At 40.2% G+C, this 127,459-nt stretch overlaps 1 protein-coding gene and 1 non-coding gene across 2 annotated transcripts; both read left to right on the top strand.

Moving 5' to 3' along the window:
• Positions 1–10,225: 10,225 nt before the first annotated feature.
• LOC138811671 (zinc finger protein ZFP2-like) lies at positions 10,226–91,260 on the top strand. Its single transcript, XM_069999374.1, has 9 exons — positions 10,226–10,387; positions 17,173–17,369; positions 44,176–44,318; positions 80,614–80,703; positions 82,689–82,747; positions 85,550–85,676; positions 87,648–87,748; positions 87,986–89,194; positions 91,102–91,260. Exons 1-9 carry the CDS (start codon positions 10,226–10,228, stop codon positions 91,258–91,260), a joined length of 2,247 nt encoding a protein of 748 aa, XP_069855475.1.
• LOC138811676 (U6 spliceosomal RNA) lies at positions 55,176–55,282 on the top strand. Its single transcript, XR_011367472.1, has one exon. It is a non-coding gene; the product is annotated as a U6 spliceosomal RNA (small nuclear RNA).
• Positions 91,261–127,459: the final 36,199 nt, after the last annotated feature.

The raw sequence follows: 127,459 nt of genomic DNA, 5'->3' as shown, positions 1-127,459 counted from the left end.
TTTCCACTCCTGACGAAAAATAGGTCACCTTCTTCGAAATGGACTTTTTCTGAAGGACATGAGGAAGAGCACACTTGTACAATCCACTCACCATCTTGCTGTCAAAGACGTCTAGGGAGCCTTTCTGATCAGTAGGTGACCCCATCTGTGATCATTGTTCTACATGGCTCCCAAGATGGTTCACAGATCAGAACATTCTGAACCAATTACCAATTGATATCTGTGCCAAGAATTCACTTTTCCTTGACTGATTGGCCCCGGTTAGTCTTTTGTCCTACTGAAGTGATGCTATGAAGGGAATGACAACTTTCTGCTGATTACTGATGTGAGTCAAACACGCCAGGGGTCAAGGTCAGCTGACTGATGTGAGTCAAACACGCCAGGGGTCAAGGTCAGCTGAGAAAAGTTATCTGCCTCTTCAGGTACTCCTCAACAATCAGGGGCCCAGTCAGTCTTACCCTCACCAGGTGCTTCAGGATAGATACCCAGTCACTCCCACAGTCCTTAACTCACTGAGAACCATCCAAGCTATTTTCCCTTCATCATCCACTATGCACTCTACTGACCTGATGACACTACGCCTTGTGACTACTTCCTCAGGATCCCCCTAGTCACAGGGACAAAGTTATCTTCTCTTTCTCTCTTTCAGGGACAGTTATCCTCTCTCTCTCCCTCCCTCTCTCTCTCTCTCTCTCTCTCTCTCTCTCTCTCTCTCTCTCTCTCTCTCTCTCTCCTCCCTCTCTCTCTCTCTCTCTCTCTCTCTCTCTCTCTCCCCCTCCCTCCCTCCCTCCCTCCCTCCCTCCCTCTCTCTCTCTCTCTCTCTCTCTCTCTCTCTCTCTCTCTCTCTCTCTCTGTGTGTGTGTCACACACACACACACACACACACACACACTACTCTGAAAACCCATCTAAAATTTCTGGATTTCCATGTCTAATGTTTTCTATTTGGACATCAACACAAATAAGATGATGCACAATTTGTTTCATGATATTCTATTACTATATTTATCTTTTTTTGTTTGTGCTCATAGAGAGCTTTAAACTCATGGCACATTAGTCTTTGGTTTTTATGCTCAAGCTTGGTGCCCTACTCCTTATGCCACATATCAAATTTTGATATTGTTCTATTTTGTATCACGAGTCCTTCTGATAAGGGCAGTGAAGTTGTGCCCCCTGTTACATTTTCTCTTCTAAGATGTTTACAAAAAGATGTTTACATTCAAAGAACTACAATATTTTAAATTAGAAAAGTATTTTTAAAAATGGTTTCATTGGGCTGGGAAGGTGGCTCAGTGGTAGAGCGCTTGCCTTGCATGCCTGAGGCCCTGGGTTCGATTCCTCAGCACCACATAAGCAAAAAGAAAAAAAAAGCCGGAAGTGGCGCTGTGGCTCAAGTGGTAGAGCGCTAGCCTTGAGCTGAAGAGCTGAGGGACAGCGCTCAGGCCCAGAGTTCAGGCCTCACGACCGGACCCAAAAAAAAAAAATGGTTTCATTGCAGAACCTTAAGTCAAAATGTAGTATTTTGTTGCATATTTAAAAATAAGTAAAGATATTGTTTGGGTTTTTTTTCTTCCTTTTTTTTTTGTCTTTCCTGGGCCTGGGCACTGTACCTCAGCTCTTCAGCTCAAGGCTAGCGCTCTACCATTTCAGCCACATCACCACTTCTGGCTTTTTCTGCTTATGTGGTGCTGAGGAATCAAACCCAGGGCCTAATGCATATAAGGCAAGCACTCTACCACTGAGCAACCTTCCCAGCCCCTATTAGAGAATTTTTAAAAAGATGAGGAATAGCTGGGCACTGGTAGCTCACACCTGTAATCCTAGCTTTTCAGAAGGCTGAGATCTGAGGATCATGGTTGAAAGCCAGCCCAGGAAGGAAAGTCCATGAGACTCTTATCTCCAATAAAAACCACTCAAAAACTGGAAGTGGCGCTGTGGCTCAAGCAGTAGAGAGCTCCCCTTGAGCTGAGAAGCACAGGGATAGAGCCCAAGCCCAGAGTTCAAGTCCCACGACTGACCAAAAAAAAAAAAAAAGATGAGGAATATAGATTAAGTAACATTGAGCAGTCTCTTGTAAAAGCAGCATTCAGAAACTCTAAACATACCTCCATAACAATAGTAAAGATTTCCCATTTCTCAGAATTTTAGAAGGAACCTGAGCATATCCCAACTGTTCACAAATGTGAACCTCTTGGCGCTGAATGACAGTTGGAGTTGAAGGCAAGACTTCATTCTTCATCTCATCATTGTGGTAAGAGGTCATAGAATGTTCACACTGAGCACCTGCCAACATACACATTGACATCGTATTGTTTCAAAAATAAATCCCACAACCACATGTTACTATAATGTCTGGATATGAAATCATTTTAAAATGGCAAAAGAGAGCTTCAATCAAAATGTACTTTCATTGATTGAAAATTTCAGTGTGAATTTTAAAAAAAAACAATAAAATTGGATTGGAGGAAACCCCATCACTGGAGCCCGTGAACTTCAAGATCCAGGGCCGAGTCTCAGCCTTGATGCCACTCCTGTCACCACCCAGAAGCCACTGAAACCCTGTCCGTCCTCCACCACCTACTCAGGACACAAAATCCAGTCATGGGTAATGAGCTGGTACAGAAGGCCAAACTGACCTAGCAGGCTGAGCAATATGGTGACATGAAGTCTGTCACTGAGCAAAGAGCTGAATTGTCTAATGATTAAAGGAATCTTCTCTCAGTTGCTTACAGAAATGTTATAGATGCCTATAGGTCATCTTAGAGGGTCATTTCAAGTATTGAGCAAAAAAATGGAAGGTGCTGAGAAAAACAGCAGATGATGAAGAACATAGAATCAAGAATGAGCTAGGAAGCCGGGCGCTGGTGGCTCACGCCTGTAATCCTAGCTACTCAGGAGGCTGAGATCTGAGGATCGCGGTTCAAAGCCAGCCCAGGCAGGAGAGACCGTGAGACTCCTATCTCCAATAAACCACCAGAAAACCGGAAGTGGCGCTGTAGCTCAAGTGGTAGAGCGCTCGCCTTGAGCTGAAGAGCTGAGGGACAGCGCCCAGGCCCAGAGTTCAAGCCCCACGACCGACAAAAAAAAGAAAAAGAATGAGCTAGGAGATAGCTACAATGATGCACTGTCACTTTTGGAAAAGTTCTCCATCCCTAGTGCTTCACAAGCAGAAAGCAGTCTTGTATTTGAAAATGAAGAGAGACTACTACCACTACTTGGCTGAGATTGCTGCTGCTGATGACAAGAAAGGGATTGTGAATCGTTCATAACCAGCATACCAAGAAGCTTTTGAGATCAGCCAAAAGGAAATGCAAGCTGGGTGCTGGTGGTTCACACCTGTAATCCTAGCTACTCAGGAGGCTGAGATCTGAGCATCACCATTCAAAGCCAGCCCAGCCTGGGCAGGAATGTCTGAGAGACTTTTGTTTTTCTTGTGAAAATAGTGTACAGAGGGGTTACAATTACATGAGCAAGGTAATGAGTACATTTCATATCAAGCATTGTTGCCTCCTCCTTTGTTTCCCCATCCCATCCCTTCCTATCCCCCCCTCACATCTCATCACACCCTCCACCCCCATGTGCCAAAATTGTAAAATTTGTTTTTCGGCATAACGTCTTGTACTTCATATTGTTGCAATGGGTCCACCTGTATCCCTATTTAAACAATTTGTTTTTTCCCTTCCCGTCCACAAATTATACAACATCAAATACAGTGAAAGCAGGGGTTATACCATCAGGGAGGGACATACAAAGCAATAAAGAAATCTTATAAATATGTTAGAAACAATAGCAAGAAAGAAACATTTGAGACTCTTATATCTGATAAGCCTCTCAGAAAAGTGGAAGTGGTACTGTGGCTCAAGTGGTAGAGCACTAGCTTTGAGCTGAAGAGCTGAGAGACAGCGCCCAGATCCAGAGTTCAAGCTTCACAACTGATAAACCTATCAGTTTGGGTCTGGCCCTTAACTTCTCGGTGTTTTATTATGAAATTCTATACTCCCTAGAGGAAGCTAGCTTTCTTCCAAAGACAGCTTTTGATGAAGTCATTGCTGAACTTGATACATTCAGTGAAGAGTGGTTCAAAGACTGCACGCTAATAACGTAGTTACTGAGTGAAAAGTTGACATTGTAGATATAAGATGAAGTGAAAGCAGGAGAAGGAGGGGAAAATTAAATGGCTTTCCAACTTTTGTCTGCCTCATTCTAAAATTTATACAGTAGACCATTTGTCATCCATACTGTCCCACAAATAGTTTGTTGTTTATGATTTATGACAGGTTTACGTTGCTTCTATTTGAATTTCTATATTTCCCAGGGGTTTTTTTGTTGCTTAATATTAGGGGAATAGATATTGCCCATTAACATTTAGTAAGCTATCTGTTTTCATCTTGAGATGACCAATATGAGGATGTAGAATTTTTATACAAGTTGTAAATGTTTGGCATGTACTTTGGTACATGGTGACTTCACAAAGGCCAGTGTTAAAACTGCTTCCAGGTCAAAGTGAAGAAATCTTCCTACATATTGGTTTGTACTGGTGGAGAATAAAAGGGAAAATTGGTTCCAGGCACAGGTGTAGTTATTCTGGATATTAGAAAGTTTGGGCGCACTTGCAGGGCTGTGGTACAAACATATTCCATGGCTGTTACATGCTGGAATCATGTATTTCTGTGGAAGAGTTATCTCAGTGTGCACACCTTAGAGTACAGCACTAGAAGTATTCTTTGACACAAAGTTGTGTCTCAATTAACTCTGGATAATGGCAGAAATGGTTCACATTCCATTATTTGTAATGTTTGCTCATTATTTTTGCTACACATTTTATTTGTATTTAAATGTTTTAGGCAACCTACGAACAAATGTAAAAGTAAAGATGCAGTGAAAATGAACTGTTTGGTAATCATTATTACTACTTTCTCTACAACTTTCATGTAAATTAGTCTTTTGGTTTTGAAACACCTCAAAAGAAATTGTACATTATTATAAACTTGTTCCTTACTCCCTTTTGGCAGCTAATGGGCTTTCACCAAGTTTAAAGTGCAAAGTTTATCACAATAGCAAAAATACTAATCTATCTAATGACCATCTCCTACAGAGCCAAGTTTTTCCTTTGGGAGGGGAAAATTGATTTGAAAAGTAATATGTTCCAGTTAAAATTTTGATATATAGCATTTTCTAACTTAGGAAGCCACTACGTTTTTGACCCATCATGACATTGGTTAGCATTAACTATAAATTCTGTTTTGGTTTTTGAGAATTTCTTGATTCTGTTTGCCTTCTGATTTTGGTCATTTTATTTGTCAGGTGCACAGGATTACCTTCCTTTTTTTTAGTCTTCTGTCTTGTCACCAACCATTCCTCCTTGGTGGCCATGTGCTTTGGAAAAGGTCACATGACTTTTCTGGCTCTACTTACTGTCTAAGATCCCTTGCTTTCTTTGCTTGCATCCCACAAACTATTAACCTCATCCTCTACTGCAGCACATCTCACCTTACTTGATGAGACTGTATATCTCCTATAAACTCTATCCCAAATGGTCTGCCATTGTTTGCCTTTAAATCTTCCCTAAGTAATGATGGGTCTGAGTTATACCAAATCTCACCCTACAGAGTATTTCCTCAGAATATTACAGAAGACACCAAATAAAAGTGCCATTTTAAAAGACAGGTGGGGCTGAGAAGGTGGCTCAGTGATAGAGTGCTTGCCTCACAAGCATAAGGCCCTAGTTTCTATTCCTCAGCACCACATACACAGAAATAGTCAGAAGTGGTGCTGTGGCTCAAGTGGTAGAGCACTCACCTCAAGCTGAAGAGCTGAGGGACAGCGCCCAGGCCCCACGACCAAGAAAAAAAAGATATATTTTTTTCTTTCAGAATGTAAGATCCTCCAGAGCAGGGACAATATTTTCTGTATGTTCTATTGTGTCAGTACACTGTAAATGCTCAATAAATATTGATTATTGGAGGCAAAAAAATCTGCTGTCATTGGAAATATCAACTATACCAATTACTATTCTTGAGTTTGATATAGTTCTAAAATAAAAACTGCCATTCTTTCAAAGACAAACATAGACACATATGTGTATATAAACACACATGCAATGCTTTGGAGTAATCAGATTACATTTCATTAATATGAAATATTAAATCAGTGTTTTGTATAAATCAGTACAAACTCATCCAGTCAATTGAATCCATCCAGACTCCTTTATAACACCTGTAAACTTATCAGATCTTTTGCACAAGCATTAGTCCTCCTGAGTTAGCTGGTCAGGAGAAGCCACAACAGGACACAAGGTGTATTATCAGGGCCTTAAAAATAGGCCCACAAAAGAGGTGTGATCAGTTTTGAAAGAAGGGATGGATATCAGTAAGATTATTAAATTATTTGGGATTGAAAATCAAAGAAATGAAGATCTCTACAAAGAAGAGGACTAAAAAGAAAGGAAACACCTCTGAGGTCCAATCAGTCCAGTGTTCATGTACAAGTCTTCCAGGGGTGATGGGCCACAGTGTGATGCCCAGGGGCCCACATGCTTAACTGCTCAAGGCAGGATGAGATGAAGTCTGGGAGCCTGTATACAGGAAGGCTGAAGGTCAAGGTGATAGGAGGCAGAACCTCTATAAGAGGGGCCCTTTGTGTGTAATCCTAGTTACTCAGGAGGCTGAGATCTGAGGATCAGGGTTCAAAGCCAGCCCAGGCAAAAAAAAAATCTATAAAACTTTTTTTTTTTTTTTTGCTAGTCCTATGGCTTGAACTCAGCATCTGGGAGCTATCCAGAGCTCTTTTGCTCAAAGGTAGCACTCTATGCCACAGCACCACTTCTAGATTTTTCTGTAAATAATTGGAGATAGGAAACTAACAGATTTTCTTGCCCAGGCTGGCTTTGAACTGACATCCTTAGATACCAGCCTCCTGAGAAGCTAGAATTAAAGGCCTGAGCAATTGACACCTAGCTCATACGAAACTCTTATCTCCAAGTAATCACCAAAAGGCCAGAAGTGGAGGTGTGGTTCAATTGGTAGAGTGCTAGCCTTGAGCATACATATTAAGGGACAGCACCCTGTCTTGAGATCAAGCCCCAGGATCAACAGAAGGAATAGAAAAGAAATAATCTGAAAATCACAAGCCAGGAAGATGCAGGATATGGAGCAGAAGGAGTCTACTGTGTTTATGTAGCAGATAGACAAGGTGAGACCCAATGAGGCCAGAGGTCTGTGGAGCAGGTAAGACACTTGCCTAAGTGTCTCCTAGGAAGGCAACATGCAGCATTTTGCATCTGTACCAGCAGGTGGCACTAAAACAACAAGGTTAGGCAGGCCTAGTTGGTTGGCTCTAAGTAATGAGCAGGTGATTTTGTATATTTGCTAGGTGTTGGGGGTGGAATGGGGTGAACTGAGGCCCTTCAGGATTCCTTCATTCTTCCATTATCTTGCTCATCATTCCATTTTACAGATGAGGAAAGCTCTGAGCGGATTTTTAAAATTAGTTATTTGCCTGATTTTTGCTAGCATTGGGGCTTTAACTCAGAGTCTGTCACTCTTACTTGGCTTTTCTTCTCAAGGCTGGCACTCTTCCCACTGGAGCCATATGTTCACTTTTGGGATTTTGCTGGTTCATGGGAGAAAAGAATCTCTCAAATATATCTGCTGGGGCTGGCTTTGAACTGAGATCTTCAGATCTCTGCCTCCCCGAATAGCTAGGATTACAGTCGTAAGCCATCAGTGAGTTGTTTTAGAGATGATTTTTTAAAGTAATATTTTTTTCTTTTTCTTTTTATTGTGAAAATACTGTACAGAGGGGTTACAATTACATGGGCAAGATAATGAGTACATTTCTTATAAGATAATATTTCTGTGTTCATCCATGGTGTGTGTGTGTGTACCCTCGTGCACACATACACACACACACACACACACACACAGAGAAGCAGGGACATTGTCCAAGCCCAGTCAAAGGACAGAGCAATGTTCACACCAACCATTTATTGTCCAGTGGTCTTAGATTTTGGGTGAGGGGAGGGGAGTGTTCTGTTACTCCCTGCCTTTTGGGCTATTCCTATTCCTTCCTGGTGACTACTTTGTTTCTCATCACAGACTCCCAAAACTCTCCTAGGGAGAACATCCTTTCTACCAGAATGGGAGTTCAGGGCTGCCACCCCCAAGATCTCATGTCTTTCTTTCCAGCTGTAGGCTTTCTCATTATGGGAAGAACATGGGCTCACGAGCCAGGGATCATAAATTAGCCACCTTTACTGCCTTAACCTGAAACCTGCCACATCCCTAGATGGAGGCTGGACACACAGACTTCATTCCTTCATTCTGCAAGCCATTCCTTTGCCACACTGCACATGGCAGCATGCGTGATCTGGGAAGGGTCTCAGATCAGCTTCTCTGGACAAAAGCAGATAAATAGTAACAAACAGATATGGAAAAATAACATAGGAAGGATTCTGGAGGCGGAGAACTAAGGATCTTGGTTCAAAGACAACTTGGGTAGGAAAAGTCCCTAGACTTACCTTCAAAGAACCAGCAAATATTCCAAAGTTGGGCTGTGTTTAAAGTGGCAGAGTTCCAGCCTTGATCAAAAAAGTTAAGGGATAGTGACTAGGTTCTGAATTGAAGCCTCATTACCAACAATAGATAGATAGATAGATAGATAGATAGATAGATAGATAGATAGATAGATAGATAGATAGATAGATAGATAGATAGATAGATAGATAGATAGATAGATTTTCTGTGTACTGGTATTAGCTACTCAGGAGACTGGGAGTGAGGCAAGAATCATGGTGTGCAGCCAGACAGGAAAGTCCATAAGACACTTATCTCCAATTAACTATCAAAAAGCTGAAAGCAGAGCTGTGGCTCAAGAGATACAGAGATAACCTTGAGTAGAAAAGCTGAGGGACAATGTGCAGGTCCTAAGTTCAATTCCCAGGATGAGCGTGCACACATGCATGCATGCATACACACACACACGCGTGCATGCGTGCATACACACACACACAGGAAGATACAGTAGTATAACCATGGGGTGTGGGGTATAGAGGGGGTGGCTGACTGGGAGCCGTGTTTTGGGTGTGGTGCTGGGGACAGAACTGGAGGAAGGGTCTCCTACAGGCCTAAGAATGGGGACTTCAGTAACAGGAAGAGCCAGCATCCAAATCTAAGGGAGAACAGCAAACGGGGAGGAGACAGAACTCTCTACACAGTTCTAGATTGTTCTGTAAGGTCCTAGTGTGGTAGGCAGGTGAATGAATGTTCTCTTCATGGCCTTCATCACTCTGGCTGTTAGTGGACCCCCTTGGTGTGTATGCAGGTCCTTGGTGTGTATGTATGCAGGTCCTGGGGCTTGAATTCAGAGCCTGGACATTGACCTTGAGCTGTTTATGCTCAAGGCTAGCATGCTACCTTTTGAGGAACATCTGTGCTTCCAGCTTTTTAGTAATTAAAGGGAAATGAGTGTCTCATAGCTCATGCCTGTAATCCTAGCTACTCAGGGAGCTAAGATATGAGGATCATGGTTCAAAGCTAGCCCAAACAGGAAATTCCATGAGACTTTTATCTATAATTAACCAAACGATAACTAGAAGTGTTGCTATAGCTCCAAGTGGTAGAATGCTAGCCTTGAGCAAAAGAGTTCAGGAACACCTAGGTCCTGAGTTCAAGCCTCGGTACTGACTCCCTCCTACCCCCTGTAGTAACTCAAAAAAAGAAGTCTCACAAACTTTCATGCTCAGGTTGGCTTTGAACCATGATCTTCAGATTTCAGCCTCTGGAGTAGCTAAGATTACAGGTGTGAACCACCAGCATCTACCTCACTTGACTTTTCACTCAAGACAGCCCTCTACCACTTGAGACACAGCTCCACTTCCAGGTTGTTGTTGTTGTTGTTTTTTTGAGTAACTGGACATAAGAGTCTGTTGGATTTTTCTTCCCAGGCTGACGTTAAACCATCATTCTCTGATCTCAGCCTCCTGAGTAGTGAGAATTACAGGTGTGAGTAACGAGCACCTGGCTACAGCTCTCTTCTTGTCCATTTTTCAGTCCCGCCAACCTCCCTAGCTTCCTGCCCTGGCTTTTCACTCCCTTGCTATCATTGGTGTTGATTGTCACTCCCTCCTATTTTGAATGAATCACTCAGTCTCTGGTCCTAGGAATCTACTGCAATGCTATTATGATGACTAGGGCAAACATAAGGAAATAAGCCAGGGATAGACAGTATGGAATCTGAGCCTGCTACCTCTTACATCTGCCACAGTATGAGTGATCTTGGGGCTTCTGATAATGCCACTGCCCTCTTGGAGACCTCCAAGGAGTTAGATGAATGCCCACTCACTGCAGGCATGCCAAGTCCTGGGGCGCAGGGCACTAAGGCTCCTCCTGTACTCCACTGCCACCACTGGGACTGTGAGAGGTCACCTCCGTCTTCTGAGCCTTCATTTCCTCCATAGTTCACAGACATTGTCCTTAAACCCTTGCATTCCAATCCCTTCTCCTTTCTCCTGGATCTTTGCCAGAAGTCTCATACTTATGATTTTTGGGCTTTGCTTTTGGCTAAGCCGATCTGTCTGGTGCCAGCCTGGAAATCACACCATTATCATCATCCTTTCTTCATAGAGAAGAGAATGAATGGGGATTAAAGGTTTGTGATGATGAGATGGGAAAATGGAGACCCAGTCTTTGAATCAGTTTGTTAAAGAATATTAAAAACATGGAAGTGGCGCTGTAGTTCAAGCAGTAGAGCACTCGCCTTGAGCTGAAGAGTGCAAGGACAGTACCAGACCCAGAGTTCAAGACCCACGACCGACAAAAAAAAAAAAAAAAAAAAAAAAGAATATTAAGAACAAGCCAGGCACTGGTTCCTGCCTGCCATTCAAGCAACTTAAAGAGGCTGAGATCTAAAGACCTTGGTTTGTAGTCAGCCTGGGCAAAAAAGCTTGTGAGATTCTTACCGACAATTAAGTTTTAAAAAGTCAGAAATGGGGGCTGAGAAGATGGCTTAGTGGTAAAGCGCTTGCCTTGCATGCCTGAGGCCCTGGGTTCGATTCCTCAGCACCACATAAGCAAAAAGAAAAAAGCCGGAAGTGGTGCTGTGGCTCAAGCAGTAGAGTGCTAGCCTTGAGCTGAAGAGCTGAGGGACAGCGCCCAGGCCCAGAGTTCAGGCCCCACGACCCGACCAAAAAAAAAAAAAAAGTCAGAAATGGAAGTGTGGCTTAAGTGGTAAATACCAGACTTGAGCAGAAAAGCTAAGCAAGAGAGCAAGCCCTAGTATCAGAGCACTCGCACATGCATGCGCACACACACACACACACACACACACACACACACACACACACATACACACACAATAAAATGTGTTTTAAATACTGACCCATAAACCAGCACTTCTAGGTGAATCTATTCTTTTTTCAAAACCCTTGGCTAAGGCTTTGGCTTCATCAGCTTGAGGTCCCAGAATAAATAGCATCAACACTGAAGATCCCTAAAAAAGCCAAAGTAAGGACACCTGGTAGGAAATTTTGTATCCCACCAGGAAGGTTGAAGACACAGACCACAGTTTGTTAAAATAAATACTTAAATAAAAAGGGACGTGGATGTTGGTGGCTCATGCTCGTAATCCTAGCTACTTGCGGGGCAGAGATCTGAGGATCACTATTCGAAGCAAATCTGGGCAGAAATGTCTATGAGTTTCTTTCTTGCTTGCTTGCTTTCCTTTTTATTTTTTGCCAGTCTTGGGCCTTAAACTCTAGGTGTGGGCACTGTCCCTAAACTTTTGCTTAAAAATTGCGCTCTATCACTTGAGCCATATAGCCACATCTGGCTCTTTCTGTGATTGACTGGAGATAAGAATCTCCCGAACTTTCCTGCCTTTACTGGCTTTTAAACCCAGATTCTCAGATCTCTGCCTCCTGAGTAGCTAGGATTACAGGTGGGAGCCACCAGAATAGGCTGTCTGAGACTCTTATCTCCAGTTAACCACCAAGAAAGCTGAATGGAGGGCTGTGGTTCATGAGGTTGAGTGCTAGCATTAAGCAATAAAACCTCAGGGACAGGACCCAGACCTTGAGTTCAAGGCACAGGACCACACAAAAATAATAAAGAGAGAAGTAGCAAGGGGACAGCGGGAGGAGAGACTTACCATTCATCAAATACAATAGTCTAGAAGCTGACAAGGTGCTGACCCAAGTCACAACCAATCATCTATTTGAGGAAGCACAGTGACAACCAAGTAAATAAACAAATATGTGAAGCAACCATAGCAAGATCAACAGTGCAGGGCTTTAAAGGGGTCATTGTGAGTCAAGTGCTGATGGCTCACACTGTTATCCTAATTACTCAGGAGGCTGAGGTTTGAGGATCCTGTTTCAAAGCCAGCCCAGGCACTAAAGTCCATGAGACTTTTATCTTCAATACACTACTCAAAAAAGCTGTGGCTCAGGTGGTAGAGCACTAGCCTTAAGCTCAAGGACAGGACCCAGGCCCTGAGTTCAAGCCCCAGTCCTCAGACTTCAGCTTCCTGAGTAGATAGGATTACATATGTGAGCCACCACAGCCAGGCAACCTTTTACTATATATTATCTCATTTAATGCCCATGGCTGCCCCAATAGGAGGGCTCAGTCTGAAAGTATCAGTTCTCATTTACTTTCAGTCAATGATCAGGTCTGTTTTCCCACTGAAAGTAGTCTTGTCTCTGGGAGGAGGATAAAATTCCCTTGTTTGGTGCATCCTATATTACAAAAGCGATGAAAGGGGCTGGGAAGGTGGCTCAGTGGTAGAGTGCTTGCGTTGCATGCATGAGGCCCTGGGTTCCATTCCTCAGCACCACATAAGCAAAAAGAAAAAAGCTGAAGTGGCGCTGTGCTTCAAGTGGTAGAGCGCTAGCCTTGAGCTGAAGAGCTGAGGGAGAGCGCCCAGGCCCAGAGTTCAGGCCCCATGACCAGAACCAAAAAAAAAAAAAAAGTGATGAAAGGGCATGAGATTAAATCTGGGTTCTTAAAGTATTGTGGGGAAGCCTGGCCTGGTTTGCAACTTTGATTAAAAAGTGACTCTGGGAAGATAAAAGGAAAACAAAACACACCTCAAATCCAATTTCCTTCAGAGTACTCTAGGAAGCTAGTTGAAGAGAGGTGAAGGGGAGAGAGACTAAATAATTTCCTTCCTTTTATGACTTCGACTGCTATACTTCGCTCAAGCAGTAATTACTGAATACAATAGCTACAATGTACCTAGCTGGGGAAGGTCCTCAGTTTACTTTCCCAAGGTGGAGAAGTATATGAGCTAAAATCTTCAGGTCTCAGCTTTACTTAGGCTGCTTGGCTCAGGGAAGAGGGGGACCTTTTCTGAAAATTCTTCTGCCCAGAAAGAGCTCTAGTTTATTCTCAATAAACAGTAGCAGGTGCTGCTAGAGATAAGGATGGTATAGGATAGATTGTGACCTAGGAGCTCACATCCTCAGGAGGGAGGCCCAAACTGAGACCTGCTCTGTGGAGAAATCAAAGAACTAGTGAGAAAATGAATATTTTAGGTCAGCAGGCAAGGGAAGGGGTTGCTGAGATAGAACTTCTGCTCCTGTTCCTGAGAAAATGGAGAGAACTACACAAAGGTTTATTTTTATGTGTGTGTGTGTGTGTGTGTGTGTGTGTGTGTGTGTGTGTGTGTGTGTGTGTGTGTGTGTATGCATGCCAGGGGGCTTGAACTCCAGGTCTCATGCCCTTGCTTAGCTTTTCGTGCAAGGCAGATCCTCTACCACTTGAGCCAAACCTCTACTTTGAGGTGTTTTGCTAGTTTATTGGAGATAGGAGTCTGTCAACTTTGTCTGCCCAGTCTGGCTTTTAACAAGTATCCTCAGATCTCAGCCTACTGAGTAGCTAGGGTTATAAGCAGAAGCCTTCAAGTATCCAGGTCCACACAAATGTTTAGAGAAGAAATTTCTAGAAGTTTGCAAAGGCCCTGCCTGATTTGTTAACTTCTTGGGTATTTATTTAGTTAGGAAAACAGCAAGATCAGCCTAACTAGGAGAAAAGCAAAAGGTGTAAATCGGTCATATCATATGGACCTTGCAGGCTGTAAGGATTCTTGTGGATTGTTAATGTGAAGGAAAAGTACTGGTGAGTCCCCACAGTTCACCTGGGGTTCTAGCCGCTCCTCTGGCTACTCTGTTACAGCAGTGTGCCCAATATAAAAGAACTATAATATTAGTCATTGCATCATTCACAGTAGTGGAAAGGTAGGAGCAACCCAAATGTCCATGGATGAATAAACAAAATGTGATCTATGCATCCAATGAAATACTATTCAATCTTAAAAAGGAATGGCATTCGGACCCATGCTACATGAATGAATCTATATATTGTAAGTGAAATAAACCAGATATAAAAAAGGACAATTTGTTTCCACATCCATACTTAAACAATAGTAAAAATAAATAAATAAAAGTCAAATTTGCTGGGTACCCATGGGTCACATTTATAATACTAGCTTCTCAGTGGGCTGAGAACTGAGGATGGAGGCTTGAAGCCAGGCTAGGCAGAAAAATCTCTGGGGCTCTTAACCCAATTATACCAAAAAGTCAGAAGTAGAAGTGGGACTCAACAGTAGAATATCAGCCTTGCGCAAAAAAAATTCAACTTCGAGTGGAGAATGAGTCGGTCAGTGCGGGTGAGAAAGAGCAAGCTTTCTGGGTGCAACAGCACTGTGGCAGAGCAGAGCACACAAAGCCAGCCCTAGGCTGATGAGGAAGGGCAGAAAAGACAGCAGAAGTTTGATTACTTTTATTGGCCAGCCCTGTGGGTTGACCCCAGGGCCTGGGTCCTGCTCCTGACCCTCATTGTGCTTAAGGCTAGTGCTCTACCACTTGAGCCACAGCCCTGCCCTGCTTTTGGCTTTTTCTGAGTCTTTATTGGAAATAACACTTTCATGGACTTCCTGCCAGACTGGCTTCAGAGATTGATCCTCAGATCGCGACCTCCCGAGTAGCTAGGCATACAGGCATGAGCTACTACTTCCCCCCCCATTTCATTAACTCTTGTGTGTCATCCTCAGGAATGTGCACTGGAACCAAGGTGACCCAAGCCTTCAGGGGAGCCCCAGACCCCGGGGGCTGAGCAAAGGTGCGACTCCAGCATTATCTCCAAAGCCCAAGGAACTCGATTCCAGTGACCATTAGCAGCAGCAGAGGAGGCAGGGATCAGACTGGAATGCACTCCAACTGCACCAAAATGCACCAGGAGCACCAATGCCCAGGGAGCACCAATTAGCTCCCAACAACCCAACTCCGCCTCTTTCTCACTGCCCAGTGGGTGAGGGAGCTACTGAGGAGCAGGATGCACGGTCGCAGCTTCAGAAGAGGGACTGAATAACGCAAAAAATCATATATATATGTATATATATATATATATATATATATATATATATATATAATGACAGCACCTAACAGCCATTTTTGCTTCTGTATGAATTGCTTTGTACTGGATGATTGTATGGTTTTTGTATGATTTTAACTGTGACTGGTTTTAGTTACTTAGTAGTGGAATGTCAGCCTGGGAGCCTAGAGTTGCTTAGTAAAAGACTTCAAAGGGTTTACAGCCCTGACCAAGGGGGCAAAGTCCTCAGAATTATCCCCACAGCTGCAACGCCCCTCCTGGAGGCTGAGGCAGTAAAGCCCTAGGGAAGAATTATAATGTTTTAAGAAACCTAAGCAACTCCATTTTTGTTTAACACTCCATCTCAGTTCTGCGACTTGACTCGTGATCCACTTTAGCCCCAATGCTAGGAATTTATGACAGAAAGCCATGCACAATTCTTGGAGCCATAGATGGCATTTGCTTAAGGCAGGTGTTAGCCCCCAAGTGGTGTTGCCCCCCACACACCTAGGACTAAGAGTTGTTAACCAACCCATTCTTCAGAGCCCGGGGCAAGGCATGCCATGCATTCTGTTGGTCCCGGTGTGACATAACCTTTTTCGGTCAAGCTATGGACAAAGGACATTTTTTCTGTAAAGGTCAACCAATCATTATTTGCCCAGTTTAGCTTGCTTTAAATGTAAATGTTAACCAATCATGTAATTTCTTATGTAAAAGTTCCTTAAAGTTGTTGGTTCAATACTATAAAAACGGCCCTGATTCTATGCTCAGGGCCTCTTAGCATCACTGGTTACCATGTGCGCGGAGGACCAAGCTCGAGCTTGCAATAAACTGGCTCTTTGTTGCTTGCATTGATCGTGGTCTCTGGTGGTCTTCTGGGGGTCCCCGAATTTCGGTATAACAGGACCTCTAATGTTGGACCCATAGTTGGCACCCAGATAGACTTGAATCTCCACGCGAAGGTGGAGGCGAGTGATACAAGCATTTGCTAGCAAGTGTAGAATAGGGAATCATGGGTCTGTGGTGGCTTCACAGTGCCCAACACTTGCATTGGCGGCACCAACTTACCCTGCAGCTGTGACTCAGTGGTATGGCCCAGCTTGCTAGTCAGGCAGCGGTGGAAATGCTATAGAGTCAGAGTGTGGACAGCGCCATTGCTGTCTTGGGTTTGGTTAGTTGTTGCCGCTGCCACCACGTGGACACACGGTCAGGTCTGACTGCCCATATTGGCCACATGGTGATTGTAGTGTCTGGAATCTAATCTTCATGCTGGGGGAGGAAAACCAGCCTCCCAGATGAGAGGCGTGCCCGGATCCCTGGAGGCAGGGGTGGGCACTTGGCTGATAGGTTATTGAACCTGTCAGTCCAATGCCTGGGACTGGGAATTTCCGGTGGATCTGCCCGTGCTCGGATCTTTTTAGGCCAGGTGGTGGGCGTGTCCGGATCCCTGGGGTGAGCACTTGGCTGATAGGTTATTGAACCTGTCAGTCTAATGCCTGGGACTGCGAATTTCCGGTGGATCTGCCCGTGCTCCGATCTTTTTAGGCCCGGACCAGCTTAAGTCTTGCCACGTGTGTCTCCCTAGTCGAGTGCTGGGTCCTGTCTCATCTCTGGTCATCATGCCATGGTAATTCAGATCTCCATGGAAGCTGAATTGCCTTGTTGGTATTGGTTTTATTTCTTTCCTCTTTAGCATGTTTGCTAGCTGGGTTATGTGTATTTGGGGGGCTGTGGGCCTTTGTAACAACGGGCGGCCTGCAGCCTGTTAACTGTGTAATAAAGACTCCAGTATTTCATATTCCAGAATGTGGCTTCAGGGATAGCTCACAACACAGCTAGTGCGGAGCAGGGCTGCCGGGCTCTGAAGGGGCTTTTTCAGGCGGTGGTACTGGTGGCCCTGGTCTTCCTGCCCAATGTGGGGCCATGGGCTTTGGACCGTGAGAGGCAGCTCGGTGGCACCCGTGGGGGTTCAGAAAAAGTGCTGGTTCTAGCTGCGGGCAGGTGAGTGCCTCGGTCCGGTATGGCATGGAATGCTGCGCCCCCCCTTCTCCAAATACTTTTCTACTGCCCCTTCTTGCTCCTTCTCCTCCGGTCGGAGTCCTCAGAGGCAGCAGGGGGAACATCTGCACTTTTTCCTGCTTTTTTTCCCCAGATGGGGCAAATTGAGTTTCCAAGGATGAAAATGTGTCTACTCAATTGAGTCAGAATTAGAACCCAGGGCCCTTGGTGCCGCAGTCTGGGACTCTTATTTCAAATTTCCATGCTTTACAGTCAGTCCTCCTTTCTGTTGCCCTCTCTCGTCCCCTGACCTCATCCAATGTTCTCTTTCTGGAGAGAACCCTGTATCCCAGGGTGTGATGCCTTCTGTAGGACTGGTTCCCTCCTCATCTCTGCTCTCCTCCCTCATCCCCGCCCCCACCTCACCTGATCCTGTTGTTTCTGCTCAGGTCAGTCCCTTTTTCATTTTACCATTTGCACAGGGGCCCCTGGGCCTCCCTGCTCCCCTCTCCCTATTTGGCTTTCCCCATTCCTATTTTTTTCTCAGATCCTGTGGATTCCTTGGGGAGTGAGTGCAGAGAACCTCTTGGAGCTTCAGGTGCCTTGGATAGGGTGAAAGGTGAGTTTCTGGTTCCTGAGGAACTTGCCACCTTTAACTCTCCAGGAGTATGGAAGTGTCCTGGTGGAGGGATCCCCCAAAATGTCCCAAAGCACAATTCCTTGAGGGTAGAATGCCACATGCCTTCCTCCTCTCCTCTGAATTGACGGGACTTGGTATTTTTTGCATTTCAAACTGTGATCATTTTTGTTATTGCCTTTTTGAAACTTAATCATGTACCTGTACCTGTGTACATGCATTAGGCTAAATTTGCATTTTTCTGTGTGTGTGTGTGTGTGTTCAGATCCTGGGACTTGAACTCAGGACCTGGGTGCTGTCCTTTAGTGTTTTTCACTCATGGCCCGTGCTCTGCCGCCTGATCCACAGCTCCACTTCTGGCTTTTTGGTGGTTCATTGGAGATAAGTCGTACAGATTTCACTGGCTTAGAACAAGGATTCTCATATTTCAGCCTTCTGAGTAGCTAGGATGGCATGTGTGAACCATTGGCACCTGGCTTTGACTGCTCCCTCACATCATTCCAACTCCCTTATCTCCTAGCAAGTCTATGGATACTTAAATTGCTTCCTATAGTGGGGCATTTCAGATTTGCTTATGGGATTTTTCCTGGTCCCATAAGAAGTGGGTAATTTGTGTATCAGGATCTGACTTGACTGACTGTTGGCTGGACTCAAAGGAAGAGGCTGAATTTTTTTTTGTTGGGGGGGGGTCCTGTCGTGGGGCCTGAACTCTGGGCCTGGGTGCTGTCCCTCAGCTCTTCAGCTCAAGGCTAGCACTCTACCACATGAGCCACAGCGCCATTTCCGGCCTTTTTCTTTTTGCTTATGTGGTGCTGAGGAATGGAACCCAGGGCCTCATGCATGCAAGACAAGCCCTCTACCACTGAATTTTTGAGGTTGATGCTTTTCCTTTCTCCTCAGTCTCTGGCTGGTCTCTGGCCATTCTGGTGTGTTGAGTACAGAGGGCTCTTTGCCACAGGGCTAATCAAATGGAGATTAGCAAATGCTCTAGTTAATACCTTGAGGTTAACTTGGCAGCTAGAAGTATGTCCTGTAGCAGTTAATTGCCCTTGTCAGTGTTTGAATTGTGTGAGTTGTGTGTCTTCTGTATTTTGCATATGCCGGACCCTCTGCCTTTCATACATGTGTCAGAGTCAGAAAGACAAAGACTTAAATGAAACTGTTGCTTCCTAACAACCACAATGGAACTGGGAATGGAGGGAGCCTCTGTAGCATGTGCAGTGGAGTGGGGAAAGGAGGTGAGCCACAGATAACCTAGCCCGGATCTCTCTTTGAGACCTCTCCTCTTTCCCAACTTCATATGGGAACTGGAGGAAAGCTGGTAACCAGGGCTGCTAACACTAGCCCAGAGCCAGCAGGCAGGGTTAAGCTCCAGAGCTACTAACTCTAGCCCAGGGCCTGCAGGCAGGGTTAAGCTCTCCTCAGCAGGGATGATTAGCAGATCTGGCCTTATCCTGGAGGAATGGAGCTGGCAGCAGGGGAGGTTCAGGAGCCTCTAGAGAAGCTCACCCCCACTTCAGGGTGATGGGTCCTAGGTATGAGCCTAGCTCCAGGGTCTCTCAGTGGGCTCTGGCCTTATGGATTACCAGAGTGCTAGTTAATAAAGGAATATAGTTAGTTAGCTGGGCACCAGTAGCTCATGCCTGTAATCCTAGCTACTCAGGAGGCTGAGAACTAAGCTCATGATTCAAAAACAGCCTTGGCAGAAAAGTCTGAAACTTTGCTCTCCTATTAACTACCAAAAAGCCACAAAGTGGATCTATGGCTCAAATGATAGGAGCACAGAAGCTCAGGGACAGGATCCAGGCCCTGAGTTTAAGCCCTAGGACCAGTCCCCAAAATAAAACAGAACTGAAACACAAAGTTACTCTGTGCTATGGCTGGCAATTCTAGGTGCTAGTAGGACTCTCATTCCAGAAACCTATAAGGAAACTAGGGTTCTGTGGGGCTTGAACTTGTTTAAGATCCCTACCATGAGCTAGATTACCATTGGCCTTCCTGGACTTGTGCCCAAGGCTATCTAATTATTGGGCATGTACAGCCTTTTAATTTAACTTTCATTTCCTTGCAAGTGAGCTGCGGCTAAAGTGGTAAGAGCATCAGCCTAGAGAGAAAAGGTTATGAGAGAGCACACAGACCCAGACTTCAAGCTCCAGCACTGGCACAAATAAACGCACTCTCTTTTCCACCTATATGAGCCATGGAGAGACTGGTGTTGGAGTGAATGCAGTTGTGCTCCTTTGCCTACTAACTAGTGGGTCTTTCTGTACTTTATAGTGCCAGCTGTGGCTTGAAATCATGGCCTGGGTACTATAAACTGAGCTTTTTTGCTCAGTTCTACCACTTGAGCTACAGCTCTAATTCTAGGTTTTTAGGTGGCTCATTGGAGGTAAGAGTCTCATGAACTTTCCTGCCCAGACTGGTTTGACCCATGATTTTCAGATCTCGGCCTCTCCTGAATAGCTAGGATAACAGATGTGGGCCACCAGCACCTGGCTTAGCTGGCTAAAATGCAAAAACCACCTGGAGGCAGCCCCAGAGACTTGGATTTAGTTGGTCAGGTTGGGGCTGGCACTATGCTGTGTGTCTGTGTCTGTGTGTCTGTACGTGCTTGTGTAGTTGCCTAAACACAGGACCTCATATTCTATTTTGTTGTTGTTGATGCTGGGGTTGAACTCAGGAACTAGGGAAATATCCATGAGAGTCTTTTTCTCAAGGCTACCACTGAGCCACAGCTCTATTTCCAGCTTTTTCTGAGTAATTTACTGAAGATAGCATTTCATGGAGTTTTGTGCCCAGGCTGGCTTTGAACTGTGATCCCCAGCATCCTGAGTAGCAGCAGCAAGGATTACAGGTATGAGCCAGCAGGTCCCAGCTCATATTTGTAAAGAAGGATGAGGTAGTGATTATCTTTTATCATAAAGCTTGCCTCTGGGCATAAATAGTTTGTGTACTACTTGTTGTTGTTATTGTTGTTATCACGTCAGAGGTGGGGATGGAACTCAGGACCTTGTACTTATCAGGACAGACTTCTCCAAGAGCTAAATCCCCAGCCCCACCTCATATTTTTTATTGTTTTTTTTCCCCTCACAATTGGTGCTCTACCAGATGAGCCCCATCTCTATTTCTGTTTTATGTTTTTGATTTTTTTTCTTGTTAATTGGAGGTAAGAGTGTCAGACTTGCCTGCCCAGGCTGGCTTTGAACTGCAATCCTCTCATCTCAACCTCAGGAAGTAGAATGGTGGGCTTCCAGAGGCTGGGAAAAGGCATGGATGGGTGCTGCTAATTAATAGGTACCCAATTTCAGTTTGGGATACTGAGAAAGTTCTAGAAGTTGGTATCAGTGAGGTTGCTTGAAATGTGACTGTACTTAAAGCCACTGAAGTGTATACTTCTACTTGGTTTGTATAGCATGTTTTATGCTATACTTATTTTCACACAATGAGAGAATAATTAACATTGCAGCCAGAGAGGGGCTGGACAAGAAGGGTTGGCAGGAGGTGTAAAGTTCACTCATCAGTTTCTCACCACCAAATATCTGTTGTTGGACCATTTATGCTGGGCCTGTGCCAAGTTGGAACAAAGGCAGTGGGTGGTTGCTTGGAACTGGTGGTCTATTACTTGAGCCACACTTATACTTCTGGCTTTTTGCAGGTTAATTGGAGATTAATCTCTCAGATTTAGCTGCCATGGCTGGCTTTGAACTTAACATACTATCTTAAACTCATGAGTGGAACCTGCTCTCTCTTTTTTTTTTTTTTTGTCAGTCATGGGGCTTGGGCGCTGTCCTTGTGATCTTCAGCTTAAGGCGAGCGCTCTACCCACTTGAGCCACAGCACCACTTCTGGTTTTCTAGTGGTTTATTGGAGATAAGAGTCTCATGAACTTTCCTGCCCGGGCTGGCTTTGAACCGTGATCCTCAGATCTCAGATCTCAGCCTCCTGAGTAGCTAGGATTACAGGCATGAGCCACCAGCTCCCGGCCTGCTCTTTTTTGTTGTTGTTGTTTTTGGTTATCAGGCTTAAACTCAGTGCCTGGGCACTGACCCTGAGCTCTTCTGCTTAAGGCTAGTTCTCTACCACTTCGATCCACTGCACTACTTTTGGTTTTCTGGTGATTAATTAGAGATGAGAGTCTCACAGACTTTGCTGCTCATTAGCCTTGAACCTCAATCCTCCGATCTCAGCCTCCTGAGTAGTTAGGATTACAGGCAGGAGCCCCTGCACCTTGCTGGAGACCTGCTCTTCTATGAGGGAAGGGGCTCGGATTATCTCCATTTTACAGATGTAGAAACAGAGGCAAAAAAATTAAAATGACTTGTCTATGATGTCATGAGTTAGTAAATGCCAGAGCTGGGACTTTTATCTTTTAGCAAAGCTCACCCTCAAATAATACTCCATTTGTGTGTGGCCTTTGTCATCCCATCATATTCCTGTAGCAAGGAATCAACACCCACAGGTGTGATTAAGAACATGGCCCTGTCTGGTGAGGAGAGTGCCTGGGTTCGAGTCTCATGTTCACTATTGAATTTGGATTGAGATGTTTGTATGGCCAAGATTCAAGTTTTATGATCTTGGCCCTGGCCAATCATTTGTTCTGTGTTCCAGTGGCCAGGTCTGTAAGACTAGGATAATTTATTACCAAGTTCACCCATTAAAGTCAGCTTTATAGTTCATTTGAGTGAAGATGGCAACCTTGGGCTGAGTATCTCATTCAGTGGTATTCTGTACATTTTTAGCATGGTGGGAAGGAGGAGGGAGGTGAGGATAGAGGAAGAAGAACCAAGAGGAAGAGGTAGAGGTGGAAGTTGGCCAGGTATCAGTGTCTGGAGCCAGAAATCCTAGTTACTCAGGGGGCTAACATCTGAAGATGATAGTTCAAACCAGCCAGTACAGGAAAGTCTAAGATTTTTTTGTTGTTGTTGTCAGTCATGGGGCTTGAACTCTGGACTTGGGCGCTGTCCCTGCACTCTTCAGCTCAAGGCTGAGCGCTTTACCACTTGAGCCACAGCGCCACTTCCGGTTTTCTAGTGGCTTATTGGAGATAAGAGTCTCAAGGACTTTCCTACCTGGGCTGGCTTTGAACCTTGATCCTCAGATCTCAGCCTCCTGAGTGGCTAGATTTACAGGCGTGAGCCACGAGTACCTGCCAAGATTTTTATCTCAAACTACTCAGAAAAGATTGGAAGTGGAACTGTGGCTCAAGTGGTAAAGTACTAGCCTTTTTTTGTGTGTGTGGGGTCTGGTCCTGGGGCCTGGGCGCTGTCCCTCAGCTCTTCAGCTCAAGGCTAGCACTCTACCACTTGGGCCCCAGCGCCACTTCTGGCTTTTTTCTTTTTTGCTTATGTGGTGCTGAGGAATCGAACCCAGGGCCTCATGCATGCAAGGCAAGTGCTGTACCACTGAACAACCTTCCCAGCCCCAAAGCACTAGCCTTCATTGAACACAAAGAGGCTCATGGACAGTGCTCAGGCTCTGAGTTCAAGCCCCAAGACTAGCGAAAAAGTAAGAGACAAAAGTAGAAAAGATAGGGTTTTGTGTTAGTAATATAGTTTGTTGTTGCTGCGACAAAATACTTGACAGAAATAACCTAAAGGAAAAAGGATTTCTTTTGCTTCATGTCAGAGGCAATCTTGGCAAAGCAGAACAACTCATGGTAGCCAGGGAGTTAGGGGAAGGGGTAAGAGTGGGAAAGAGAATGCCTGCACGCATTGCAGTATTCTCTCCCCCACCCTACTTTAATTTCATATGGCAAGCCTGCCTATGGAATGGTGCGACCTATATGCAGGAGAGATTCAGTTAATCTGATATCCAGCCCAACCCCCCCCCACACACAAAGGCATGCTTTACTCATCAGCTGGATGCATCTAAACCAATCGATCTCAATTAAGTTCATCCTCAAGATTTAACCATCACAGATGTCAGCTTCATTTGCCTCCAGATTTACCTTACTTGTTCTCTCACAACTCACCTATAATTTGTCATTGTTGGGTTTTGTTTTGTTATGTTTTGTTGGTTATGGGGCTTGGGCCTGGGCTCTGTCCCTAAGCTCTTCAGCTTAAGGCTAGCACTCTACCACCTGAGCCACAGTGCCACTTTGAGTTTTCTGAGTGGCTTATTGGAGATAGGAGTCTCACAGACTTTTCTGCCTGGGTTGGCTTTGAACTATGATCCTCAGATCTCAGCCTCCTGAGTAGCTAGGATTACAGGCATGAGCCACCAGCACCCAGCTTCATTGTTGGTTTTTTTTAAGCACTCTTAAACTACTATGTGTGTGTGTGTGTATGTATGCACCTGCAGGCATGTGTACACATGCTGATACTGTGGCTGGAACTCAGCCTCTGTGAGTGAGTTCTTCCTTTTGTATTCAAGATAAGGCTGATGCTACTACTTGAGCCATGCCTCCATTTTGGTTTTTTAGGCCAGGCTCAAGTGGCTCACACTGTAATCCTAGCTACTCAAAAGGCTTGATATCTGATGTTGAGGTTCAAAGCCAGCCAGAGCAGGGCTTTTATCTCCAATTAGCAACCTACTGTGATTTAAAGTGGTAGACCACTTGCCCTGAGGAATAGGAGTTCTGGTGGGTACAGCAACCAGGCCCTGAGTTCAAACTCCACAAACAACAACAAAAAAACCCCTGAAAACTCTCATGAACTTTCTTGCCTGACCTGAGCTGACTTTGAAACGTGATCCTTAGATCTGAGGCTCCTGAATAGCTAGGATTACAGGTGTATGTGAGCCACTGGCACCCAGCTTTTAAATTCTGAGATAATGGATGTTCCTAAAATTGCCAGAACTTTTTGCCTTGAATGGAGCCTGCAAGATGCAGAACAGGGTCAAAGCTGGGTGTAGAGTGGCTCTGCCCAATGGAAAGGGCAGAACTGATCATCTTTGCAAGCTGAGTGGCTTAGACAACAGTTGTTAACCCTCCCCTGGGGTCCACATCGGTCAGACCTTGGGGCCTTCCAGAGCAGCTCTGTAAGTCACAGGGGGGATGTTGTATATAGAGTTATTCAGTCAACTAATCCAGTAAACAGGATCAGCAGGACCTAGCTGGATTTATGGATTGCCAGAGGGCCTTTCACTGAAGGAGATGTGCCTGCTTGTGGCTCTTCTGCTCACCACTGGCCAAGCTTGAACTCAGTATCTGAACACTGTTCCTGGGCTCTTTGGCTCCAGACTGCTACTCTACCACTAGAGCCATAGCTCCATTTCTGGTTTTCTGGTGGTTAATTGAAGATAAGAGTCTTAATGGACTTTCCTGCCCAGGTTGTCTTTGAATTGTAATCTTCAGATCTCAGCTTGCTGGGTAGCTAGGATCACAGGTATGAGGTACCAGCTCCCAGCCATTTTTTTTTTGAGCCCAAGTTTTTCTGTTTGTAGAATAGTGATGTTCTGAGTACATTTGAAGTATTGTTATTTTGTGTTTCTGTGTGTCTGTGTCTAATGGTCCTGGGGCTTGAACTCCAGGCCTGAGTACTCTCCCTAAGCTGTTTTTTTGTTTGTTTGTTTTTGTTTTGTTTTGTTTTTTTGCCCAAGGTTAATGCTCTACCACTTGAGTCTAAGCTCCATTGCTGGCCTTTTGGTAATTAGTTGAGTAGCTAAGAAACAGGCCTAAGCCACCAATGAGAAAGGTACATTTTACCAAAACAAATATGCTTACATCCAAAACAAGAATACACATGTCATGTCAGGTACCCATGGTTCATGTCTGTAATCGTAGCTCCTGTGTGAGCCCTGTGACAGGCTCTACCTTTTAACAGCAGTCATTTTTCCTCACTTACTTACTGTCTCCAGAATTCTTTCATTAGCTGGGCACCAGTTGCTCATGCCTGTAATCCTCACTACTCAGGAGGCTGATATCTGAGGATCACAGTTCAAATCCAGCTTGGGCAGGAAAGTCCCTGTGAGACTCTTAGTTCCAATGAACCACTGTAAAACTGGAAGTGGAGCTTTTTGGCTCAAGTGGTAGAGTGCTAGCCTTGAGAACAAAAACTCATGGATAGCACCCAGATCAAGATTTTAAACCCCAGGACCAGAAAAAAAAATTCCTGCATTGTGCAGAAGTGACAGTACATACCACTAATCAATACTTAGAGGATTGAGTGTGATTAAGATTCCTTCCTAAGCCAGGGAACAGTGGTTCACGTCTATAATCCTAGCTACTCAGGCAGCTGAGATCTGATAATCAAGGTTTAAAGCCAGCCTGGGCAGGAAAGTCTGTGAGGCCCTTATCTCCAATTAACCACCTTTTGAAAAGCCAGAAATGGAGGTGTCACTCAAGTGGTAGATCACTAGACTTAAACAAAAGATCAAGGAGGGGGCCCAGACCTTGACTTCAAGCCCCAGAATTGGCACACATGCACAATTTTTTCCTATGGTCTCTGTTCTCTTGGCCTCTGCATGCAGGCCATGAAGCATGGCTGGTGTAGATTCAGAACCACTGCTGCCTTGGTGGGTGCCAATGATGCCCATTGAGCAATGCCCTCTGACCCTTTTACCATTTCCATGGCTCTGCTCCTCAGCCCTCAACACCTGTGGCTTTCTTTAGAGGAGAAAGCAAAATAGAGGGATGACCAAATGGATTAGGGCAGCAGGAGGAGATTGTTCACTGCAACTCAAGGCTCTCCAAGTTCAGGTTTGCACAGAACCCCATATCACCCCGTTATACTTTGCTTCTGCTGCTGATCCCCTGGAACATCATACACCTTACATATAATCATTTCATGGACTCCCTGGAAACCTTGAGGAAGCATCACTCCTTCATTGCTGTCTGTTCTTCTCTGTCCACATACTGACTTCACTGAGTATATCCCTCTTCCCCAGCATTCCTTCAGTCTCCATGGAAGTGCATTGAAGGGACATAGGCATGTAAATGAGAGTCACTGTCTGACAGATCTATCGTGTGTGTGTGTGTGTGTGTGTGTGTGTGTGTGTGTGTGTGTGTGTGTGTGTGTGATTCCTAGGGTTTGAACTCAAATCTGGGTGATGCCCCTGAGTTTTTTGGCTCAAAACTCGTGCTCTACCGGGTGCTGGTGGCTCACGCCTGTAATCCTAGCTACTCAGGAGGCTGAGATCTGAGGATCACTGTTCAAAGCCAGCCCGGGCAGAAAAGATTGTGAGACTCTTATCTCCAATAAACCACCAGAAAACCGGAAATGGTGCTGTAGCTCAAGTGGTAGAGTGCTCGCCTTGAACTGACGAGCTGAAGGACAGCGCCCAGGCCCAGAGTTCAAGCCCCACGACCGACAAAAAAAACAAAACAAAACAAAACAAAAAACAAAAAAAAACTCGTGCTCTACCACTTGAGCCACAGCTCCATATCCAGGTTTTGGGTAGTCGATTGTAGATAAGATTCCACTTGCTTTCCTTCCCAGGCTGTCTTTGAACCATGATCCTTAGATCTCAGCCTCCTGATTCAGCTAGGTTTACATGCATGAGCCACCAGTGCCTGTCCCTAAGCTTTTTTAATTTACCTTCAAGGTCACTGAAAGCCCAAGAGTTCTTCAGACAATCTGACAACTCTCCAGGAATCAGAACTGTCCTTGATTCTCTGCCCTCATGAGGGCGCTCTGAGTATTTGGATACAAGGAAATGTGCCATTTGACAATTATCATTGTTGTGTACATTTTCCCTCTATAAATTTAGGTGAAAAATACTGAGTTACAATATTCGTGTTCTCCATGGTGTTTAAATATGTAAATGAATGTTAGAATACAAATGCTCAGTGGAGTCCTAGGATATCTTTGCATTAGTAGAATAATAGATCATACATCTCTAAGTGTATTTGAGTAATGGCTAGTTTTAGTGAAGATGTGACTTTTTGATTATTCAATTATTTTTGTAGGAACATCAGTTTTTATTAATTCTGTATGTACATTAATGGAGAAATGAATTGCTTTTGTACTATCTGTTAGGGTATATTAGACTTTGCAAGAGAACCATGCAAACATCCAGGTACAAAGAACAAAGAAAGTATTATTGACAGCAGTGGAACTGGCAAGACCCCTTCTCACAAGTGAAGAATGAGAAGAAGTGCCGGCTATTGTTTGCGGTGACCTATAAAACTCGGGGCTAGGAGGTGGAAACCCCAGTGTGGACATGTGGACCAAGGGATCCATCATGGTGGACTAGGATTTATGGCTGCTTACCCAAATAGTAGATAAGGGGCTCTGCAGCTGCCCAGACCTTAAGGTCACTCTAGGGAGTTCTTGCTGCCCTATATCGTAGTAGCTACCCCAGAAGAGTGCCATCTCAAGATAAAGGGGGCTTGGAGGGAGGCTGATTATTTTTTTTTTTTTTGTCGGTCATGGGGCTTGAACTCTGGGCCTGGGCGCTGTCTCTCAGCTCTTCAGCTCAAGGCAAGCGCTCTACCACTTGAGCTACAGCGCCACTTCCAGTTTTCTGGTGGTTTATTGGAGATAGGAGTCTCACGGTTTCTCCTGCCCGGGCTGGCTTTGAACCACGATCCTCAGATCTCAGCCTCCTGAGTAGCTAGGATTACAGGCGTGAGCCACCAGCGCCCGGCACGGGAGGCTGATTATTAACTGCCTAGTGTTGACCAGGAAGGGAGCATGCCAAGCTGTGGAAAAGGGAAGGAGCATGCTTAGCTATGGGAAAGAAGCTTATTGGGCTAACAGTATCTAGCAACTAAGGACTGTGGATTTGTCTTTAGTGGAGAGTTTGATGCTTTACTTGAGACATAAAAGATTCTTCTCCCATAAGAAGGCCTTTCCTCCCATGTATAATGTTTCGAGCAGGAAAATTTCAGTAAAATTACACAGGTTCTTTCCTGACTACCTCATTTGCCTTCTCTCCCAGCCATGCTTCCTGCATCTTCTGTTCATTGTCAACAGCAAGAAAGAATGAAAGACTCTCTGGTGAGTTGCATTTTATTTCTCATTTTGTATTACATTCCATCTTATGAACTTAAAAGTGTCCAAGATTTAAAAACAGAAAAACAGATCCAGCTTCAGGAACATGTTCATAAATCACATAAAGATGGCTATTAGGTTTAGCATATTATAAAATCTGACATTCTGCTATGTTAAGTGCAGATTTGCTTCACCTTGTTTCTAGTTTTTCTTATGTAAGAAAAAGTATTCACACTGTTACGTGATTCAGTAACCTAGAGGAGGTGATATCTAATGGAAGATGAAGGTTCCCTAGCAACTTGTCAGAGATCCCATCCTCATAAGTAACATTGAACTATCTTAATGAAGTCTTTGGTCACACACACCTTTGAATGTTTTAGAGGACTGAGTAAGTAAGCAATATGTACTTAAATTACTCTTCATACCTTATTGGACTGCTTCATGGTCATTTTCTTACTTGAAACTTAGGCTATAGGCGATGATACGGTCTATGTTTTTTCTAGAAATCCCTCTATTTTTTCTAAGGTGTCCTCACAAGATTCCCCCCTCCCCCTACTATTTTGTTTCAATCTTTGTTTTCTGCTCTCTAGCTTTGCTTATTTGTATTTTTCTTTATGTATCTATTTTTCTTTCTGTATTTTTTTTCTCCCAGCCTGTCTTTCCTCCATCTGTCTCTCACTTTTTACTTTTCTTCGAATGCTGTGTCTGGGAACTAGTTTTTCTTACAAATTTTCCTTTGCTGCATTGGCTCTTAGAATTGACATTTTTCTTATGGTTTGATTTTTCCGTATTCCCTTTGAAGACAGGTCTTGCTATGCAGTCTAGCTTGCTCTTGAAATTTTATGTAGCCTAGGCTGGCTGGTAATCCCAAATTCAGAGAGTATAGGTATATTCCATCCTTTTTGGCTACATTAACCATTCATTACATATGGCCACATTGTTTTATGGTTATGCCTTCCATCCATCTACAGCATTTTTTACCTTCCATAAATGAAGCTGTAAAAATCATTAAATACACAGCTCCTACCAGTCTTTGGAACCATTATAGTTACTGGGTCTGTGAGTTTGTTGATCCATGGAAGAGCAGTAAGGGAAATCATAGCATGGCTGATACTTGATGCCTGGTGTATTTTATTTAGCTTATTGTATTCAAGATTTATCCCTGCTGTAAAATGTATTAAAGTTTTCTTCCTGTTAAACACATTTTTCTATTCTTTCCAGGCTTCTGTCTTTTGGTTATTGTGAGTAGTTGTTGTGTAGTGATTCTCCAAATATTTGTTCTAGTCCCTGCTTTCACTTCCATTGGTATAAATCTAGAAATAGAAGTGCTAGACCATATTCCTATGTAATTCTTTTTTTTTTTAATTGTATTTTATTTTATTTGAGAACATACTGTACAGAGGGGCTACAATTACATGGGCAGGATAATGCATACGTTTCTTACCAAGCATTGCAGCCTCCTCCTTTGTTTACCCTTCACTTCCCTTCCCCGCCTCCCCCCTCCCCCAATTTACCCCCCTCCCCTCACCCTATTATACCCCCCTCCCCCCCCCACACTGACATTGTAAGGCTGGTTTTGACATGACATTTTGTACTTCTCATTGTTGCAACAGGTCCACCTGAATCCTTAAACGACTTGTTTGTCCCCATCTCCTCCACATGTTATACTGACATCAAATATACTGAAAGCGGGGGTTACACTGTGGGGGAGGGACATACAAAGCAACAAAGAAATAATCTTGTAAATGCATTAGAAACACATGCATGAAAGAAACGAAAACATTAAAATACATATTTAAGGGTTCATTTTCCTAACATCACATTATCTGACCTTTTCCGCTTGACTCATACCTATACTAGATATTGCAAATAAGGGAAACCATGGGACCTATGCTTCTTTGGGCCTGGCTTACTTCACTTAATATAATTTTTTCCAAACCTTTCCATTTCCTAACAAATGGGGAAATGTCATTCTTTCTGATGGAGGCATAGAATTCCATTGTGTATATATACCACATTTTCTTGATCCATTCATCTACTGAGGGGCATCTGGGTTGGTTCCATATCTTAGCTATGGTAAATAATGCTGGAATAAACATAGTTGTGCTGGTAGCTTTAGTGTGGTCTTGTTTGTAAACATTTGGGTAAATGCCCAAAAGTGCGATTGCTGGATCATAGGGGAGATCTATGTGAAGTCTTTTGAGGAACCTCCATACTGCTTTCCAAAGTGGTTGAACAAGTTTACATTCCCACCAACAATGAAGTAAGGTTCCTTTCTGTCCACATCCCCTCCAGCATCTGTTGTTGTTAGAGTTCTTGATTTTTGCTGTTCTAACTGGAGTGAGGTGATATCTCAATGTTGTTTTGATTTGCATTTCTTTTATGGCTAGGGATGTTGAACATTTCTTCATGTGTCTATTGGCCATCCTTCTTTCTTCTTCAGAGAAGCTTCTCTTTAAGTCTTTCGCCCACTTATTTATTGGGCAGTTGTTTCTTTGAGGATTTGTTGTTGGGTGGTTTAATTTTTTGAGTTCCAAGTATATTTTAGATATGAGACCCTTGTCCGTTGTATGGCTAGTAAAGATCTTCTCCCAATCGGTGGGCTTTCTATTGATCTTGCCAGCTATGTCATTTGCCCTGCAGAAGCTCTGCAATCTTATGCAATCCCATTTGTCCAACCTTTCTTTGATTTGTTGTGCTTCCGGGTCTCTATTCAGAAAATTTCGACCTGAGCCAAGGAGACCTAGGGTTTCTCCTATTCCATCCTGTAATGTTTTCAGAGTGTCTGCTTTGAGTTCAAGGTCTTTGATCCATTTGGAGTTGATTCTGGTGCAGGGTGATATATAAGGATCTAGCTTTAGTTTTCTACATGTAGTTAACCAATTTTGCCAGCACCATTTACTGAAGAGGCTGTCTTTCTTCCATTCTATTGTTTTAGCTTCCTTATCGAAGATTAGATGGCTATAGGTCTGTAGGTTCATTTCTGGGTTTTCAATTCTATTCCATTGGTCCTGAGGTCTGTTCTTATGCCAATACCAAGCTGTTTTGATTACTATGGCTTTATAGTAGAGTTTGAAATTTGGTATTGATATTCCTCCAGCAGTGTTCTTTCCGTTGAGGAGCGTTTTTGCTATTCGGGGTCTTTTATTGTTCCATATGAATTTTTGGATTGCCTCCTCTATTTCCTTGAAGAATGAGGGTGGAATTTTGATAGGTATCGCGTTGAATTTGTAGATAGCCTTGGGAAGTATTGCCATTTTCACGATGTTAATCTTGCCAATCCAGGAGCATGGGAGGTTTTGCCATTTTTTAAGTTCTGTGTTGATTTCCTTTTTCAAGATTTTAAAGTTTTCATCATAGAGGTCCTTCACTTCTTTGGTTAAGTTAATTCCTAGGTATTTTATTTTTTGTGGGGCTATTACAAATGGAGTTGCTTTCCTAATTTCAGCCACACTTTTCTCATTGTTGGCATATAGAAAAGCCATTGATTTTTGGGGGTTAATTTTATAACCTGCTACTTTGCCAAAGTTTTGAATCAGCTTGAGTAATTTGGGAGTGGAGTCTATGGCATTCTTTAAATACAAGATCATGTCATCTGCAAAGAGGGAGAGTTTTATTTCTTCTTTCCCTATTTGGATCCCCTTTATGTCTGCATCTTGTCTTATTGCTGTAGCTAGGCATTCTAATACTAGATTGAAGAGAAGTGGAGAGAGTGGGCATCCTTGTCTTGTTCCTGAGTTAAGAGGAAATGGCTTTAGTTTTTCACCATTGAGAATAATGCTGGCTGTAGGTTTGTCATATACAGCCTTTATTGTATTGAGGAATGTTCCATGGATTCCTAATTTTTCCAGAACCTTCATCATAAAGGGGTGTTGGATCTTGTCAAATGCTTTTTCTGCATCTATTGAGATAACCATGTGGTTGTTATTCTTGCTCCTGTTGATGTGATGAATAATATTAATGGATTTGCGTATATTGAACCAGCTTTGCATCCCTGAAATGAATCCTGTTTGATCATGGTGTATGATTTTTTGGATGAATTGTTGAAGTCGATTGGCCAAAATTTTGTTGAGAAGTTTTGCATCAATGTTCATCAAAGAAATGGGTCTATAGTTCTCTTTCTTTGATGAGTCCCTGCCTGGTTTTGGGATGAGGGTTATGATGGCTTCATAGAATGTGTTCGGTAGTGAGCTTTCTCTTTCAATTTCATTGAAGAGTTGGAGAAGTATTGGTGTGAGCTCTGCTTTGAAGGCCTTGTAAAATTCCGCTGTAAAACCATCTGGTCCTGGACTTTTCTTAGCTGGGAGGTCTCTTATTGCTGTTTCTATTTCAATGCTTGATATGGGCCTGTTAAGCTGGTTTAACTCATCTTGGTTTAGTTTTGGCATGTCAATATTTGCTAGGAAAAGGTCCATTTCTGTCAAGTTCTCAAACTTATTAGCATAAAGTTTTGAGAAGTATTCCCTTATAATGTTCTGAATCTTGGTTGTTTCCGTGGTGATGTTTCCATTCTCATCTCTGAGTTTATTAATTTGGGTGTGTTCTCTCCTTTTTCTGATAAGGTTTGCTAAGGGTCTGTCAATTTTGTTAAGTTTTTCGAAGAACCAACTCTTTGTTTTGTTGATTCTTTCTATAGTTTTTTTGGATTCTAATTCATTTAATTCTGATTTAATTTTGATTATTTCTTTCCGTCTACTGGATTGGGGTTTATCTTGCTGCTCTTTTTCAAGGAGGTTTAGATGTGTCAATAAATTGTTAGTTTCCGATCTCTCCAATTTGTTGATGTAGGAGCTCAGAGCTATAAACTTGCCTCTGAGTACTGCCTTTGCTGTGTCCCAGAGGAGCTGGTAATTTGTGTGTTCATTTTTGTTGAATAGCATGAACATTTGAATTTCCTTTCTAATCTCTTCCATGACCCACTCATGATTCAGCAGTGTGTTGTTCAGCCTCCATGTGATACCGGACTTTCTTTGGTGGCTTTTGGTGTTGAGTTCTAATTTTATTCCCTTGTGGTCAGAGAGAATGCAAGGTATAACTTCAATGTTTCTGAATTTAGACAAGTTTGCTTTGTGGCCTAAAATGTGGTCTATTTTAGAAAACGTTCCATGTGCTGCTGAGAAGAACGTGTATTCTGATGCTGCTGGGTGAAATGTTCGGTAAATGTCTGTTAAGTCTAGTTGATCTATGCAGCTGTTTAGATCTGCGGTTTCTCTGTTGAGTTTTTGCCGAGTTGATCTATCTAGTGGGGAGAGTGGTGTGTTAAAATCCCCAACAATTAATGTCTTTGGATCTATCTGGGATTTGAGGGAAAGTAGTGTTTCTTTGATAAATTTGGGTGCTCCATTGTTTGGCGAATAGATATTTAGAATTGTAATATCCTCCTGAAGGAGAGATCCTTTAATTAGTATGTAGCGACCTTCTTTATCTCTTCTCACAAATTTTAATTTGAAGTCTATTTTATCTGATATTAGGATTGCAACTCCCGCCTGTTTATGAGGGCCGTTTGCGTGGTAGATTTTGTTCCAGCCTTTAACATTGAAAATGTGTTTGTTTTTACGGGCAAGATGTGACTCCTGCAGGCAGCAGATAGAAGGGTCTTGTTTTTTAATCCAACTAGACAGTCTATGTCGCTTAATTGGAGAGTTCAGTCCGTTAACATTAAGAGATAGGACTGAGAGGTATTTGGGAGTTCCTGCCATGTTATCCACCTTCTTGGGGGCTGCAAAAACTGGGTTCTTCCTCAGGTTCCTGGATTCTCAGTTTGGGTGCAGTTTCTTGGCCTTTGTTGCGTTCTTGTTGGTTTTCTATGTGTAGGACATCTTTAAGAATCTTTTGCAGGGCTGGTTTGGTGGAGATGTATTGTTTCAATTTTTCTTTGCTATGGAAGGTTTTTATTTGGCCTTCAGTTATGAAGGAGAGTTTAGCTGGGTACAGTATTCTTGGTTGATAGTTGTTTGTTTTTAGGGCATGGCATACGTCATTCCAGGCTCTTCTTACTTTGATTGTCTCTGCTGAGAAATCTGAGGTAATTCTAATTGGTTTCCCTTTATAGGTGATTAACCTTTTCTCCTTGACAGCTTTAAGGATCTTTTCCTTGGTCTGGGTTGATCCTGTGTGGATTATAATGTGACGGTGGGATGTCCTATTCTGGTCTGGTCTATTTGGGGTTCTAAAAGCTTCTTGTATCTAAATAGGCCTATCTTTTTGTATGTTTGGGAAGTTCTCTGCTAGGATCCTGTTAAACAAATTTCCTAGACCATTAACTTCTGTTTCTAGGTGCTCCTCTACACCCATTATCCTTAGATTGGGCCTTCTGATGGTGTCTTCCAGGTGTTGGATAGACCTATCATATTTCTTGGACTTGTCTTGGATGGTTGTATGTTCTTTCTCTATAATATCTAGGCTGTCTTGAATCCCTGAGATTCGATCTTCTGCATGATCTAACCTGCTGTCAAGACTCTCTACTTTGTTTTTTATCTCTTTTCCTTCTAATTGGTCAGCTTTGATGGCTTCAAGTTCTTTGTTGAAGCTCTGTTTTAGGTCTTGTATGAATTTCTTTACTTCCTTAATTTGGTGTTCAGTGTTTGTTCTCAAATCACTTAGTTGATTGGTTATGGTTTCTTTGGACTGCCATTCCTTCTGTTGGGTTCCATTCAGCATTCCCTTTGTGGTCTCCCTGACTTCCTTCAGCTCTTTGTTAATGGATTCCATGAATGCCTTTAGTGATCTTTGTGTATTCTCTACCTGGTCTCTTAATTCATGAATTACTCTTTGATTAGTTTCCTCTCTTCTGTGGGATTCCTGCAGTTCTCTTTGAGTGTTCTCTGCCTGCTCACGCCATTCCTCCCTTTCTCTTTGAGTATTCTCAAGTTGTTCACGCAAATCCTGTATCAGTTTTTGAGAAGCTTCCTCATGCTTATGATATTCCTGTATAAACTTCTGGGATGCCTCCTCTCTCTCCCTATCACGCTCATACAGAGTCCTTTGTACATTGTCAAACTTCTCATTTATCATGTTTGCTATTAGTGTTTGTAGAGCTATTTGGGAACTCTCCTCTGGATTATTCTTTATCTGTTCTAATCCCTGATTATCAAGGTTGGGAATTGAGATACCCGAATTTGCCATTTTTTCTTGTGTTTTTCCGGCTTACTCGGCCCATTTGAGATAAAGATTGCACCAGTTTTGTGCTAGAACACTATCTTAAGGCAACCATCAACCAAAGTTTGCATTTGTACAGTCAATAGTCTACAGATACAATCTAGTTCAACAGATACATCTATTCAACATCAAACAACTATATGTTAAAGTACTTCAAACCGCAGAAAAGAATTTGGAAAACCAGAAATTATTAGGATTAGGGAGAGATGTGGGTAAAAAATAGGAATAGATTGGTGTGGGGAGGCACAGGGAGAGTTAACTATGTCCTAATCACAGTGCAGGAAATGGGTTGGGTAGGATGCAAGTAGAGAGAGAGAGAAAAAGAAGAGACGGAAAGGGGAATAAAGAGAGACCAGAAAAAGAATAGAAACGTAAAAATTAATGTTATTATAGAGGTTAAAAGACCGTCTATTTAGAGAGGAATGTGAATATGTTCAGAGAAGGGGAGGGACATAGAGGAGATGTGAAAAGCTTTAAGGATGGGAAAGGGAGAAGAAAAGATCAGAAGTTCAGTAGAGCTAGATAAAAAACAAAAAGATAATTAAGAAAGAAAGAAAAAGAGAAAGAAGACAAGAAAAGAAAGGAAAACTCTCATTCACGTATTCCTAAAATAAAAATTATAAGATGAGAAAAAAAAAGTTACTGGAAAACAATCATTTTTTCAGAAGAGGCAAAAATTAAAGATTAATAAAAGTTTTAGAAGGGGAAAAAATATATATATATATAAGGTAACAAAAAACAAGCAAAAAAAAAAGAAAAGAAGAAGAAGAAAAAAAAAAAGAAAAAAAAAGTCTTTTGATTTTTTTTTTGGGGGGGGGAGGAGTGGGAAGAATCCTGTATCTCCCTTTTGTCTGCAACCAGTCTCTTGTTGGAGTCTCTGGTCAGCTTGAGGTCCTGTGGCTTGATTGGTTTCTTAAGTCGGTTGGTTGGAAGAGGCAGAAAAATGCTCTGCTTTACCCAAGATTTTGAGATCCCCCTCCCAGGTTAGTTTTCTGGGAGGGTGGTCTGCTTTGAGAGTCACAAAAGAGGGGGATGTGGTGATGAGGCTAGGTTCTGGGTAGAGTTGAGGCCTTTCAACAAACAGTAGCTTTTCCCTGGGGCTATTTTGTGATAAAGCTCACAGCGCCCAGCCTGGAGCCATTCTCAGGGTTTCTGTTTTTCAATTGATTGTGGTGGCTGCTAGAGGGAGGGGCAGCCTCTGGCTCTGGTTACCCAGTGAGGCAAGGCACTCCGATGGCTGGCGCCTGAGCTGGGTGACTTTTCCCTGGATGGAGCTGAGTCTGGCAGGTCACTTTGCCGTTAAGTTCTTGTGACCTGCTAAATGACTCATTTTATTCCAAGGCCTGAGCTGGAGCTAGCAGCTCCTCCGAGCTTTGTCGGTATCCAAGATGGAGATCACCAGTGCTGGGGGGGGAAGGGGTGGCCTTCCCTCCTCTGCTCCCTGAGGAGTGAGGATGTCGGGCTTGTTCTCACGCCGAGTCTTGGATCCTGGGTCGTCTCTGGTCTGCAAACAGCAGGATGAAGATGTTCGCTCCTTGTCAGTTCTTGTTGGTGTTAAGTAGAATCCGCTCGTCCGCTGCGTCTGGCTCCTTCGTCCTCGACTCTCTGTGTCTCAGGTATGACTCCGCGGCAGTGGTCGCCGCCGCGGCCCCGCCGCCGGAGCGGCAGCTGATGCGTTTCCTTGGCTTCCCCTCTCTTGTCTAACTCTCTGTCCTGTGATGGCACATTTGGTGTGATTCTCTGGCTTGGGACTGTTCACTGGAACTCTAATACTACTTTCTATGCGAGAGCTTGTTCAGATTCCAGCTTCTCCTCCGCCATCTTCCCGGAACCTATTATTCCTATGTAATTCTATATTTAGTTCTTTTAGAAGTCTCCATACCATCGTTGATTATTTTACATTCCTGCCAGAAATGCATCAAAATTCACTTTATTTTCATATCTTTCCCAACAGTTGTTAGACTTTGGAAACATATTTGTTTTTGTTTAAAAGTGTGTATGAAGAAGTAGATATTTCATTTTGATTTGAATTTTTCTAATAACTATTGACATTGAACTTTTTTATATTTAATGAGCTACCTGTATACTTTTTAGAAAAGTCTCTTCAGTTTTTTCCATTTTTAAATTAGATTTTCTGTGGGGGGGAGGAGGGAAGGGGGTGGGTGTGGTTAATTATAGGATTTTGTTTTATGTGAACTCTGGGCCTGAGTGCTGTCCCTCAGCTCTTCAGCTCAAGGCTAGTACTTGAGCCACAGCACCACCTCCGGCCTTTTCTGCTTATATGGTGCTCAGGAATCAAACCCAGGGCCTCCGGCATGCAAGGCAAGCACTCTACCACTGAGCCACCTTCCCAGCCCCATTTTTTTATGTTTTTAATTCACTGTGGTTAGTAATCTATTTAGAGAAAAACTAATACCATGCTTTCTCTTCCTTGTTGATCACGCTTTCTGATATACAATGTTTTAATTATATGCACTAAATTTGATTTTGTTTAGTATTAAACACTTTTGGTGTCCTATCAAATGAGTCACTGGCAAGTCTAATGTCATGAAACTTTCCTCCCTTCCTCTCTTCTTTTCCTTTCCCTTCCCTTCTTTTTCCCTTTTTTCCCACTACTGTCTTGTCAGCTCTTCTTTTCTCTGCCCCTTTTTTCTCCTCTCCCCACCCCATTCATTTTCATTTCTCTTTATGTCTGAGGACTTACTGTGTTGCCACAATTAGTGTCAAAGCCCCAACCATGCTTTCTTGTGCTAGTACTAGATCTTGAACTCAGTCAGTCAGCTTCCTCAATCGCTGTTGACACACTCATTTAAACCATGCCTCCAATCTGTTTTTAGCGACTTAATTTGAGTTGTCCACCAAGGCTGCTTCCAGACCTCAACCTCCTTAGTAAGTAGGATACATTCTCGTTCCTGAAACACTTGTTTTTGTTTTTCTTACCAGCATATACTGTTATTGGCTTATGTGGAATTAATATTCAACCTCAACTCCAAAATTTCAAATGAATTTGAGTTGTCTACCATGCTGGCTTCCAGACCTCAGCCTCCTTGAGTAGCTAGTGTCTGATAACAGTCTTGAGCTAGAGCACTTGTTTTGATTTGCTTTTTTCTTACCTGAACATTTAATACTAACAGTTAATTCGATACTAAAACAAGATTATTGTTACTGGTTTATATAGAATTAATATTCAACCTCAATTCCAATATTTCACGTTTCAAATTAAGTCTTGTATTTTATTTCTAATAGTTGTAACTATTGTAACTGGTATATTTTCTTCACTAAGCAAACAGTTTAGGCTAGCACAACTACATGGAAGGATTGTTTTATAATTAATTTAATTTATTGTTATAGAGATACAGAGAGATTACAATTACATGAGTCAGGTAATGAGTATATTTTCTTTCACAGAGTGTCTTCCTTGCCTTACTCCCTCACAATTCCTCCCTCCCTTCTCTAATCATGAGTTGTATAGTTTATTTTTATTAGTGTCTAATGAATTCCACTGCTCTACTTTTTCCCTGTTTCCCTGGAGTTCTGACTTTCCCCCACCCTCCAGAAAATATACCTGTGAATAGATCATACATAGTTAAAAGCATTTGTTTTTAGTGCAAAGGCGAAGTAACAAAGTGACTGCTTTTCATAGCCTATAAAACATAGTGATAATGTACATTTCTCCCATATCCATGCTAATTTCCCTGTGTTTATTTCACTCATAGATTTTTAGAAATATATTACTTAATTGTAATGTGTTTATAACCTAGCTTTATATCTCATTTTTTCCTAGGAAGTTTGTCTTGAGAATTACTCTCATTGTTTTAGTCTTCGTAAAATTAACACTGCAGTACTTTATAAACAGCATTTAGTTTGAAATAATGCCAGTGATATGTATGTTCCTGCTGATGTTTTGTCCTGATGTTTATAAATTAGAGGAGTATTACTTTTCCAATAGTAATGGAAGATTAAAAAATTACAATTCTGTGGCCTTTTTTGCACAGTTCCTTGATCTCAGGCATTCATTCTCTCTAAGCTTCTTTCCCTGAAGTCTAGCACTCACTGCTTGAGCCACAGCACCACATTCAGCTTTTTTTGTTCATGTGGTACTGAGGAATCAAAACCATTACTTCATGCATGCTAAGCAAGCACTCTTTATAAGCCATGTTCCCAGCCCTAAATTTATTGCCTTTTTATTTTCTTTTGGTAGAATTAATTCGTTGGTCTCAGGCCTTCATATTTATCAAGCAAGTAAAGTATTAATTGATACATATGCCTAGTGCAAATACTTTGTGTATAATACACTTGTGCATTTGTGTATTGAATCTTAATAAATTAGTTTTTCTTCCATGAATTGTTTCAGAAAGATTACCTAAAATCTAACATATGTTCTACAGATTTCCTTTTAATGACCTTGTCCTATGTGTACATGCATGTTGGCATCTTATTCTTTTGAAGCAGGATAATTTTTTGTAACAGTCTTAAAATGCAGATGTGTTATTAATGAATTATCTTTCCATTTAAATATCTCCAATCTACATTTTCTGAAGAGTTCCGCTACCCAATGGATTATCTATTGAAGATTATTTTCTTTCAACACTTGACACATATATTTCCTTTTTTGTGTGCTAGTCAGCATTCACCACTAGTATTGTCACGCATGGCTGGATTGATAGGATGATCGTTGGCCATTCTTCCTTTGTAATGGGGTTCAAAATGGGAATCAAAAGACTTTCCTTTTAGCCTCTGCAAAACAAAATAGTACTATATTTCATTCCAACTTTTAAAATTTCCTTCTGTAGGTTTTAGGTAGCATCACTTTTTATCCTTTTTATTCTCTGTTGTGCTGTGGTCATATTTCACAATTTTTTTTGTCATTTTTTAATGTTCCATAAGCCTTTTGCCCTTTGCCTCCATCCTTCAATAAAAGATTGATAAAATGCAATTGTAGTCAAGGAACATTTTATTCCTCTGCCACCTAAATTTCTTATTGTAGGAGGTATGCAGTGTTCACAAAAGTTCATGTAGCAGTTCTTACAGAGGAAGGAAGTATCAGGGTATCTATGACCACATTTCAATCATTAGAATTTCTTCAGACTGGGGAAGCATCAGTTGCTGCATGGGGAGGAGGCTGCGGCCACTGCTCCATGAGCCCCTGGCCCCTCTGTGCCTGTGTCTGGGAAAGCCAGTGTAAGATGAAGATAGTCTTTCCCCAGCCACCTGGATAATCAAGAGTTTGGGACAGATCCTTCGATAGTGAGGAGCCAGGAGAAAAGCACAGAGTATGGTGTTGAAATGGATTAATAAGGAATAATGTTCTCTTATATTCTGTTATGTAATGACAGCCCATATCATGGAGGTGTATTTTTTTAACAATTCATTTTCCTACAGACTACCCAACAAACCACCTGAGGTTGCTTTTACAACAAGAATTTAGCATCCAAATATTAACAATATTGACAGTATTTGTCTTGATATTCTAAGGTCACAGTGGTCTCCTGCTTTAACTATTTCTAAAGTTTGTTTATCCATTTATTTACTGCTATGTGATCTGATCCTAGAGATTGCATGGACAATAAAACAGATAGAGACAAATACAACAGAGTATCTTGGAAATAGAATTAAAAGTATGTCATGTGATGATACCTAAAAGTCAGAATAACCTGCATTATAGCTGGAATGAACTTGAAACTACTGTTCCTTTTTTGATTTCTTATCTGGCTGCTCCCCTATTAGATGTCATCTTTTCTTTTAAATTTTATTTTTCACTTAGCTCCCTCCCTCCATTCATTTAGATTCTCATCTGAGTAGACTTAAACTGTAGTTACAAGAAAGCAGTTGCCCAAGACTCAAAAATTTTTTTAAAGTTCAGCATTTGTATTATACAGCCAGTATGTTCACTTTTTTTTTTTTTTTTTGGTCGGTCATGGGGCTTGAACTCTGGGCCTGAGCGCTGTCCCTCAGCTCTCCAGCTTAAGGCTAGCGCTCTACCACTTGCGCTACAGCACTACTTCCTATATTCACTCTTTTTTATCTTTTTTTTTTGTGCTTTTCTTTTTTTATTGTGAAAATACTGTAGCCTCCTCCTTTGTTTCCCCTTCCCATCCCTTCCCATCTGCCCCACAACCCCCACCCAACCTATATTCACTCTTAACCTGATTATGAAACAAAACCATTCCTCACTACTCTAACATGATGAAGAAGCCACCTGAGGGGGCGGGAGCTGGATTCTCAGTTGTCACATCAAAGGAAACAACATTCTAGCAGCATCCATTCTTGTTGAAGCCTTCCACTGTTAGAGATTTGAGGTTACATGTACTTTATGCTCCTAACTGATGTGGCTGGAGAATTGATATTGAATTTATAGTATCAGCAGAACAGAAAATGTGGTGTATTTTATACAGGTCAATAAAGATGTGAGCTGTTCTTCTCCAGAGAGTGGAAATTAGAAGTCAAACACCCTTTGTATTTCAAAATAGGGTGTCAAACATTTTGTAATTTTCATTTAAATTCTTAGGAGGCTTGGAGCTATTAGTTAAACGGTCTTCCAATACACTGCTTAATATAGCACTGAATAAATGATGCAAGTTGTTACTAGATAAGTGATGGATAGCTCTGCTAGTAATTGATTTATTTTTCTTCAATAAAGTTTCATAAACCAGTTAGCTGCCTGAATTAATCAGTATGGGGAGTATATTTTGTAAATGGAAAGCTGTTTTTATTATTTTCCATGTACATTCCCTAACTAAACCTCTTTATCATGTGCATTTGAAGCTGGGGGGTGGGGGGGAGGGAAAAAGGAAGTAATAGTAGGTTACAGTTTACAAAATAAAGTACTGTTGTGGGAGTCGTAATGAGGCTGTGTTGACTATAACCATGAGATATTGGGCATCCGTGGGTTTGTTCAGCCATTTACATTAATGAGCATTAAATGCAGCAGATATCATTTCAGGTGACTTAACATGAATAAATAAAAGTCAATGCTACTATAAAAAATTTTAATAACAAAAACAGTTAACAAAAATATTTTTATGTGGTAAGTCAAATCTTAAAATGTCCAAATCAGTCATTAGCTACTTTCTTGAGTACTGTTAACTCTCTTTTACATTCACATGAACACTGCTTTTCATAGGTTGATGAATATGGTATATATTCGATATAATATCCTGAATGTGTTGTGCTTGCTTATGTGAGAGCACTTTTTTTTTTTTTTTTGGTCCGGTCATGGGGCCTGAACTCTGGGCCTGGGTGCTGTCCCTCAGCTCTTCAGCTCAAGGCTAGCGCTCTACCACTTGAGCCACAGCGCCACATCCGGCTTTTTTTCTTTTTGCTTATGTGGTGCTGAGGAATCAAACCCAGGGCCTCGAGCATGCAAGGCAAGCGCTCTACCACTGAGCCACCTTCCCAGCCCATGTGAGAGCACTTTTTAAGTGAGGCAGAATATGAAAATGCAAGAAAAGATTCCTGTTTACTTCATTGTCACCCTGATACATAGGAAATTTTATCAAAGTAAGCTAAACATACTCTTTTACTACCTAGACTTAATGTGGGCATGCCAGATTATTATCTCCTTAGAAATGTGTGGTGATGTATTAGGGAAACTATTTTTTTTTATTTTTTTATTTTTTTATTTTTTAATTTTTTTTTAATATGATTTTATTTTATTTGAAAACATACTGTACAGAGGGGCTACAATTACATGGGCAGGATAATGCATACATTTCTTACCAAGCATTGCAGCCTCCTCCTTTGGGAAACTATTTTTTTTTATTTTTGTTGTCTGTGGGGTTTGAACTCTGGGCATGGGTGCTGTCCCTGAACTCTTCAGCTCAAGACTAGCACGCTACCACTTAAGCCACAGAGCCACTTCTGGCTTTTTCTGCTTATGTGGTGCTGAGGAATCAAACCCAGAGTCTCATACATGCTAGGCAAGCACTCTAATACTGAGCCACCTTCCCAGCAGGAAACCTTGTATTTTAATTACCAAGTTAATACAGTGGCAAACATTTCTACTTTGATCATTCTTTCTCCCACTGTATAGATAACACTTCAAGCTCCAAACATTTTTATATAATATAAAATGCATACCTGTAGACGAATGAAATTCCAGCCTTCGTGTTCTCATGACTCAGGGCTAATTACTTGACAGAAATGTGTCCTTACAGAAGCTAGTGTCATTTGATGATGTGGCTGTGGACTTCAGCTGGGAGGAGTGGCAGTACCTGGACGTTGCTCAGAGGACCCTGTATAGAGATGTAATGCTGGAGATCTACTGTAACATTGTGTCCTTGGGTGAGCAAAAGTCACATTAACTTGTAAGGTCATGTGCTTTGTTTTTCGTAAATATATGAATATTTATGTTATTTAGATGTAGCATTCCAGAAGACTGTCTTCCCAACCTTGAGCATATTATTGTAAATGGTTATACAATCTAGAATATAATGTATATCACTGTTGGAAAGATGATCTGGAAACCACAGATGATCTATCTGTAGGTGACTTTGGTCTGTTAAAGCTGCCAAAAATCAATGTGTTTGGATCTGTGCATATTACGGGTTAAGTAGTATCTGTTTGATGAAGGGGGTATTCATTTGGGGTATAGCTATTTAGGATTATTATATCCTCTCATAGGAAAGGTCCATTTATTGGTATGTCATGGCCTTCTTAGTCTTCTTACTAATTATAATTTGAAATATATTCTATCTGATATTAGTATTGCTATTCTGGCCTGCTTGGGAGTATTTCCTTGATTGAATTTATTCTACCCATTCATATTCAGGATACTTATTTCTGTGGGCAAGGTGTGCCTCTTGAAGACAGATAGATGGATCTTGTTTCTTGATTCAACTTATCAATCTTTTTCATTTAATTGGGAGTTAAGTCCTTGAGTATTGACAGGAGTGAAAAGTTTTGGCAATTCCTGCTATGTTACCCACCTTTCTATGGCCTGTGCCTTCTCATTCTTACTATGTTTATTTGGTTCTATGGTAAATAGCTATTTCTCTGACTATATCAAGACTGGGCTGGGTGCTCTTCTTTTCATTTTCATTTTATTGTATTGTAAAAGTGCAGCACAAAGGAGTTATAGTTACACGTGTAAAGTAATGAGTACATTTATTGTTGAACATCATTACCCTCTCCTTTCTTTATCTCCTACTATCCCTTCCCACTCCCACCTTGAAGTTGTCAAGTTCATTTCCAACATACTGTCACCCCTTTAATCCTATCACTTTTGGTTAAATCCACTATTTGAATTAATCTGGAGTGCAACTTCCAACCATGGTGTAATTGCTGTGGCTTAGAAATCCTATCAGAAGCTACTCTCTGATTGGTTCATATGTGATACTCTATGTGGGGTTGGGTTATAAAGATGCCAGTGAGCCATCTTGCTCTCCATGAGCCAGTGCTCCCAGCTCATTCATTTCCTATGGAACCAACATCTCCATGCCCTCCCTGCAGAACCTCTTGAGCCACACTGGCAGGCTAGGCCATTTGAGATGAGGGCTCTATCCTGCCTCTCTGGAGAGCTACCAATGTTCAGTGTGGGTGGAAGAGCCAGGATGTCTGAGCTTTTCAATTCAATCATTGCTCTAGAACCCCATCATGGCACTTTTGCGGTACACGTGTCCTATGCACACTGCATCAGGAATCTGGAGTAAATTCAGCCTAAAAAACCTGGAACAAGATCTTGTTTTTACAACTAAATGGTGTGAGCATACCTCCATGTCTTGGGGCAGTCCTTGACTAATTTACTGTGCAAGCAATAAGTTGGTTTACAAAAGAAAGAAATTAAGTAGATGTCATTTCTCAGGTCCAAAAATAACAAAAAGCAAAAAAAAACAAAGAGTATTACTTGTGCCTAGAATCCAAGCTACTCAACAAGTTAGAGATCAATGGATCACAGATCAAAATGATCCTGAACAGGAAACTCATCTCCAGTGAATCAGAAGAAATCCAGAAGTGGAACTGTGGCTCAAAATGGTAAACCACTTGAGTAAGACAGCTTAGGGACAACACTCCAGCTCCAAGTTCAAGCCCAGGATTGATCAAGAAAAGAATAAATCATCCCTCAGGTTGGTGATTCACACCTGTTGATGAGATCTGAGGATCACAGTTCAAAGCCAGTCAACCCAAGAATGACAGATAGTTATCTTCAATTACCCAATGAAAAGTTGGAAGTAGAGTCTTTGGGTCACCTGGTAGAGTGCCAGCCTTGAATGAAAAAAGCTGAGGGTGGACAGTGACCAAGCCATGCATTCAAGTCCCATTCCTGGCACACAACACAGACACACAGAAGAAGCAAAAGAGAAACAGAAAGAAAAATAACCATCTCACTTTCTAAGAGACTGAGAATGTTTATTGACTGAATAAATAAACAATGTATACATGGGTTCTGCTATGTGCACATGATTTATAACGAGCTAAACTTAAATAGCTTCTTGAGATTGGAACATCAGTAAAATACTATTTCTCATTTTAAAAATCAGATGATGAGCAACATGTCAGCTGTATGCAGTGTAATGAACACCATGGGAACTCTCATAGTCCATGGGAAGGGCAATGCACACCCATCCTAAATCCCAGAAATAACCTAACACATGTAAGTAAAAATATCTAAAGCTGTTGATCACAGGAGACTCATGACTATAAACCTGATGTCTGCGGATTGAGCCTTGAAACCAGCCTCAGAATAAAATTCCATAAGATTCTTATCCCCAAATAATCACCACAAATGTGGGAAGTAGAATTAGAGATGTGGTTCAACTGGTAGAGCAGTAGCCTTGGGAAAAGCTCAGGAACAGCCCTGAGGCAATGAGTTCAAGCCTTAAAATTGGATGTTTGTGATGTATAGAAATTAATATAGTGTGTATACATGTGTAAAATGCACACATATGTGTCAGTTGTGGGGCGTGAACTTGACCTGAGCACTGTCCTGCAGCTCTTAAGCTCAAGGCTATTGCTCTACCATTTGAGCCACAATGCCACTTCTGATTTTCTGGTGGTTTATAGGAAATAGGATGTCTCACAGAGTTTTCTCTGTTGGCTGGCTTTGAACCATGATCCTCAGATCTCAGCCTCCTGAGTAGGATTATAGGTGTGTGCCACCAGCACCTGGCAAAATTCACTTTTAAGAATTGCTCTTAGGGACTGGGAAGGTGGCTTGGTGGTAGAGTGCTTGTCTTGCATGCATGAGGCCCTGGGTTCGATACCTCAGCACCACATAAATAAAAAGAAAAAAGCCGGAAGTGGTGCTGTGGCTCAAGTGTAGAGCGCTAGCCTTGAGCTGAAGAGCTGAGGGACAGCACCCAGGCCCAGCGTTCAGGCCCCACGACCAGACCCCCCCCCCAAAAAAAAAAAAAGAATTGCTCTTAGATGTAATAGGGTTGTGGGGGTATTTCATTAAGTCACTATTCATTTGAGGATGACAGTGAACTCATTTCAAATAACAGTAAACCAATTGTGATGGAGTAGGCTTATAATTTTAATTGAAGAGGTGAAGTCAGGAAGTTCACTAGTTTGAGAGCAACCCAACCTACATACTAAGATCCTGCCTCCAAACTAAGTTTCTGTTTGTGTGCATATGTGGATGTTTGTATATATCCACACATTCAAACATGCATGCATACATGTGCACATAGATAAAATACTGCTAGGTTATTGTAAAGAATGCTCATAGCAATGGTGAGCCAGGTAATGTGCTTAGTATCCTCTTTATATATATATACTGGTCCACATAGAAGTAGACATATTTTTGTAAAACTGAGCACTTGAAATTTCATCTTGTTTTATGCTGCAACAGACATAAAAGTAAAGAAACAGCCAAAGGTGGTGTTTGCCTCTAAGTCTAGATATTCATGAACTGAGATGTGAAGATCAAGGAATAGAGCCACCGAGACAGAAAAGCCTACAAGACTAGCTCCAATTAGCCACCAAAAAAGCTGAGTTGTGGACATGGGATAAGAGGTAGTGAGCTCTGAGCAAGGAAATTCAACAAGCACAAAATCTGAGTTTATAAAACAAGGTAGAAGCTGAGTTGTGGCACAAGGATTAGAGCACTAGCCTTGAGGAAAAAAAGCTCAGAAAGCCCTCAAGCCCTGAATTCACCTGCAGGCCACACAAATGCAAACAAAATTATTCAACCATATTAAAAACCTTACTGTCTACTACTCTAGAGATGGGGATGGTGGCTCAGGAGTAAAGCACGTGCTCTACATGGGTGAGGCCCAAGGTTTGAACCTTAACTACTACAAACATTAAGAAACTGGCCTTGGGGCTGGGTGGGTGGCTCAGTGGTAGAGCACTTGCCTTGCATGCATGAGGCCCTGGGTTCGATTCCTTAGCACCACATAAGCAAAAAGAAAAAAGCCGGAAGTGGTGCTTTGGCTCAAGTGGTAGAGCGCTAGCCTTGAGCTGAAGAGCTGAGGGACAGTGCCCAGGCCCAGAGTTCAGGCCCCCTGACCAGACCCAAAAACACCGGCCAAAACTTTATATGTGCATTCTAACTTAAATGTTTGTTACCAAAGGTTTGATGTGGAGACTTCATCTGATGTGGTGGAAGTTGGTTGGGCTCATGGTCTATGCCAGAAGTCAAAGTGGAAGGTACAGGAAAGAAAAGTTTGGTAAGGAGCCAGCTGAGTAGAGGAGGACTCTGCCAAAGTCTTCATGCAACCGGCCAACCAGGCAAGCCCCTTGGGACAGGAGTGAGAAGCCCAGAGCAGGGTATGTGCTACCCCTCAGTCCACCAGCACAGCACGGCACCTGCAGCATGGGCCAAGGTGCACACGTGTTTCCTGCAGGGCTGACTGTTGACACAGGGACCTGTCAGAGCAGTCAGTGGCCTAATGTAATAGTATTGTCCTATGTAGATAAGACAATTGCTTGTGGACTAGAAGAATTGGTAGTAAAACATTGTTAGATGAAGTAGTAAAAATTCTTCAGGATCTGTGTGAATGTGTGTGTCCTAAGAAGAAAAGAAATTGAAAAGAAATTCTATGATAACTCAATTGACAAGTGTGGGACTTGAGTGCACAGCAAAATAGATCCATTACAATCACAACAAATAGGTGAAAAGGAAGGGTTTCCTTCATTTATTTTTACCAACCCTTACAAATCCTTTTGTGTTCAAAATAATAAAAGCAGAAATGTTTCTGTTGATTTTTACTGTTGTACAACAGCTAGTTTATAAGTGACAGCAGAAGCATAGGGTCTCTTCTGTATGCAGCCCCTGAACTCTCTGGAAACGAGGACAATACTATTGAAAGTGAACTTATGTCACTTGTAAGTTTGTTTAAATTGCAGGGGAAGCATTGACTAATTTAAATGAGCAGACTTTTTGTTTTGCTGGTCCTTTGGTTTGAACTCAGGATACAGGTGCTTTCCCTGAGCTGCTTTTGCTCAAGGGTAGCACTCTACCACTTGAGCCACAGCACCACTTCTGGCTTTTCCTGTGTATGAGAACCTGAGGAATAGAACCCAGTTCCTCATTCATGCAATGCAAGCACTGTACCACTTAGCTACCTTCCCTGTCCTATAAGCAGACTTTTTATGTTAAAAGAAGAAAGAATAGGGGCTGGGAAGGTGGCTCAGTGGTAGAGCACTTGCCTTGCATGCCTGAGGCCCTGGGTTCGATTCCTCAGCACCACATAAGCAAAATGAAAAAAGCCGGAAGTGGCGCTGTGGCTCAAGTGGTAGAGCGCTAGCTTTGAGCTGAAGAGCTGAGGGACAACGCCCAGGCCCAGAGTTCAGGCCCCACGACCGCCCCCCCAAAAAAAGAAGAGGAAGAAGAAAGAATAGGTTGGTAGGCAGTATCCACTTTCCATGTGCAAGTCCCAAAGTTCAATCCCCCAAAGTGAAAGGAAGAAAGTAGAAAATGGAATGACAAGAAGTATTCAGTTACAACTACAAAAAAAAAAAAAAAAAATAGAAGAACAAAGGCAATGAGCAAGTAATTAGGTTTTTGTTTGGGATTGTTTCTTTTTTCTTTCAGTTGTTAGCTGTGGGGTTTAAACTCAGGGAAGGCCTGGCATATTCCCTCTGCTTTTCACTAAAGGCTGGCATGCTACGACTTCCAGCCAGAATGTCACTTCTAGTTTTCTGGCATTTAATTGGTGATAAGTCACAATGAATTTTCTGCTGATGTGGTGCTGAGGCATAGAAACCAGTGCTTCATGTATGCAAGGCAAGCAGTCCACCACTGAGCCACACTCCCAGCCCTGCCTCCTTTCTTAAAACAGTGTGGTTGGGGCTGGCACTGTGGCTTAGTGATAAAGTGCTTGCCTAGCATGCATGGAGCACTATGTTTGAAATCTCAGTACCTAATAAACAACAACAGCCCCCAAATACCCTTAGAAGCACTGGTGCTGTAACTCAAATGGTAGAGTGGTAGCCTTCAGCATAATGATATTCAGGGACAGTTCTCAAGCCCTGAGTTCTAGCCTCAGGAATGTCAAACAAGAACAACAACAACACGATGAAATGGTAGATGAAAACAAGAAACACAATGTCAGCAAGTTTCATTGATAAACACAACACACAAACACACACACATAGATACACACACACACACAAATACACATTTATTAAACCATATTCACCTCTTTTTCCCTGTCTGCTCACCCTCCCTGCTCCAACTGCTACCTATATCCACTGGAGAACTTATTCTATGTTTCTGTTGTTTGTGCATTCATAAAAAATTATTGTGAAGATTATATATATACATATATATGAGTGAAAATTGCATAAGCCAGTATGCATTTTTGCACAATTCCACCCAGTTATTAAACCTGGCGTTTATTTCCCTATATCACATTAAAATGTACCAATGTAAGGTATTGATCTCATTGTCTGGGTGCTATCCCGTACCATTTTACCTTAAGGCTCTATCACCATTTCTACTTGTAGATTTTTAGGTGATTAATTGTAGATAAGAGTTTCATTGACTTTTCTGAAAGGACTGGATGAAAACTCAATCCTCAGATCCTAGGTTTACCACCATGAGAAACTTGTGTCCAGCACGTTTAAATAGTATTACATGCACTATGTTGTTTGTGGTGTTTAGTAGTGGACTTTTGTTTGTTTTTGTGCTGGTCCTGGGCTTGAACTAATGGTCCCAGGGCTGTCCCAGAGCTCTTCAGATCAAGGTGAGCACCCTACCACATGAGCGACAGCACCACTTTTTTTTTCCTGTGATTAATTGGGGATAAGAGTGTCACTGACTTCACTGCCCAAGCTGGCTTTGAACTGTGATCTTCAGATCTCAGCCTCCAGACTAGCTACAATTGCAGGCGTGATCCATCAGCATCTGGTTGTACTTCAAAATAATGTATTTACCTATCTATGGAATACAAAATGGGGCTGGGAAGGTGGTTCAGTGGTAGAGTGCTTGCCTTGCATGCATGAGGCTGTGGGTTCGATTCCTCAGGACCACATAAGCAAAAAGAAAAAAGCCAGAAGTGGTGCTGTGGCTCAAGTAGTAGAGCGCTAGCCTTGAGCTGAAGAGCTGAGGGACAGCGCCCAGGCCCAGAGTTCACGCACCATGACTGGACTGCAAAAAAAAAAAAAAAAAAAAAAAAAAGATGAGGATCACTATTTACCTGTATTTGACCTATCGAATATCTAAGCACAATCTTACTTCTGTCTCTTTGTGTGTCTCATTCCATGGATTTCTGTAACCATTTTCTAGCTAGTTTGTGCACTTCAATTTTTTAACATTTCTAATGATTTCATTACATTTCTGTGCTGCTACCATGTCTTAATTTTGTTTTGGTACAATGATCAAAAGGGAGCTGGAGCAAGGAATAGTAGTGGTGGTAGAGAGAGGTTTATCCTCCTGAAAACTAAGTTTCAGCCTCTAGAAAAGTGAGAAAAAACAAATTCTTCACATCAGGCACACCTGTGTTTCATTATAACTCACTCAGCAGAACTACAAAATGGGCTAAGAGTGAATCAATCCAAGTGGCTTATCACTAGTGGTTAATTAAGCATAAAGTAAGCACTGAAATCCTTTTGGGGTTACTAATCAAAATCCAAATGCTTATGACTCTTGTTTTTATCAGCAAAGAAAGTGGAAGTGCAGGCATGGCTCAAGTGGTAGAGTGCTAGCCTTGAACTGAAGGGCTCAGGTACAAGCTCACACCCAGAGTTCAAACCCCATGAGCGACAGTAAATAAATAAGTGAACAAAAAAAAATAAATACCAAACAAAACAAGATTAAGTGCATACAATGAAAACTTTGTATACTGAAAAGATCTATCAACGAAGAAGCAAAAGCATGGTAGGAGAAAATATTTGCATATGTCTTTAAATAGATTCCTAACAAATCTGAATTAGAAAATATAAAGAAAATCCTACAAGTAAACCCCCCACAAAAAAATTTAATTTAAAATGGGAAAAATATTGAAGAGACTTTTCTAAAAAGGACATATGCAAATAGCTGATTAAAATGTAAAAGTAGTATCAGTAATCAGGAGACAAATTCAAATCAAAATTACAATAAAGTCTCTATTTTATACATGTTAGTGTGGCCGTAGTTTTAAACAAAACAACAAAAATCCTTCCAAAGTCTAAGAAAAGCTAGGAAAGATGTGACAACAATGTGAGCCTTGGTGCATTTCCCTCAGGCATGTAAAACTATCAGAGATGGGACAAAGAGTCCTAAAAAGAACCGAATATAGAATTACATAGAAATATCATCTAGTACTACTACACTTGTACATACCTTTGGGAAAAACAGAGATTTCTATAATTACCGTGAAATACAGCCTAAGAGTCAAGAAAGACAAATACCAAAAAGCAGTCCAAGAGTATTTACAGAGATTAATTGAAGTACTTATAACACACTCAGTCCTATACAACAGTCAAAGTTATGTTTGACCACACTATTTCAGCAAATCCATTAAAACTTCATTAGGATAGTCTAATGTTATGTATGAGGCTGTGATGGCTGACCAGATTCTAGCCAACCTTTACCTTCCATGAGAAGTTACCTCCTAGGTGTCATTGAATCACATAAAAAGTGAGGCAACTTTGTCCTTGCGTTAAAAAATGAGAAACAAACTAAAGCAAAACTGTACTTAACTTAGAAGGCAAGATTTGATAATCAGATAAATCTCCAAGCCATCTTTAGCTTCTTCAGAAACATGTTCCTGAAGCTGAATCTTTTTTTTTTTCTGTTCTTCAATCTTGGACACAGTTAGGTTCATAAAATGGAATGTCAAACAGAGTGAGAAATAAAAGAATCTCATCAGAGATACTTTCTTCTTTCTTGCTATTGACCATGAGTAAAGATTCTGGAACCATGGCTTGGAGAGAAGCCAAATGAGAGAGTCAGAAAAGAACCTGTGTGATTTTACCCTAGAAGTTCCTGCTCAGAACATGATAGGTGGGCTGGAAAAGCATAAAGCCTTCTTATGGGAGAAGAAACATTCCTGAATCAAGTAGAGCTTTAAAGTATCCACTAAAGACAAATCCACAGAAGAGTCAAGTCTTAAGTGTTACTAAACAATATTAACAGAAAATACACCCCAAAATGTAGGTGGTATTTCAATATTGTGATTTGCATTTTTTTATGGCTAGGGATGTTGAACATTTCTTCATGTGTCTATTGGCCATCCTTTCCTCTTCAGAGAATTTTTCTTTAAGACTTTAGCCCACCTATTTATTGGGCAGTTGTTTCTTTGAGGATGTGTTGTTGGGGGATTTCATTTTTTGTATTCCAGGTATATTTTAGATTTATAGAAGTTCCTCAAAAGACTACACATAGAGCTCTCCTGTGATGCAGTAATCCCACTTTTGGGCATTTACCCAAATGATCACAAACAAGAATATCCTAAAGCTACCAGAATGACTACATTTATTGCAACATTATTTATCATAGCTAATATATGGAACTAACCCTGATGCACCTCAGTAGATGAATGGATCAAGAAAATGTGTCACACAATTGAATTCTATGCCTCCATCAGTAAGAATGAAATTGCCCCATTTATTAGGAAATGGAAAGACTTGGAAAAAATTATATTGAGTGAAGTAAGCCAGGCCCAAAGAAACATAGGTTCCATGGTTTCCCTTATAATAACTGGTATATGTGTGAGACAAGCAGAAACGGTTAGATAAGTTGATGTTAGGGGAAATAAAACTGAAGATAAGGACACCAATGTTTTTTCTTGCTTCCTATTGTTGCTAATATATATATATATATAAGATGATTTCTTTGTTGCTTTGTATGTCTCTACCATGGTATAATCCTTGTTTTCACTGTATTTGATATTGATATAATTTGTGGAGGGGAAGGGAAAAATTGTTTAAATAGAGATATAGGTGGACTCATTCCAACAATGAAAAGTACAAGATGTTATGTTGTAAAATGAATTTTACAAGTTTGGTGGGGGGTGTGGGAGATGGGAGGGCAGGGATGATAAGAGGAAACAAAGGAGGAGGCAACAATGCTAGATAGGAAGTGTACTCATTACTTTGCTCCTGTAATTGTAACCCTTGGGTTTGATATTTTCACAACAACAAAAAAAAAGTAAAAAAATGGCTTTTACAAGAAGTATACTCTTTATCTATTTAGAAAATGATGCAGAGGCTGTAAAATTTAATAAAGTGATTTAATAAAATCAGTAATATTAAGTAAGGAGGTCAGGCCTGGCTGGTGCCATACTGGCCACAGGGTAGATGGTGAGGTCTGCCATCTTGTCTTCATGATCAGGGAAGGAAATGACATCATCCATCACCTGCCTCCCAGATGATGTGTGTGCCTGGATCCCTGGAAGCAGGGGTGAGCATTTGGCTGATATGTTACTCAATCTGTTAGTACAGTGCCTGGGACTGGGAGTTTCCTGTGGACCTGCCCCCTGCTCTGGCCCTATTTAGGTTGGACCATCAGTGGCACCAGACACCATGCCACATGTCTCTGTGATCCTGTCCTGTGTCCTGTCTCCTGGCTTGTCTCTGTTAATCATGGTGTCCCAATTCAGTGCTGTATTGGTTTGTTGGTATTGTTTTTATTCTTTTTTTTTCCTTTCTGGCCTGTTTCCAAGCTGTCTAAGTGTATTTGTCGACAGCAATCCTTTGTTATAATGGGCTGCTTGCAGACTGCTACCTGTGTAATAAAGATTCCAGTATTCCGTCTTCCAAAATGTGGCTTCTGTGCTCACTTTGGCAGCACATTGGTTGAAATTGGAACGATACAGAGAAGATTAGCATGGCCCCTGTGCAAGGATGACACGTACATTCGTGAAGTGTTTCATATTTTTACAAAGTAGTGTTCTAAACTTACCGAGAGCCTAATTACATCATTTATACAATAAAAAATGTGACTTCTGGGATAATTCACCTTACAACAAGTATACTGTCTTCATTTACATAAACACAAAGTTTGACCTAAAGTTAGAATTTCTAGAGCCAAGATAGATCCCTCTGTATAGTTATGTACTTAAACGTAGCCTGGATGCATTTAGAAAAAATGTCTGTGTTACATCAGAAAGTGCTTAATTAGTAAACCAAGACCAAGACTCCAGATCCTATATAAGCCAGTCATTCTAGATAAGTCCAGAGCTGTTTGCTTCCATGAAGAGCTCTACTTTCACACTTTCATGAACAAATGTTTTTATTCCAATATGAGGTCTTCACCTCAGGAACTGATTTAACATACTTGATATTTTCTCTTTTTTTAAAGCAACACTATCACTCTACCACTTGTGCCACATCTTGATTTTTGGTGGTTAAGTAGAGATATTTCTACTGTCTTTTCTGCCAGAGCTGGCTTCAAAGGAGATTCTCTCATCTTGGCCTCCATAAAAGCTAGGAATCAAAGCATGAGCCCTGTGGGCTTTTCTGAAGAAATCTTCTCTCTCTGGGAACAAGAGGTTTCATTCAGTGCTTCACCTCAGGCTTCCTGTGCCTTCCACAATTTCAGTATTTGTTTTTATCGTTAAAAGAGAATCCTTAAATCCTGGCCATGATTCCATTAACAAGATAAGGACAGTGGACTTCACATTGCCAGATTTAGCTAGGTTGCTAGCTTAACTCCTTCCCTCACACTGTTCACCCTTCTGGTGGTGTATACAGGCCTAGTACAAAAATGGAGGGATTGGGAGGCACTTGTGCCCTTGGCCTTCCTACTTGTTGCACACACACACACACACACACACACACACACACACACACACACACACACACACACACACAGAGGCATATACACCAGGCATTTGGAAATAGCTCATTCTCCCATGTTTACACACTGGATGCTTTCTGAGAAGGGATGGTTCACAGAGTGGAGTCCTTCTACCTAGGCCTGTCATATAGCTGAAATTAAAAGGCGGGAACCAAAATACCTCATTCATTCAACATAGGTCTGATGATAACATATTTAATTATTGCTTTAATCATTTTTATTACTATCACTTGGCCAATACTTTTGGTTAAGCTCAAAATTTAAGAGACTTACTGCTCACTTAATATAAGACCAGCAATTAAAAACTAGCCAGTTATACTCCCTCAAGTGTGGAATCTTAGCTACTCAGGAAGCTAAATTAGAACGGTAATATTTGTAGGCCATCCTATGCAAAACCTTCATGAAAATGGTATCTTAATCAATAAAAGGGTGGACCTGGTGATATGTGCCTATCTTGTTTGCTCCTTGTGACATGTAATTATAAAAATTAGTCTAGAAATGCCCAGGCAGAGAAGCAAGAGTGTAAGGTGAAAACTGAGTGGTAGAAAAGGGCATCTGGCATGGAAAGTAAAGGAAGACTTACAAATTTTCCCCCTGAATTCAACCTGAGGACTACTAATATGACCTGTGCAAACAATACATTCTTCTAAATACTTAGTAGAAGAATTTGGATGTGGTTTACAGAATGATAGGTAAACAGTCCTTTACCAAGTGATTGCAAAAGGACTTTTGCATATGTCTATATGATGTTATAAATTTTATGTCCTATTCTGTGGAAACCATGATTCCTGCTTGAATCAAGTAGTTCAGATCTACTGATCTAACAGGGCACTGGTGCTACACATCTGAATTCTTAGTTGCTCAAGAGTATGAGTTTTAAGGATAACAATTGAAAGGCAAACTAGGTAGAAAATGCTGTGAAGGTGTTAGCGCCAATTATCACCAAATTTCCCACAAGTAGTGCTGTGAATCAAGTTGATAGACTATCATTACTTTTGTTCATTTATTTAAAAAGCTCAGGGACAGTACCCAGGCCTGAGTAGAAAAACTCCAAAGCCAGGGAAGATATTTTTTAAAATGGGCTCTTTGTTCCTTGTGCAGAAAAGTTATCATTCCTGTGTAAGCCTAATGTACTCCATAGGGTATAGTCATTGTCCCTCAATTGAAGTTGATATTGAAATGTCTTATAAGCCAGGGTAATGATAGATTGTCATGAATATTTGGGTATCTTTTGTCATGTGAATGGACGTGCATATACCTTTATGTTTCTGACTAGTTCATAGGTCCTTGCAGAGGTTCAAGTTACTGTGTAGGACAATGTAGTCCATGTCTGTATGGAGTGGAATGAGACCTTCAATGAAAGATCTCAACATATAAAATGTGGCCAAATATTTCAGTATACTTGAAACAGTATCATAAGAAATGAAGGAGGCAAATAGTGATGAATTAAGATCCCAGAATACCAATATATTTGAACGAGAAGACTGTGGTCTTGTGCTAGGTGCACAAAGATGCAGGAGAAATACTCTTTTCAGTCTGAGCTGTCAGATGTATTTAAGCATTTTTGTTGTTTTTCCCTTTCTGATTGCATTTTATTTCAAGGCCACTCCAAGGGGTGAGTGACAGGATATTTAGTTTCAGCTCATTCTAAAAGCTCCTATGTCCTGAGAAGAGAAGTGGTGAACCATGACTTGGGTACATATTCACCCTAGACCCAATCACTAAGAGTGGGTTAAGTTATATAATTTTTCAGAATGTCAAGGGTCCTACCACAACTTTTATCCTGTAGTAATTTCCAAAGTTAGGCCTTAGAAGAGTTCTGCTTTTGTATGAAGATTTCAGCTCTAAATTAGATTATTTTCAATAGCCATTTATTGAATGTTACTGGATAAAGTGTACAAATAAAATCATATTTATGTTAGATAAAATTGTGTTATCATCATCAGTGTCAGTTAATATGACCCAAAGTCTTGACCCTGAAGAGTCTGCTCTCCAGAGATCTAAGTATTTATCCAAGAACCTCCAGTTCCCAAGCAATCTTGACCCCAAGGAGAGAGCAGGATGTTAGGTGAACCTTTTTTCTTCCTCAGGTTAACCTGGAATGATGCACCTCAGAGTGACTGGAAGGGACAGAAGCTGGGATACTGAGCACAGTGGATACTGAACAAGGCTATCATAGGATTTTCACTAGACCCTCAGGGACCACCCAAGACCCCCTTGCATTACCTTGAACACTTATATCTTTATGATTCTCAAATTCTAGGTCATTCTTCCTCCCATAATTAGCTTAACATTAAGTGTACATTTTTTTTCTGTTCCATCAATGAATATTGAATTTCTTTTAAATTTTATTCTTTAAGTTTTCTGGATCACTTACACCCTTGTACAAAGTTCTTGTTATAGAAGTCTCAGTACTTTGAGTACATGACTACCTGGAGCATCCACAGTCAACCATCTTTTGCCTAACTTGTATGTGAAGTCTGAGCAAAACCCAGCCAAAACATTCTAACTTAAATATTTCTTACAAAAAGTTTCATGTGGAGACTTTATCTGGTGTGGTGGAAGTTGGTTGGGCTCATGGTCTAGGCTAGAATTCAAAATGGAAGATACAGAAAAGAAAAGTTTGCTAAGGAACCAGCTGAGGAGAGGAGGGCAGTGCCAAAGTCTTCATGCAAGAGACCAGTCTGGCAAGCCCCTTGAGACAGGAATGAGAAGCCCAGAGCAGGGCCTGTGCTACCCATCAGTCCATCACCAGCACAGCATGGCACCTGCAGCATGGGCCAAGTTGTTCATATTTTTCTTGCCGGGCTGACTGTGGACACAGGGACCTGTAAGACAAGTCAGTGGCCTAATGTAATAGTCTTGTCCTATGTAGATGATACAATTGCTTGTGGACAAGAAGCATTCGTAGTAAAACAATTGTTAGGTGTACTCGTATAAATTCTTCAGGATGTGTGTGTTTGTGTGTGTCCTAAGAAGAAAACAAATTGAAAAGTAGTTCTGAGAGAACTCAAATGACAAGAATATGGGACTTGAGTGCACAGCAAGATAGATCCATTACAATCACAACAAATAAGTGAAAAGGAACGGTTTCCTTCACTTATTTTTACCAACCCTTACAAATCCCATTGTGTTCAAAATAATAAGGGCAGAAGTGTATCTGTTGATGCTTACTGTTGTACAACAGCTAGTTTATAAGTGACAGCAGAGCCATGAGGTCTGTTCTGTGAGTGTCCCCTGCAATCACTGGAAAGACAGTACTATTGGAAGTGAACTAAAGCCACTTATTGCAGAGGAAGCATTTACTAATTTCAATGAGCAGACTTTTTGTTTTGCTTGTCCTCGGGCTTGATCTCAGGGTTCAGGTGCTGTCCTTGAGCTGCTTTTGCTCAAGGGTAGCACTCTACCACTTGAGCCACAGCACCACTTCTGGCTTTTTCTGGGTATGTGAACCTGAGGTATAGAACCCAGCTCCTCATTCATGTGATGCAAGCACTGTACCACTTAGCCACCTTCCCTGTCCTATAAGCTGACTTTTTATGTTAAAAGAAGAAAGAATGTGTTGGTATGTACTATCCACCTTCCATGTGCAATTCCCAAGGTTCAGTCCCCCAAAGTGAAAGGAAGAAAGTAGAAAATGGAATGACATGAAGTATTCAGTTACAACTACAAAGAAAAATAGAAGAACAAAGGCAATGAGCAAGTAATTAGGTTTTTGTTTGTTTGGGACCATTTGTTTTTTCTTTCAATTGTTGTGTGAGAACTTTAAACTCAGGGAGGGCCTGACATATTCCCTAAGCTTTTCACTAAAGTGCATGCTCCCACTTCCAGCCACAATGTCACTTCTAGTTTTTTGGCATTTAATTGGTGATATGTCACAATGAATTTTCAGCTGATGTGCTGCTGAGGAATGAAAACCAGTGCCTCATGAATGTAAGGGAAACACAGGAACACTGAGCCACACTCCCAGCCCTGCCCCCTTTCTTAAAATAGTGTGGTTGGGGCTGGCAATATGGCTTAGTGATAAAGTGCTTGCCTAGCATACATGGAACACTGGGTTTGATTTCTCAGTATCTAATAAGCAACAACAACCACCAAACACCCCTAGAGGTGGTGCTGTAGCTCAAGTGGGAGAGTGAAGGTCTTCAGCATAACAAAATTCAGGAACAGTTCTTAAGCCCTGAGTTTAAGCCCCAGGAATATCAAACAACATCATCATCAACAACAACAAATGAGTAAATGAAGACAAAAAAAAAAAACCAATGTCAGCAAGTTTCATTGATAAACATAACACACACACACACACACACACCTACACAAACACACTTTAAAAAAACCATATTCACCTCCTTTACCCTGTCTGCTCACCCTCCCTGTTCCAACTGCTACCTACATCCACAGGAGAACTTATTCTATGTTTCTGTTGTTTTTTCATTCTTAAAATTTTTTTCTGAGGGCTGGGAAGGTGGCTCAGTGGTAGAGCACTTGTCTTGCATGCTCAAGGCCCTGGGTTCGATTCCTCAGCACCACATAAGCAAAAAGAAAAAAAAAAGCCGGAAGTGGTGCTGTGGCTCAAGTGGTAGAGTGCTAGCCTTGAGCTGAAGAGCCGAGGGACAGCGTCCAGGCCCAGAGTTCACGCCCCATGACCGGACCCAAAAAAAAAAAAAAATTTTTTTTCTGAAGATTTTATACACACACACACACACACACACACACATGTATCTATCTATCTATCTATCTATCTATCTATCTATCTATCTATATCTATATATTTATATTTATATATATATGGGTGAAAATCACATGAGCCAGTATGCATTTTTGTACAATTCCACCCACTTATTAAAACTGGCATTTATTTCCATATATCATATTAAAAGTACCAATATTAGGTATTGATCTCATTGTCTGGGTGGTATCTCTGACCATTTTATCTTAAGGCTCTTTCACTCTTTCTACTCCTGTATTTTTAGGTGATTAATTGTAGATAAGAGTTTCATTGACTTTTCTGAAAGGGCTAGATGAAAGCTCAATCCTCAGATCTCAGGTTTACCACCATGAGACACTTGTGTCCAGCACCTTTAAATATTATTACATGTACTATGTTATTTGTGGTATTTAGTAATGAATTTTTTGTTTGTTTTTGTGCTGGTCCTGAGCTTGAACTATAGGTCCTAAGTGGTCCCAGTGCTCTTCCGTTCAAGGTGAGCACTCTACCACTTAAGCCACAGCACCATTTCTGCTTGTCTGGTGATTAATTGAGATATGTGTCTCACAGACTTCCCTGCCCAAGCTGGCTTTGAACTGTGATCCTCAGAGCTCAGCCTCAAGAGTAGCTAGGATTGTAGACATGATGGATCAACATCCAGTTATACTTCAAAATACTGTATTTACCTATTTGTGGAATACAAAATGATGAGGATCACTTTTTACCTGTATTTTACCTATCGAATATCTAAGAACAATCCTACTTCTATCTGTTTGTGTCTCTCAATTTATGGATTCCTGTAACCATCTTCTAGCTAGCTTCTGCACTTCATTTTTAACATATTTCCAATATTTTACATTACATTTTTTTTTACTGCTACTATGTCTTAATTGTGTTTTGGTACAACTATCAAAAGGGAGCTGGAGAAAGGAATAGTAGTGGTGGAAGGGAGGTGTTCATCCTCCTGAGAACTCACTTTCACCCTCTAGGAAAGTGAGAAAACACATCAGGGACACTAGTGTTTCATTATAACTCACTCAGCAGAACAAAAAAATGGGCTGAGTGAATCAATCATAAGAGGCTCATCACTAGTGATTAATTAAATATAAAGTAAGCACTGAAGTCCTTTTGGTTACTAATCCAAAACCAAATGCTTATGACTCTTGTCTTTATCACAAGAAAGTGCAAGTGTAGCTATGGTTCAAGTGGTAGAGCATTGTTAGCCTTGAGAATAAATGATTCAGGAAAGTGTTGCTAGGCACTAGTGTCTCAGGCCTCTAATCCTACCTTCTCTGCAGACTGAGATCTGAGGATCATGGTTCATAGCAAGACTGGGCAAGAAAAGATTAGGAGACTCTTATCTGCAATAAACAACTCAGAAAACCAGAAGTGGTGAGGCTCCTCAACTGGTAGAGCAGAAGCGTTGAGCTGAAGAGCTCATGGCCAGTGCCTATGCCCAGAGTTCAAGACCCAAGCCCAATTAAAAATTGTAAAGTGCCTAGTCTCTAAGTTCAAGCTGTAAGACTTGTTGTAACCTGTTTGGTTTCTCTGATGCAAAATGAGTTATCTTCCAGGTGAGATTTCCCACATTTATTACATTCTTAAGGTTTCTCAGGTGTGTGAATCCTCATAGGTGAATGGATGTGTGAATTCAGGGTGAAGGACTTACCCATTTCTTAACATGCATAAGGTTTCTATCATGGGTGTGTTCTCTGATGCAAAGTAAGCTTTCATTTCAATCTGAAGGGACTTCCACATTTGTGACATTCATAAGGCTTCTCTCCTGTGTGATTTCTCTTATGTGTGTTGCAATCTGAATTCCAGGAGTACTTTCAACATTTGTTACATTCATAGGGTTTCTCACCTGTGTGAATTCTATTATGGCTGCAAAGCTGTGACCTCTGCTTGAAGGATTTTCCACATTTGTTGCAATCATAAGGTTTCTCTCCTCTATGTGTTCTCTGATGAAATGCAAGTTGTACCTTCCAGTTGAAAGACTTTCTACTTTCCTGATAGTCGTATGTTCATTCTCTAATGAACATGAAGGTTTGACTTAATTTTGGAAAGACTTTCCACATTTGTTACATTCATAATTTTGGTCTCCTGTGTGCTCTCTGATGCAAAGTGAGTTCTACATTTCTTGCATTCATAAGGTTTCGGGCTGGGAACGTGGCTCAGTGGTAGAGCGCTTGCCTTGAATGCATGAGGCCCTGGGTTCGATTCCTCTGCACCACATAAGCAAAAAGAAAAAAGCCGGAAGTGGCACTTTGGCTCAAGTGGTAGAGCACTAGCCTTGAGCTTAAGAGCTGAGGGACAGCGCCCAGGCCCAGAGTTAGGCCCCACAACCAGACCCAAAAAAACAAATAAATAAAAATAAAATAAAATAAAAAATAAGGTTTCTCTTCTGTGTGAATTCTGTGGTGCGTGCTGAGAACTGACTTGTACATCGAAATTTTCTTACATTCCTCATATTTATAGGGTTTCTCTACTGTGGGCTCTTGTGGAGGGAAAATCAGTTCTGTTTTCTCAGACATAGATTTTGGACACTGCTGATGCTCATCAAGCTTCTCCTGTGGATACATCCTCTGAGGTTTTGTTAGGTATATGTCCTTATTGAAAGATTTTGCAAATCCAGTACAAATATAAAGATTCTCTCCTGTGTACATTTTTTTATGTGAACTGACTGTAGGTATTTTTTTTTTTTGGCTCCAGTCATGGGGGCCTGAACTCTAGGCCTGGGTGCTGTCCCTCAGCTCTTCAGCTCAAGGCTAGCGCTCTACCACTTGAGCCATAGTGACATTTCTGGCTTTTTTCTTTTTGCTAATGTGGTGCTGAGGAATTAAACCCAGGGCCTCAGGCATGCAAGGCAAGCACTCTACCACTGAGCCACCTTCCCAGACCTACTGTAGGTCTTAAGTGGAATGATTTTGCACATACAGTACATTCAGGTGTTTTCCTCCCTCCCTGAAATATTTCTTGGGGAAGGAGAGTAGAATTATCACACTCTTCTCTATATTCATTATGTTTACTGGAGTGTCCTCCAATACTGTCTAAAGAATATGGTCTCTTATTGTACTACCTTCCGTTCTCTACTATATTCAAATGTTGCAGCTCATTTGGATTCTCATAATTTTGGATAAAAATGCTCAAAATATCTGTGGGGTTCTTCAACTTCAGTAGACACCCTGGGCATGCATCTCATCAGGTTCATTGAAATCCTTAGTCCTCATCCTTCAGGGTTCCCATTAGTCCTAGTCAGCTCTGCCTTATATTTTGAGCTCAAAATAAAAGTTGTTCCTAATCACACTCTTCCCTCAACTGTATCAGTAGTTGTGACTATTTCACACAGAGATTTATCCTGGAAAGACTTAATCACAGCATCTATTTTTTTGCACCTCTAAAATGATTCATAGGAAAAAAAATACAAAAACTTAATTTGTATCCAAAAACTCTTCATTATAAAGACAACACATTATGTTTTTAAATTTAAGATTTTAAAATAGCAAAGTAGGAATTGATTTATGAGAATTATATGCCTTTCTCTCTAAGGTATTATGAAAGTAATAATGATATTTTACGATGGAAAATAATATTTTTCTGTGTTTAAGTTTTTCTTTCTTAGTCAATTCACACTTCTAAAAATGCAGATTATGGGTATTTTCAGGAAAGGTAATTAATTAATAACACATCTCCCTCTAAAACTGTTACAAGAAATTTATCCTGCTTCAAGACAATAAGAAAGATGTCAACATGAAACTACACATGAAAATTATAAATGTGTAGGTAATATAAAGGAATGTATAGATATAATATAAAGGAATATATAATATAAAGGAATGTATATATATTTAATGTAATCTGTCTAAAATGATTTGTGAAGGGAAAACACAGCACAATATTCATGATTCATAAAGCATGAAGATTCACTATATAAATAGGTATAATCAAAACAAAATATGTGGATTAGTAATATGCATTAATTAGTACTGTACTTGCCTGGCAAATATGAGGACCAATGTTCAAAGAATACCAACAAAAAATTAAAAAGTGTAATTGATTCAGATTTTCAATGGGATTATTCCATTGAAAAGTAACTATATTATATAATGTCATAGGCTAGTATTGTGAGAATATTGTAAACTCTTAGAGTACCTAGTAATAATGCAATGCAGTACCTCCAGTAACTTAACTACCTATGTCTACCATAAGAAAATCAGACTGTTTGGAAAATTTACTTTCTTGCAGTTCTATAGTATAGCAACAATTATGATGCATGTTTTACATATTTAGAAGTTCTGTGCTTCATCCTAAGGATGGTCTTTATTCTGTACACAAAATTTGTAGTAACTTCTTTTTTTTTTTAGATTTTATTTATTTTTTATTGTGAAAATACTGTACAGAGGGGTTACAATTACATGGGCAAGATAATGAGCATTTCTTATCAAGCATTGTAGCCTCCTCCTTAGTTTCCCCTTCCCATCACTGCCCATTCCCCCGACCCTCCTACCCAATCCTCCCCCGCCACCAAAGTTGTAAAGGTTGTTTTTCGACATAACGACTTGTATATCTCATTGTTGCAATGGGTCCACCTGCATCCCTATTTAAACGATTTACTTGGGGTTACTTCTTTATTAAAGAAAACATTCAAACTACAAGATTAGGTTACAGCTACTGTATAAGAGCATTTTTTTTTCTTTTTGCTTTCATCAGTCACGGGGCTTGATCTTTGGGCCTGGGCTCTGTCCCTTATCTCTTCAGCTCAAGGCTAGTGCTCTACCACTTGAGCCACAGCACCACTTCCAGCTTGTTCTGTTTATGTGGTGCTGAGCAATCGAACCCAGGGCCTCATGCATGAAAGGCAAGCACTCTACCACTGAGTCACCTTCCCAGCCCCTCTAGTAGCATTTTCAAAGGAGTATATTAGGCCTTACATATTTGTTTGTTTCACAGATTCAACAAACCATAGAACCAAAATACTTGACAAAGTATGGCACCTATAGTAAACATGGAGCCTTTGAAAAAACTGGCATTATCATGAACCATGCAGTATAACAACTATTTAGTAGGATTTAAAATGTAATAGGCATCAGAGGTGATTTTCAGTGTATAGAAGATTGCCTGAAATTATATTACAGGTGATTTGCACTGTATAGAATGCTGTCTGTAGGTTACATGAAAGCAAACTAAGAAAGAAGAATCAGATGAGACATAATAAATAGCAAACATAATAAATAGCAAAGTAATTACTAAAATGAAATCATATTTATATTATAATCTAAAAATACTAAATATATCAGGTAATTTCTGATTTAAACTGAAGAAAATATACTCAAAAAACTCAATAAGCCATCCAAAGAAATATACATTAATTATTAAGAAATCAAAATAAATCAATAATGATACCTGAAGCAAAAAGCAATAATGAAAAGTAAAATACTGATAATATGAGAGGAAATAAACATCAGCACAAATTGCGTTACCACAGATACAGAGCATTGATAATAACAGGTATATCATCAATCTATATAATAAAAATTTTATTCTGAAAAGTAGTGTACAAAGGTATGGTTAAAAGGCCAAAGAATGTTAATTTCTTTAATCTATAATTATGATTGTAGAATTAATACTCCTCTTTTTTTTTTGTCGGTCGTGGGGCTTGTACTCAGGGTTTGCATGCTATCCCTCAACTCTTTTTTTTTTTAATTTAATTTTATTTTATTTGTGAACATACTGTACAGAGGATTTACAATTACATGGGCAGGATAATGCGTACATTTCTTACCAAGCATTGCAGCCTCCTCCTTTGTTTACCCTTCACATCCCTTCCCAGCCTCCCCCCTCCCCCCAATCCCAATCCTTCTCCTTCCCCCCTTCCCCCAACCCCCCCCCCAACCGACGTTGTAAAGCTCGTTTTGGACATGACAACTTGTACTTCTCATTGTTGCAACAGGTCCACCTGTATCCTTAAACAACTGGTTTTTCCCCATCTACTCCACAAGTTATACTGACATCAAATATAGTGAAAGCAGGGGTTATACTGTGGGGGAGGGACATACAAAGCAACAAAGAGACAATCTTATGAATGCGTTAGAAACACATGCATGAAAGAAAAAAAACATTAAAATACATATCTAAGGGTTCATTTTCCTGACATCACATTATCTGACCTTTTCCGCTTGACTCATACATATACTAGATATTACAAATAAGGGAAACCATGGGACCTATGTTTCTTTGGGCCTGGCTTACTTCACTTAATATAATTTTTTCCAAGTTTTTCCATTTCCTAACAAATGGGGCAATGTCATTCTTTCTGATGGAGGCATAGAATTCCATTGTGTATATATGCCACATTTTCTTGATCCATTCATCTACTGAGGGGCATCTGGGTTGGTTCATATCTTAGCTATGGTAAATAATGCTGCAATAAACATAGTTGTGCTAGTAGCTTTAGTGTGGTCTTGTTTGTAAACATTTGGGTAAATGCCCAAAAGTGGGATTGCTGGGTCATAGGGGAGTTCTATGTGAAGTCTTTTGAGGAACCTCCATACTGCTTTCCAAAGTGGTTGAACAAGTTTACATTCCCACCAACAATGAAGTAAGGTTCCTTTCTGTCCACATCCCCTCCAGCATCTGTTGTTGTTAGAGTTCTTGATTTTTGCTGTTCTAACTGGAGTGAGGTGATATCTCAATGTTGTTTTGATTTGCATTTCTTTTATGGCTAGGGATGTTGAACATTTCTTCATGTGTCTATTGGCCATCCTTCTTTCTTCAGAGAAGTTTCTCTTTAAGTCTTTCGCCCACTTGTTTATTGGGCAGTTGTTTCTTTGAGGATTTGTTGTTGGGGGGTTTAATTTTTTGAGTTCTAAGTATATTTTAGATATGAGACCCTTGTCCGTTGTATGGCTAGTAAAGATCTTCTCCCAATCCGTGGGCTTTCTATTGATCTTGCTAGCTATGTCATTTGCCCTGCAGAAGCTCTGCAACTTTATGCAATCCCATTTGTCCAACCTTTCTTTGATTTGTTGTGTTTCCGGGTCTCTATTCAGAAAATTTCGTCCTAAGCCAAGGAGACCTAGGGTTTCTCCTATTCCATCCTGTAATGTTTTCAGAGTGTGTGCTTTGAGTTCACAGTCTTTGATCCATTTGGAGTTGATTCTGGTGCAGGGTGATATATAAGGATCTAGCTTTAGTTTTCTACAAGTAGTTAACCAATTTTGCCAGCACCATTTACTGAAGAGGTTGTTTTTCTTCCATTCTATTGTTTTAGATCCCTTATCGAAGATTAAATGGCTATAGGTCTGTAGGTTCATTTCTGGGTTTTCAATTCTATTCCATTGGTCCTGAGGTCTGTTCTTATGCCAATACCAAGCTGTTTTGATTACTATGGCTTTATAGTAGAGTTTGAAATTTGGTATTGATATTCCTCCAGCAGTGTTCTTTCTGTTGAGGAGCGTTTTTGCTATTCGGGGTCTTTTATTGTTCCATATGAATTTTTGGATTGCCTCTTCTATTTCCTTGAAGAATGTGGTTGGAATTTTGATAGGTATTGCGTTGAATTTGTAGATAGCCTTGGGAAGTATTGCCATTTTCACAATGTTAATCTTTCCAATCCAGGAACATGTATCCCTCAACTCTTGATATCAAGGTGAGTGCTCTACCACTTGAGCCACACTGCCACTTCCGGTTTTCTAGTGCTTTATTGGAGATAAGAGTCTCATGGACATTCTTGCCCGTGCTGGCTTTGAACTGTGATCCTCATATCTCAGCCTCCTGAGTAGCTAGGATTACAGGCGTGAGCTACCGGGGCCTGGCATCTAATACTCCTCTTAATGACTGAACAACCAGATAAACGGTCATCACACACACACATGTGGAAGGCATTATCTTTATCTAAGTGCTGTTTATAAAGAACTATGCTGTTATATTTACCAAGAGAGACACACTGAGAATAGATCTGAAGACAAATTGTCTAGAAATTTGAAGTACCTGGTTTCAGATGCCCCCTTACAGACCACCAGAGACCATGATCAATGCAAACAGCAAAGAGTCGTTTATTGCAAGCTTGAGCTTGGTCCTCCGTGCACTCAGTAACTGGTAATGCTCAGAGGCCCCGAGCACAAAATTAGTACAACTTTTATAGTATTAAACAAGTTCACAAGTTCAGGGTGTTTCCACACAAGCAAGTTCAGGGGGGTTTCCACACAAGCAAGTTCATAAGTTCAGGGGGTTTAAGTACACCCTGACTGTACTTCCCTTTTTCTGATGGAATACCTGGGCAACTGTTCTGTTCCTTAAGGTTGGGCAGGGTTGGTAGCAATCTGCGGTTTTTCTGAGAACTATTTTTTCCTTTGGCAGCACAGCTCTCTTTCGTGGTTACTCGGAGGGCAGCACAGCTCAAGGGGCTTGATCTTAAAATAGAGTTACTTTAGCTCTTCAGAAATCAGTATGAGAAAGAAATCTATGTTATAAACACAATAAAATGCAACAATATGTTTCTAATGATCTATCAGTCAAACAAACAGATGGAAACTAGAATGGATCTGTAACAAATGTATGCTATCACTATGATTTATAGAATATTAAAGGGAGCCACACTCTTAATTCAGTTGTGAAATAATACAAGTGCTTTCAATTATGTATGGTGTATTCACATGTATATCTTCTGGAGGGTGTGGCAGAGCCACAGAATTTGAGGGATATAGGCAGATGAAAATATAGTATACAACTCAAGAGTAGAGATAGGAGGGAGGGATTGGGAGAGAGTGAAGGAATGGAAGACACTGTATAAAAATAAAAGTATTAATCTCTGTATGCATTACCTCCATAATAACATTAAATTACATTAATAATAAAATAATACCTCCAGCATAAACCATTTGCTTGGTGATCAAAATCTACCATAGTTAGAAGAACAGTTTCAATTATTAGACATATAATGCAACACTTAAATGGAAAGATAAACTATTTCAGTTTATTAATTAATTCTACATAAACCAATAACAATAATCTGTTTCATTGTAGTATTCAATTAAGTGTTAATGTTAAATGTTGAGGTAAGAAAAAACAAGACAAGCACTTCTGGATCAAGACTGTCATTTAACCCTAACTATTAAGGAGGAAACTGAGGTCTGGAAGCCAGCTTAGATAGACAACTCAAATTAAGCAGCTAATGAACAGGTTAGAGGTGAGACTCAAGTGATAGTGCCAACAGTGAGTGAAGCTGACTGACTGTGAGACCTGGAGTTCAAGCTCCAATAGTACCTCTAGAAACCTATGGTGGAGTCTGAGTTATGTGTATTACATGTGTTTCTAAATTAGAAAACTAATTGTTGTGAAAACTGGCAAGTCTTCATCTCAGACATAAAGAGAAAAGAAAATGAGTGGAGGAGAGAGAGAAGGGAAGCCAAAAGTCAGGGAAAAGGTGGAAGAAGAGGAGACCAAGAGAGTAGTGGAGAGAAGGGAAAAAGAGGAAAAGGGAAAGGAGGAGGAGAAGACAGGAGAGGAAGAAAGCCTTCTGGCATTAGATTTGACAGTAAATCTTAAATAAGACACCAAAAGTGACTCATGCAACAAAGAGGCAAACAAACAAGTGCCAGGCTCTGGGGGCTCACACCTGGAATCCTAACTACTCAGGAGAGTCAGATCTGAGGACCATGGTTCAAAGCCAGCCTGGGCAGGAAAACCTGTGAAATCTTATCTCCAATGAAGCACCAGAAAGCCAGAAGTGGTGCAGTGGCCCAAGTGGTAGAGTGCTAGGCTTGAACTGATGGGCTGAGGCACAAGCTCAGACCCAGACTTCAAGCCACATGACTGACAATAAATAAATTAATGAATAAGGGCTAGGAAGGTGGCTCAATGGTAGAGTGCTTGCCTCGAATGCATCAGGCCCTGGGTTCCATTACTCAGCACCACATAAGCAGAAAAAGTTGGAAGTGGGTGCTGTGGCTTAAGTGGTAGAGTGCTAGCCTTGAGCTGAATAGCTGAGGGATAGCACCCAGGCCCAGAGTTCAGGCCCCAGAACTGACCAAAAACAAAACAAAACAAAACAAAGCCAAGAAAATAAATAATAAGTAAAAATTAAAAAATAAATACAAAACCAAAAAAGAAAAAAAAACAAACAATATTAAGTGCACATAATCATAATCTTGTATAAAGAAAAGAACTATCAATGAAGAAGCAAAAGCATGGTAGGAGAAAATATTTACATATGTCTTTAAATAGATTTCTAACAAATCTGAATGAGAAAATATAAAGAAAATCCTACAAGTAACCCCCACACAACAAAATCTAATTTTAAAATAGGAAAAAGATTGAAGAGACTTTTCCAAAAAGGACATACACAAATAGCTGATTAAAATATAAAAGTAGAATCAATCATCATGATAATAATTCAAATCAAAATTACAATAAAATAACTATTTTACACATGTTAGTATGGCCATAGTTTAAAAAAAAAACACCAAAAATCCATCCAAACTCCAACAAAAGCTAGGAAAGTTGTGACAACAATGTGAACCTTGGTGCATTTCTCTCAAGTATGTAAAAGTATCAAAGATGGCACAAAGTGTCCTAAAAAGAACTTAATATAGAATTACATAGAAATATGGTCCAGCACTTCTACACTTGTACATACCTTAGAGAAAAACAGAGATTTCTATAAATACCATCAAAAATACAGCCTAAGTTTCAAGAAAGACAAATACCACAAAGCAGTTCTAGAGTATTTACAGAGACAATTGAAGTACTTATAACTCACTCAGTCCTGTACAACAATCAAAGTTATGTTTGAACACACCATTTCAGCAAATCCAGTAAAACTTCATTAGGATAGTCTAATGTGTATGAGGATGTGATGTCTGACCAGTTTCTAGCCAACCTTTACCTTCCATGAGAAGTTACCTCCTAGGTGTCATTGAATCACATAACAAGTGGGACCACTTTGTCCTCACATTAAAAAATGAGAAACAAACTAAAGCAAAGCTGCTCTTAACTTAGAAGGCAAGTTTTGATAATCTGCTAAATCTCCAAGCCATCTTTAGCTTTTTTATAAACATGTTCCTGAAGCTGAATCTTTTTTTTAATGTTCTTCAATCTTGTAAACACTTAGATTCATAAAATGGAATGTCAAACAGTGAGAAGTAAAAGAATCTCATCAGAGAACCTGCCATTCTTTCTTGCTGTTGACAATGAATAAAGATTCTGGAACCATGGCTTGGAGAGAAGCCAAATGAGAGTCAGAAAGAACCTGTGTGATTTTACCCTAGAAGTTCCTGCTCAGAACATGATAGGTGGGCTGGAAAAGCATAAAGCCTTCTTTTGGGAGAAGAAACATTCCTGAATCAAGTAGAACATTAAAGTATCCAGTAATGACAAATCCACAGAAGACTAAACTTATGTGTTACTAAACAATATTAACAGAAAATACACACCAAAATGTAGATCCATAAAATGTAAATGAAACAAATTATATAGGGATGTGCTTTTGCTTATACTTGTTGGTTGATGACACAGGAAATTCTTTTATCCAGCGTTCTGTTTTTTTTTCCTCTCCCATTTACCCACAATGGTAATTGTTAATATAAAATACATGAACTTTACAGTGACATTTACAAAAAGTAAAATTTTATTCTGTTTACTTCAGTGAGGTTGTTTTTGATAGGAAACACAATAAGAATCTTTTAAAAGAAGTGTTTGCACATTAGTACTGGCGTTTTCTATATCATAAGAATATTTTCTTTCTTTGAAAAATTAAAGTGCAGCTGGGAAGGTGGCTCAGTGGTAGATGCTTGTCTTGCATGCCAGAGGCCCTGGGTTGCACTCCTCAGCACCACATAAGCAAAAAGAAAAAGCCAGAAATGGCACTATGGCTCAAGTGGTAGAGGGCTAGACTTGAGCTGAAGAACTGAGGGACAGCGCCCAGGCCCAGAGTTCAGGCCCCACGACTAGAACCCCCCCCCAAAAAAAAGAGAAAACTTAAAACGTATTTATTGTAGCCTAAATGTTCACATTCACAATACTTAAGATGAGGAGTGTTACACATTTCAAAGTGGGATATTTTTGTGTGTTTGGGGATTTGGACTGTCCTCATCCACATTAGTGACTGAACAATCTGCCTTAAAATTGTCAAGTTTTCTATTTCATCTTATTTTATTAGAATATAACCTGAATTTAAAAGAGGACATTGTAACTGGGCTCTCATGTCTAATGGCTGTAATCTTAGCTTCTCAGAAGACTGAGATCTGAGGAAAGTTAATATTATCCCCACCTTTGCTCTTCAGCTCCACCATGACTTGAGCTCCTCCCAGACCAAGAGTTCCCTCCATACTGCTGACCACTCCCTCCCTCTACCGACACCTAGCTGAGCTTGCACCTACCTAACTTCCTGCCCCCTGCTCCTGTGGCTACCTGAAGACAGACACATGCATGTGCTCCCTCTCCTGGGAAATATGGTCCTTCTAGTAAACCTTATAATAATCTTTCTCCTGTGCCTGCTTGTGGTCCCCTGGGATGCACATGATGGATCCCTACAAGGATCACAAAATGAAGCCATTGGTAAAAGAATGTCTGAGAGACTTATCTCCAATAAAATAGCCAAAGTAGCTGGAAGGGGAGGTGTGGCTTAAGTGGTACAACATTATAATTGAACCAAATAATTTCATGGTCATTTTCCAGACCTTGAGTTCAAGTATCAGGACAGGCACACATATATCAAGGTCATTGTATTGTATTCAAATTATATTTTAACAATTAAATTGGAATACATAGATAGGAAGTCTCTCTCTCTCTCTCCTTTCTTGTTGGTTGTGGGTCCTGAACTCTGAGCCTGGGAACTGTTCCTAAGCTCCTAAACTCAAAGCTAGCACTCTACTACTTGAGCCACAGTGCACTGCCAGCTTTTCCTGCTTCTGTGGTTCTGAGGAATCATACTCAGGGTCTCATTCATGCAAAGCAAGAACTCTACCACTGAACCACCTGCCCAGCCAGTCTCTCTCATTTTAAGTGATGTAAAATAGACTAATTATATTAATGGAGACATTGTAATTTGTCAAGAAAGGACACAATAATTGGAGTATATCTGTGCCAGGCGCATTTTGAAAGTTTCAAACACCATAGTAAGTGCAGAGGGTGAAAAGAAGATCACTATGTTTATATAAGACATATAGAAGGAATGTTTACCATTCATTGGCTTCAAAGCACAAAAACCAAGTTGATAAAGCCACATGGGTGAGTGCCAGAATCTCTAGGTTCAGTCTCTAGACTCTCCTTGTCTAGAGAACCAGAGGATTCTCAGCCAGTTTCTTGCACCTGCAGGAACAAGTGCTAATGGCAGCACAATTCCATTAGGCCAAAAAATATCATCAACCTCAGACTGGTGAAAGATGGTAAGGGCAGACTTTGGCTGGCGACTCAGATTGCTTCAAGTTACAGCTCCCAAGTTCCTCTGAAGAAGAGACACTGGGCTTCTTCCTCTTGGCTCTGACTATAGAATGCAAAGCTGTACTTCAGAGCACTTCCAGCAGCAAGGCAAAAGGAAAGAAACTTGAATTTACAAAGTAAAAACACCAACAGTGGCAAAGTAGGTTCAAGGGCCTTACCCCGGCAGCCCTCCATTCTTTCAAAGGATCTGTGCCTCAATAGAAACTACAATTCCCATAACACAATGCATTCAACTAGAGGAAGTGGGCTTGTTACAGCGTTTGGACTGGCACCAGACACTTGGTCCTAAGTGTGCATGGATGCATGGGGACCTTTCTCTCCCAGCTGCAGGAACTAAGGTGAGTTTCTTCTTGAAAAATCAGTTTACCTCCTGAAACATTGTGAGATCAACCAAAAAAAAGAAATGTATTAGGATCATTAGATAATTTGGCTTTTTAATTCTTAGTTTTATTAATGTAATTGAGGTTATGAGACTCCATGGTTATTGATTTTGTTTTTGTTCAAAAGTATGTTCCTCTGAATATAAATTAGGTCACTGTTTTGCCTTAAAAATTTGAATATCTCCCCTCTCACTTTAAAAAGATATTTGCAGCTGGGTGCCAGTGGCTCATGCCTGTAATCCTATGTACTAAGGATGCTGAGATCTGAGGATGCTGGTCCAAAGCCAACTTGGGCAAGAACATTCATGAGCTTTCTCTCCAATTAACCACCAAAAATACGGAAGTGGCCTTGTGGTTCAGGTGGTGTAGAGCTCACCTTGAGTTGAACAGCTCACGGATAGTGCTCAGGCCCAGAGTTCAAGCCACAAGATCAGGTATTTACATACACCTAGCTGATTGATTCTGGGATCATTTTCCCCTTCTCTAACATATATGTACATTAAATATATACATATACATACATATATATATGAATAAAATAGCAGAATTTTAAGGTAGACATACTTTATAATCTTAGAATTAAATAGATTGGTCAAACTCTACCCATTATTTTTCCAGAAACTCCCAAATTCCCTGTATGAAATTTTAAGGAGTTTTTGGTTATTTGCATATGAAATTTGCCTTTCCTTTAATATTTTTTCCCTCCTTTTGTCTTTGGTCCTGTGGCTTGAACTCAGAGCATGGGCACTGTCTGTGAGCATTTGCTGTGCTCTACTTGCCTTTCTTTTCTTAATTGCTTCAGGAAACTAGTGAAAAGTTTCCTCCCAGGGGTTTCTTAGAAAATGGTACTCCTCCTCCAAGACTCTTTCAAAAATGGTTGTCTAGGGTGATCAGGGTGAATGTGGGTGGAGATAGAGTACAGGGTAGGTCTATGTTCATGTGAAGCTTGATAACTTGATCCAAACCAGTCTATTTTTAGTTTTCTGTTTTGCATATCCTGTTGTTTTGATTTTATAACTGTTCTCTGATCCTAGAAGTTTCTGCCACCTGCGGGTCCTCAGACTTGTTTTCCCAACTGTATCCATTACACTGTGGAATAAACCTTTTGCGTCTGTCCCTCATATCAGACATCCCAAGCTTTTCTCTTAAGTATTTGTTGTGACTGTTGATGATCCTTTCCCCACATCATGATTGGGAAGGATTGTGTAGGAAATATTCATGGCTGATATTCAGTCCTCCAGTGCATAGGTTCTCCATGCCTCTTTTAGTGGACCTGAGCTATTCCTCATGAAAATGGAGATCATGAGGCACATTTGGATGTATAGACATCAACTTTGGAGCAACTATAAAATATGAAGGAAAAATAATTCTTTCTTTCTGTAAAAGTTAAAAGTAAGTTTCTGAGAGGCAAGGAGATAAGGATCCGGTATAAATGGGTGCTTCCTAGACTAGCTGTGTCACATAGTTTTCATTGTTCAAGGGTACATTTTTCAAACATTCATTTCGAAGTATTATGTTCATTGTACTAGTAGAAATAGAATTTACTTCCTACATTATTTTTGAATTGTTCAATGTTCACAGAGTAAGTCTCATTATTTGTTATACAAATATTATATCCTCTTCCTTCATTCATCTCAATGATTGACTGTTCCAGATGCTGAGGTAGAAGGTACAAGTATAGTACGGTATTCAGGGATAGATTATGGTTCTGACGTTCTCTGGAGGAAAAGGTGAACGAATGGAAAACATGGAGCTCATGCATAACACTTCTAGAATTCCTTCAGCAGGAGATGTGGTGCACCCCTCATGGGTTCCACTAGGCCTGGAGATTCCTGTGGTTGTGATGATCCACCCCCATGTAGGGCATGTGGATTATGGAGAGCCTGTGGATTTCACATCTTGTCTACTGTTGTACTGGTGGAAGTCTCCCAGTATGCACTGCATAACTGGGCTCAAGGAGTGACGTGATCAGTGGTACCTTGCTGGCCCCCATATTTGTCAGCATGTTTTGACAAGCTCACCCTGACATCTGCAACTGGCTGCTGCTGAGGCCTTTGGACTAATGCCTCTCTCTATCCCATACCTCTGTATCAGAGACGTGTCCTGTTTCATGGTTTTGTATCAGTTACTGTGCAATGTTGTGTTATGTATCCATACATGCTGATAGTAAAGCTAGGTATGGTTTTCAAGGCTGGGATAGTTTTTGATGCCTCTAGCAGGAGCAATTGTGTTCTCACTAACTGCATAAATACTCTGAGATTACTATGCAATCACCTTAACTTATGTTGCTTGTTCAGTTGATATAACCATTATGGTATGATAAATTTGGGTCTCTGTTTTCTATTGAGGTTTATAGGCTCTTAGCCATTGCTGCAGATTTTCTGGAATATTGGTTGCCAGCATTTTTGCTACCCTAAATGTTCTTGCTAGTGCTACTGCTTCTGCTGTGAACCTGTTTCTGGTGCCCTGGGATGCAGGTGGGCTTGGATAAGATTGTGATATGTTTTATGATTTGGAAACAGCAATGATGTATATTGATAATCAAGTAGATGTGCTAAAGACCCAGTTAAAAATGATGTGACATGCGAATGGTTAGTACGTCTGTGTTATCCCTCAGTATGATATGGGCCAATATCAAGTGACATATTTGAGGAATCCGGACCTTTGATAATATTTTGGGGGGGAGGATCTGGTCATAGGGCCTGAACTCTGGGCCTGGGCACTGCAAGGCTAGCGGGCTACCACTTGAAGGACAGTGCCATTCTTGCTTTTTTCTTTTTGCTTATGTGGTGCCGAGGAATCGAACTCAGGACCTCATGCATGCAAGGCAAGGGTTCTACCACTGAGCCACACTGAGCCACCTTCCCAGCCCTCCTTTGATAAGTTAAGGTTAGACATTAGGCAGCTACAGGGTCAGAAATCTGATATTGGTCACTCCACCCTATAGGTAGCACACCCTGCAGACTTAGCTGCATCAGTTCTCCATTATCTGCAGGCATTCAACCTGGGAAATAGCACTCCTTTTTCCATTTCTTAGGCATTTTCCTGTTTCTTGTTTTGGTATTCCTTTTTCTTCCATTCTTATTGAGATGTATGATCTGCTGCATTTTCTAGGCTCAAGCTGATAGACACTTGCTCAATTTACAAAATAAAAAGGAGGACTTGTTGCAGACTCAGAGGTGCAAGGACTGTCAAGGTGTGAGCAAAAGCTCCACAACCATGGACTGCAACCTTCAGGGCTGTAAGTACTTGCCATTTTCATAGGAGGGAGTGTTCCTTTTAGCTTCTGGGCCTGGGGCCTTACCTGTAGGAGTTTGGTGGACAAAGGTTGAACTAGAATGAGGAAGGATGCACATGATCTGCAGTTGTTGCCACATTGAGTCCTAGAACAATGTGATGCAAGAACTGGACAGATATAGAAAGTGTCTATAGCTAAGTATATTGCAGAAATAAAGAGAGATTCATCATTGCCCTGGTCTCTGTCTCTTCCATTATCATCCCCTTGTTCTTCTGGAGCACTGCTGGTGTTGTGGCTGGCCCCCAGCAGTGGTAGTATGCTTACCTAGCATCCCTGGTTCAAGTCCTCACTACCACATACACAGGAACACAATATGTGGAATTGTGGCTCAAGTAGTAGGATGCTAGTCTTGAGCAAAAGAAGTTCAGTGACAGTGTCCATGCACTGAGTTCAAGCCCCAGGGTTGGGACATAAAACACAAGAAATGCAAGCTGGGTGCTGGTTCCTCATGTCTGTAATCCTTGCTGTTCAATAGGCTGAAACCTGAGGATCCCAGTTCAAAGTCAGCCTAGCCACCAACATGTGTGAGACACTTATCTCCAGTGACCACTAGAAATCCAGAAGTGTGTTGTGGCTCACATGGTAGAGTACTTCAGCTCAGAGATGGTGCCCAATTTCAGAGTACAAGTGCCATGAACGACCCCCCAAAAAAGGATAAAAATATAAGTAAATGCATCAGAAATAAGGCTTGAACAATGAAAACCACACTTCATATGTAGTCTTGGAAGTACTCCAATTCTTTGTGATCCTTTTCTTTTTGCCTCTCAGGAATTTACTTTTTTTGAATGAAATTAAATTTTTTTTATAATATTAGAGGTGCTTTTAAGTTGAAGTCTATAAATCCAAATATGCCCTTTGATTTCCATTTCCATGAGGAATAATTCAGGTCCAAAAAGGAGATAAAGAAAACCTATACACTGGAGACCTAAAACCAGGCATGAAACTTTCCAATCCAAACCATCTCAATTATATTGTATGTAAAGGATCACCAAAAGTCACAATAAATATTTAAGAGACAAGTATAGGATCTCTGAATATGAGAGAGGGAGACTGTTGCAGACCCTGGGGTGCCTGCCAGGAGCAGGCAAACTGTGAACAAAGGCTTCAGGGCCATTGACTCCCACCCTCAGGGTTGGAAGTCCTTGCCCTTTCTTGGTTTTAGGAAGTGTGTGTTGTAGCTGTTTGGCCTGGGGCTTTAAGTGAAGGGAGGCTTTGGTGGAAAAGATAGATTGAAGTAGAATGAGGAAAGGTGTGTGCTGTTTGCACTTTTTGGCACAGTGGGCGTAGACCAATATTACACAAGCATTTGAGAAATATAGCAGAATTGTGCCATCAGCCATCTCTCTGTCTCCTTAATTATTATCCCATTGGGCCACATAAGTCTTACTTGTGCTCTGTACGACTGTGGCAGAAGGCAAAGATTTATTCCACAGCTTAATGGATAAGGTCTGAGAAGACAAGTCAGAGGTCCCCTAGATATGTAGCCTAAAGCTACTGAGAGGAAGTTTTAGGATCAGAGAAGAGGTAAGAATTCTAAAGAGATTTTCACATGCAAAATGAGAAGACAAAAGCAGACTGGTTTGTAAATGATCAACATAGCCTAGCCTAAACTTCACTCTTCTACTCACCTGCATTCATTCTGAGGCCCAAACCACTCTCTTTGTAGGAAAATCAGGGAAATGTGCCATGCTCTTAAGAATCCCTGTGAGGAAACTTTTCACTAGTTACCTGAAGAAATTATTAAAGGAAATCCAAGTAGAGCACAGCAAATGCTCAGACAGTGACCAAGCTCTGAGTTGAAGCCTCAGGATGAACAGAAAAAGAAAAAACATAAAACCCTTAAATGAAAAGCAAAATTCAGAAACAGCTAAAAACTCATTTTCATTTAATAGATAGAGTTGGGGATTTTCTGGAAAAATTGTTTCATTTTGCAAAATTTAAATCAACACAAGGATTATGATGCATATCCACATAACCATCTTCTTATTCTATGCCAGTGTGTAAATTACACTAATGGAAAATGACCGGTTATAAGTTCAGTGTCTATGAGTACGTTTGTAAGATGAGAGGGGAGGTATTAAACAATGTAAAGCAAAACAGAGATATAATTTACACTCAGCAGAACACAGGCATAGAACAAAAAGAAAGGTATGAGAAACAGTCTCATAACCTCAATTTCATTATTAGAACTAAGTACCAAAAAGTCAATGCATCTAATTCTCCCCATGTATATCCATTTTCTGGTTGGTCTTACAATATTTCACGAAGGAAACAGTGGTTTTGAAGAAGAAACTCACCTAAGCTCCCACAGCAGGGAGAGAAAAGTCCCAATGCATTCAAGCACTCTTCTCAGCAGAGGTGAAGCAAGGTGGCGCCGAGCATTATGGGAATTGTAGTCTCGCTGGAAGGCTTTTGGTTTGAAAGTCCTGAGTTGTTTTTGTTTTTGGAGGGCGGAAGTGGCGCAGAGATCCTTTTGCTCATGCGTCTCCCCACCAACCTTGGGCGTTTTAAGTCTGCCCCTTCTGGGTTCTTTTCCTTTGCCTTGCTGCTGGAAGTGCCCTGAAGTAAAGTTTGGCCTTCCATAGGTGGGAGCCAGGAGGCAGGCAACCAGCTCTGTGCAGTGGAGCTTGGGAGCTGTAACTTGAAGGAATCTCAGGCTTTGGAACTGATGTCAGGTAGGAACTGTGGGATTGCTGCTGGAGTCTGTCCTCCATGGGTTTCTTTTTCTGGTTCTGTTTTTTTTGGTCGTTGGTGGGCCTTGAACTCTGGGCCTTCAAGCAATGTTCGTGAGCTCGTCAGCTCGATAGGAGAGCTTTACACTTGAGCCAAAGCACCCGCTTTCCCCTGCACGCTTTTCTCCAGTCTGGGATTGATAATTTGCTTGAGGTTCAGGAGTTTGTGCTGCCATTAGCTTCTGGGCTCTGAGCTGCAAGAACCTGGTTCCCAAATGTCTGAGAGCAAGCTTGGTGATTCTGCAGACAAGGAGAGCCCAAGAGCTGTGCATTTGTACTCCAAGACCAAGGGATTCTTCTATTAATGCATGTGACTTTATTTGCTTTGCCCAGGTGGAAGAGGAGTACAGGAAGAATTCTAGTGAAATTGTGAGGTGTGTGCCTGCCTTGAGTCCTCTTACATGGAAGTTGTATTTAGGGCTTCTGTGTTGTTTCTCCTAGAGATATTTTAATCTTTTTGGCTTGAGGTTTTAATCTCCTGGCTTAACTTCACAGATGTTTGTTCACCATCCTGTTTCGAGAGACAGTTGTACATGGGATATTGGAGTAGTGAGTGCTGGTCCTGTATTTTTAGGAATGAAGCCTAGCAATGTTTGAAGCAGAGCACCCTATGAATAAGAATCTCCATCCTAAATGGACAGACCTTTTCAATTCTGAGAAGCCCAAAAGGGAAGAAGCAGAAAAGCACAGGAAGGGGAAGATGTTGCTAGCTTCCCTTGCCTTATGCAAAAATTTTTGCTACTTCCCTAAGCACCAGATTCACGTGGTACTCTTTCCTACATCACTCTCAATCACTTTGTGTTGTTGCAAGATTTAAGCTGATTTCTAGGAGTCGTGATGAGCTGGCTTGAGGAATAACCCAGAGGCTAGTTATCAGAAGGTACCTGAGACTGTGGTTTGGGGAGGTGGGGTAATTGTTATGACTGAAAATATCTATTCATATAGTAATCCCTAATCCTCTTCTTTCTAATTTATTCAGCCTGTGTTACCACTATAATTTTTAGTATGTATTCATTGAAACTTATCTTAAATGTCCCATCTATGGATTTGTAAATGCTAGCTCTAATGTGTTGGCTGTGCCTCCTAGTTCAGAAAGTGTTGGTCGGGGACATTTGGCCTTAAATGAAAAATCACAGAAGAAAACTTGAGGTAATATGTCTTACTCAAGGTTGTATGCTTTGTAGGTGTTGCTTATCTTCAGGTGTGTCACTCCTATATGGAGTATTTTATGTTGTATCTTTAGGATAGTCAAGGTTCTTTCCAAGACTGTTTAGGGAAATGAACATTAGGGACTTCTCAAACCTGGGTTTACCTCATCCTTACTCATGTTCCTTTGGCCAAAGCATGTTACATGGCAAATTGCAAATCATTGCATATGTTTGCAATGATACAGTGAAATGTGCCATTTGACAACCTTTATTGAAATAGTATAGCACAAGAAATATATTCTGTACATAGTTTCCTCTGTAACTTTGGGTGAAAACTACTGAGTTACATCATACATGCTTTCCATGATGTTTATATATGTAAATGAATGAGGTAGAAAACAAATTCCATTGGATTCCTAGGATACCTTTGCATTAAAAAAGCAGTTCATACATCCTGAAGTATATTCAGTAATAATTACTTTTAGTGGCAATGTGATATGTTTTTGCTTTCAGTTAGTCAATATTTTTTGTAGGAACATTCAGTTTTATATGTAGTATGTACATAAACATAGAAATTAGTTGGTTTAATAATATCTATCTACCAGGAAATGGACTGGATTTGTATTTATTGGAGACTTTAATGCTCTGCCCGAGACAGTAAAGATTCTTCACTTATAAGAAGTCTTTGCCGTTTTTCAGCCCATTATGTTGCAAGGGGAAATTCTGGGCTGAAGGTCTCACAGATTCATTTCTGAATACATCATTTGTCTTGTATCCCAGCCGTGCTTCCAGAATCTTCTGCTCATTGTCAGCAGCAAGACAGAATGAATGGATCTCTGGTGAGTTGTTTTTTTTATTTCTCATTTGGTTTTATTCCATTATATGAACCTAAAGATGTTCAAGAATTTAAAACAAGTCCAAACACACAGATTCAGCCCCAGGAACATATTCATATGGCTTATAGATTATCAGATTAAGATTTTTTGTAGGTTTAGCAGATTAAATGGTTGTATTCTTTCTAAGTTGAATGCAGATTGGCTTCAGAATGTCTAGGTTTCATGTTGTCATAAAATGTAATCAAATCTGTTATGTGATGTAATGACACCCAGCAGGTTACTTCTTATGGAAGGTGAAGGATAGCTTGTAAACAGATCACATCCTCATGAGCAACATTAAACTATTTCAATGAAATTTTCCTGGAATTGCTGAAATAGTGTGGTCATACATACCTTCATGTGTTCTTAAGGAATGATTAACCTATATTTACTTAAATTACTCTCCATATATAGTACTTGGACGACTTCATGGTCTTGGTCTTACTTGAAACTTAGGCTATATTTGTTGCTAAACTTTATGGTCTTTCTACAAATTCCTGTTTGTTTTCTAAAGTATCCTCACAAAATTTCTTTCCTCTATTTTATCTGTCTATTTTTGATTTTCTACTCACTAGTGTTGGTTATTTTTCTCTTTCTCTCTCTTTGTATCTATCTTTCTATCATTTTTTCTTACTTTTCTCATTTTCTCTTTCCTCCATATGTCTCTCAGTTTTTTCTTTTCTTCAAATGATCTATCTGGGAGCTAGTTTTTCTTAGTGATCAGTTTTACTTTGCTGACATGGCTCTTAGGTTTGACATTTTTCTTACCCATTATATAGGAAAATTGTTGCCTAGGGAGTTCTACAGGATTCCAGAAACAAACTTAGAAAATCACAAAAACATAAACAGATAGACTTAGGGAAAACCAGGGTTCAGAAGGCTCTCTGGCACTTGGTCCCTTGCTGCCAGCAATCAAGCATAGTTCCTTGAGTGCACACAGGGAAGATTACCATTGATAACCTGCAAAAATGAAGTATCTATATTAATAGTACAATCAGAGCCACAACAGGTTGTGAGGAAAACATGTTTCCTTATTCTCCTGAGACAAAAGAGTGGTGCCCAGAGAAAATGCAGACATGAAGTTCACCTTAGCTACCCTTGAAGGTGAACAGCAGCTCAGTTTCAGATGTTATCTTTCCAACAGTAAGGAAAAGGCCTGCCCTCCAGTCTCTTAACCCTCTCCAGAATTCTCTTTTAACCCTTCTGTGGCCAGCTCTCAGTGTTCTCATTGCGGTCAGGCTCGAATTCCAACCTCTCAAACCTTTTCCCCCTTGGCTCAACCTCAGAGTTCCCCACAGAAAAGTATTTCCTTCGCCCAGCTTATAAACTACAAGAAAATCAGTTTTCTCCTGATTCTGTTATTTTTGGACTAACTTCATTTGATGTGGTATTCTGTTTTGTCTTTCCTTCCCACTACTTTTGAATATTTTAATTCACTGCCAGTATAGGATAGGAACTGGTTTTGATTTAAAAAAATACAGTGACAAGGTGTTCTTTATTAGAAATATCACTTGTTGCAAAATCTCACGGATGATTTCTCAGGAATTGATTTGGATCTCTGAGGAATTTTGCTATTAACTAACACAAGTAGAAATATATCCTTAGGGATCTACTGGAGAAATGACTCAGAAATATGTGACACATTGGAGCATTTGTGCATATTCATCATTTTTGTCATATTGAGTATTCCTTGAGCTTCTATACATTTTCCTCCACCTTCCATGAAGCCTATTAATATGAAAATATTGTAAAGAATATTTTATTCCCCTCCCACATATATTTTGTATTGTAGAATGTAGGCAAAGTTTACAAAACCTCATGGTAGCAGTTCTTTTTTACATAGGATGTAAATATCAGGGTATCTGTGACCACTTTTCAATATTTAGTATTTAAACCAAACATGGTTAACCTAGGATATTTTTATGTGTGAACTCAATTAAATCTTATATGGGAAAAATAAATCATTAGCTACTTTCTGGAGTATTGTTAGTATTTTTTAATATTTATGTGGACACTGCTTCTCATAGGTTTAGTAATGTTCTATGTTCTGTAATCCATGTCATATCCTGAATGTGTTCTGGTTGCTGATGAGAGTACCTGTTAATAGAAAGTCTAAATAGGATTTAGGGTGAAGCAGTATATGTAAATGCAGAAAAAATATTTGTTTAATTCATTGTTACCCTTATATGTACTAAAATTTTATCAAAAAATGATAATATAATTTTTCAGACACCTCCTTAGACTTATTGTTGTCATACCAGATTATTGTCTCCTTAGAGTTTTTACCTTGTCTCTATTGCTAGCAGCAAAAATGTGTTTGCATGCATTAGGGAAACTGTAATTTTTTATTGGTCTTGGGGCTTGAATTCTGGGCCTGGTTGTTATCCCTCAGCTCTTCAGGGCAAAGTGAGTGCTCTACCACTTGAGTCACAGTGCTACTTTCAGTTTTCTGGTGGTTTATTGGAGATAAGTGTCTCATGGACTTTCCTGCCTGGGCTGGCCTTGAACCTAGATCCTCAGACCTCAGCCTTCTGAATAACTAGGAGGATAAGCCACCAGTGCCCTGCAAATCTGTGTGTTTTAATGACCAGGTTTATATATTGTCCAATATTTCTAATTTGCTATTTAATTCTCCCAGTGAATAGATAACACAGCAAGGTGCAAACATTTTATGTAAGACAAAAGCATACCTGCAGCATAATGAAATTCCAGTTTGGAATTCTCATGACCCAGGCCTAATTTCTTGATGGAAATGTGCCATTACAGAAGCTGATCTCATTTGAGGATGTGGCTGTGTACTTCACATGGAAGGAGTGGCAGGATCTGGATCCTGGTCAGCGAACCCTTCACAGAGATGTGATGCTGGAGACCTATAGCAACCTCATGTCCTTGGGTGAGCAAAGGTCACTTTTATTTGGAAGATCAAGTGCTTTTATTTTAGTAGACATTTGACTGTTTATGTTATCTATGTATAAGATTCCAGTCCATTCCCAGGTAAAAAACTGCTAGTATAAAAGCCAGTGAAATTCAGGTCGAGGTGCTTGGTGTTGTTTGCCTTTCGCACTACTGCATGAACCACAACTCCATTTTGGCTTTTTTTGGGGAGTATATTCTGGGTTTCCATGCTCAGGTTGGTTTCAAGCCTGCCACTTCTGATCTCACCTCATCAATGAAGGATTAAAGTTATAAGCCTTTGAACCATATCATTTTCTAAAACAAACAAACAAACAAACAAACAAAAAAACTAAAAAAGATTCCAGTCCATATGAAGTGTCATTTCTTTGTAAGGGAAACTTCAACTTCATTATATGTAACTCAAGAGCTAATTTTATTCTCAATCTTTAACATTTCTAATCAATAGTTGTATAAAAGTTCCAAAGTATGATCCAATAATAGGAAACTGACTTCCCAGACTTGGGGTAATTATCATAGGTGGATCTACAGTCTAGATAGAATATACATTACTAGTGACAGTATGATCTGGAAATCAGTAGGTGAATGTGTGTATTTGTAAGCCAAACTTGACACAGAGTTTAGTGCATCAAGATTGGAATTCTAGATACTCTGGAGGCTGAAATCTGAAGATTTTGGTTTGAAGCCAGCAACTGTGGAAAAGTGACCATGAAACTCTTATCTCCAATTAACATTCAAAAACTAGAATCGTAGGCAAGACTCAAACTAGTAGAATGCTAGCTTTGAGCAAAAGAGCTGAGTTCAAGCCACACAATGGACACAATAAACTCAAAGCTGGGGGAAACTCCACCATGGAGTTATTAAGAATAAAGAAACCATGGGCTGGGAAGATGGCTCAGGGGTAGAGTGATTGCCTTGCATGCTTGAGGCTCTGTGTTCGATATCTCAGCACCACATAAGCAGGGAAATAAAGCTAGAATTGGTGTTGTGGCTCAAGTGATAGAGTGCTAGCCTTGTGCTTAAGAGCTGAGAGACAGCTCCCAGGCCCAGAGTTCAGGCCCCACAACTCGACGGACCCCACAAAAACAATTGAGAAACCAGATTTAGGAGCAACCTTGTGAACAGGATGTCTGTGACCTTACATTAATGATGACCCAGCAAGAGCAATTGTTCTCCACTATTTCTTATTCACAGGGCACTGTGTTCCTAAACCTGAGTTGATTGTGAAGCTGGAGCAAGGTGCAGAACCATGGATAAGAGAAGGCTCAGACAAGAATTTTACAGGTGAGTTAAAGCATCTTGAATGGTGATGATGGATCCAGAGCCCAGTGGGTCTGTTTATATTCAGCGGTACAGAGCAGTATTATTCCTAATGCCCCTGAGTCATGTGTGGCAGAGAACTAGGTGATCCTTTGTCTCAAGGAATTGTCAATCCAGAATTCATGTGGAGACACACTGAATTTAGTGTGCCAGTGTAGGTAGTGTTAGCAATTCCCTTTTTCTGTAGAGAAGTCATTCATAAAGAGAAAAATAGAATAAGAAATGTAGAAAGGAGACCTCATTTTCTTTTAAACTAGTATTATGCAGGTAGGAGGAAAATAGGAGTATGCTAGGGCTGCTATCCTCTGATGGGGACAATTTCTTATCAGTGGTGCTGGGCATAGAGGGCAATTCAGAATGGAAGCATTAAGAGTATGGAGATGAATAATTTCAGGAAATATTTCCTGGGACAACATATAATAATCTGAAATACAGAAAAACATTATTTTGCATTGTAAAATGTCAGTACTACTTTCTTAATTACTACATTGCAGAGAAAAGTATATATTCTGCATAAAGCAATGCTTTGATATTTGAAAATCTAGTAACAGAATGTGAGGAAATATCGTTATCGTAAGGAATTTGTGGGTCTCATTTATGTTTTTGTCTATTTTTCTATTATGCATTTTAGATGTCCCAGAAATGGAGGATGTGATTAGCACCTGTCAGGAAAGTCACAATAAATATCGCTCTGAAGTGGCAGTCATGAATAGTAACCCAGGGGAGGAAAAAGTGAGACTTATAAAAAGTTTTCATTTGAGCTCCACACAGAAGTCAGAACTGATTAAGAATAATGGGAACTCCTTAGGGATGAGGATAGAAAAGGTCACTGGATGTCAGAACATGGGTGTTTTCAGTGAACCTGGTAAGATGTGTGCTGCCTATAGTCCTCATGTGTCTTCTGTAGTTGAAGAATATAAACAATGTGAAAAGTCTTTCACTGAGAAGACACACCCTGTTGTCCCTCAGAGAACACACACAATAGAGAAACCTTATGAATGTAACGTGTGTCGAAAGTCTTTTACCAAGAAATCAAATCTTACTGTCCACCAGAGAACACACACAAAAGAGAAACCTTTTCAATGCAACATTTGTGGAAAATCTTTCATCTGCAAGGCATATCTTACTAGACATCAGAGAACACACACTGGAAAGAAAATTTATGAATGTAACTTATGTGGAAAGTCCTTCTCCTGGAAGTCAACTCTCACTGTCCATCAGATAACACACACAGGAAAGAAACCTTATGAATGTAATGTGTGTGGAAATTCTTTCGCCAGGATGGCATATCTTACTGTCCACCAGAGAACACATACTAGAGAGAAACCTTATGAATGTAACATGTGTGGAAAGTCTTTCACCAAGAAATCAAAGCTTACTGTCCACCACAGAACACACACAGGAGAGAGACCTTATGAATGTAACCTGTGTGGAAAGTGTTTCACCCAGAAATCAAAGGTTACTGTCCACCAGAGAACACACACAGGAGAGAAAATTTATGAATGTAACTTGTGTGGAAAGTCCTTTACCTGGAAGTCAACCCTCACTGTCCATCAGATAACACACACAGGAAAGAAACCTTTTGAATGTAACGTGTGTGGAAAGTCTTTCACCTGCAAGGCATATCTTACTAGACACCAGAGAACACACACTGGAAAGAAAATTCATGAATGTAACTTATGTGGAAAGTCCTTCTCCTGGAAGTCAAAACTCACTGTCCATCAGATAACACACACAGGAAAGAAACCTTTTGAATGTAACGTGTGTGGAAAGTATTTCAACCAGAAATCAAAGCTTATTGTTCACCTGAGTACACACACAAAAGAGAAACCTTTTGAATGTAACATTTGTGGAATGTCTTTCTCCTGCAAAGGATATCTTACTAGCCACCAGAGAACACACAAAGGAGAGAAACCTTATGAATGTAACATTTGTGGAAAGTCTTTCGCCAGGATGGCATACCTTACTGTCCACCAGAGAACACACAGAAAAGAGAAACCTTTTGAATGTAACATTTGTGGAAAGTCTTTCACCTGCAAGGTATATCTTACTAGCCACCAGAGAACACACACAGGAGAGAGACCTTATGAATGTAACCTGTGTGGAAAGTGTTTCATCCAGAAATCAAATCTTACTCGCCACCAGAGAACACACACACAGGAGAGAAACCTTATGTATGTAACAACTATGGAAAGTCTTTCACCAAGAAGTCATACCTTACTTGCCACCAGACAACATACACAAGAGAGAAACCTTATTAATGTAACATGTGTGGAAAGGCTTTCACCTGGAAGTAAAACTTCACTGTCCATCAGAAAACACACATGAAAGAAACCTTATGAATGTCATATGTGTGGAAAGATTTTCAGCTAGAAGCTACACCTTACTGTCCACCAGAGAGCACACACAGGAGAGAAATTTTATGAATGTAACCTATGTGGAAATTCTTTCACCCAGAACATACACCTTTCTGTCCATCAGAAAAAAACCCACCAGAGAGAAATGTTATGTATGTAGTAGGCATGGAAATTCTTTCATCTGGAAGGCAAACCATAACGTCCATCACAGAACACAAGGAGAGAAACCTTATGAATGCAACCAGTGTGGAAAGACCTGGAGTTCACAGTTTAACACACAGAAGTTGATTAACACAAATGAAATAACTTAGGATTGTTCCAAATGGGGAAAGTCTTTGATCTGTAAGAAAATTGAAATTGCAATACAGAACCAATACAGGATAGAGACCTTATGATATAGCAGATGTGGAGTCCTCCAACTACAAGACACAGCTCAGAGTGCATCACAGAACACCCAAAACACACAGAAACACAGACACATACTCTCACACACAAAGAGAAGAGAAAAAATATGTAGGAAAAAATGGAAAGGTTTTCAAGAAAATTTCCTAACTCAGTTTGCATCAGAGGACAGACACAGATGAGAAAATACAAATATATCAAATGTGGAAAGTCCTATACTAAGTATTCATAGATCCACGTTCATATCACACACAGCAGAGAAATCTTAAAAATATTACAAATGTGGAAGGTCTTTGACCTGAAAGGAATATCTCAGTTTTCATGAGAGAAATGACTCACATAGGTGAAAAGGAAGTAATGCATAGAACATATGTGAAATGACTTTCAATCAGAACTGAGTCCTCAGCATATGTGAGATCATACACAGGAGAGAAATTATGAGTATAGAAAACATTTTGCCAGAAGTCTAATCTGTACCGGTATCAGAGACCTGGACACATGACAGAATTTCTGTAAATATAAACATGAGAGGAAGTCTTTCAACCAGAAGCCAACCTTCAGCAATTATTAAAATATTCACCCAGGAAAGAAACCCAATGTAGGAAAATCTTTGTCAGAAAACCTCTGTAAATTATACAGAGAAATTCTTCATGGCAGAGGTAAGTTATGGGTGATGGGAAACCATTCTTCATTCTTCAGCTCTCTTTGAACCAACATTTGTCATTATGTTGAGTGTGGATGGTGTCCTTCAATATTATCCAAAGCATGTAGAAACAACCTGTCTCGACAAGGAATTAAGAAATTGAAATAATTCACTTGTGTCTTTTATACTAAGGAATGGCGTGTCAAGGTTATTTGATAAACTCTTCTTAGAAATATGAGCTCTAGCCCTTTGGGACTGGATTCAGATCATCTCCAACATGCTTATGGGAACAATAGATAAGTAAATACTGTTATGATTGGAGGCAAGAACATGAGAACAACCATATTTCTACTGCTCCCTTAAGTCTTCCTCTGTATGTGTGATCCATGCGTTATAGTACAAATGACTTACTTATTCCAGTTCAGTTTTTGAATGAAAAATCTAAAGGAAGACATTAGTCCTTGTTGCAGTACATACATAGTAGTAAAGTCTTTCTCAGAGATGTAACAATGCTCAAAAGGAAATGTATTCATGACCTAACTCATAATGGTATAACCAATCTGTACAGTATGTTTAAAATAAAATATATATTTTAAAATATGATAGATTAATAAAGACTAGAATCTGCATTGTGCCTTGCGGGAGAACCCCAAAGTGTCTTCAGTGCTTGCTCTTTTCTTTAGTTAATCATTGGTGATGAGCAACTTGTGATTGATTCACTCTTAGACTATTTAGTTGTTCTGCTGAGCAAGCTATTACAAAACACCAGTGTGGATGATGTGTCGCACCTGTGTTATCTCATAGAGGGCCAAAGTGGATACGATATTAGGGGAAATAATTGAGCACACAAAGATATTGATCAACTTCTCACAAAAATTGAAGTTAACAAAAAAATAAAACCATCTGCCACTTGAGTTACAGCATCACTTCTAGGCCCTGAGAGGAAGGAAGGAAAGAAGGAAGGATAGAAAGAAGGAAAGAAAGAAGGAAGGAAGGAAGGCAGGAAGGAGTGATGTGAGAGAGGGAAAGAGGAAGGGAAGGAATGAGGAAGAAGGAAGAAATAAACTATTCAAAAGAAGAATGTTTAATTTTTGGTGAATGTGAGAATTATTGTTTCAGAGATGGGGCTCAAGAAAAATGGCTTTTACAAAAGGTAATTCTTGAACTGTTTACAAAATTATAAGGAAGCTGTAACATTTTATAAATTGACTTAATATTTCAATCATATTAAGTAAGGAGGTCAGGTTTGGCTGGTGCCCTATTGGACACATGGTGGATGGTGGGGTCTGGCATCTTGTCTTCATGCAGGGGCAAGGAATACCTCCTTCATCACTTGCCACCCAACTGATAGGTGTGGCTGGTTCCCTGGAAGCAGGGGTGAGAATTTGGTTGATATGTTACTCAATCTCTTAGTCCAGTGACTGGGAATTTCCTGTAGCCCTGCCTCCTGCTTAGGCCCTATTTAGGCTGGACCAGCAGTGGCACTAGCTGCTATGGTACATGTCTCTGTGATCATGTCCTGTGTCCTGTCTTCTGGCTTGTCTCTGGTCATCATAGTGTGGCAATTCAGCACTCTTTTTGTGCTGATTGGTTTCTTGGTGTTGTTTTACTTCTTTTTTTTTCCTTTCTGTCCTGTTTCCAAGCTGTCTATTTGTGGACTACAAGTCATTTTTACAACAGGCTGCATGCAGACTGCTAGCTGTGTAATAAACACTGCAGTATTCCATCTTCCATAATGTGGCTTCCAACAAGTGTACTGTCTTCTTTTACAGAAACACAAAGGTTGACCTAAATTTAGAATTTCTAGAGCCAAGATAGATGCCACTGTTTTCCTCCCATAATTAGCATAGTATTAGGTGTATATTTTTCTTGCTCCTTTGAGAAACATGTTACCCTAACCTCTCTTTTCTGTTTCCTCAATGAATTGTGAAGATCTTTTAAATATTTTTTTGTTCAGGTTTCTTGATCAGAAACATCCTTGTATGAAGTCCCTGTTATAGAGTTGTCAGTACTTTGAGAAGATCACTACCTGGGGCATCCACAGCTAACCATCTTTTCTTCACTTGTCCATGGGGTCTGAGCAAACCCAAGCCAAATCTTTATATGTGCATTCTAACTTAAATGTTTGTTACCAAAAGTTTGATGTGGAGACTTCATCAGGTGTGTTGGAAGTTGGCTGGGCTCATAGTCTAGGCCAGAACTCAAAATGGAAGGTACAGGAAAGAAAAGATTGGTGAGGAGCCAGCCCCGGAGAGGAGCACAGTGCCAAAGTCTTCATGAAATATGCAAGCCTGGCAGACCCTTGGGACAGGAGTAAGGAGCCCAGATCAGGGCCTGTGCTACCCATCAGTACACCACCAGTACCACATGGCAAATCTAGCATGGGACATGGTGTGCCCAGGTTTCAGGAGGGCTGACTGTTGACACAGGGACCTGTTAGTCAAGTTAAGCCAGTGGCCTAATGTAATTGTCTTGTCTTGTGTAGATGATACAATTGATGTTGACAAGAAGAATTGGTAATAAAACTATTGTCTGATGAACTAGTTAAAATTCTTCAGGATATTTGTGTGTGTGTGTGTGTGTGTGTGTGTGTGTGTGTGTGTGTGTGTGTGTGTGTGTGTGTGTGTGTGTGTGTGTGTGTGTGTGTGTGTGTGTGTGTGTGTCCTAAGAAGAAAACAAATTGAAACGTAGTTCAGAGAGAACTCAAATGACAGGAGTGTGAGATTTAAGTCCTCAGCAAGATAGATCCATTACAATCACAACCAATAAATGAAAAGGAAAGGTTTCCTTTACTTATTTTTACCTACCTTGACAAAGCCCATGGTGTTCAAAATAACACGAACAGAAATGTATGTGTTCCTGCTTACTGTTGTACAACAGTAGTTTACAAGTGACAGCAGAGGTAGAGAGTCTCTTCTGTGTGCGGCCCCTGCACTCACTGGAAAAGAGGATAGTAGTATTGAAAGGGAACTAAAGTCACTTGTAAGTTTGTCTTTTAAATTGCAGGGGAAGCATTGACTAAATGAGCAGATGTTTTCTTTTGCTGGTCCTTAGGCTTGACCTCAGAGGCCAGGTGCTGTCCCTGAGCTGCTTTTGCTAAAGTGTAGCATTCTACCACTTGAGCCACAGCACCACTGCCAGGTTTTTCTGTGCATGTGGAACTGAGGAATAGAACCCAGCTCCTCATTCATGCAATGCAAGCCCTGTACCATTTTGCTACCTTGTCTGTCCTATAAGCTGACTTTTTATGTTAAAAGAAGAAAGAATAGGTTGGTATGTAGTATCCACTTTCCATGTGCAAGTCCCAAGGTTCAATCCCCCAAAGTGAAAGGAAGAAAGTAGAAAATGGAATGATATGAAGTATACAGATACAAGAACAAGGAAAAATAGAAGAACAAAGGAGGCAATGAGCAAGTGTTTAGGTTTTTGTTTGTTCCTAATTGTTTCTTTTTTCTTTTAATTGTTAGCTGTGGGGTTTAAACTCAGGGAGAGCCTGGCATATTCCCTAGGCTTTTCACTAAAGGCTGGCATGCTACCACTTCCAGCCAGAATGTCACTTCTAGATTTCTGGTATTTAATTGGTGATAAGTCACAATGAATTTTCTGCTGATGTGGTGCTGAGGAGTGGAACCCAGTGCCTCATGTATACAAGGCAAGCACTGTACCACTGAGCCACACTCCCAGCCCTGCCTCCCTTCTTAAAACAGTGTGGATGGGGCTGGCAATGTGGCTTAGTGATAAAGTGCTTGCCTAGCATGCATGGAGCACTAAGTTTGATATTTCAATACCTAACAAACAACAAAAACTACCAAACACCCTTAGAAGCACTGGTGCTGTAGCTCAAGTGGTAGAGTGGTAGGCTTCAGCATAATGAAATTCAGGAACAGTTCCCACACCATGAGTTCAAGCCCCAGGAATGTCAAACAACAACACAAATGAGCAAATGAAAACAAAAAACCCAATGTCAGCAAGTTTCATTGATAAACACCACACAAACACACACACACACACACACACACACACACATTTTTTTAAACCATATTCACCTCCTTTACTGTGTGTGCTCACCCACTGGGCTCCAAATGCTACCTACATTCATGGGAGAACTTATTGTATGTTTCTGTTGTTTTTGCATTTTTAAAAAATTGTTGTGGGGGCTGGGAAGGTGGCTCCGTGGTAGAGCACTTGCCTTGCATGCCTAAGGCCCTGGGTTCGATTCCTCTGCACCACAGAAGCAAAAAAAAAATAAAAAGTGGGAAATGGCGCTGTGGCTCAAGTGGTAGAATGCTAGCCTTGATCTTAAGACCTGTGGGACAGCGCCCAGGCCCAGGGTTCAAGCCCTACGACCAGCCCCCCCCCCAAAAAAAAAATTATTGTAAAGGTGATATATACACATATACATCTGTACATACATACATATGTATGACTATATATACATATATATGTACATATACATATGTATATATATACATAAATACATATGTGTATATATACATGTATATACATATATACATCTATGTACATATACATATGTGTGTATATATATATATATATACATAGATGCATATATGTATGTCAAAGTTACATAAGCCAGGTATTGAATTCATTACTTGATTGATTACTCGATTGATTTCATTGATTTCATTACTTATTGAACAATATGCATTTTTGCACAATTCCAACCACTTTTGAAAAGTAGCATTTATTTCCATATAACCCAGTATAATATACCAATATTAGGTATTGATCTCATTGAGTGCTGTCCCTGACCATTTTATCTTAATGATCTATCACTGGAGCCATCTATCAATTTCTACCCCTGGATTTTTAGGTGATTAATTGTAGATAAGAGTCTCATTGACTTTTCTGAAAGGGCTGGATGAAATCTCAATCCTCAGGTCTCAGGTTTACTACCCTGAGACACTTGTGTCCAGCACCTTTAAATATTATTATATGCACTATGTTATTTGTGGTATGTTTTTTCTTTTCATTATTCATGCAGCTTGATCTCTGCGCCTGGGCTCTGTCCCTCAGCTCTTCAGCTCAAGGCTAATGCTCTACTCCTGAACCCACAGCACCACTTTCAGATTCTTCTGTTTATGTGGTGCTGAGCAACCTAACCCAGAGCCTCATGCATGCAAGGCAAGCACTCTACACTGAGCAACCTTTCCAGCCCCTACAGTAACATTTTTAAAGGAATATTTTAGGCCTTACATATTTGTTTGTTGCACAGATTCAACAAACCATAAAACCCAAAGACTTGACAAAGTATGGCACCTATAGTAAACATGCAATCTTTGAAAAAACTGGTATTATCCTATGAACAATGAATTGTAACAACTATTTAGTAGGATTTAAATTGTAATAGGTATCAGAGGTGATTTGCAGTGTATAGAAGATTCTCTGGAGATTATATGAGAGGTGATTTGCATGGTATAGAACGATGTGTGCAAGTTGCATGAAAGCAAACTAAGAAATACATGTCAGATGAGACAAACATAATAAATAGCAAAGTAATCACTAAAATGAAACCATGTTAATATTGTAATATAAAAATAGTAAATATATCAGGTACTGTCTGATTTGAACAGAAGAAAACATACTCAAAAAACTCAATAAGCCAAACAGACGTACATTAATTATCAAGAAATAAAATTAAATCAATATAAACATACCATAAGCAACAATCATTATTGAAAAATACAAGTAGTCATAATATGAAAGGAAAGGAACCTCAGCACAAATTGTGTTACCACAGATACGGAGCATTGATAATTATAGGCAAATTATAAATCTGTATAACAAGTTCTATTCTGAAAAAGTAAAGTCTACAAAGACATGATTAAAAAGACAAAGAATGATAATTTCTTTAATCTGTCATTATGATTGGAGAAGTAATTTTCCTCTTAATGACTGTATAACTAGACAAATGGTCACTAGAAACACAGACAGGGATAGCATTATCTTTACTAAATGCTGTTTATAAAGCACTATGTAGTTATATTTACCAAGACAGACACACTGACCATAGATCTGAAGACAGATTGTCTAGAAATCAGTATGACAAATAAATCTATGATATAAATACAAAAAAATCCAACAATATGTTTCTAATAATCTAACAGTAAAATAAACAGAAGGAAACTAGAATGAATATGTAAAAATGTATGTCTGCTATCATTGTGATTTATTAAAGAGAGCTACTTTCTTCACTTGTGAAATAAAAACAATTGTTTTCAATTATGTATGGTGTATTCACATGTATATCTTCTGGTGGGTGTGGCAGAGTCATAGAATGTGAGGGAAATAGGGTGATGAAAGTAAAATATACAACTCAAGAGTAGAGATAAGAAGGAGAGATTGGGAGAGAATGAAGGCATGGAAGACACTGTATGAAACAAAGGGTATTTTTTACCTCACTCCTGACATATCTCTCTATACATCAACTCCATAATAAGATTAAATTACATTAATTATAAAACAATACCTCCAGCATAAACGATCTGCTTAGTGAAGAAAATCTACCACAGGTAGAACAGGTACAGTTGTTAGAAAAACAATACAACACTTAATTTGAAAGATAAACTATTTCAGTTTAGGTTGCAAAATAACTCTACATAAACCAGAAACAATAAACTATTTCATTGTATTATCCAATTAAGTGTTAATGTTAAATGTTGAAGTAAGAAAAATCAAGGCAAGTACTTCTTGCTCAGACTGCCATTTTAGCCTAGCTACTAAGGAGGAAACTGAGGTCTGCAAGCCAGCCTGGATAGACAACTCAAACTAAGCAGCTAATGAACAGGTTAGAGGTATGGCTCAAGTGATAGTGCCAACAGTGAGTGAGGAAGTTGACTGAATATGAGACCTGAAGTTCAAGCTCCAATAGTAGCTCAAGAAAACCATGAGCTATGTTTATTACTGTGTTTCTAAGTTAGAAACCTAACTGTAATGATACTAGCAAGTCTTCATCTCAGATATAAAGGGAAAAGAAGATGAGTGGAGGAGGGAGAGAAGGGAAGCAAAAGGTCAGGAAAAAGAAGGAAGGAGAGAGGACAAGAGAGTAGTGGAGTGGAGGGGAAAAGAGGAAAAGGGAAAAGAAGAGAAGAGAGATGGGGAGGAAAGTTTCATGGCATCAGATTTGACAGTAACTGGTCTGGGAAGATTGCTCAGTGGTAGAGCACGTGCTTATCATGCATAAGGCCCTGGGTTTAATTCCTCAGTACCACATAAGCAAAATGTTGGAAATGTTCCTTTGGTTCAATCTGTAATGTACTCACCATGAGCTGAACAGCTGAGTGACAGCACCCAGGCCTACAGTTCAGGAATCACTGCTGAGAAAAAAGAAAAGAAAAGAAAAAAAAATAAAGCAAGATTTGACAGTAACCCCGTAAATAAAACTCCAAAACTACCTCTTGGAAAAAACAAAGAAACAAACAAACAATGTGAGTCTCTGGTGGATCACACCTGTAATATTACGTACTCAAGAGGGTGAGATCTGAAGATCGGGTCTCAAAGTCAGCCTGGGCAGGTATAGCTGTGAAATTCTTACTTCCAGTAAATCACCAGAAAACCAGAAGTGGTGCTGTGGCCAAAGTGGTAGAGTGCTAGTCTTGAATTTAAGAGCTGAGGGACAGTGTTCAGGCCCAGAATTCAAGCCTCATGACCTACAATATATAAATAAATAACTAATAAATAAATACAAATGAAAACCTTGTATATTGAAAAACACTACCAATAAAGGAAAAAAAAAACATGTACATGAGAAATATTTGCATATATCTCTAAATGGATTGCTAACCAATATGAATTAGAAAATATAAAGAAAATCCTTCAAGTAACCCAGACAACAAAATCTAATTTTAAAGTTGGAAAAAGATTGAAGAGATTTTTCTAAAAATGATATACATATGTAGTACATTAAAATATAAAAGTAGTTTAATATCAGTAGTCATGAGAAAAATTCAAATAAAAATTCCAATAAAATAACACTTGATACATGCTAGTATGGACATAGTTTTAAATAAAAACAACCAAAATATTCCCAAAGTCTCAAAAAATCTAGGAAAGATGTGAAAAGGATGTGAACCTTGGTGCATTTCTGTCATGTATATAAAAATATCAAAGATGAAGCCAGGTACCCATGGTTCACACCTGTAATTATATCTACTCAGAAGGCTGAGATTTGAGGATCACGGTTCAAAGCCAGCATGGGCAGGAAAATCCGTGAAACTCTTATCTCCAATAAAACCACCAGAAAACCAGAAGTGGTGCTGTGGCTCCAGTCGTAGAGCGCTAGCCTTGAGCTAAAGAGCTGAGGGAGTACGGCTCAGGCCCGGAGTTCAAGCCCCTTGATCCACCTAACAAACAAACAAACAAATAATCTATCAAAGAGGGTACAAAGTGTCCTAAAAAGAACTAAACATAGAATTATATAGGAATATGGTCCAGCATTTCTATGCTTGTGTGCAACAGCAGATAAAGCAGGGAGTACAACAAATGCTTGGAGAATCACTTCTCAAAATCTACTCACAATAAGCAAAACATTGAAGCATGTAAAACAATAAATGTGTTCAAAGGAGAAAACTTTACTACATTTTATGGCAGGGATGAACTTTAAGTAAAATAAGCTAAATAAAACACACCAAACATAAAGGAGCAGCCATGGTATAATTTCCCTTACTGAGCTTCCAAGGATCAACAAACTTGTGGAGCCCAAATGTAGGATGATTCCAGAGACTGGGATAGAGAGGAACAGGGGCTGCCTATTCAATGATCAAATAGCTTCACAGATGGAAGATGAAAAGTGTTGTAGCTGGATGGATGGAATGGCTTCACAACAGTGTGGCCCAGTGTTTTATCAATGAACTCTACACATAAGAATGGCTAATGTAGCCACACACAGTCTGAAACACAAGTATTCTCCCTGGACTTGGGAAACTCAAGAAAGATTATTTGCCAGCCTAGGCTACATAAAAAGATGAAGAGCTTGCTTGGAGGTGGGTGGGGGAGTGTAGTCCAGGAGATGGGAGGGCCGGGATGGTAGGGGAAAAACAAAGGAGAAGGCAACAATGCTTAATAAGAAATGTACTCATTATCTTGCTCATGTAAGTGTAACCCCTCTGTATGGTATTTTCACAATAAATAAACTTATTTAACAAATAAGAGCTTGCTGGACTACATAGCTAGACCTATCTTCCAAAGAAACATGGAAAAATCAAATTTTGGATTCTGTGAAGACATATGGGTGACAAACATATCTATTTTACCTACTAAAATAATAAACAAACTGAAAGTGTTTGAACACATGCTCAAACAGTGTTTAGTTGGAAATACACACTACAAATAGCATTAATAGCAAACACACATGGACAAAAATACAAATTATTATAATCTGTGTAGTTTTGAAAGATGATTTCACTGACTATTGCTCAAATGTGTCACATATTCCTGAACCATTTCTTCCACTAGATTCCCAAGGATACATTGCCACACATGCTATTTAGTATTGAAGTTCCTGAGATTAAAGTTTACTACTTAGCAAATGTATGTCAGAATTTTCCATTAGTGATATTTCCAATACCAAAACCATAGTCACTGTATGTTTATTTTCACAACAAGCTTCTATGTTATTATATCAGTGAATGCAAATATTCAAGCAGAGCAAGAAGAAAAAGGAAAACTGCAGGAACCACATCAAATGAGATTAAACCAGAGAAAGATAATAGAATCTGGAAACTCAAATTATTTTATGTTTAGCAACAATTTTCCTGTATAATGAATAACAAAAATGTCAATTCTAAGAGCCATGTCACCAAAAGAAAACTGATCAGTAAGAGAAGCTACTTCCCAGATAAAACATTTGAAGAAAAGAAAAATTAAGAGACAAGTGGAGGAAAGAGAAGCAGAGAGAATGAAAGAGAAAAAGAGACAGAGAAAAATAGACAACAAGAGAAGAGAGAAATAAAGCTAGTGAACTCACATGGTGGTGGCTCATGCATGTAATCCTAGCTACTCAGGAGGCTGAGATCTGAGCATAGAGGTTCAAAGCCTGCCCAGGCAGGACCATCTGTGAGACTCTTATCTCCAATTAACCACTAGAAACCTGGAAGTGGCAATGTGGCACCAATGGTAGAGTACTAGCCTTGAGCTGCAGAGTTTAAGTATAGCGACTAGGCCCAGAGTTCCAGACCTACAACTGAAAAAAAAAAAAAAAAGAAGAAGAAAGAAGGATGGTAAAGGGAAACGAAGGAGGAGGCAACAATGCATGATAAGAAATGTACTCACTATCTTGCCCATGTAATTGTAACCTCCCTTTTTGGTATTTTCACAATAAATAAATGTAATACAAAAGAAAGAAAAAAAGCTAATAAACATGAAATATAGAATGAATTGGGAAAATAGGAAAGAGAACTCCTATGAGAACACCATAGAGAAAAACAGAGATTTCTATAAATACCATCAAGCTCAGCCTAAGTTTCAAGTAAAACAAAGAGCACAAAGCAGTCCAAGAGTATTTACAGAGATTAATTGAAGTACTTATAGCTCACTCAGTCCTGTAGAATATTTGAAGTTATGTTTGGCCACACTATTTCAGCAAATCCAGTAAAATTTCATTAGGATAGTTTACTATTACATATGAGGATGTGATGTCTGAGCAGTTGCTAGCCATCCTTCACCTTCTATGAGAAGTCATCTCCTAGGTGTCACTAAATCACATAACTAGTGGGACAACTTTCTCTCACACTAGAAAAAGTAGAAACAAATTGAAGCAAATCTGCACTTAACTTAGAATGACAGATTTTATAATCTGCTAAATCTCCAAGCCATCTTCAGCTTTTATTTATTTATTTTTTTTGTCCGTCCTGGGGCTTCAGCTCTGGGCTTTGGTTCTGTCCCTGTGCTCTTCAGCTCAAGGCGAGTGCTCTATAGCTTGAGCCACAGCACCACTTCTGGTTTTCTAGTGGTTTATTGGAGATAACAGTCTCACAGACTTTCCTGCCTGGGCTGGCTCTGAACCGTGATCCTCAGCTCCCAGCCTCCTGAGTAGCTAGGATTACAGGTGTGAGCCACTGGTGTCCAGCTACATCTTTAGCATTTTTAGAAACATGTTCCTGAAGCTGATTCTTTTTTCTTTTCTTTTCTTTTCTTCAATCTTGGAAACCCTTAGATTCATAAAATGGAATGTCAAACAAAGTGAGAAATAAAAGAATCTCTCTAGAGATCCTTTCATTCTTTCTTGCTGTTGACAATGAATAAAGATTCTGGAACCATGGCTAGGAGTGAAGGCAAATAAGGGAGTCAGAAGAGAACCTGTGGGATTTTACCCTAGATGTTCCTGCTCAAAACATGATATGTGGGCTGGAAAAGCCTTCCTATGAGAGAAGAATCATTCCTGTCTTAAGAAGAGCATTAAAGTGTCCACTAAAGACATATGCACGGGGGTTGGGAAGGTGGTTCAGTGGTAGAGCACTTGCCTTGGATGCCTGAGGCCCTGGGTTCGATTCCTCAGCACCACATAAGCAAAAAGAAAAAAGCGGCAAGTGGCACTGTGGCTCAAGTAGTAGAGGGCTAGGCTTCAGCTGAAGAGCTAAGGTACAGTGCCCAGGCCCAGAGTTATGGCCCCACCACCAGATCCCGGCACCTCCCAAAAAAACAGAAAATAAAACTAAAGCTCCTACAAAAGATTGTTGAAAAATTGAACCCAAAAAAGGAAAACATGCCACCTGTTCACTAAAAGTAATTACCACTGAAATACATCTAGGGATATATAAACTATTTTTCTATTAAGGTAAAGATATCTTAGGATTCCATTGATTATTTGTACTCTACCTCATTTATTTACATATTCAAACACATGTATGTTATGAACAGTATTTTCACACAAAGTTTTAGAGATAAAATATATACAACACATATTTTTTGTTTTAGAATATTTCAGTAATGGTTGTCATATGGCACATTATCCTTTATGCAAATAATTAGCATACCTTGTACAATGACTTGCAATTTGAGTTTGAACCTGCTTTGGCCAAAGGTACCTCAGTAATGATGATATAAACACAGATTGAGAAGTCCCTCACTTTCCTAAGTAGTCATGTTACGAATCATGTCCATTCTGCTGGAGATACAGGGCCTAATAAAGATGCAACATAAAATGCTGGTCAGAGGAGTGACAAAATCCCAGTCAACCATCCCCAGCCAAGGCACCAGTAGATTGAAGTCTTATGTGTTACTAAACAACATTAACAGAAAATACACCCCAAAACGTAGATCCATCAAAATTAAAACCAACAAATTATATCCCTATGTGCTTTTGCTTGTACTTATTGGTTGATTACACAGGATATTCTGTTATCGAGTAGTGATGTAGTTTTTACAATTATGTAGAATGGTAATTGTTAATATAAAATACATCACCTTTACAGTGACATATACAACAAGTGAAAATCTATTCTGTATACATCATTGAGGTTGTTTTTGCTCAGAAAGACACTATGAATCCTATAAAAGCAATACTTGCACATTACTACTGGGTTTTTCTGTCACAAGAATGTTTTCTTACTTTGAAAAACTTAAAACAATTTATTATAGACTAAGTGTTCACATTCACAATACTTAAGATCAGGAGTGTTACAGATTTCAAGGTGGGGGCATTTTCTGTCTTTTGGGATTTGGACTGTCCTCATACACATTACTGACTGAACATTCTGCCTTAAAATTTTCAAGTTTTCTATTTCATATTATTTCATTAGAATATAATCTGAATTTAAAAAAGAGCATTGTAACTGGGCTATCATGTCTAATAGCTGCAATCTATGGTATTCAGAATGCTGAGATCTGAGGAAAGTTAGTATTATCCCAACCTTTAGTGCTCAGCTCCACCCAGACCTGAGCTCCTCCCAGACCTAGAGTTCCCTCCCTACAGCTGGCCACTCCCTCTGTCATCTCAGACACACCTGAGCATGTACTTAACTCACTTCCTGCCCCTCAGATTGTGTTGCAACCTGAAGAGGGACAAATGCTTCTGCTCCCTGTCCTGGGAAATATGGTCCTTCTAATAAACCTTATAATAATCTTTCTTCCGTGCCTGCTTGTGTTCCCCTGTGATGGACATGAAGAAACCCTACAAGGATCACTGATTTAAGCCAGGGTGATAAGAAAGTCTGAGAGTCTTATGTCCTATAAAATACCAAAGTAGTGGGAAGTGCAAATGCGGCTTAAGAGGCAGAACATTATCATTTAACCAAATAATTTTAAGGTCAGTTTCCAGAACTTGAGTTCAAGAATCAGGACAGGCAGACACATATCAAGGACATTGTATTGTATTCAAATTTTAACATATTTTAAAATTTGTTATATTTAACAATTATCATATTTTAACAATTGCTTTTGGTGTAGATGTATAGGAAACCTCTCTCATTTTTTTTGTCTTTGTGGGGCCTGAACTCTGAGCCTGAGCACTGTCCCTCTGACCTGCAGGTCAAAGCTATCACTCTACTACTTGAGCCACAGTACACTGTTGGCTTTTTCTGGCTTTTTTGTTCTGAGGTCTACAACCCAGGGCTTCATTCAAGCAAGTCAAGCACTTTACCACTGAACCAACTGTCCAGCCAGTCTCTTTCATTTTAAGTGATGTAAAATAGACTAAATATATTAGTGGAGAAATTGTAATTTGTCAGAACAGAAACATCAATTGGAGTATATCTGTGCTAGCAGCATTTAGAAAGTTTCAAAATCCATAGGAAATTCAGATAATGAAAAGAGGATCAGTATGGTTTATATAAGACATTTTCAAGGAATGTTTACCATTCATTGGCTTCAATTCACAAAAAGCAAGTTTATAAAATCACATGGGTGAGTACCAGAATCTCTAGGGTCAGGAGTATAAACGCACAACTCCTGACTCTCCTTGTCTCGAAAATCAGAGGTTTGTAGCCACTTTCTGGCACCTGGAGGAACAATTGCTAATGGCAGCACAAACCCATGAGCCCTAAAATATCATCCACCCGAGACCAGGGAAAGATGGGAAGGGCAGAATCTGGCTAGGAGCCTCAGATTGCTTCAAGTTTCAGCTCCCAAGTTCCCCTGAAAAAGAGAAGATGGGCTTCTACCTCCTGGCTCTGACTATGGAGTGCAAACCTGTACTTCAGAGCACTTCCAGCAGCAAGGCAAAAGAAAAGAAACCTGAATTTGCAAACTAAAAACACCAACAGTGGGCAAGGTGGCATTGGCACCTCTTCCCCCCCCCCACCTACTCCGATTACTCCTCCTCTCCCTCCCCCGCCCACACACAAGAAACTACAATTCCCAGAATGCGATGCACAATTCACCTAGAGGAAGTGGGCTTGTTACAGGGTTTTGACTGGCAGAAGACATTTGATCCTCAGTGTGCAAGGATGCATGGGAACCTTTCTCTCCCAGCTGCGGGAACTTAGGTGAGTTTCTTCTTGAAAATTCAGTTTACCAACATAAATATTATGAGACCAATTAAAAACACAAATGTATTAGGAGCATTGTATATTTTGGTTTTTAAATTCTTAGTTCTTTTAATATAATTGAGGTTATGAAACTACGTAGTTTTTATTTTTGTTTTTGTTCAAACAGTACATTCTGCTGAATGTAAATTATGTCTCTGTTTTTCCTTAAAGTTTTGAATATCTCTACTCTTACTTTATAAAGGTATTTGCAGCTGGGTGCCAATGGCTCATGCCTGTAATCCTAGGTACACAAGAAGCTGAGATATGAGGATCCCAGTTCAAAGCCAACCTGGGCAGGAAAGTTCATAAATCCTATCTCCAACTAACTACCAAAAAAATGGAAGTGGCCTTGTGGCTCAAGTGATAGAGAGCTCACTTTGAGCTGAAAAACGGAGGGACAGTGCTCAGGCTGGGATCAAGCCACAAGATCTACCAAAAAAAAAAAAAAAATACTGTGAGACAGTAAACTTATTGATTCTGGCATCATCTTCCCCTGCTCTAATATATATACTGGAATGAAATAACAGAATTTACAGACAGATATACTTCATAATCTTTGAATTAAATTGATTTGTCAAATTCTACTCATTACTTTCCCAGAAACTCCCAAATTCCATCTATGAAATTTTACGGAGTTTTTGGTTATTTGTGTCTGAAATTTGCCTTTCCTTATAAAGTTTATCCCTCATTTTGTTGTTGGTCCTGTGGCTTCAACTCAGAGCTTGGGCACTGTCTGTGAGAATTTACTATGCTGTACTTGCCTTTCTTTTATTAATTGATTCAGGGGATTAGTGAAAATTTTCCTCTCATGGGTTTCTTAGAAAATGGTACTCCTCCTCCAAGACTCTTCAAAAAAATGGTTGTCTAGGTAGATCAGGATGAATGTGGGAGGAGGTAGAGTTCAGGGCAGGTTCAGGTTCATGTGAAGCTTGATTACTTGCTCCAAACCAGTCTGTTTTTACTTTTCTGTTTTGCATATCCTATTTTGTTTTGATTTTCTACCTCTTCTCGAAACCTAGAAGCTCCTGTCAGTATGTCTAGGCCACATATCTAGGGGTCCTCAGACTTGTCTTCCCAGACTATATCCATTACACTATGGAATAAATCTTTTGCCTCCCTCCCTCATATCAGACATTCTAAGCTTGTCTCTTAAGGGGTTGTTGTGATTGTTGATGATCCTTTCCACACATCATGATTTGGAAGGATTGTGTAGGAAATTTTCATGCCTGATATTCATTCCTCCAGTGTAAGGGTTTTCCATCCCTCTTTTAGTGGACCTGAACTTTTCCTCATGAAAATGGAGATTGTGAGGCACTTTTGGATGAATAGACGGCAACATTGGAACACCTATAAAATATGAAGTAAAAATAATGCTTTCTTTCTGTAAAAGTTAAACGTAAGTTACTGAGAAGCAAGACATAAGGATCAGGTAAAAATGGGGTCTTCCTGGTCTAGCTGTGTCCCATAGTTGTCATTGTTCTTGGTTATATATTTGAAACATTTATTTCTAAGTATAATGTTTATTATACTAGTTTAAATAGAATTTACTTAGTACATTATTTTTGAATTGTTTTTGGTTGAAATAGAATGAGGAAGGATGCATATGATCTGCACTTGTTGGCACAGTGAGTCCTTCAAAAATGTGATGCAAGCACTGGACAGATCTAGAAAGTGCCTATAGCTAAGGTTATTGCTGGAATAAAGAGAGATTCATCATTGTCCTTCTCTCAGTCTGTTCCATTATCATCCCATTGTCCTTCCAGAGCACTGTTGGTGTTGTGGCTGTCCTGAAACAGTGGTAGAGTACTTACTTAACCTGCCTAAAGCCCTGCTTCAAGTCCTCAGTACCACATACATAGAAAAAGCCAAATGTGAAATTGTGGCTCCAGGAGTAGGGTGCTAGTTTTGAGCAAAACTTTAGGGACAGTGTCCAGGCACTGAGTTCAAGCCCCAAGGCTGGGACATAAAAGAAAAGAAATGCAAGCTAGGTGCTGGTACCTCATGTCTTTAATTCTAGCTCTTCAAAAGGCTGAAACCTGAGGATTGCATCCAAAGTCAGCCAGGGCAGCAATGTCTGTGAGACACTTATCTCCAATAAAAACCAGAAAACCAGAATTGGTGCTTTAGCTCACAATGTAGAGCCCTTGACTTGAGCTGAGGGGCTAAGGGATGGTTCCTAGGCTCACAGTTTAAGTGGTATGACCCAAAACAAAACAAAACAAAAGGATAAAAGAATAAAGAAATTCATCACAAATGTATGCTTGAACAATGACAACCATATTTCAGGGATGGGAAGGTGTTTCAGTGGTAGAGTGCTTGCCTTGCATGCATGAGGCCCTGTGTTCCATTCTTCAGCACCACATAAGCAGAATAAGCCAGAAGTGCCACTGTGGCTTAAGTGGTAGAGCACTAGCCTTGAGCTGAAGAGCCGAGGAACAGTACCTAGGCCCAGACTTCAGGCCCCATGACTAACAGAAAAAGAAAAGAAAAGAAAACTACATTTCATAGGTACTCTTGGAAGCACCCCAGTTTTATCTCTTTGTCTCACTGGAATTTAGTTTTAGGGAGGATTTTTTTTTTTTTTTTTTGGTTGTGGGGCTAGAACTCTGGGCCTGAGCACTTGTCTCTCAGCTCTTCAGCTCAAGGTGAGCACTCTACCACTTGAGCCACAGTGCCACTTCCCAGGAATTTAGTTTTAAAGAATGAAATTATTTTTTGTTTATATTGTTAGAGGTGCTTTTAAGTTGAAGTCTATACATTCAAATATGCTCTTTGATTCCCATTTTCATGAGGAATAGTTCTGGTCCACAATAGAGACATGGAGAACCCATACACTAAAATCAAACGTGAAAGTTTCCAATCCAGTCTTTCCCAATTATTTTTTATGGAAGGGATTACAAAAAAATCACAATAAACATGTAAGAGACAAGGGTAGGTTCTCTGATAAGAGAGAGGGAGACTGTTGTAGACCCTGCAGTGCCTGCCAGGAGAAGACAAAATGTGAGCAAAGGCTTCAGGGCCATTGACTCCCACCCTCAGGGCTGCAAGTCCTTGCCCTTTATTGGTTTGAGGAAGTGTGTGTTCTAGCTTTTTGGCCTGGGGCTTTAATTGACAGGAGGCTTGGGTGGAAAAGATGTATTGAAATAGAATGAGGAAAGATGTGTGCTGTTTGCACTTTTGGGCACAGTGGGTCTAGACCAATATTACGCAAGCATTTGAGAAATATAGCAGAACTGTGTCATCAGCCATCTCTCTGTCTCCTTAATTATCATCCCATTGGCTCTCAGAGCCTTGCTTGTGCTCTGATGGCATTGTGGCAGAAGACAAAAGATTTATTGCACAGTTTAGTGGATAAGGTCTGAGAAGACAAGTCTGAGGTCCCTTAGATATGTAACCTAAAGCTACTGAGAGGAACTGTTAGGATCAGAGAAGAGGTAATAATTCTAAAGAGATTTTCACATGCAAAATGAAAAGACAAAAGCAGACTGGTTTGCAAGTGATTAAGCTTCACATCAACATAGCCTGGCCTAAACTTCACTCTTTTATCCCTCCTGCATTCATTCCTGACACCCTAAACCACTATCTCTTTGAAGGGAAATGGAGGTGATGTGCCATGTTCATAAGAATCCCTGTTAGGAAACTTTTCAGTAGTTACTTCAACAAAGTTTTAAAGGAAATGCACATAGAGTACAGCAAATGCTCACAGACAGTGCCCAAGCTCTGAGTTCAAGCCATAGGACCAACAACAAAACAAAACATAAAATCCTTAAATGAAATGCAAAATTTAGAAAAAAACAAAAACTCATTTGATTTAATAGATAGAATTGGGAAGTTTCTGGAAAATTAATTGATAGATTTTGTGAAATCCAAATTACCAGAAGTATTATACTGCATATTTACCTCACAATCTCACTATTTTATGCCAGTGTTTTCATTACAGCAATGGGAAATGACACAGGTATAAGTTTAGTGGTTGGGAATATTTTTGTTTTGTTTTGTTTTGTTTTGTTTTTTGTCGGTTGTGGGGCTTGAACTCTTGCCCTGGGTGCTTGTCCCTCAGCTCTTCAGCTCAACGTGAGCACTCTCCCACTTGAGCTACAGCACCACTTCCGGTTTTCTAGTGGTTTATTGGAGATAGGAGTCTCATGGTCTCTCCTGCCCAGGCTGGCTTTGAACCGTGAGCCACCGGCGCTTGGCAACATCTTTGTAAAGTAAGAGGGGATATATTAAAAAAAAGTAAGACAAAACAGAGATATAATTTACATTCAGCAGAAGGCAGGCATTGAATAAACAGAAAGGTATAAGCAACGCACTCTCATAACCTCAAGTTCATTATTAGAACTAAGAATGAAAAATCCAATGTATCCAGTTCTCTCCATATATATCCATTTTCTGGTTGGTCTTATGTATTTCAAGAGGAAACAGTGGTTTTCAAGAAGAAACTGAGCTTAACTTCCACAGAAGGCAGAGAAAAGTCACAATGCACAAGATCACACTCGTTCCCAGGTATGTAGCAGGGTGGCACCGAGCATTGTGGGAATTGTAGTCTCCTTGGAGGATATTTTCTTTGAAAGTTGCGGCGCGCGCCTTCTGGACCAGCGAGGAAGAACGAACACCACACCAGGAGTCTTCTCAGATCACGCTTTATTAGAGAGCCTTTTAGTTGATGGGAGAGCTTGAGCGCGAGAGAGCGTGCACCCAAAACATGGCCGCTTATATAGGGAATAGGAACACGGGTCTTTCTATCATTGGTCATCTGCCTTTCACCATCACCAGGTGCCACTGGATTGGCTGGGGACTCTACGTGGCTCACGCATGCGCAAAGCCCAGCACCCACCGTCCCACCAAGCACCGCCTGAAATGGAGTGGTTACCTCAAAGCTGCAAGGGAGTGGGCGCCATCTTGTAATGGCATTTACCCTGGCTCCCTACAGAAAGTCCTGGGTTGTTTCTGTTTTTTGGAGGGTGGAGGTGGGGCAGAAGATGCTTTTGCGCATGTGTCTCCCCGCCCACCACTGGCGTTTTAAATCTGCCTCTTCCGGATTCTATTCCTTTGCCTTGCTGCTGGAAGTGCACTGAAGTACAGTTTGGCCTTCCATAGGTGGGAGCCAGGAGCCCTGCGCCCAGCTCTCTTGAGTTTTTAATCTCCAGGCTTGAGTTCACACGTGTTTGTATTCGACACTGTTTCTAGAGACAGTTGTACATGGGATATTGGAGTAGTGAGTGCTGGTCCTGTATTTTTAGGAATGAAGCCTAGCAATGTTTGAAGCAGAGCACCCTATGAATAGGAATCTCCATCCTAAATGGACAGACCTTGTCAATTCTGAGAAGCCCTAAAGGGAAGGAGCAGAAAAGCACAGGAAGGAGAAGATGTTGCTAGCTTCCTTTGCCTTATGCAAAAATTGTTGCTACTTCCCTGAGCACCAGATTCAGGTGGTACTCTTTCCTACACCACTCTCAATTGCTTTGTGTTGTTTGAAGATTTAAACTAATTTCCAGGAATTATGATGCGCTGGATTGAGGAATAAGCCAGAGCATAGTTATGAGACGGTACCTGAGGCTGTGGTTTGGGATGGTGAGGTAATTGTTATGATTGAAAGTATCTATTCATGTTGTAATTCCTAATCCTCTTCTTGCTAATTTACTCAGCCTGTTACCACTATGATTTTTAGGATGTAATCATGCCAACTCATGTTAAATGTACCATGTAAGGATTTGGTAAGGATAGCTCTTATTGTTTGGTTGTGCCTGGTAGTGCAGAAAGTGTTGGTCAGGGACATTTGGCCTTAAAAGAAAAATCACAGAAGAAAACTTGAGGTAATATGTCTTACTCAAGTTTGTTTGCTTTGTAGGTTTTGCTTATCTTCAGGTGTGTCACTCCTGTATGGAGTATTTTATGTTGAATCTTTAGGATGGCCAGGGTTCTTCCCAAGACTGTTTAGGGAAATGAACATTAGGGACTTCTCAAACCTGGGTTTAACTCATCTTTACTCATGTCCCTTTGGCCAAAGCATGTTAAATGGCAAATTGCAAATCATTGCATAGGTGTGCTATGGGTACAGTGAAATGTGCCACTTGACAATCATTATTGAAATATTATAACACAAGAAATATATTCTGTATACATTTTTTCTCTAACTTTTGTGAAAACTACTGAGTTCCATCACACATGCTTTCCCAGGTGTTTAAATATGTAAATGAATGAGGTAGAACACTGATTCCAATGGATTCCTAGGATACCTTTGTATTAAAAAAAGCAGTTCCTACATCCCCAAGTATATTCAGTAATAAATACTTTTAGTGGAGATGTGATATGTTTTTGCTTTCAATTATTCAATAAATTTTTGGGAACATTCAATTTTTCGAATTTAATGTGTACATAAACATAGAAATTAGTTGGTTTAATAATATCTATCTACCAGGAAATGGACTGGATTTGTGTTTATTGGACACTTTAATGCTCTGTCTGAGACATTAAAGATTCTTCTCTTATAAGACAGCTTTATGGTTTTGCAGCCCATGTTTCATGTTTGCAAGAGAAAATTCTGGACCCAAAATCTCACAGATTCATTTCTGAATATGTCATTTGCCTTATATCCCAGTCATGCTTCCAGAGTCTTCTGTTCATTGTCAGCAGCAAGACAGAATGAATGGATCTCTGGTGAGTGTTTTTTTATTTCTCATTTGTTTTCCATTCCATTATATGAACCTAAAGATGTCTAAGAATTAAAAACAATACCAACCACACAGATTCAGCCTCAGGAACGTATTCATAAATCAGATAAAGATGGCTTATAGATTAGGAGATAAAGATTACTTGTAGGTTTAGCAGATTAAATAGCTATATTCTCTCTAAGTTGATTTCAGATTGGCTTCAGAATGTCTAGGTTCATCTTGTCATAACATGTAGACATACCTGTTACGTGATACAGTGACACAGAGCAGGTTACATATCATGGAAGGTGAAGGGTAGATTGCAACCAGATCTCATCCTTATGATTAACATTAAACTATCTCAATGAAACATTCCTCCAATTGCTGAAATAGTGTGGTCATTCGCAGCTTCGTGTGTTCTTAAGGAATGATTAACCTATATGTACTTAAATTACTCTCCATATATACTTCTTGGACTACTTCATGGTCTTGGTCTTACTTGAAGCTTAGGCTATATTTGTTGCTAAACGTTATGGTCTTTTTACAAAATCTTGTTGTTTTCTAAAGTATTCTCACAAGATTTCTTTCCTCTACAATCTCTCTCTACTTTTGATTTTCTACTCACTTGTGTTGGTTATTTTTCTCTTTCTCTCTCTTTGTATCTATCTTTTATCATTTTTTCTTACTTTTCTCATTCTCTCTTTCCTCCATATGTCTCTCAGTTTTTTCTTTTCTTCAATGATCTATCTAGGAACTAGTTTTTCTTAGTGATTAGTTTTACTTTGCTGACATGGCTCTTAGGATTGACATTTTTTCTTACCCACTGTATAGGAAAATTGTTCCCTAGAGAGTTCTACAGGATTCCAGAAACAAGGAAAATTAGAGAAACACAAAAACATATAAACAGATAGACTTAAGGGAAACCAGGGTTCTGAAGGCTCTCTGGCACTTGGTCTCTGGTTGCCAGCAAGCAAGCATAGTACCTTGAGTTCACACAGGGAAGATTACCATTGATAACATGCAAAATTGAAATATCTATATTAATTTTACAATCAGAGCCACAACAGTTTTTGAGGGGTGCATGTTTCCTTATTCTCCTGAGACAGAAGACTGCTACCCAGAGAAAATGCAGACATGAAGTTCACCTTATCTAGCCCTCAAGGTGAACAGCAACTCAGTTTCAGATGCTATCTTTCCAACAGTAAGGAAAAGGCCTGCACTCCAGTCTCTTAACCCTCTCCAGAATTCTCTTTTAAGCCTTCTGCAGCCAGCTCTCAGTGCTCTCAATGCTGTCAGGCTGGAATTCCAACCTCTCAAACCTTTTCCCCTTTAGCTCAACTTCAGAGTTCCTTACAGAAAAGTACGTCCTTCTCCTAGTTGATAAACTACAAGAAAATTTGATTTCACCTGATTCTGTTATCTTTGGTCTAACTTAATTTGTTGTGGTACTGTTTTGTTTTTCCATACCACTACTTTTAAATATTTTCATTCACTGCCAGTATAAGTATTTATCATTTTTGTCATCTTGAGTGTTCCTTGAGCCTGTATAAATTTGCCTCCACCTTCTGTGAAGGCGTATTAAAATGAAAATCTTGTCAGGGAACATTTTATTCCCCTCCCACCTATATTTTGTATTGTAGAATGTAGGCAAAGTTTACAATAGTTATGGTAGCAGTTCTTTTTTACATAGGAAGGAAGTATCAGGGTATCTATGACCACATTTCACTATTTAGTATTTAAACCAAACATGGTTAACCTAGGATGTTTTTATGTGATAACTAAATCAAATCTTATAAGGGCCCAATAAATCATTAGCTACTTTCTGGAGTACCGTTACTGTATTTTAACATTCATGTGGACACTGCTTCTCATCGATCTAGTAATGTTATATGTTCTGTATCCCTTGTCATATCCTGAATGTGTTATGCTTGCTTATGAGAGTACTTGTTAATAGAAGGTCTAAATAGGATTTATGGTGAAGCAGTAAATGTAAATGTAGAAAAAATATTTGTTTAATTCATTGTTACCCTGATATGTAGTATAATTTTATCAAACATGATAATATAAATTTTTTAAATAAGTTTTTATTGTGAAAATACTGTACAGAGGGGTTACAATTACATGGGTAACATAACGAGCACATTACTTTTCAAGCATTGTAGCCTCCTGCTTTGTTTCTACTTCAGATCCCTTCGTATCCTCCCCCCCACCCCTCCGCCCCGGTCCTCCCCACCATAGTTGTAAAGTTCATTTTTCAGCATAATGAGTTGTACATATAACATAATTTTTAGACACCACCTTAGACTTAATGTTGTCGTGGGGGCCTGAACTCTGGGCCTTGGCACTGTCCCTCAGCTTTTCAGATCAAGGCTAGCACTCTACCACTTGAGTCTTGGCCCCACTTCTGGGTTTTTCTGCTTATGTGGTGATGAGGAATCAAACCCAGGGCCTCATGCATGCAAGGCAAGCACTCTACCACTGAGTCACCTTCCCAGCCCCTATCCTTACAATTTTTATCTTGTTTCTATTGCTACCAGCAGAAATTTGTTTGTATGCATTAGGGAATCTGTAACTTTTTATTGGTCTTTTGGCTTGAATTCTGGGCCTAGTTGTTGTCCCTCAGCTCTTCACATCAAGGTAAGTGCTCTACCACTTAAGTCATAGTGCTACTTTCAGTTTTCTGGTTGTTTATTGGAGATAAGTGTCTCATGGACTTTCTTGCCTGGGCCGGCCTTGAACTTTGATCCTCAGACCTCAGCCTCCTCAATAGCTAGGATTACAGGCATAAGCCACCAGCGCCCTGCAAAACTGTGTATTTTAATGGCCAGCTTTATGTATTGTCAAATATTTCTAATTTGCTATTTAATTTTCCCAATGAATAGATAACACAGCAAGCTGCAAATATTTTATGTAAGACAAAAGCATACCTGTAGTATAATGAGTTTCAGATTGGAATTCTCATGACCAAGGTCTAATTTCCTGATGGAAATGTGCCATTACAGAAACTGATGTCATTTGATGATGTGGCTGTGTACTTCACCTGGAAGGAGTGGCAGGATCTGGATCCTGGTCAGAGGACCCTTCATAGAGATGTAATGCTGGAGACCTATAGCAACCTCATGTCCTTGGGTGAGCAAAGGTCACTCTTATTTGGAAGATCAAGTGTTTTCATTTTAGTAGACATTTGACTGTTTATGTTAGTTAGGTATAAGATTCCAGTCCATTCTCAGGTAAAGAACTGCTAGTATAAAAGCCAGCCAAATTCAGGTCTGGGAACTTGGTGTTGTTTGCCTTTCATGCTACTGCATGAGCCATTTGGCTTTTGTTATGGGGTATATTCTGGGTTTCTGTGCCCAGGTTGGTTTCAAGCCTGCCTCTTCTGATCTCACCTCCTAAATGTAGGGTTACAGGTGTAAAGCTTTGGACAATTAAATTTTCTAAAAAAAAAGGATTCCACTCCATGGGACATGTCATTTCTTTTGAAAGGAAACTTCAGCTTCATTGTATGTAACTCAAGAGCTAATTTTATTCTCATTCTTTTTTGTTGTTGTTATTTGGTCCCATCATAGGGCCTGAACTCTGGGCCTGGGCACTGTCCCTCAGCTCTTCAGCTCAAGGCTAGCGCTCTACCACTTGAGCCACAGCGCCACTTCTGGCTTTTTTTTGCTTATGTAGTGCTGAGAAATCAAACCCAGGGCCTCAGGAATGCAAGGTGATTGCTCTACCACTGAGCCACCTTCCCAGTCGTTAATTCTCATTCTTTAAGAAGGCAAATCAGTAGTTGGACAAAAGTTCTAAACTATGATCCACTAACAGGAAACTGACTTCCAAGACTTGGGGTCATTATTATAGGTGGATCTACAGTCTAGATAGAATATACATTACTACTCTCAGTATGATCTGGAAATCAGTAATGGAAAGTGTGAAAGTGTGTATTTGTAAGCCAAACCTGACATAGGTTACATTGCTTCAAGCTTGGAATCCTAGATACCCTGGAGGCTGAAATCTGAAGATTTTGATTTGAAGCCAGCAACTGTAGAAAAATGAACATGAGACTCTTATCTCATTATTCAAAAACTAGAAATGTAGCTAAGACACAAACTAGTAGAATGCTAGATTTAAGCAAAAGAGCTGATTTCAAGCCACACATTGGCAAAAAAAAAAACAAACCCAAAGCTGGGGGAAAGTCCACCATGGAGCTGTTAAGAATTGAGAAACCATCATTTGGTAAGGTGGCTCAGTGGTAGAGCGCTTGCTTTGCATGCTTGTGGCCCTGTGTTCAATTCCTCAGCACCAAAAAAGCAGAAAAAAAAGCCAAAATTGGCATTCTGGCTCATGTGTTAGAGTGCTAGCCTTGAGCTTAGGAGGTGAGAGACAGTTCCCAGGCTCAGAGTTCAGGCCCCACAACAGAACCCACCACCCAAAAAATAAAACAATTGAGAAACCAGATTTAGGAGCAACCTTGTGAACAGGATGTCTACCACCTTACATTAATGATGACCCAGCAAGAGCAATAGTTCTCCCCTATTTCTTATTCACAGGGCACTGTCTTCCTAAACCTGAATTGATTGTGAAGCTGGAACAAGGTGCAGAACCATGGATAAGAGATGGCTCAGAAGAGAATTTCACAGGTAAGTTAAAGCATCTTGAATGGTGATGATGGGTCCAGAGCCCAGTTTGTCTGTTTGCCTTGAGCTGTACAGAGCAATAGTATTCCTAGTGCCCCTCAGTCATGTATGGCAGAGAACTAGGTGATCCTTTGTCTCAAGGAATTGTCAATCCAGAATTCTCATGGAGACAAACTGAATTTGGTATACCAGTTGAGTAATTGTTAGCAATTCTCTTTGTTTGTAGAGAAGTCATTCTTAAAGAGAAAAAGACAATAAGAAGTGTAGAAAGAAGATCTCATTTTCTATTAAACTAGTATTATGCAGGTAGGAAGAAAATAGAAGTATGCTAGGGCTGCTATCCTCTGATTGGGACAATTTCTTATCAGTGGTGCTGGGCTTAGAGAGAGATTCAGAATGGAAGCATTAAGAGGACGTAGATGAATGAGTCAATATTTCCTGGAGAAAAATATAAAAATCTGAAATACAGAAAAACGCTATTTTGCATTGTAAAATGTCAGTACTACTTTCTTAATTACTACATTGCAGAGAAATGTATATATTCTCCATAAAGAAATGCTTTCGTATTTGAAAATCTTGCAACGAAATGTGAGGAAATATCTTTACATTAAGGAATCTATGGATCTCATTTATGTTTTTGTCTATTTATCTATTATTCATTTTAGATGTCCTAGAAATGGAGGATGTGATTAGCACCTGTCAGGAAAGTCAAAAAGAATATCTATCTGAAGTAGCAGTCATAACTAGTAACCCAGGGGAGGAAAAAGTGAGACTTATAAGAAGTTTTCATTTGAGCTCCATACAGAAGTCAGAACTGATTAAGTATAATGGAACTCCACAGGGATGAGGATAGAAAAGGTCACTGGCTCTCAGAACATGGGTGTTTTCAGTGAACCTGGTAAGATGTGTGCTGCATATAGTCCTCATGTGTCTTCTGTAGTTGAAGAATGTAAAGAGAGTGAACAGGCTTTCACTGAGAAGATACACGCTGTTGTCCCTCAGAGAACACACACAGGAGAGAAACCTAATGACTGCAACATGTGTCAAAAGTCTTTCACCCAGAAATCAAAGCTTACTGGCCACCAGAGAACACACACAAAAGAGAAACCTTTTGAATGTAACATTTGTGGGAAATCTTTCACGAGAAAGTCATATCTTCCTAGCCACCAGAGAACACACACAGGAGAGAAAATTTATGAATGTAACATGTGTGGAAAGTCCTTCACCTGGAAGTCAAATCTCACTGTCCATCAGATAACACACACAAGAAAGAAACCTTATGAATGTAACATGTGTGGAAAGTCTTTCATCCACAAATCAAAGCTTACTGTTCACCAGAGAACACACACAAAAGAGAAACCTTTCATTTTTCTGGATCACTTACACCCTTGTTTGAAGTCCCTGTTATAGAGATCTCAGTACTTTGAGTAGATGACTACCTGGAGCATCCACAGCCAACCATCTTTGCCTCACTTGTATATGGGGTCTGAACCAAACCCAGCCAACATTTTATATGTGCATTCTAACTTAAATGTTTGTTACAAAAAGTTTGATGTAGAGACTTCATCTGATGTGGTGGAAGTTGGTTGGGCTCATGGTCTATGCCAGAACTCAAAATGGAAGGTACACAAAAGAAAAGTTTGGTAAGGAGCCAGCTGAGGAGAGGAGGGCAGTGTCAAAGTCTTCATGCAATAGGCAAACCTGGCAAGCCCCTTGGGACAGCAGTGAGAAGCACAGAGCAGGGTATGTGCTCCCCATCAGTCCACCACCAGCACAGCATGGCACCTGCAGCATGGGCTAAGGTGCACACGTGTTTCCTGCAGGGCTGACTGTTGACACAGGGACCTGTCAGAGAAGTCAGTGGCCTAATATAATAGTCTTGTCCTATGTAGATGATACAATTACTTGTGGACTAGAGAATTGGTAGTAAAACATTGTTAGATGAACTAGTAAAAATTCTTCAGGATGTGTGTGAATGTGTGTGTCCTAAGAAGAAAAGAAATTGAAAAGTAGTTCAGAGAGAACTTCAATGACAAGTGTGGGACTTAGGTGCACAGCAAAATAGATCCATTACTATCACAACAAATATGTGAAAAGGAAGGGGTTCCTTCACTTATTTTAACCTACCCTTACAAATCCCATTGTGTTCAAAATAATAAGAATAGAAATGTGTGTGTTGATGCTTAATGTTGTACAACAGCTAGTTTATAAATGACAGCAGAGGCCTAGGGTCTCTTCTGTGTGCTGTCCCTGAACTCTCTGGAAAGGAGGACAATACTATTGAAAGTGAACTTATGTCACTTTTAAGTTTGTCGTTTAAATTCCAGAGGAAGCACTGACTAATTTAAATGAGTAGACTTTTTTTTTTTTTGCTGGTCTTTAGGCTTGAACTCAGGGGTCAGGTGCTGTCCCTGAGCTGCTTTTGCTTAAGGGTAGCATTCTACCACTTGAGCCACAGCACCACTTCTGGCTTTTTCTGTGTATGAGAACCTGAGGAATAGAACCCAACTCCTCATTCCTGGGATGCAAGCACTGTACTACTTAGCTACCTTCCCTGTCCTATAAGCACACTTTTTATGTTAAAAGAAGAAAGAATAGGTTGGTATGTAGTATCCACTTTCCATGTGCATGTCCAAAGGTTCCACCCATCAAAGTGAAAGGAAGAATGTAGAAAATGGAATGACAGGAAGTATTCAGTTATAACTACAAAGAAAAGGAGAACAAAGGCAATGAGCAAGTAATTAGGTTTTTGTTTGTTTGAAATTGTTTCTTTTTTCTTTCAATTGTTAGCTGTGGGGTTTAAACTAAGGGAGGGCCTGGTACATTCCCTAATCTTTTCACTAAAGGCTGGCAGGCTACCACTTCTAGCCATACTGTCACCTGTAGTTTTCTGGCATTTAATTGGTGATAAGTCACAATGAATTTTCTGCTTATGTGGTGCTGAGGAATGGAACCTAGTGCCTCATGTATGCAAGGCAAGCACTGTACCACTGAGCCACACTCCCAGCCCTACCTCTATTCTTAAAACAGTGTGGTTTGGGCTGGCAATGCGGGCGAGTGATAAAATGCTTGCCTAGCATGCATGGAATACTAAGTTTGATATCTCAGTAGCTAATAAACAAGAACAGCCCCCAAATAACCCTAAAAGCACTGGTGCTGTAGCTGAAATGGTAGAGTGGTAAACTTCAGGATAATGAAATTCAGGAACAGTTTTCAAGCCCTGAGTTTTAACCCCAGGAATGTCAAACAAGAACAACAAAAACAAGATGAAATGAGCAAATGAAACAAAAAACCCAATGTCAGCAAGTTTCATTGATAAACACAACACACAAACGCACACATAGACACACACACACACACACACACACAAATACACTTTTATAAAACCATATTCCTCTTTACCATGTCTGCTCACCCTCCCTGCAGCAACTGCTACCTACATCCACTGGAGAACTTACTCTGTGTTTCTCTTGTTTTTGCATTTTTAAAAATTTTATTGTGAAGATTTAAATACAAAAGTATCAATAGTCATGAGAAAATTCAAATCAAAGGTACAATAAAATAACCATTTTATACATGTTAATGTGGCCATAGTTTTAAACAAAACAACGAAAATCCTTCCAAAGTCTAACAAAAGCTAGGAGAGATGTGACAACAATGTGAACTTGGTGCATTTCTCTCAGGTATGTAAAACTATCAAAGATGGGACAAAAAGTCCTAAAAAGAACTGAATATAGAATTACATAGTAATATGGTCCAGCACTTCTACACTTGTACGTAACTTAGAGAAAAATAAAGATTTCTATAAATACCATCAAATAAGGACTAAGTTTCAAGAAAGACAAATACCACAAAGAAGTCCAAAAGTATTTACAAAGATTAATTGAACTACTTATAACACACTCAGTCCTGTACAGCAGTCAAAATTATGTTTGAAAACACTTTTTCAGCAAATCTATTAAAACTTCATTACGATAGTCTAATGTTATTTTTGTGGATGTGATGGCTGACCAGATTCTAGCCAACCTTTACCATCCATGAGAAGTTACCTCCTAGGTGTCATTGAATCACAAAAAAGTGAGGTAACTTTGTCCTCACATTAAAAAATGAGAAACAAACTAAAGCAAATCTGCACTTAAATTAGAAGGCAAGATTTCATCATCTACTAAATCTACAAGCCATCCTTAGCTTTTTATTTATTTTTTTATTGTATTTTATTTTATTTGAGAACATACTGTACAGAGGGGCTACAATTACATGGGCAGGATAATGCATACATTTCTTACCAAGCATTGCAGCCTCCTCCTTTGTTTACCCTTCACTTCCCTTTCCCGGCCTCCCCCCTCCCCCCACCCAATTTTACCCCCCTCCCCCCACCCAATTATACCCCCCTCCCCCCCACACACCGACATTGTAAAGCTGGTTTTGACATGACATTTTGTACATCCTTAGCTTTTTTAGAAACATGTTCCTAAAGCTGAATCTTTTTTTTTTTTTCTTTCTGTTTTTCAATTTTGGACACAGTTAGGTTCATAACATGGAATGTCAAACAGAGTGAGAAATAAAAGAATCTCATCAGAGATCCTTTCATTCTTTCTTGCTTTTGACAATGAATAAAGATTCTGGAGCCATGGCTTGGACAGAAGCCAAATGAGAGAGTCAGAAAAGAACCTGTGTGATTTTACCCTCGAAGTTTCTGGTCAGAACATGATAGTGGACTGGAAAAGCATAAAGCCTTCTTATGGGAGAAGAAACATTCCTGAATCAAGTAGAGCATTAAAGTCTCCACTAAAGACAAATCCACATAAGAGTGAAGTCTTATGTTTTACTAAACAATATTAACGGAAAATACAACCCAAAATGTAGATCCATAAAATTTAAAAGAAACAACTTTTATAGGGATGTGCTTTTGCTCATAATTGTTGGTATACAGGAAATTCTTTTATCCAGCATCCTGGTTTTTCTTACACTTACCCACAATGGTAATTGATAACATAAAATACATAAACTTTGCAGTGACATTTACAAAAAGAGAAAATCTATTCTGTTTACTTCAGTGAGGTAGTTTTTGATAGGAAAGACCATATGAATCCTTTAAAAGCAGGTTTTGCACATTAGTAATGGGTTTTCCTACATCACAAGAATGTTTTCTTACTTTGAAAAACTTATAGTGAATTTATTATAGTCTAAGTGTTCACATTCACAATACTTAAGCTGAGGAGTGTTACAAATTTCATGGTGAGGCATTTTCTGTGTGTTTTGGGATTTGGACTGTCCTCATACACCTTAGTGACTGATCATCCTGCCTTGAAAATGTCAAGTTTTCTATTTCATAATACTGCATTAGAATAGAATGTGAATTTAAAAAAGAGCATTGTAACTGGGCTATCATGTCTAATAGCTGTAATCTTAGGTATTCAGAAGGCTGAGATCTGAGGAAAGTTAGTATTATCCTCACCTTTAGTCCTCAGCTGCACCAAGACCTGAGCTCCTCCCAGACCTAGAGTTCCCTCAGTACAGCTGGCCACTCCCTCTCTCATCTCAGACTCACCTGAGCATGTACTTAACTCACTTCCTGCCCCCCAGATCCTGTTGCAACCAGAAGAGGTACAAATGCTTGTGCTCCCTGCCCTGGGAAATATGGTCCTTCTAATAAACCTTATAATAATTTTTCTCCTGTGCCTGCTTGTGGTCCCCTGGGATGGACATGAAGGAATGCTACAAGGATCACAGATTGAAGCCAGGGGATATGAAAGTCTGAGAGACTTATTTCCAATAAACTACCAAAGTAGTGGGAAGTGGGAATGTGGCTTAAGTGGTAGAACATTATCATGGAACCAAATAATTTCAAGGTCATTTTCAGACCCTGAGTTCAAGAATCAGGACAGGCACACATATATCAAGTGCATTGTATTGTATTCAAATTATGTTTTAACAATTGTTTTTGGTGTACATGTATAGGAAATCTCTCTGTTTTTTTTTTTGTCGGTGTGGGGCCTGAACTCTGAGCCTGGGCACTGTCCCTCTGACCTTCAGCTCAAAGCTAGCACTCTACTACTTGAGCCACAGTACACTGCTGGCTTTTTCTGCTTATGTGGTTCTGAGGAATCAAACCCAGGACTTCATTCACGCAAGGCAAGCACTCTACCACTGAACCCCCTGCCCAGCCAGGCTCTCTCATTTTAAGTGATGTAATATAGGCTAATTAAATTAGTGGAGAAATTGTAATTTGTCAAGAACAGACACATTAATTGGAGTATATTGGTGCCAGCAGCATTTTGAAAGTTTCAAAAGCCCTAGAAAGTTCAGAGGATGAAAAGAGGATCAATACGTTTATATAAGACATTTTCAAGGAATGTTTACCATTCATTGGCTTCAATTCAAAAAACCAAGTTCATAAAGTCACATGTGTGCATACCAGAATCTCTAGGTTCAGGAGTATAAACGCACAACTCCTGACTCTCCTTGTCTCAAAAATCAGAGGTTTGTAGCCACTTTCTGGCACCTGGAGGAACAAGTGCTAATGGCAGCACAAACCTATGAGCTCATAAAATATCATCCTCCCCAGACTGGGGAAAGATGGGAAGGGCAGACTCTGGCTAGGAGCCTCAGATCACTTCCAGTTACAGCTCCCAAGATCCCCTGAAAAAGAGAAGCTGGGCTTCTACCTCTTGGCTCTGACTATGGAGTGCAAAGCTCTACTTCAGAGCACTTCCAGCAGCAAGGGAAAAGCAAAGTAACCCGAATTTGCAAACTAAAAACACCAACAGTGGGCAAGGAGGAACTGGTGCCTCTTCCCCCCACCCCTGCCTCCCTGATTCCCCCCCCCCAACGCTCCCTCTCCCCTTCCCACCTCCCCCCTGCCCCCGCCCACACACTTTCAAAGGATCTGTACCACCATAGAAACTACAATTCCCAGAATGCATGCACAATTCACCTGGAGGAAGTGGGCTTGTTATAGGGTTTTGATTGGCACAAGGCACTTGGTCCTAAGTGTGCAAGGGTGCATCGGGACCTTTCTCTTCCAGCTGTGGAATCTTAGGTGAGTTTCTTCTTGAAAATTCAGTTTACCAACATAAATATTGTGAGACCAATTAAAAACACAAATGTATTAGGAGAACTGCATAATTTGGCTTTTTAATTCTTAGTTCTTTTAATATAATTGAGGTTATGAAACTACGTAGATTTTGTTTTTGTTTTTGTTCAAAAAGTACGTTCTGCTGAAGGTAAATTATGTCTCTGTTTTTCCTTAAAGTTTTGAATATCTCCCCTCTCATTTTACAACAGTATTTGCAGCTGGGTGCCAATGGCTCATGCCTGTAATCTTAGGTCTCAGGAACCTGAGATATGAGGATCCCAGTTCAAAGCCAGCCTGGAAAGTTCATAAGTCCTATCTCCAACTAACTACCAAAAAAAAAAAAAAGGAAGTGGCCTTGTGGCTCAAGTGGTAGAGAGCTCACTTTGAGCTAAAAATGCAGGGACAGCGCTCAGGCTGGGTTCAAGCCACAAGATCGACCAAAAAAAAAAAAAAAAAGTTACTTGCCGACAGTAAACTGATTGATTCTGGCACCATCTTACCCTGCTGTAATATATATACTGGAATAAAATAACAGAATTTGAAGAAAGATATACTTTATAATCTTTGAATTAAATTGATTTGTCAAATTCTACTCATTACTTTCCAAGAAACTCTCAAATTCCATCTATGAAATTTTAAGGAGTTTTTGGTTATTTGTGTCTGAAATTTGTCTTTCCTTATAAAGTTTTTCCCCCCTTTTGTTGTTGGTCCTGTGGCTTGAACTCAGAGCTTGGGCACTGTCTGTGAGCATTTGCTGTGCTGTACTTGCCTTTCTTTTATTAATTGCTTCAGGGGACTAGTAAAAACTTTCCTCCCAAGGCTTTCTTAGAAAATGGTACTCCTCCTCCAAGACTCTTCAAAAACACTGGTTGTCTAGGTAGATCAGGATGAATGTGGGAGGAGGTAGAGTTCAGGGCAGGTCCATGTTCATGTGAAGCTTTATTACTTTCTCCAAACCAGTCTGTTTTTACTTTTCTGTTTTGCATATCCTATTTTGTTTTGATTTTCTACCTCTTCTCGAAACCTAGAAGCTCCTGTCAGCAACTCTATGCCGCATATCTAGGGATCTTCAGACTTGTCTTCCCAGACTGTATCCATTACACTATGGAATAAATCTTTTGCCTCCCTTCCTCATATCAGACATTCTAAGCTTGTCTCTTAAGGGTTTGTTGTGATTGTTGATGATCCTTTCCCCACATCATGATTTGGAAGGATTGTGAAGGAAATTTTCATGCCTGATATTCATTACTCCAGTGCAAGGGTTTTCCATCCTTCTTTTAGTGGACCTGAGCTTGTCCTCATGAAAATGGAGATCGTGAGGCACTTTTGGATGAATAGACGGCAACATTGGAGCACCTATAAAATATGAAGGAAAAATAATTCTTTCTTTCTGTGAAAGTTAAAAGTAAGTTCCTGAGAAGCAAGACATAAGTATCAGGTAAAAATGGCTGCTTCCTGGACCAGCTGTGTCCCATAGTTGTTATTTGTTCTTGGTTACATTTTTCAAACATTTATTTCTAAGTATTATGTTTATTATACTAGTTTAAATAGAATTTACTTTGTACATTATTTTTGAATTGTTCATTGCTCACAGACTTAAGTGTCATTATTATACAAATATTATATCCTCTTACTTCATTGATCACAGTTATTGACTATTGCAGATCCTGAGGTAGAAGGTACAAGTATGGTAAGGTATTCAGGGATAGATTATGGTTCTGACTTCCTCTGGAGGAAAAGGTGAACCAATGGAAAAAGATGGATTTATGCATAACACTTGTAGAATTCCTTAGGCAGAAGATGTGGTGCATCCCTCTTGGGTTCCACTATGCCCAGTGATTCCCATGGTTGTGATGATCCATGCCCTGGAGGGCCTGTGGATTTCACACCTTGTCCACAGTCTGGTGGTAGGCAGGACTGGTCTCAGAGGAGTGATGTGATCAGTGGTAGCTTGCTGGCTCCCATGTTTTTCAGTTTGTGTGGACAAGCTCACCCTGACATCTTGAGCCTGGCTGCTGCCATGAGGCCTATTAGTTCATAATGCCTCTCACCATCCCATACCTCTGTTTCAGAGACCTGTCCTGTTTCATGGTTTTGTATCATTTACTGTGCAAGCTTGTGTTATGTATCCATACATGCTAGTAGTTGGGCTGGGTATGGTTTTCAAAGGTGGGGTGGTGTTTCCTGCCTCTTGCAGGAACAATTGTGTTCACACTAACTGCATGAGTATTCCTAGCTTACTATGCAATCCCCTTAACTTACATTGCATGTTCAGTTGATAGAACAATGGTATAATAAGTTTGGGTCTCTGTTTTCTATTGAGGTTCAGAGGACTCTTAGCCATTGCTGCAGATTTTGGGGAATATTGTTTGCCCTCATTATTGCTACTGTGACACTCCTTGCTACTTCCCTCTCCACACTTTACTCCAGTCTGGGGTTTGATAATTTGCTTGAGGTTCAGGAGTTTGTGCTGTCATTAGCCTCTGGGCCTTCACATGCAAGAACCTGGTCCCAAATATCTGAGAGCAAGCTGGGTGATTGTCCAGACCAGGAGAGCCCAAGAGCCCTGCATTTGTACTCCAAGACCAAGGGATTCTTCTATGAACCCATGTGACTTTATTTGCTTTGCCCAGGTATAAGAGGAGTACAGGAAGAATGCTATTGAAATTGTGACAAGTATTACTGCCTTGAGTCCTCTTACATTGCACTTGTATTTGGGGCTTCTGTGTTGTTTCTCCTAGGGATAAGTTAATCTGTTTGGCTTGAGTTTTTAATCTCTTGGCTTGAGTTCACAAGCGTTTGTACATGACTCTGTTTCTAGAGACAGTTGTACATGGAATATTGGAGTAGTGAGTGCTGGTCCTGTATTTTTAGGAATGAAGCCTAGCAATGTTTGAAGCAGAGCACCGTATGAATAGGAATTTCCATCCTAAATGGACAGACCTTGTCAATTCTGAGAAGCCCTAAAGGGAAGAAGCAGAAAAGCACAGGAAGAGAAAGATGTTACTAGCTTCCCTTGCCTTCTGCAAAAATTGTTGCTACTTCCCTGAGCACCAGATTCACGTGGTACTCTTTCCTACACCACTCTCAATCACTTTGTGTTGTTGCAAGATTTAAACTAATTTCCAGGAATTGTGATGCGCTGGATTGAGAAATAAGCCAGTGCATAGTTATGAGAGGGTACCTGAGGCTGTTGTTTGGGATGGTGGGGTAATTGTTATGACTGAAAGTATATATTCATGTAGTAATCCCTAATCTTCTTCTTGATAATTTATTCAGCCTGTTACCACTATGATTTTTAGTATGTCATCATGCAAACTCATGTTAAATGTCCCATCTAAGGATTTGCTAATGCTAGCTCTTATTGGTTGGTTTTGCCTGGTAGTACAGAAAGTATTGGTCAGGGACCTTTGGCCTTAAAAGAAAAATCACAGAAGAAAACTTGAGGTTATATGTCTTACTCAAGGTTGTATGCTTTGTAGGTGTTGCTTATGTTCAGGTATGTCACTCCTATATGCAGTATTTTATGTTGTATCTTTAGGATGGCCAGGGTTCTTCCCAAGACTGTTAAGGGAAATGAACATTAGGGACTTCTCAAACCTGGGTTTACCTCATCTTTACTCATGTCCCTTTGGCCAAAGCATGTTAAATGTAAATTGCAAGTTATTGCATAGGTGTGCAAAGGATACAGTGAAATGTGCCATTTGACAACTGTTGTTGAAATATTATAACACAAGAAATCTATTCTGTATACAATTTTTCTCTAACTTTGGGTGAAAACTACTGAGTTACATCATACATGCTTTCCCTGGTGTTTAAATATGTAAGTGAATGAGGTAGAACAGAAATTGCAATGGATTCCTAGGATACCTTTGCATTAAAAAAAGCAGTTCCTACATCCCGAAGTATATTCAGTAATAAATACTTTTAGTGGAAATGTGATATGTTTTTGCTTTCAAGTATTCAATAATATTTGTGGGAACATTCATTTTTTCGAATTTAATGTGTACATAAACATAGAATTTAGTTGGTTTAATAATATCTATCTACCAGGAAATGGACTGGATTTGTGTTTCTTGTAGACTTTAATGCTTCGTCTGAGATATGAAAGATTCTTTTAAGACAACTTTATGGATTTGCAGCCCATGTATTATGTTTGCAAGAGAAAATTCTGGACCCAAAATCTCACGCATTCATTTCTG

The sequence above is a fragment of the Dipodomys merriami genome, unplaced genomic scaffold, assembly GCF_024711535.1.
Source record: "Dipodomys merriami isolate MVZ:Mamm:240054 unplaced genomic scaffold, mDipMer1.0.p SCAF_547, whole genome shotgun sequence".
In the NCBI taxonomy this organism is placed as follows: Eukaryota; Metazoa; Chordata; class Mammalia; order Rodentia; family Heteromyidae; genus Dipodomys; species Dipodomys merriami.
The sequence above is the reverse complement of the archived record's forward strand: the minus strand, read 5'-3'. Positions and strand labels throughout refer to the sequence as shown.

What these genes read in the sequence shown, in the direction of transcription:
- LOC138811671 (XM_069999374.1), top strand. Translation starts at nt 10,226, where the DNA reads ATGGAATCTGAGCCTGCTACCTCTTACATCTGCCACAGTATGAGTGAT. An exon ending in AGGGCACTAAGGCTCCTCCT is followed by an intron (nt 10,388 to 17,172) that starts GTACTCCACTGC and finishes TTCATATTCCAG; the next exon opens with AATGTGGCTTCAGGGATAGC. An exon ending in CTGTAACATTGTGTCCTTGG is followed by an intron (nt 44,319 to 80,613) that starts GTGAGCAAAAGT and finishes GGCCTTCCATAG; the next exon opens with GTGGGAGCCAGGAGGCAGGC.